Source organism: Pocillopora verrucosa, chromosome 10 (genome assembly GCF_036669915.1).
Source record: "Pocillopora verrucosa isolate sample1 chromosome 10, ASM3666991v2, whole genome shotgun sequence".
Lineage (NCBI taxonomy): Eukaryota > Metazoa > Cnidaria > Anthozoa > Scleractinia > Pocilloporidae > Pocillopora > Pocillopora verrucosa.
This window is the reverse complement of record NC_089321.1, coordinates 2,692,683-2,835,972: the sequence shown is the minus strand read 5'-3', so window position 1 is coordinate 2,835,972 and position 143,290 is coordinate 2,692,683. Positions and strand designations below refer to the sequence as shown.

The 143,290-nt window shown below is 38.7% G+C and overlaps 7 protein-coding genes across 9 annotated transcripts in view; 2 read left to right on the top strand and 5 right to left on the bottom strand.

The window, feature by feature from the left end:
* The window catches only part of LOC131791193 (ZP domain-containing protein), a 6,305-nt gene extending 3,347 nt beyond the window's left edge, over window positions 1-2,958 (bottom strand). The window contains exons 1-3 of the mRNA XM_059108523.2: window positions 2,673-2,958; window positions 622-893; window positions 1-140 (exon numbers count right to left, since the gene is read on the bottom strand). The exon at window positions 1-140 is cut by the window's left edge and continues 4 nt beyond it. Of these exons, the coding sequence (XP_058964506.1) occupies window positions 1-140; window positions 622-893; window positions 2,673-2,751 (491 nt within the window). The 5' untranslated portion in view covers window positions 2,752-2,958. The remainder of the gene's footprint in view (window positions 141-621; window positions 894-2,672) is intronic.
* Window positions 2,959-5,477: 2,519 nt separating this feature from the next.
* Window positions 5,478-6,884, bottom strand: LOC131791213 (substance-P receptor-like). The gene has a single exon (XM_059108548.2). It carries the CDS (start codon window positions 6,798-6,800, stop codon window positions 5,808-5,810), a length of 993 nt encoding a protein of 330 aa, XP_058964531.2. The 5' UTR covers window positions 6,801-6,884; the 3' UTR covers window positions 5,478-5,807.
* A 2,311-nt stretch (window positions 6,885-9,195) lies between these two features.
* LOC131791182 (uncharacterized) lies at window positions 9,196-15,929 on the bottom strand. 3 transcript variants are annotated; one of them, XM_059108507.2, is made up of 6 exons: window positions 15,472-15,929; window positions 12,205-12,606; window positions 11,984-12,106; window positions 11,226-11,351; window positions 10,485-10,601; window positions 9,196-10,109 (listed from the first exon to the last, which is right to left on the bottom strand). In XM_059108507.2, exons 1-6 carry the CDS (start codon window positions 15,548-15,550, stop codon window positions 9,838-9,840), a joined length of 1,119 nt encoding a protein of 372 aa, XP_058964490.1. In that variant the 5' UTR covers window positions 15,551-15,929; the 3' UTR covers window positions 9,196-9,837. The 3 variants fall into 3 exon arrangements, with proteins under 3 accessions (XP_058964490.1, XP_058964491.1, XP_058964492.1); XM_059108508.2 differs by having other exon boundaries at window positions 10,485-10,598; XM_059108509.2 differs by lacking the exon at window positions 11,984-12,106.
* Window positions 15,930-17,145: 1,216 nt separating this feature from the next.
* On the bottom strand, window positions 17,146-21,598 carry LOC131791108 (uncharacterized). The gene is made up of 4 exons (XM_066173530.1): window positions 21,557-21,598; window positions 20,259-20,568; window positions 19,505-19,783; window positions 17,146-17,288 (listed from the first exon to the last, which is right to left on the bottom strand). The coding sequence occupies exons 1-4, from the start codon at window positions 21,596-21,598 to the stop codon at window positions 17,146-17,148; spliced, it is 774 nt and encodes a 257-aa protein (XP_066029627.1).
* Window positions 21,599-28,702: 7,104 nt separating this feature from the next.
* On the top strand, window positions 28,703-32,365 carry LOC131791214 (T-box transcription factor T homolog 1-like). Its single transcript, XM_059108549.2, has 7 exons — window positions 28,703-28,923; window positions 28,993-29,257; window positions 29,544-29,684; window positions 29,804-29,865; window positions 29,951-30,009; window positions 30,594-30,758; window positions 32,067-32,365. Exons 1-7 carry the CDS (start codon window positions 28,703-28,705, stop codon window positions 32,363-32,365), a joined length of 1,212 nt encoding a protein of 403 aa, XP_058964532.1.
* A 7,635-nt stretch (window positions 32,366-40,000) lies between these two features.
* Window positions 40,001-44,672, bottom strand: LOC131791174 (protein rolling stone-like). Its single transcript, XM_059108494.2, has 2 exons — window positions 44,512-44,672; window positions 40,001-42,253 (listed from the first exon to the last, which is right to left on the bottom strand). The coding sequence occupies exons 1-2, from the start codon at window positions 44,590-44,592 to the stop codon at window positions 41,480-41,482; spliced, it is 855 nt and encodes a 284-aa protein (XP_058964477.1). The 5' UTR covers window positions 44,593-44,672; the 3' UTR covers window positions 40,001-41,479.
* Window positions 44,673-50,120: 5,448 nt separating this feature from the next.
* LOC131791109 (uncharacterized) lies at window positions 50,121-136,773 on the top strand. Its single transcript, XM_066173529.1, has 158 exons — window positions 50,121-50,174; window positions 50,289-50,392; window positions 55,552-55,608; window positions 56,512-56,892; window positions 64,336-64,458; window positions 64,739-64,864; window positions 65,305-65,427; window positions 65,709-65,831; window positions 66,051-66,176; window positions 66,258-66,380; window positions 66,608-66,733; window positions 66,835-66,957; window positions 67,088-67,213; window positions 67,531-67,653; window positions 68,280-68,405; window positions 68,715-68,831; window positions 69,077-69,202; window positions 69,290-69,394; window positions 69,471-69,596; window positions 69,710-69,832; window positions 70,567-70,692; window positions 71,098-71,223; window positions 71,343-71,459; window positions 71,764-71,892; window positions 72,001-72,126; window positions 72,304-72,420; window positions 72,940-73,065; window positions 73,155-73,268; window positions 73,696-73,821; window positions 73,914-74,039; window positions 74,132-74,257; window positions 74,513-74,617; window positions 75,187-75,312; window positions 75,444-75,569; window positions 75,849-75,959; window positions 76,218-76,343; window positions 76,544-76,669; window positions 77,164-77,289; window positions 77,580-77,705; window positions 78,012-78,137; window positions 78,294-78,419; window positions 79,018-79,143; window positions 80,481-80,606; window positions 81,030-81,146; window positions 81,279-81,404; window positions 82,178-82,303; window positions 82,687-82,739; window positions 83,023-83,055; window positions 83,637-83,760; window positions 83,862-83,951; window positions 84,083-84,208; window positions 84,781-84,906; window positions 85,439-85,564; window positions 86,171-86,293; window positions 86,621-86,746; window positions 87,335-87,457; window positions 87,867-87,986; window positions 88,264-88,389; window positions 88,909-89,034; window positions 89,114-89,230; window positions 89,720-89,842; window positions 90,723-90,848; window positions 91,000-91,125; window positions 91,283-91,408; window positions 92,221-92,340; window positions 92,646-92,771; window positions 92,893-93,018; window positions 93,309-93,425; window positions 93,559-93,684; window positions 94,300-94,422; window positions 94,549-94,671; window positions 94,992-95,114; window positions 95,470-95,595; window positions 96,068-96,190; window positions 96,882-96,995; window positions 97,321-97,443; window positions 98,160-98,282; window positions 98,908-99,030; window positions 101,448-101,573; window positions 102,245-102,367; window positions 102,638-102,754; window positions 103,024-103,140; window positions 103,413-103,529; window positions 103,802-103,918; window positions 104,259-104,375; window positions 104,635-104,751; window positions 105,024-105,140; window positions 105,400-105,516; window positions 105,584-105,700; window positions 105,973-106,089; window positions 106,362-106,478; window positions 106,751-106,867; window positions 107,140-107,256; window positions 107,529-107,645; window positions 107,905-108,021; window positions 108,293-108,409; window positions 108,682-108,798; window positions 109,070-109,186; window positions 109,459-109,575; window positions 109,701-109,820; window positions 109,909-110,031; window positions 110,406-110,522; window positions 110,723-110,842; window positions 111,389-111,511; window positions 111,872-111,988; window positions 112,361-112,483; window positions 113,012-113,134; window positions 114,444-114,566; window positions 114,979-115,101; window positions 115,266-115,388; window positions 115,737-115,859; window positions 115,949-116,071; window positions 116,178-116,300; window positions 116,414-116,536; window positions 116,756-116,878; window positions 116,968-117,090; window positions 117,204-117,326; window positions 117,547-117,669; window positions 117,759-117,881; window positions 117,995-118,117; window positions 118,338-118,460; window positions 118,550-118,672; window positions 118,786-118,908; window positions 119,129-119,251; window positions 119,341-119,463; window positions 119,577-119,699; window positions 119,919-120,041; window positions 120,131-120,253; window positions 120,367-120,489; window positions 120,710-120,832; window positions 120,922-121,044; window positions 121,151-121,273; window positions 121,793-121,915; window positions 122,448-122,570; window positions 122,784-122,906; window positions 123,160-123,282; window positions 123,845-123,967; window positions 124,094-124,216; window positions 124,321-124,443; window positions 124,750-124,872; window positions 125,011-125,133; window positions 125,241-125,363; window positions 125,701-125,823; window positions 126,446-126,568; window positions 126,658-126,780; window positions 127,134-127,256; window positions 127,745-127,867; window positions 128,667-128,789; window positions 129,143-129,265; window positions 129,342-129,884; window positions 130,511-130,621; window positions 130,941-131,063; window positions 132,229-132,267; window positions 133,262-133,541; window positions 134,166-134,471; window positions 134,691-134,814; window positions 135,228-135,390; window positions 135,887-136,773. The coding sequence occupies exons 2-158, from the start codon at window positions 50,332-50,334 to the stop codon at window positions 136,018-136,020; spliced, it is 19,851 nt and encodes a 6,616-aa protein (XP_066029626.1). The 5' UTR covers window positions 50,121-50,174; window positions 50,289-50,331; the 3' UTR covers window positions 136,021-136,773.
* Window positions 136,774-143,290: the final 6,517 nt, after the last annotated feature.

Genomic DNA, 143,290 nt, shown 5'->3' with positions numbered 1-143,290 from the left:
TAAATATTCAGATCCAGATCAAACATTCCAGAACCATCGTCAGGTGCCAGAAAAATGACTTTGGTGTTTGTGATGTTCATCTGAATCAATGAGGCTTCAGCCTGGTTTGGATAAGTACACTCAAATGGAATCTCTAAGTCCTGAGAAAAAAGATAATAAGGAAATGGACACAAATAAATCACGTTCAAGATAAGATCGTGAAAAGAAGAATTTTTTGTGAAATGTAGTTCTACTAGAGATAATACAACAGTTATCAGCATTACATGCACATAATATCATAGTAACACGCATAAGTAGTTTTTTAGTAACGATTATCAAACGAAATTTACCGCGAGGTGTCCCATCAAAAATTGTACCCGATAAACACTCAACCTTTAAACTCTCAACAACTGATCGTCAATTCTCCCCTCTAGCTGCTACAAATTTCCTAGTAAATCATTTACAATACTTTGGTATTAGATCAAGATAACATCTTCTACCTAACATGTTTAAGTACTCTAATTACCTGTTTGCTTCATAATGGATATAGGGATACTACAGAGAGAATTTACCTGTTAATCACTTCTGGGAGTTGAAGAGTCAAACTATCTGAACTTAAAAACAAACAAAAAGAAAACAAACCTGTAATCGGCTGATAACAGACTGAGTCACCCGAACATCCTTGACCATATTTCTGTAAATTAGACTGTCTTTCGTATGCTCTAACGTGGTACCACAGCCAATCAACGGTGCAGAAATGGTCATGTGACTGCTGTTCTCGAATTTTGTTGGCTGACAGTTAGGATCTAATAAGCGCACGTCACTCATTTTAAACTCTGGTATCAGGGATTTTTCTATGTGAACTAACATTTGGTCGAAATCACAGTCAACAGTGACTTGCTTGTGAAGTTCAGCTGAAAAATATTGCAAAAATTTTAAACATTGTCTGTTTTTATGCATTAAAGGAATACGAGTTGTTCTTTTGCATGCAATCATGAAAAATACATGCCTTAAAAACTGGGAATTTTCCATTTGAAATGGGGGTAACTGTGCCATAATCTTCCGTTGGTTTGGGAAAAGGATTCTAATATCCATGTGATTACAAACAAAGCGACTTATCGTAACCACAGTCCTTTGAGTAAAAGATGCCACTTCGTCCAGGTTTGTTATACAGTGAACAAGGGAAGCAAAATTGGTCCATATTGACCTTTACCCGGCCCTCTCACCAGTTAGAGCCTTATTGATGAGCAGGCTGTGGCCCAGCGGTTGCTGGAGGTTCGAATAAACTAAAAAGAAGTACTATGGAGTACTGGAAAGGAATCTGAGTGTGCGATCTTTTGGGAGGATCCGGGTTAAGATTTGTGATCCAAGATCACACAGATTACGGTGCATCAGAGGAACGGAGCTTTATTTCATCAGATCAGTTACCATGACAGCAGGCGCGAAATTGTAGAGCGCGTCAGAAGAATAGCGCGCTAAATTTAAAAACGAAAACAAGATGGCCGTCGCGTGTAGAGAGGCTATTGTTTCGTTACCGGTAATAGAGAACTTTCCGATGATTCAATACTACAAGAAGCGAGAAGTTGTGAATTTTACGAATCTCTATTGTTTCTTTCGATAAGGCAGAGGCAGAGCCATGTCTGCATTGAAAATTATTTTGAACGTATTAAACCACTCTTCAGTGTTTCAGATTCTTGAAGTCATTCTCGGATTTCAAGAACCACAGTCAGCTGTTTGGAGCGCCTGCTTCCCAGGTCTGCCTTATGGAGACCTACCACTGACTTACAGAGGCAAGTTTTGATTACGACATGGATACTTGGGAACCCTGAATTCCTACGATCAGTGGCCGATCGATTTTACATAACAAAATCGAGTGCATTTCGTGTTTATCGCAAAATTTGTGGAGCTATTGCCAACAATCTTTCCGGTCAATATATGAATTACCCACTTGTTTGAAATTGAGCACCGCTGGGCAAAATGATTAATTTCGGATCCTTCGCCCAAAGGAACGCGTTGGATCAATGATCCGTCTTCAGATCGCGCAGATCAATGATCCATAAATCCTTGTCCAGAGTGGATTTGATAAATCACTGATCTGAAAATGGATTTGCTCGAAAGGAACCCCACAGATCAGAAATCCTGATCCGGATTCTCTCAAAGGAACGCACCCTGAGTGAAACTTGAGCCGTTCGGGGTCACGCACTAATATAAAACGAATAGGAAAAAATAAGGTTTGAAAATCGGACGACAAATCTGTTCTTTCAGACCGCTATTTATCGACTTTCAGACCACTCATTATGTCGGTACATGAAACACTCGATTAATCCAAAATCTTTCACGATATTTTCTGAGACCAGTCACTCACTGGTTGTACCGCATTAACTTGTCATGTTTACATATTAATGAACATTACGATATCAAAGAAATGGCTCGGGTCGAAGGAAAGCCGACAAGTTCTTTAATTACTCGTTGTTAGTTACAGTCACTGGGAACAAACATGTTTCCAGGGTTTAAGCCCAAGTGTTCAAACACTACGGCATCACATCAATAAGATCGATCTGCTCTTTCCGCTAATCAATGAAAAGATTTTTTACGATCGTTAAAAGCACAACACATGCAGTATGTCTAGCCACGCTAAGTCAAGAATCTCCTAAATTCGTGGTAAATCTTGTTTTTCAACTGCAATATCATACCTTCTGTACTGCAACTCTGAAGAACAAGACCAAAGACGACTGCATGCACGATTTTCATCACCACAACTGGCTTTGCCATCTTGGAGAAACGTGGTAAACTGTCGTTGCAAATTCAAAACGATTGTACAAAAAACAGATCGTTTTATCAAGCGAGAACTCCCGGAGCTTCACATATGTTTCTTTTGGTTACAAAGGATGTAATTTTCAATTCATAATGCCTTAGCTGTAAACAGAATGGTTGTTCGTCATGTCGGTTACAGAAACTCGAAAGAGTACAAAGGCTATGTTGTTGTAACCGGAAACAGGATGCGCATATGACGGTTAAAATGTTTGAGCAGGGGTGGGGTAGCGTCGAATTGATTCGAGGGAAGTCAATCTTGAGAGGAAAATCAGTTGTCTTCTTAAGAGCGAGAACAGGAAAGAAAGTATGATCTAAGATGAAATTATTCTTTAAGAATCTTTTGAGAACGAATCAATTTCGCATCTCCCAAGCTTCCAGACTTCAAGGTGGCAGACAAAAGAGATCTGCCAATTGCGAGATGTTTAAGAGGATTAGGGGTTTTTAAGGCGAGGCGGCGAACTGCCTCTATCCTAGAGAAGGTAAATTACCTGGTTACAGTAAACATTGTCGTATCATTGTTGTATTTCACATTCAAACATCGGATTTACCGATTGAGTCCACATACAATCCAAACACCTTCTCGTGATCGTTGCATTTCAGCAGAACTGAATTTCGGTCTCGAGTCTCGAGCCTTTGGTAATCGCCTACCTCGCTTTTGACTTAAAAACGGCTCAAGCTCGCATATTACTGGAATACAAAACCTCTCCTTGACAAAATGTTTGCCGGGCGTAACGCTTCTTTTTTAGGAACTGCGCGGGAATTCTCAAGGGTGCGGATTGGGATTGTGCCACGTTGGGCAAACGTTGTTTTTAGGGAAAGTTCGCGAGCTCAAGATCATCTGAAAAGAATGGAGTAAATCTTAATCATTCCAAAGTCCTCCAAAACTGGTCTCCTTCGTTTCCTTCGGTTTTAATGTCACACAACACTCTTCTTTCGGGGGGAACTTGGTGTGACATTCCCAGTATACTACCACAAGAAGAATATAGGCTTGGATGAACTCTGAGAAATAACTTAATGACTCTTTTTTTTGTTTTCTGTTTTTAATTTATTTCATATCTTTATTCATTAATAGTTTTGAGGGAAACTTACAGCAGCAGTGCTGTACTGAGATAAATGTGCGGCGAAAAACGATTTAGGTTGTCTTCTGGAAAATCGTTCATTCGCGCTTCACTTTTAACAAAACCCTTGAAAAGTAGATATCTTTGTAAACCTAATAAAAGGTAGAGTCATACGAAATAAAAATTATGAATATTTGGTTTACCGCGAGCCCAGCCCCCTCAAAAGTAAAATTGGATTTCTCACATTCGTGTCACATAAAATGTACAATGGCAATCAAAAAAGTTACGTTGCCTTGCAAGTCCCTCGTCACCTGTCATTAAAATTCGTAACGACTTGTCACTTGCGATCGCAATAAGTCAATCTAATTGCAATTTAAATAAAATGCTCAGGTTACTTCAAAGGAAGTTAACACGGAGATTTTTAAATCCCAGGTAGGGAAATGTTGCTGCACCCTTTTTTTTTTTTTTTTTTTTTTTTTAATAAGAACTGCTTTTCCCTTCTTATAAGAACGTTCAGGCTGAGACTAACCAAAATACTAAAAACATACCAAGAACATACCCAAGCCGAGGGTCAATTGAGAACGTCTTTATTTTGCTCATTTTTCCGTGGAAAGTATAAAAAAGGTAAAAGAAATGTAAAATTGTGGTTTAACAGGACGAAACTGACTTTAGCAGCATTTCTGAGCGAAAGATGTTTACTTTTTCCTTAACCTGAAGGCAAAGTAGAAAAAATTGCAAAAGACCCGTACATGGAGCGCACGTGTTTTTAGAGCGTTTAAAGTTAAAAAGTTCACTTTCGTGAGCCGATGGCTCAGAAGAAAGGTTCCACAAGGTCTGGGTTTTTAAGCTTGGTCAATGAGAAGAAAGTAACGTATATAACGGCCGCTGAATTTGCCCTTTACAAAACAATTGACCATCAACCCGGCGCTTGGGTAGGGCATATGGACACAAGTTTTGCCTCGGGGGGTGGGAATTTGAACGAACCCGGTTGCCCTGGGGTTGCCCAGGGGGAATGCTGAAGCTTCTAATTGATCGACGCATATTGAAAAGGATACATGATGCCATTTTAACTCAATTATTTATTTTTCGTTTTCAATAAACCAACATAAACAACTTACCTTTTGAAATGGTTATTTACGAAAGAGGTCGTCATGACCGCAAATTTTAATCAAAGGTTTAACACCGTTGTAAAAATTTCCCAAATACTAACTGATACAGTCAAGATGTTCTCGACCGATTGTATGACAAATTTTTATCTGGAGTAAAACATAATGAAGACTATTTTAATAACGAATTACACTCTCAAAATATGTGAAATTAGGCCTTGCTCTCTACAATTGAATGTGCCGTTGCAAAGATACTGAAATACCTTTCGTGTGATATTGCCCTGTTTTTCATTTTTAAAAAAGAGGTAATTGTATGGTACTGTTAAGCTCATTTTTTAACAGCTTAGACCGATGCTCTGACAGCCGGGCTCTGACAGCCGGGCTATGACATTTTGGTCGAGCTTGCCAGAAACGGAAGTCATAGTTTTTCATTCTGTTGAATTTCTCTCCGAAAAATAAATATAGAGCAATTATCAGAGCATAAAAACAGAAATCCCGTTAGAATTGTGAATTTAGCTGATAGATCAGTATCATTAAATTTTGCTAATAAAGAATAATCTCTCATTGTATAATTCCAAGATGCTGCTGTTCCTTAGGTAAACTAATACTTTAAGTGACCACACAGTTCAAACAAAAAAGTGAAGCATCTGCGGTTAAGATAACAGACAACAGGTAAATTTTTTTAAGATTTTTAGTGCAGGTTCTGTTTTCGAAGGCACAAGTTAAAAGCGATCAGTTTTTTTAACAGTTCCTACCGATGACGCTGAGCGTTGCTGGGTATTTCATGTTTAAGTGACTCGTTCAGCAACCAATCCCGTCTAATTCAAAGTGCCACTACGGTGCTACTAGATTACGCCTGAGATGTAGTCGCGCAACAAAAAAGATTCTTGAGACCACGCCGATAATTTTCACTGAAAATGAAACATACGCAAGGGTTTATAGCACAATTTGCGCTACCCAGAAGGAACGCAATCGACCCGAAGTGACGGAAACTACATGACGTTAAAACGATTTTTTCCGGCGGAAATAAGTCCATGAACCAGTAGATATTATGTGGTAGCCAGCATATTGTAAACGCTGTCAAGATAGCGATGGACATCTTCAGCACATTCCGCTCTCTTTTTTCACGTTGTTCTCTCGCATTGTCTGATCCCTCGCCAGGAATCGCCTGGGTCTTGAGTTTAAGGAGAATGGAGAGATAAAGTAAGGTGATCAAAACCAAAGGAAGACAGAACATTAAAATTATAACTGCTAAAGCGTAGTTTTCGAAAGACGACGAATTTCCAAAGGTTTCTTCCCATCTCAAAGCGCACCGTACTCGTTCTTTGTTGTCAACGAGTTTTAGGGCGAAGAGGAACGGAGACTGAATAGCCATCGCAACGATCCAAGTGCCCAGAATGAAGAGACGGCACAGTTTTGAACCGATGAGTGGAGAACGAAGAGGAAACATCACAGCTCCAAATCGATCCACTGCTATCAGAATCAGACTCTGGATGGATACAAACGAGGAGACATCTGTAAGAAAATGAGGCAGCTTGCATGACATCTGACCAACAACACCGCTGATTATCCAAGGACCGTTGTTAAGCAGCACCATAAGCTTTGGGGTGAAAAAGAAAATCGGGAAGAGAAGATCGGAAATAGCCATGTTTACAATAAAAAAGTTTATGGGCTTTCTCATGCGTTTCGTCTTGAAGACAATTATCCCAACGAGAATATTTCCAGCCAACGAAAACACGAGTAAGAGGAAGTAAGTGACGGTGTAACCGACTTTTCTTGCTGTAGGATCGAAGCAGTTCGATGACTGTGTGCCATTCATCGTTGCATTTTTAATTCGCAACATCCTCTATATTTTAATGGGATAGCACCCCGGTCCTACTTTCCTTTTCTGCTGGTCTCGACGATCGACTTAGCGTGTGGAAACAGATTCGCTTCGGCTGATGCCATCCAGCTGAAAAAGTGTCACATTTGCATTTTTAATTGCGTCCGAAACTGTCATCACTGCGTTAGTTGGAAATCAAAATTAAAATATGGCTGTAGGATTCTGTAGCGGTACTACTTCCGCTACAGATTGAGGGTTCGAAAAACTTTTGACATTGAAAAAACTACAGCGAGACATTATACAGAAGCTTTTCATATGTAAATTACACTACCAGTCAGTATTTAAACATGTTATGAAGTTTAAATAAAATTGGGGGCGGCAATAAATTTTCCTTGCTGTACAGGCAGCATGGAAACAGCTGGTTAGGGAGGTTTTTTTTTCCGACCGTGTGCATTGTTTCATGAGGCTCGCGACTTTCTAGAGAGCCTCTGCTACATAATGTTTAATTTCATCGACAAGTCCTTTGACGTTTACGGAAACACTTTACACCCCCACAAATCATTCACTTAGGTATGTCCTTTTTCCACTAAATGATTACTACATTTTATATTACTGCGGTCTTGTATTTCACTTATTCAATTAAAAGTGGAGACATCAAACCAAGATATAAGTGGACCGACAACGCTGTTATTTGGTAAGACAAATGGAAATTACATCTTAAAAGCCGCCTTGAGGGGGGAGGATTTGGGAATCACATACTTTCAGGGGGCACATGGGGGGGGGGGAATCAGCTGTCACCAACAGAGTATAAGGGGGGAGCTACAAAAAATTGACAGCTGATTAACAGTCAATATCGGGGGGGGGGGGATACAAAGAGCATCATGGAGCCTTATGGGGGGATCAAATGAATTTTACTAAGACCCAACAAAAATCTCCTTTGCCCGGCGTCGCAAAACGAGCTATCCCTGAATTAATTTCTTGGAGACGGTGTGGGGTAAACATAATCACATTATGTTTAATTAAAAATGTGTTATTTCTACTCCATAGTTATTTTCCTTTTTTCAGATGAATACAATATTCGAGGCAAAAAAAAAAAAGCGACTGAGAGAGTATTTCCAGTAAACTTGAAATCAAGTAACACATTTTAAGCTTTTATGTTTCGACGCCCTCAGTTGACATTTCTTTATTATGATAATGAAGTACTTGAACTGAAAACAAATTGATTAGAAATTAATTGAAAAACTTATTGAAATCAGCGAAGTGGCTTTGGCACCGGAAAGGAACTGGTGCTGAGGTGGGATGGACGACCTTCCTCTCCATGACGCAACATTCGTATTAGAGAAATTGCAGGATAAGCAAACTTCTCACGTTGCTCAAAACTGAAACACATACCGTGAACTCTCGCTTATAAGACTTAGGCTCACACAACTTCGCACGGGAGGGCTTATATCCGAGGGAGGCTTATAACCAGAATAAAGAAAATGCTTCAAAATGATCAAAACGCGTTTTGCAATTACTGGTTTTTTAATTAAGCTTCAAAATGTCATAATAAATAGAGTTCCTATCTCAAGGTGGGAGGGGGTGGGGCTAATATGTGTTTTTAACGGTATCCAAGGAACAGCTTTTGGCCCAAACAAACGTCTGGGTGAAAGAGCTTTCAATTTTGTTTCAACCTGTGTTGTTGGGCTATTTGTTTAAGGGACCGTTGACTTCCTTTTTATGACCAGGATGACACTGGGTGACAGTGCGTACTTTTGTGCCCCAGACGATATTTACATCAGAAACGACAAGAGTATAATTATGCCAGAATCATAGCTAAATAAACATATTCAAAGAGGGGTAAAATAATTTTATTTTGTCAATAACGAAACAGAGCAAAGTAGTGTTTCATTTTTGCTGCTACCACTGTTACTGATATTAAGTAAAATAACTTTGTTTTATGATTAAGGACACAGGGTAAATTGCTTATTATAACTGTAATTCTGATATCGATATTTAGTATATACTAAAACAGAGAATAGCGTTGAAGGCGCGCTGTGGTTGGCTACTCCTTTGGTATTCACCTCCGAGCAACTCGTGCGATTTTTGCGCCTGAAATGATTGTAATCGTTTCAGAAAAAAATGAGTTAAATCATCTAATTATGCCATATTATCTTACTGTTTTAGTATATACTAAAACGATTATTCACCCCAGCGTCGATGGCCAACGGTGGATAATTACCTGGCCACTTTGCGGCACGGTAAATAACAACTATTATCAACCCCCATTTGGGTGAGTAGTCGTTAAACATCATTCCCTTTGGACTGAAAAGCAAGCTTTGTAGGTCAGTATATTAGTCTGTCATGACTTTTCAGGTTTCAAATGACTTCCTTTCATTGTAGATGTCAATGTAAGGAAAATTAGATCCGGAATGTATTGTTTTATTTATCCATCCATATAGCTTATCTCTTATTTGAGTGTTGTACACATAATTGAAATAAAATACCCAAAAGGAACAGTAAGTATTTGATATTGGCTTGATGTTGCCATTTTTTCCATCTTAACCCAGTTAGAGAATGCCAGCATTTCAAATTAAGTAGTCATATCATTGTCACACATACTGGCAGTAACTACTCTTTTGGAACACCACTGGCGCAGTTCTCTCACCCTTCCTGCTCTCCCTCCCCTCCCCCCTTTAAAGGTTGTCCATTGCCAGTATGTGAATAGTTTCTCACAGAATAACTTTGAGACGGAGATCAGGGTCCCAAAAATGTGATTGGAAGTGTGGATTACGGTTTTACTTCGTCTCTCTGTCTTTTCTTTTCTTTTCTTGGTTTTTGCGAAAAAAATGATAGATTAACGCCTTTTAAAGGCGAATCGTAGCTCATGACGTTATTAGTACTACTCAACCTTACAAAAAATTTTCTCCTATCCCAACATCACAATATAATGTTTGTGTCTGTCTGAGCTTGTACGAATATTCTCCATCATACGTTAAAGTCTTAATGATGTACTTCCTGAGGTGAAAGAGGTCCTTCCATTACAGCATTCACGTTGATGTTTTTTTGACATCGTCATCTATACCATAGGCTCTTCTTCGGATAATGATACACCGGTCGACCTCTTTGATTTCCCATTTTTCTCCGAGGGCTCCATAAAAGCAGTGTCTAAAAAGGGCGACACTGACTCTATCAGGCGTCCTGATATTCCACCCTCCTTCTTTTCCTTTCCAGGTCCCTTGATATAACACAGGACGAGGAAACATACAATGAAACATAGAGGGATTGCCATGGTGAATAGAACTCCAAACTTTGTTAATGGCGAAGGTTTTTCGGGTTCTATTCCTGGATCTGAGAAAAAAATGGTGAAAGTGGATAATTGAAAAGTCATTGCTTATCGACTGGGGAAGAAGAATGAAGGATTTTTCGTGGGGAGGGGCGGATAACGTGGTTTTCAGGGGAAACGGAGAAGGGGAACAGTCGTCACCAACAGAGTATGAATGGGGAACAGTAGATAATTAACTGAGTGAGAATATTACAGAACCTAATGGGGGATCAAGTAAACTTAATCGCGACACAACGAAAATCCTCTAATTTCCCCCCTCCCCCCCCCCCCCACTTACTCTTTCTAGGCGATAAATAACGACTGTTCCTTAGGGTGTTTCTTAATTTATTGAGTTACAAAATAATCACTTTTGAGTTAAAAATCTGTCGTCACACACTCACCAGGTGGTTTAGCAGCAGGAGGCTTGGTAAATAGCTTTGTGTCATTCGTGTCCTTTGTGCTTGTAATTCTAGTCTCTTCCCTACTTTTAATTTCGGTTCTAGCCGTCGAAAATTCTGCTGCAATCATTAACATAAGAACAACAACAACTTAAGCGTGCCCGTAATCAAGTTTTTAGCAATGTTTTGAATAGAAAATGACAATTAATTCTAATTATGATAATTAGAGGGTATCAGAACCCTGGAATAATTTAGAAGTTAAAAATGACAAGGAGCTGGATGAAAATTGAATTGAATTTTTAATTGTTAAAGCGGAGGTATAGTATGGCCAGTATCAAACCCTACCCTACAGTTACATACATGGACAATAACATTACAAGATAAAACTAGTTACAGAGAGTATCATCAGTACAATGAACGATGGCGCACCTCAGGACGTGACTGAAATTTTATCAAATAAACAGTTTTAGTCCGTTCCTCGATTAAATTCCAGATCATAGAAAACTCAATGTCTTTTATTATATCTGCCATAATTAGTTCTAACACTGGGAATTTAACATGATTGTTTTGCTGCGGATCTTGCGGATCATCGAAAACAGAAGGCAATTATCTATTTTATGTAAAATCAATGCAACATTAGCGCGAAACTGTAAGTTTTAAGGATAACGCGCCAGTTTTGTGAATTACTTTGACGATGCCATCGAGATGAAGACAAACATGCGATTTTATTTAACTTATACTCACGTGGTCTACAAACTGTGCCATTATTCTCAGTCACGTATCCATCTCTACAATGACAAATGTAACTTCCAGGAGTATTAACACAGAAATGAGGGCATCCACCATTTTCATCTTTACACTCGTCAATGTCTGAGAAAGGGATAAATAGAGAAGAGATAAAGAACAAAACAACAACAACAACAACAACAACAACAACAAAAAAGGATAAAATAATATTTGCGCGACATATTTTATGTTGTGTGAAATACGAGTGAATACCGTCTGGGTAAGTTTAAGGTTTATAAACTTGTATTTGTATGGATTTGAAAGCGGATTATCACAGCTGAGTTACACTACTCATGCTTATGTGAACAAAGACTACTTGAAGTTTTGACCCTTCAAAAGCCGGAGAAGGTTTTTAAAGAGGCTCTGTTACCCGCAAGGATATCAAATGTCTTTGAGCACATCGTAAATGCAGTCAAGCGTTGTATTTAGGTCAATAACAAACATTTTTAGTTTAATTTTTAATATTGTAGTGCACAGTTGAAAATTTCACACTGATAATTACGCAATATGTCATTAAATCATAATATTATTATTATTGTTAATATCGTATAAATGTATCTTGCCTAGATGTGAATTTCACCCAGGCAAATTTGAATATAGTGAGTGGGATGTATCACATATATGCTCAGTAGTATCTCAGGAAACGAAATCCTTTGCCAAGGAGATTTGAAACTTCAAAGAATTTTAGTAGTAGGTGGTGGGCAGGTGATTAGTACCTTGACATTTTCGTTTTTCTTTGGTCGCTGTATAGCCTGTCCCGCAAGAACATTTATAACTTCCAGGGACATTGGCACAACGTTGGCCGCTACAGATATTATTATTGTTACACTCGTTGGCATCTGAAAGAAAAATCAGTTTGATCGCCAAGGAGACCAAGGAACAAGGAAAGAGTTAAAAGTCCAAAACCTTAAGAAAACCATTATAACTCATAGTTTACCTTTTACGCAAATATAGCATCCTCGAGCAGAGCACTCTCTTCCATACCAGTATATACTTTTACTCGGGTGTATTTCTGTGCAGTTTTTGTCTAAACGTTCGTTCATTGGCTCCTTCCTGTGCCATTTTGTGTACTGAGGCTTCACATTGAAATCATCCCGCCACACCCATTGGGACAAATTCTTGGGATTTCGACGGAGTCCTATCCAGGTTCCTTCCGTCAAGCAACGGGAGCTCGAATAACGTGAAGCGACAAAAGCGTTTTGCTCGTCCGAAGTTACTTTCACGAGATCTGCCCCAGTCTCTATACAGCGTTGCCGAGCGTTGGACCAAGTAGCAGTACTGTTGGAGAAGAAATAGCAGTAGCCCGCTAAATACGACCAACGTTTTGGACAAACGTTTCCTAAGAAGAAGAAAATGTTTATGTGGTCAACGAAAAAAATAAATGCAATGACCTTATAGTTTGAAGTACATGACTAAATATTTTTTTAAAAACTTTTTTTAGTAAATATACCTGAACTATTTTGGTAAAGAATTTATAAGCAATGTGCCTTTGAAAGACTTCATTACATTGAAAATTGACCAGAGAAGGCCTACATGTGGGACGTGAATTTCAACCCTAGCTGTTCTTCTGTTTTGAACAATTTCATTTTAAGTGAGGAGCTATCAGCCATCACCAAAAAAAAATTCAACTGAATGGCAGGCTTTCTCCGAAAGATAAGCTAAAAATATTTACATTGAAAATATTTTCATTCCTCTTTGCCTGCGGGTGGTAAATAGGGAAATGATTTCCATCATGTATGTGGTTTTGTTCATGCTGTGATACGCTTACTTATCAAGATAAAGCTAAGTCAAACAATGTGGCTGATTTGACTTCAGGTCCTCTCCGCTATTTCAAATAATTGTGTGTCACTTTTTCATTCTGTTAACATGACTGATTTTCCTTTTTTTTAAACTTCAGTTCACGAAGAAATTTCTGTGAAGTTAAGAGTTTTAATGGATCAGACTCAGAAATTAAAACTTTACATATTACGAGAAGATAATTATTTGTAAAGAAGGGAGGTGGTTTTGTTAAAGGTTGAAAATAGATAATTTTTCATTTGCTATTTCATTCTCACTCAGTACTTTCTCGCCTTCTATAAACACCCCTCGACTTTTACAAAACTGAAAACTGAAAAAAATTGTACATCGAGGAAGCCCTACGTCATTAACAAAAAAGGAAATTTCAAGAATAGGCTCGCGCTAGGAAACAGTACTTGTTTGAAAGAATTACATTTTCAATTTGCAAAACGTGAAAGGAAATTCAATTTTGTGGCACCATTAGGTCTGCATCTGCTCTTAAGTGCACTCGTCAAATATTTCAAGAGAGGCTCTTAGATATAAGCGCCAACACACTACAATTATTCGGAATTACGTTCTCCATATTTTTCATTATGATTTTACATCAAATGTGTAGTATAGCAGCAGAAACAGAGAACATGTCTTATATTTTAGTTTATGTTCGTCGTCTTTTGTCTCGTTTTGCTTTGTTTTTGCAGACATTTTTCAAACCCATGAATGCATATTATCGTCGTTAACTCGCAGTTAAGCCATAAATTGCAGTAAAGAAAAACACCACCCGAACAGCAGATAACGCGGAGTCGTAACGCAATCGCGGTACAGAAGAATGAATGACTTGGATATATAAAATTTTCAATACTGCGGTGAACCATGAGGCAATCTTAATTAGCTTCGGTTTTCCATGATTAATTTTGACAAATTGTATGCTCGGAAATTGCAAATCTTTTAAAAAAGAAAGGAATTGAATTTCCCAGGTGGAAATAGCTAAATACTTAATGGTGAATGTAATTAGGGATAACCACAAGTTATCTATATGCTCAACACAGCTGCCCAAAAAAAATCTCTTTACAAATCATTCTATTTCTGCTCCTTTTAGCACCCAGTTTTACTCCCAAATTCTGGAAGAAACGCAACAGATGTAAGCTAATCAACAAATGGGAAATCGTCTCGAGTCGACCGAGTGATTCGCTGTTTTCTAAGTCTTGATTTTCGGAAACAGCATCGCCGAGATTTTCATTTAGCGCTCGCGTATTTAAATGATTAGTATAAATCGATTTTCATGTCAATAGAAAATTGAGCTCATTTCTCTTAATTCGAAGCGTTTGCTTCTGTATTTTAACACAGAAAACCCTAGGGTCTAATTAAACGTAAAACCCTTAAACCTCGCCTTTTACCCTAGGAGTATTTCAAAGATAAGACAAAAGGGTGCCATTAACCCAAGCTAAGCCTGTTCTCGCGTATTGACGACGAAGGCGAAAGAACAATTAGTAAAGCGGACTCCATAAAAGCTTAGATTGTTTTTTATGAGCAGCCCAATCAATACAGCTAATTACTGGCACAAACCACATAAACTTCCCAATAGATCCATAAAATTTACCAGAATTTCTTAATAAATTTGAAAGAGTTTCAGATCGACCGAGTCAATTTAAGTCTAAATGTTACGGTTACTTCTCCAGCGATAACATTTGGCGATGACATTCACAACCTAGTGTTTGTGTTTTCATGTTCTGCATTTAATTAAATTTCAAGAATTGAGACGGTAATTGGTTGTGTGACGTTGTCCGGTTTGATCAAAAAATTTTTTTTTCGATAAATTCGTTTTCTCGAAAATTAACTCATACAGTAACATTTGCCGAACAAGATTGTGTGATAATTCTGCGCGATATTCATGATAATGTGTGTATCTCCAGCCACCTGTTCAAGCTTATTTGCAAACTAGTTACAAAACATATTTCGCGAACACTACCTTCTTTCTGGATTAAGTACTTCATTCTATCAAATACGTTGGCAAGAAGCATGGCAAATCCATAGTTTTACACGGAGCGTAAACCTCTAGGAAAAACCTCTTTACAGACAAGCTAAAGCTAAAATTGAATTGGTAACAATGAGAACACGCATAATCATGTAAACTAGGCATGAAATCTGGGTCGATATTCTCGACTTCACGCTCTTCGGTATAGTTTCGATTGCATTAGAATTATTTACAGCATTTGAATATTTATTTTGAGGGCCATCTCAGCAATATTCCTCGCAAGAGTTTTGAAGTTCGTTTTCTTTGACTAATAGCTGTACCATGGCGTAACACTGATGAACCGGCAGAGGTAACGTTCTTGTGCTTACGATCGCCTAACCCGTAAAAATTCTAGCTGTATAACCTTTAAATCGCATCCTAAATCTCCAATACTCATACTGAATCCTTTATACATACCTTGAACCCTGCAAAAGGCGTAGAAAACAACGGCAGAAGCGAAAAAGATGCGAAATCCGTGAGCCGTACAGCGCGACATGACAGCGCCATTCGTGTTTTCCACTGGTACGACTGGCTTACGTTGCGTGGGGAAACAAAAGCTCAGTGGGTCGTCGAATAAAATGGCAACAAATTCCAATTTGTTTCCTAAATACAAAACTATTTAAATACTTGACACGAGCACACTGCTTTGCAAACTTAATACTTATACAATAAACACTACGAACAATAACGTTTTATCGATTGCGATTGTAACTGTACACGTATAATTCTCCGGGTTTGGATTCCAATTATTGAATGAGTTTACCATACAAAACATGATATATCTGCATAACGTATGACATAGTTGCATGATAAGTCAACCACCTATCTCGTTTTCCTCAAACAGCCATTGCGAGATTGTTTTAATCGAGGGACAGTTTCTTTGCCGAAAGAACTTTAAAAACAGAAACACAAATTTCATTCCATAATTTGCAGTGATTAGATATTTTAAATGTTAAGGGAATAGCCAATCAGAAAGTCTTGATTTTTTGCCATCTGCTCCTCAGCTCTTATCGAAAAGTTTAATTTAAAAACGACTGGACGCTGTCATATTCTTAAGTACCTGGTGAGTGCTTTTCAGATACTCGAAGCTGCAAATGAAGTTCGCTGTTATCTCAGCTACTATACAGAATTCATTTTTTACTTGTTGCAATAACAGTGAAAATTTATCGATATTTGTCACACGATTGGCGAATCTGATTGGCTCCCTTAGGGTTGACAGTCAAAGTTATTGAAGACACGGGCATTCTTATAAGTGTTTTACACATAGGGGGAAAAACCGTTTACTGAACTAAAGAATACCCTCCGTCTTACGACTGGCCAATCGAGATGACTATTCGACGACAAAATGCAAATTTACTGATAAATTCAAGCTTTCTCAGAAACCGCTCCAAGTGATCAATTTAAACCAGCCGCTGGTAAAGGTCAGTTAAGGCTTTTCGGAAGACGGAAAGAGCTGGTAAAAGATAAACTTTAATTTGTTTCGATTTCCGAATCGAAATCAGGGCCAATGTTTTGAAAAGGAGATGTTACTTTTATTATATGGCAAGAGCAAAAAAAACATAGATAAACTACGTTAAATGTTTTTGTGAAATAATTACAAAACTAAAAAAACAGATTGAGGCACTTAAAAACTTCATGATTCACACCCTTACCAAGGACGTGCGTTAAGTCAAAACCAGATTCATAGTTCGCCATTTTATGGAGTTTTCATTTCGGTCTCTTTGCATCTGAGGCCTTCATTACCTAAAATACATAGGAGACTTCCCTCCGACAATTCGTAGCATTAATTTATTTCTTCGAAAGAAACGTAGACTGAATGTCAAGCTTTTTCTTTTTTACTATATGATAATTTCTATTCCGCTCCGAAGCGGTTCACAACATTGTATTGAAATAATGTGTTGTATGTTGTACTGAAATTTTAAAGCTTAAAAAAATAACTATGAAGGATTTTTCGTTGTTACCCAGCCAGCTTGGTGCCTTCAATTGCCCTTTTAGAATTCATATAGGCGGCCAAGTTATGCCTGGCACGGACATCTCTTAATAATAGTTCGTACAGCGCTTTATTTCATATTTGCAAAGAAAGTGTATATTTCAATTCTTTTCCACTTTCATGATTGCAGCGACAAGCTCGGATCTGTAATCGTGCATCACTCTTGCAAATTCTGCTTCCAAATGGAGGAAAAATTCATCGACAATTGTGGTTTTCTCTTCCACTGTTCGCTCATCGGAGAGACCTGAGTACCAAAAAGATGCTAATAATACTTTCTTCAGCTTGCCTTGCAGGATGTACAGGAGCAGATGGTAACGTTAGACTGCTTTAAGAAATACAGTCTACGCGGCTGAATAGGTGAGTCAGTTCTTCAGTGGGATCCATTATTGGCCATTATTGCATTCAATATTCAATCAAAGCTCGAGCCTTGATACTCTCAAAAAATAAAAAATACGCAGATTTTATATTCTCATGACTCTTCTGTCACTTGTGCCGGATAAATTCCTAGCCACAAAAAACCAGTAATTTTAAAATTATTAAGAAGATAATAAATGAAATAATAACAATTGAAGATAACGTGTCGTTGAAAAAGGAAAATTCTGCTTTTAATTATTCACTTTTATTCTGACTAATCTGGTCTATTAGTTCCGACATTTGGTAAGCAACCTTAGACTTTTAACTCTTATGAGTGACCAAGACAGAATTTCTCCTAACAACAAAAACAGCACAGCCATAGTCAGCAGTGGTAAATACAAAGCCAGGACACACCGGGTAAGATCTTACAGATTCCAATGCTATGGGAACCAGTTCGTTAATGCAGGGTAACGTATCTACGACTTTGGAAGAATAAAAGCCAGATCTTCTTCCTCCATAAGGAATATATGAATGAGGAACCTGGAAATGAACAAGCAGAGTCGTCACGCCACTGTCGAAGAGCGTTGCGTGACGAAACCGGTTAAGAAGGAAGTTATGAGAATAAAGGAATTATCAATAAGGGGATTATTTGTTGATCCAATGGAAAATTCTTCGGAACTTATTGAAAGACAATAAGGAGAATTACTAATGAGATCTTGAGAGTGAAAGAGTTACTGCCGACACACCTGACAAGAAGGTGAAGTTGCCCCAAGCACGCGTTTCTTCCGTTAATGATTTTGCAACCTTCTCTGTGTCTCCAATCTCTAGGCGCATTTTTGTATAGGACAAGGAAATGTTTTGATATCTAGTAACACAAGTGACAGTCCGACCCTCCTCACAGGACTCTCCGCTGACATAAATGGCGACTGCAGCTCTTGTCGTGTCCGCATGTAACTAAGAAGCGTGATCTTATTAACCTCATCCTGTGAAGACATTGTGACATTTGGTACTCATTTTTACTAATCAGTTTTGTCATGTATGTTCTTTATATTCAATTAATTCCTTAAATTATTCCTCCTGTTGTTATTTCATTCCGTTCCTTTCTTGTCTTCGAATTCTTTTAACACCATCTAAGCATTATCCAGATTGTCAAATAATCAAGAGGATAATGAATGCAAAAACAGATAAACCACGATTAGAAACGGTATGGATACGGAACCAAGAGTGGTGGTCTTCATTTCAATTTTCTTATAGGTCTTCGTTGTGAGTCAAATCATCGTAATCGAGAGAAGCACTTAACTCCATGTCAAAAAGTGCGGGTTCATGTCCCCAGGATTAACCAAAGGAAATGATAGGGGCTGCCTGCGATGGACTAATGTCGTATCTAATTCACTGTAAAATGAAGTTTGTCTTAGCTCTGGAGCCAATTTACCCATGGAGCTGTTTTGATACCAATTTTGGGGCTTAATTGACCATTGATATACTTGTAAGAGAAATGAAAATACTTCAAGTCTCATACACAGGATATAAACGCCAGCAGCCATAACTTCTGAGAGCAGTTTTACTTTTTCTTTTCTTTGTTTCTTTTTTTAATCTTAACACACTGATTAGATAATCCTCTGCCAAGCTCTTCCACACATCGTACATTATTTGGGAAAAGGAGAATTTCGTGTTCTTTGTGTCTCCAGTAAAGTGTCCATCGTCATCCACAGCTAAAACTGCCAAGGCTAAGAAAGGTTTATTGTTTATCAGTTACAACGAAGGAAGGGAAAGATCTCTCCATCTCTCTTCTTATTTTGCCCTCCCTCATAATATTAATCATGCCTCTCCCTAACACAGAGTTAAGATGCCACAGAAATTTAATCGCTGTGTGCACTGAACACGATGTAAAGATCCGAAGAAAAGTAGTTGCTTTCATGTAACTCATAATACACTTAATTTGTCAGGATTTTAAGCTACCTACCTCCTCCAAAGGAAAGAATGGGTCCATTCATTGTAAGCGTGAAGTTTCCCAATTCCAAAAACAGCCAATGACTCGCAGCTCCATCGGCTTCATTTGCTCACCGGCAGCTTCAACACACGCCAGCTGAATAGGCTGCTACATACCTAATGACAATTCCTTTGCTCTAGCTAGAAGGAACGTTTCCCAATCCATTGCTGCCTGTCTTGTAAAAAGTTCCCTCTCCTCCTGGTTTTGGGACTGGAGACAAAGTAGACCTCCAGTTACGCTGCATGGTTTTTTGCTCAGCCAATGAAGGGCCACGCTGAACAAACCGAGTTGTATTGAACCACGAGGGAAACACTGTTTGTAAAACTGAGTCTCACTCGCTGCCACGTAAACGTTTGGAAATGAGGTCAAATAACTCTGAGGTCCTGAGATAAGGCCTAAGCAAAAGAAAAAAGGAAGAAAATAACGAAAAAATAAAAAGAAACAGAGAAAGGAGAGACAATGCGCCAGGAAAAATCAAAAGGCAAGAGAGGTACGACAGAGTTTAAGTTTAAAAATCTTTTAAGGTTTCTTGTGTGAATGTCAGTGTTGAAACAATGATGAATGGAAAAAAGATATTTCAAAGCAACATATGAATAAAGGGGGTAAGTTTCTAAAGAAGCTGGGTACTGCGTCGCTGGGAGAGTGTAACTAGGTAATTTGGTATCAACGGAGTTGATAGCGTAAATTGGACACCGTAAAGAGTTTGTAAAGCTGACGGCTCCAGCGTTAGCCCTTCGTCAGAGCGAAAGAAACACTTTTTTTTCTTGTCATATAAACTGGGAACAACTATTTATCTCTGTTCTTGCGAAAATGGAGCTCGTTTGGACATATTTAAGATAAGCTTTAAATAATATTAAACAAAGCAAATACCTTGGACGTATGAAAAAAGGGAAGTGAAGTCATTAACCGGCTGATCCTCGTAATAAACAAGGATTTCCAGCTCATTGCCATGCAACTTTCTGAGCTCTTCAACACACGCATAAATAAGCGACATCGAGGTCCCTCCATCAGCACAGCCATAGTCAGCTGTGGTAAATACAAAGCCAGGACACACCGGGTAAGATCTTACAGATTCCAATGCTATGGGAACCAGTTCGTAAATGCAGGGTAACGTATCTACGACTTTGGAAGAATAAAAGCCAGATCTTCTTCCTCCATAAGGAATATAGGAATGAGGAACCTGGAAATGAACAAGCAGAGTCGTCACGCCACTGTCGAAGAGCGTTACGTGACGCAACCGGTTAAGAAGGAAACTAAACAACTGCAGGTTGTTTATCGCCTACATGTATGGTTCATTCTTTTCCTTGATTTTTATTTTTTATCTCTCTCTCTCCCTCTCTCCCCCCCCTCTCCTCCCCTCTCTCCCTCTCTCTCTCTCCCTCTCCCCCCCCTCTCTCTCTCTCTCTCTCTCTCTCTCTCTCTGCCCGATAAAAACCTTTTTAGCGGACATAGTCTCCTCTACGCTCTTAGCTCTTGATCGAAAATGCTCACGGTGATCAGTTTCAGAAGGAGATACTGAGAGTTTAGACACTTATCTAAGTCGTGAATTAGTTTTTTGACAGTGCTCTGTTTTTACACTATTTCAGAAGCTATTACAGAATTTTCCTCCAACTTTGCAAGTGGCAGTTAAATAACCCACTACATAATGACGGCTGTGTGGTATCTGAGGTAACTGAGTAAGACTTCAGTGAGTGTTCGTCTCAATATTGACCATATCGATCGACGCTTCTACAATAAATGACTGTGAATTTATAAAAATATTATATGTCAACGCGGATTAAGAAAAGATATTGCAAATGCCGCAAATCCCTTACAGGCCTGAATTTTTTTCTATCGTTGCATTGTCGCTCAGGAAAATCATAAAAAGAATCAACGAGGAGAAACTGAAAGAGTCACCGAAAATTTTTCTGCATTAAGATTCTTATAAATGCATATACTGAGCCTTTTTTCAACAAAGAGAGCTTTAATTTACACGAGAATAAAAGAAATGATCACCAACTAAACAGGCTCTTGATTGTTGAACAGGAGTAATGGGCTCCTGTTGTTGAACAAATTCTCCTTATCAGCACCTTAGGAGATGTATAGAAAACAGTCTGGAGAATATGCATTCTGATGTTAGGGCGTAAAGGGTTGACCTCCATGAGCGACTTTATCTAATTTGTTCTAACAGAATCACCCATGACAGGAGCCCGGTAATGGGCTCCTGCCATGAATGAAACATAAAGGTCATGTGAACGAGAAACTGATCAACATCATCTCGAAGAAGCTAAGCTCCTTATTGTTAAAAAAAATTATTCATGTCAGTTCAGTACCAAAGGAAATCTAAAGAAAGAGTATGGACATTATCAAGACAGAAAGGAAAGAAATCACCATTTACATATTGATCAGTTGTTTGTTTAAAGCAAGAGGGTCAATGAGATGATGGCTTTTAGGGCTACAGGTTGAAATTCTGGCTATTTAACGGCTAATGGTTGCTTTCTTTCTATTGTTGTTTTAAAAAATTTCGCTTGACCCTTTTACGGCTAACGGTTAAAATCCGTCAATTTTTGCGTCCAACAACTAAACTTTTTAGCCATTTTACGGCTAACCGTTAACCCCATTGAGACCCTCAAAGCAATAACCTAAGGAAGAGTACGTCTAAGCAACCAGCCCCCGCTCATTGCCGCGGACCCCGAAAAGCGCGGAAAGGTTCAAGCTTCTTTTCTAAAACTCCCTTCTGACCATGAATATTTATTTTTTAACTCTCACGTTGCTTTGCAGGATCTTTTAAAAGTAGCAGTTTTTACTTTATCAGTAATGCAGTCTGGTGTCAAGGTAGAAATCTTTTTTTTTACATAGAGAGATATAAGCGTGATCCACCGCTAAATCTCTGCAACACTCTCACCCTCCCCTCACAAAAAAATAAATAGATAAATAAATAAAATGACTGAGTTTTTGAAGACGCAATCGACTCCTTAAGATTAAAACACAAGGTCAAATGGAAAAATATGAGTTGAAAGTTCTTTTTTTTTTTCGCCTTAAGGAGGCGCCTTTCCTCTGCTTTATCAGCTAATTATTATTTGTAATGTTCTTCCGTTCGGCTATCCTCGTTTAAATCAAATATCCTATCGAATTTTTTTCTTTACATCTTAATGATGATTTTTAGGCATATTTTTTTTCTTTGTCTTACACGAACCATTTGTGCGATTCCAGGAAGCTATATTAAATTGACCTCCCAGGCAGTTTTATTTTCATTTAAACTAATAATAACGATAACAATAATAACGAAAAAATCTGAGCATCCGAGTACTTTTCCTTACATAGTCCAATATTCATCGACTCGGACCAACGTTAATTTGACAGAGTTAGTCTTAATTTGAGAATGCAGTCTTCATTGTGCCAATCTTTATCTTTCAAATAATCAAAGCTTTTCGAGACTTAAACTAGGTCTATAATTATTAAACCATGTTATAAAAGCAACGTGGAATCATGCTGAATTTTCCGAAACGATCTAAGCTGATACACTTCCTGGGGACTGATTGCTTGTTTTGATTCAAAATGATTGTATGTGATTTTTCAAAAAAAATGCATCAAAATTGAAATGATGTAAAAGTTTCATATAAATGTGTTTTCAAATGTAAATAGATATTCTGACTGAATAAGCGTTGCATTCCTTAAAAAAGATGTGGGGAACTGGGAGACGTCTTCTTCAAGGCTTAAAGTTACACTGTCTATTTTATTCATCTGTGAACAGAATATCTTTCGGCTTGTGGCATTTTATGATATGTTGACATTTCCACTGGCAGGTTTTGATAAAGAAGGCCTTGAAGGGTTGTTGAAAATATCAGAGAGCAGTGGTAATAACAAGAAACTCATGAATAAAGCCGTTACTTCAAAGCACAACTTAATGACTGTTTCTGACTCTAAGGTAGCTAATCTGTTCCCTGGACAGCCTGGTAATATTTTGGTAAGGTTGAAATATCCTTGTTGTTATTGTAAATAGAACGATATTCGACTTTCTTCTGTTCCGATGCGTTAGGACCGTGTAACTCGTGTTGCTACAATTTCGAAGTACCTAACGCGAACTATTTCGAAAACTGTACAACCAAGAGAAAATTAGGAGACCATCATTTTCTCTCGTTATTACTTACTGTAAAGTTTACAAACTTAGGCAAAGTTTCAATAGCAACCCTAACAATAGCGTTAGGCAATTGTTTATCCAAAATCTTCGAATGGTCTACGCGATGTTTCAGTGTCTAATTTTTAATTTCATTTCATTCAATTTCTTGACACTCATCAATCATTTCATTAAAGTAAAGAACATTTCAATACCAGGAGGACATTTTAGGCCAATGATGTTGACTCAGAGAGCGGTTTGAAGTTTGTACAAAAGGTGTAAGCATGAGCCCATTACTTGAGCTCTTGGTGTAAGTGAATACGAAGTTCTTACTCTTTATTTATGACCATTTTGGCACTTTCCAGTATCGCTCAGGGGGGTTTACAGACATCTCGTTTCCCTGTCAACTTGTCCCCCACGGGTAGAGGCGATGAAAGAGATTATTACGAAAGAAATTGGGCATTTTCAGACATCTTGTCTCCGCTCAAAATGACCTTCAATTCCGTATAAATCTAGCAATTGTGTGAGGTGTGTTGTTCCATTACCCGAAATTGGGAACGCTATATTATTTGCATTTTGATGCACAACGCAAGGCAAATGCCTGCGAAAAAGTTTCCATTTTCTTTTTGCGTTCAAGAAATTAAACTGTTAAATTTCACCTGGTAAGTTGGGCATACAAATGAAATGAGCATACAAATGGTTTAGTTATCCTAATGTAGTCCTTTCATCATGAATCCGCTTAACTTTTCTTGTAAATAAGGCGTTTTACTGATTTCGTACTCCTCTACGGGTTTCAAATTTACCATTGTTATAAAATTGATTGGGGCAACAACAAACGAAAGGTATGATAGACAACGCTCTAATACGAAGATGTTTTCGAACAGGGTCCATCGAGGGCATTGATTTAAAAGAAATTATCGACTGATACTTCTATTATTATAGTTTTTTGAAAGCGAATAAGTGAAATCTTTCATAGAAAAGGATTGATTTTGTTACGTCCTTTGCACGTGGCGCTTTGTTAACAATTTTGTTTGAAATTGAAAGAGTTTTAATTAAAATGTACCCAAAAGAGAACACAAAGTATTCTTTTTGTTTTCTTCGGCTATAGAAGAAAAATCGTCTCCGAATTACGATTTTAAGATGGCCTCTTAACACTAATGACTAAGTGGATATAATTACTCTATCCCTCTTGCTGGCCATTTTAATATTTTTAATAGTACGAACGCTTTGTTTATTTGACTGCCGGTAATTACCGGTGGTAAACTGTAATGCCTGTGTCATTTGTCGCCATTATAGGCCAGGTCTTCAACCAGCGTATTCTCTGGACGCGTCGGGTGTAATTTGATGTGAATGTTGCCAGAAGCCTCATTAAAAAGCAAGCTTTTCAAAAACCCGCTCGTTAAGTTGTATTATCTTTGGGTTAATTTTGAAACTTAGAAACGATGTTTGGACAAGCTAATTGAAAGCGACTAATACTATATGTTTCTCGACCACAGTTTGTTTCAAGACGAGTGTTTCCAATATTTAATATACTTATTAAACTTAGTTTATTTTTGAGAAAAAACTTAAATTAGAAAATGGTACCCTTTAATTAGCACTTCTGACTGCCCTTCTTATCTTGCTCTTCCGTTGCCCTGGAAAATCCGACAAACTTGTTAATTTGGTAAAAGGTTTGAACATGAAAATGGTTTAGAGAGCTGAACATAACTAATTTGCCATTGTCTAATGTATTATTTCCAATTTTTAAGATCCAGGCTCTAAAAAAAGAAAAAGAACCATTTTGAATAGGAAAAGATGTAATGTTCCGGTTGTTTGAACAAAGCACTCAGTCTTTTTGGCGCCGGGGGAATTCCACCTTTTTAAGGCTTTCTCTTTTTTTGTTTATTCTTTGTTTGTACTTTTCTTAAAGATGTTCTATTTTCCAACACAGAAGAACATTGAATTACGACTTTGCCTGATAACAGCCGGCTGCAATCTCAGGACTTTTTGTCGCCGGAAACGGATCTCGTACATTGTTTTTCTTTTGATTTTCCTTGTCAAGTTAAATGAAGCAAAAACCAATTATTGCACCGAGAGATTTATTTTGAGACGTTCTTGTGATTATATTTGTAAAATTTACGCTATTTGTGAGTCCCTTTTTCAATAACTTCAAACAAGTAATAACAAGTAGTAACGAGAACAGATCAGGTAACTGTCTCTAAAACGCCCCTCCGGCGCTGATAATCACATGTTGGTGTTTTCTACAAATGTTTACTATTTTATTTAGTTCATTTCATCCAGAATATTAAAAAAGTAATACAGTGGATAAACATTGCACTTTAATATATATTTTCTTGTAAATAAAAACTTTTAAACTAAGAAATTAAAGTATAAAATTCTCAATTTTTTTTTTTTAATGGGAAATGCAACTGGATACCCCACATGTAAATCCTCTTATCGCTAGGAGTTTTTGGAAATTAATATAACAAAACTAGAAATAAGGAAAAATGCCTTTTCCTTTTTTTTCTGGGACTTGATACTTCCTAGGGTGTCAATTGATCCTTGAGATTTTACGCTCGAAAACATTTCATAAGTACGAGTGACCTGCGTATCGTGTTAAGGCATGACGAGTTTAACTCAACAATACGTCGAGATGATGCGTACGCTACTTTTTAAAGTCAAGGAACGAATGTGAAAAATAAAACTGCAAAGAAGGAAGTGAATTGCTTTTACTACAGATTGTTCCTTCTAAATCACTTCAGTATCCCTTTTCATAAACTATTCTGATGGTGGAAGAACAGAAAGATTATTGATTTTAAATCTGTATTCACGATACATGAGTATTGTGTTAAGGCATGACGAATTTGACTCAACAATACATCGCAGTTATGCGTATGCTTCTCTTTTAAGTTGAGGAACGAGTGTGAAAGAAAACTGCAAATAAGGAAGTAAATTGCTTTTACTACTGATTGCTCCTTCCAAATCATTTCAGTTTCCCTTTTCATAAACTATTCTGATAATAAAAAAAACCTTCAGATCAGAGATCTTAAATTAAACAACTAGCGTGAGCTACGGAGTGTTCTTTATACTTCTTAGCCATTTCTGGCCATCTTCCTTTTGTTTAAGCGCAAAAGAAAAAAGAAAACATTAGCTGCGGGCTAACTAGTTGCAGTAAGTTGTCTTATGTTACAAACAAACTTGCAATCAGACGAATATTTTCTGGTGGCTAGGTGCAAAGCAGCCAGAAAAAAATAGCAATCAATTTTTGGTGGGATTTGCAATTTCACGAACTGTGAATACAATTTAAAAGATCTTAAAACTTTTAATGTGGACTTTTCTAATTGGATACGTAATCATGAAAAAAATTGATACTCCTTTTATTCATTGGAATAAAAAATTTCTACGAGAACTCATTGCAAACCCTGACGCTAAATTCGATAATTGTTTCCAGGCAATCAATTCCAGTTATTTCTTTGATGTTTCCGACGAAAGGCAAACTTTCACCATTTTCAATATGTAGAATATAAATGAAAGCCTCCATAATCACTTAATTTCAGAAAGTGAATTATTCAAACTCTCATATACGTATCAATGATTCAGAATCTCAGACAACACCTTCGTTAAACTATATGTTGCCCTTTTCTGGCGCTCGTGTTGGCCAGCGTCTTACAGATTTTCTTACCACTAATGCTGTTTGCATAACTTAAACTAAACGATTTTTCTAATCCCTATGTATCTGTGGTTTTACGACGCTAATCCGAACGGAAGGGCAGCAGAGTGTAAGACATGCTTTGTAATACAAACGATAAAACTCGAATGTCCTCGATAACCTTCAGCATTGCTCTTTCGATATTTATATATAGTTGAGTAATCTTAATTCAATTATTCCAAAGGTTAGACTAAGGCGGACGCGTGTTAGCGTATCCAAACATGCACTTTTCGCGGTTTTCAAGGCTCTGATAATTACTATAAGACGGCCTGTTTTCGTTGTCTGCTGGGCTTTCATTTTCAATCAAGCACCAGTATTCTCTCCCGTGGGCGGCTTTTTTCCTTTTTCAAAATCATCCAAATCGTCCTTCATTGTCAAACGACGGTCGGATAAACACATTGTGTTAAAAATTACCATAAACAAAAACCAACGGAGATCAATATAAGTGATCTATTGTGGATTACGAATCGTAATTTACCGCTTCAGAGAAGAAGCCGCCATTATTTGGCAACCTCGAGGCGGTGCACTTTGCATCACAGCTTTTTTCGCCCCCTTATATTAAACGACCTGAAGGTGATTGTTTCCCAAACAGATTGTCCGTGCGAACAGTGTCGACAAGCGCTTCGCAAAGTTATTGACATTTATAAATGAGTGAAAATTAGGGCAGCGTATGTTAAACACAATTGCATGAATAGGGGTCACAAACCTTTACTTAGAGATGGTACTCAAGCGTCATATAAGTCATTTTATAAATTTACACTTGCTTATCATGAAAAGACAGCGTATCTTATTGCCGACCAACTCGGCCAGGGAATGGCATATAGTTACTAAAATAGCGTTAGAATGTCAGGTTTAATAATATAAGTACTTCAAGCATTGCCTTTAATTAAGGTTATTGCAGGAGCCGATAATAAATTATGGAGCTATCTGGGGCACCACAAAGAACAACAATCGCATTAAACGCGTTTTCTCAACAAAACAGACCAGACACGCACAAAATAAATCTGCCCTTGTCTGTGACAAGGCTTATTAACTGATCCAACTTAAGTGATTTGACCTCGAGGTTAAACTATTCCAGTGCAAAGTCACTTTCGCTGTCTTATTATTTCACACTCTGTACGGTATGTTTAACTTTGAGAGCGGTCCAATAATTATTAATATGCTCTAAGCAAAGAAGAGTTTATTGAGCGGCATCGTGATTGGTCGGTTTCTTTACACTGAGTCAAGCTCGATCGGCCTCTGTTTATTGCTAAATTTCCTTGCTTGTGCATTTCAATTACTTTTCGAAGTGCGCGCTTCCTGATTGGTCCATGCGCTTCGATTTAAATATCTATGGTTAATTACTTTTCTGACATATCAGAACGAGGTGTGACTTTTATTCATTGACGGCTAATTAGGAAGCTGCTTGGATCGACGGAGTAATAATTTCATTTCGGTTCGATCATCTGTTCTTGTGATGTTTTATTAGTACCTCTCGCTGCGTGGACGTCCTGTCATTGAGAGCAAAAGCACAACGAGTCAACACACGCTATGCACTCAGAAGAGAAAAAACAACCGTCGTCATTCTCCGTCAACCACATCCTTCAAGCTGCTGAGAACACAATGTCTAGTGAAAGACCACGAGAGACAGAGGTCGCAAGCACGGACGATTCCAGTGAAGATACCAATGTCAAGATCTCTCTGGAAGAGAATGACCTGTGGCGGCGATTCAAGTCGCTGACAAACGAGATGATAGTCACTAAAAATGGAAGGTGAGCAACTCCTAAAAACTTTTAAAAAGTTATTCTGAGACAATTTTAATACCATGATTCAATTCTCAGGCGGATGTTTCCCGTTCTTAAAATAAACGTCACTGGACTGGAGCCCAAAGCTATGTACTCCTTCCTGCTCGATTTCGTGTCCGTCGAGGGTCATCGTTGGAAATATGTGAACGGAGAATGGGTCTCGGGTGGAAAACCCGAGCCCCCGACACCAAGTTGCGTTTATATTCACCCTGATTCACCAAACTTTGGCGCACATTGGATGAAACAACCTGTGGTCTTTTCCAAAGTAAAACTGACCAACAAACAAAATGGCAATGGGCAGGTACGCTTATTATATTTTTCTGTGATATGAGTTTTATTTTACCTTTTAGTGTCCTAGACTGAAATGAAATGATCACGAACAAAGAAAAAAAGTATCCTTTTTTTTAGTACCACTTGCGTGGATAAAATTCAATAAAGTCCAGATACCAAGTGATTGTGTTTGATTCGGCCTACAAAGAAATTAACTCGTGAAGAACACACGCGAAGTTAAATAACACACGTTTTGTCTTACATATTGGCAATACAAAAACGGAGCAATTATTGAATTACTTTCTTTTTCAATTCAGATCATGTTGAATTCCTTACACAAGTACGAGCCGAGAATTCACATTATTCGTGTTGGTGCTCCAGAAAGCAACAGGACAGTGGTTTCGCACTCATTTCCAGAGACGCAGTTTATTGCTGTGACGGCTTATCAAAACGAGGAGGTGAACTGCATTGTACTGAATATTAGATTTCGTTCCTTGGGGGTCGCTTTTTGAACAGTATCCAAGGAAATATGATAAACTAAAGAGAATTGCTTTCTTTTCTTCTTATTTTTGAGCAGATCACTAGTCTAAAGATAAAATACAATCCGTTCGCTAAAGCCTTTCTGGACGCAAAAGAGCGGTAAGTTGTCATTTGAGAAAGCGGACTGTTGAATCTTTCACTTTCTTCAACTTTCGCAAGATTCCTAATTTTTTTTTTCATTTAGACAAGAACAGAAAGAGGCGTTGGAGCAAGCTGTAGAGTCGCATTCGGCGTATTCGCAATGTGAGTTTGTTATTTCACAACAAATTGATTTGTTATCTTAAGAGATGTTTGTGAATTATACACTTGAAACTTGGTAAATCGAATGTTGTGTGTTGCTTTTTGAGAGCACGTTCAAACTGTCCTACCGATTAGAGAGTCCTTGCTCAAGTATGATCTTGCGCTTATGTGCGCGTATCAGCAAATTGTCGAAAATTGTTTACGCTCGTGGTTTTGAGACGAGAAATTTTTCGAGTATTCGACACTTCAATGTTCGATTTAGCATCGCACAGAGGATGGCACTTGGTTCAATTTTGCGCTCGCACTTCGCACCTTTTCAATGAAGCCACGTCTCAAATTGTTGCGCGGAGGTCCGATTTCCCTCCACGAAACAGCGTGCATTTTACTTGAGGAGTTCATTGTTGCTCAAAGGAAAGCAAGAATACGTGAGAAATTTGTCTCGATTCTGTTCACACATCTTTCACGCTATACGCCTTATCGCGCGTATATTTTCACCTCCGACGTGATTTTTGTTTTATAACTTCTTCGTTATTCATTAATTCGATTTGTTGATACTAAGTTTTCCTACTTCTTCTATCTTTTCACAGACGGCTGGTTTTGTGCTGGTCCTGCACCCGTATACCAACACCACCATCACTCGAGGCCTTACGCACACATTCCTTCCTCGCCATATGAGCGCTTAGGAATAAGAGGGCATCGCCCCTCTCCGTATCCTAATCCCTACCACAAGAGAACAGATCTACCCACCCAAGGTAAAAAGCATCATTTAATTTCTTTTTCAGCCTTCATTTTTTATTACTTTGTGATTCATTCAATACCTGCCCGCTGCTGGTATTTCCTAAACCGGACATACACTTGGCGCAATGTAAATTTTGTGTCAGTTTTGAGAGCTGACTTTGACGGGAATTTTATTCAATTTTCCTGGTCGTCAAATTTTCAGTGTCAACAGAAATGAAATTCAAACCGCTTCTTATTCTAATTTTTTCAATCAAAATATATCCCAAGCTGAAATAATATTGAAAGACAAAAAGTCGAAAAGTTTCTTTGAAATTTGCTAGGAAGAAAGTAGGCACATCAGGCACTAGCAGGAAAATAAAACTCTAACCATTCATATGGCTTCCCTGGGAAAATCTAAATTTGGCATTATTCTGTTATAACTTCAGGTAATATCCGTTTGTTACACGAAGAGACTAAAGTTATTGAAATTGTTTTAAAACCTTTGTATCTTGCGCGGTTTGCGCAGCTGGGCTTTTTCATTGTTGAGAAAAGAATATACTTGGACACTATACACAATGGGCCAATCGACCAAATGGCGCACATACTGCTTCTAAACTCGTTCTTAGCCATCAAAGGCGTTTAGGTCGAGCTAAACAAACCTCCCCGTACGTCTGCTGTTCTTGTTTATGTTGTTTTGACCAACGACTGTCCGTTTTTGAGCGTGTTCTGGTTAACGTCCAGTTAAATTTCAAAGCCGTTCGTTCATCAAAAGAAAAAATTTGCGACATAGCACGAGAAGAGCAGAACAAAAGATATTAAAACCCGTCGAAATGAGAGTTTTGTGTCTTTTAGAAGTGCAAAATCAAGAAGGTTGGAGATGTAACTGAAGCATTATTAGTCTAAATGCGCCTCAGCATCGCAGTATCCAAGATTTTCTTTCTCGTGTAATTTCATGAAAGTGGCATCAATAGCAACTTTGAAGAAGAGGTATTAAGAGGAATTAAGATTTCTTTTGGCGCAAGTTGTAACCTCTGGCAACCAGCGATAATCATCTAACACGGACGCGCTAAAATGGTTTCTTTTGGGATCCTTTCTTTCGGCACAAAAACTTTAAAAACTCTCCCAGGCCTGCAGATTAAAAGCGTTGGAAACTATTGACAAAAAAGCTGCGAAGAGAGAGGCGTCTAGGAGACGAAATTTTAGTCTCACACGATGTGAAACATTGGGAACACATTTCAATCGGGTTGATAAATCATTAAGATTTTGATTCGGCTTTTGTTGATTTAGAACTAATCTCGTCAGCCTTTCATTTTATTCAAGTGTCGTTTTTTCTTCTTTCTCAGTAACTCATGCACCGCAGTACTTTCCAACAGAGTCTAATCAATTACTTCTTCCTGGCCCAACGGCGCTCGAAAACATTTCCATGCCTTCTGTGTCCCTCGCACACTCGCATCACACTCCAGCAGGCCCGCACCAGCTTCATCCCGGCTTAAGCCCGTTCATGAGCAATTCGTCTTACAACACGACTTCGAGAGGGAGTCTCGATATGGACTTGACTCACAAGGAAAATGATCGATCAAAGTGCATTCAGGCGCCAGGGATTTCACTTCATCCATCATGGAACACACTTGGACAAGCTTAAACTCTGTAAGGACTTCTTTTCCTCCCTAAACAAAAATCATTAACTTCAGAAAAGATGTAAATAATTCGAAAAGAAAGGCTTAAAAAGGAAAACTACGACAGTTTGTTTCAAAAATAGGATAACTCCTCTTCAAAGTTTCCTCGCTTCTGAAAGAAAATTTATCATCATGAGAGGACATTTAGACTTCTAGCACTGAACTGAAAGGAGTAACGAAAAAACCAACTATTTGATTTTTGACTGACATGCCAAAGTTTTTGGCATAATGCTTCCAACGATAGGTTATTTAGAATATGAATTCAAAAACATGTCATTTCCGAAAATTATTTCCTCCGGCGTTTTTTATAGTTGGATTTAGATATAATTAGGCAACGTCGTAATTTACCCAAACTGTTCCTCCTATATCGTTAAAAAATACAACTTCAAAAAGAAATATTTTTATTTAGTCAAGCCCAACTTTAGGGAAAATGATCCGAACTGAAACCGGGTTTATTAATTCTTTTTTTTCTATTGAGCTTCAATCAAGATTTTGAATTTATTTATTTATTTACCTGTATTTCTTTTAATTTTTTGAAGGAGTCCGAACTAGGGTATCTATCTATGCCGGTGTATTTCAGTGAAAAGAGAATTTTGCTTAAGTACTCGGAACTAAGTGGCCAGATAAGTAAGTTTTTAGATTTTTGATGAAATTATCCTGAGCATAACGGAAAGCTCTCATTTTTAACTAACCCCTTCGCCGGCCAGGTACGACTTCTACTTACATGACTCTTTTTCCTTACATTTTTTACGTCCCTTGAAAGCCGACCGTCACAAATCCGGGGAAATAAGGTTTAAAACGTAACGAACAGCTTAAGAAAGTGCAGCTGATAGCTTTTAAGGGAATCATCATATTTTAGGATTTAATCCAGAGATTTTTTACAGTATTGTAAGAATTATCGCTCACATCAAAGTACACAGATCCCTAAGCTCAAAAGCACAACTTGCTCATTATTAACACGATATTTCCTGGTCTCGATATCCGAAAACAACCCAAGAGGAAATAGCTTAAGCGATAATATGAATATGTACATAAAACCTGAAAAATTATTGATTAAGATTAATATAGTTGGTAAAATCAAGCAAGAGAAATATTTATTAAGATAAAGATGATTAACGTTATTTGAAGGAAATCTTCGTTATGATTAGAACTATAGTCTTGTAAATAGCGTTTGTATACAAGCAGTTGATGTTTATGCATGAAAAATTAAGAAACGCGGGCCATACTTCACATCAAAGTGAAAGTTGTTATTTAACAAATTCGGTGTGTTCTGATATCGCTTACATATCTGAGATATTCAAGTGGCAATGTTGGTTTGATATCCCTTGTATTAGACTTGTAAAGATAACTCTGTAGCTTAAATAAAATAAACCAAGACGGGAAATTCAAATATCAGCGTCTTAATTAAACATCTTCGTCCCTTCCAGGTTTTCCCGGTATCTGGCAGATATACATTAACTTATTTACCTCCGGCCAGTTCAAAACGATATATTTCCGGCTATGGACCATCAGAATGTTAATTTTGTTAATTGACTTCAGAAAAAGTTTTGAACAGAACAGGTGAATTCAATCAAATTGCGCGGCATATTTCGCAAAGTTAACGCCTGCCTTTGAGAAAAGAAATTACTTCCAAACGAGAAGTTCATTTTCCACGGCGCTTCGGAACATCTTACTAATGAAAACAGGGGCGTGTTGTTGCTATAAAAAGCTTTCCAAAGGACCATGGACTCTCCAATGGTACTTTCGTGTTTGTGCTAACTACTCGTGAGAGAGCGAAAAAAAAGTTCAGTTCGCGACTCCTTTCACACTTTCATGCGACTCCAAGGACACAACAGCATAGAAGTGTGGACGAAAATTGTCTCTGTGTTTTATATGTATACCACAATTTTTGTAACTCGCTGTGATGTTTTTTTTCTCAAAAGTGACGAAATTGTAACACGCAAAAAACAATGCAGTATAAAATTAAAAGCATTAAAAAGTTCCTTCCAAGGAGAAGTAGAACACTCTCTTCGTTTGCCGCTAACATTGTTTTCTGGTTTGATTACATTTCTCTTCTTTTCAAGGCGGCATCACTCAGGCACATTGCGGCGCTTTTTCAAGCGCATATTCAATTAATTTGACCTTTGTTTTTAACACTGTGGTGTAAATTTGGGCAACAATAGCAAGTCGAGATTGAAAAAGATTAATAAAAACTCTTCAATCTCCAAAGCCATTAAAACGTGCGAGACGAAATAATTTATGAGCCAGAAGAGAACAAGTTGGTGAGTGTCATTTATACTGTCTTTGTGTTAAGTCAGGCTACTTTGTTGATATGGAAGGGAAGGCGGCCACCGAGGAGCCCGAAGGAAGTATTTTCGGCACTTTGATCATAAAATTCTTTCTTTAATCAGCCTATGATTGTGGGCACCTTTGTTTACCGAAACTTGCTAAACTATATTACTTTCTAAAGGCTCTGTTATGATAATGAAGGGTTAATAAGTCGAGTCCTATGTTATTTACTGCTTTCTGTTAATCACGCAGTTTATTGAACCTCCATATTACTGACGCGTTCTTCTTTGATATGATAATTTAAGTGAAATCGATGCGGCTCTTCCATTGTGCTGATGGTCTTGACAGAAGATCGGTCGCTTTCACTCCGAAGAAATTCCGTTAACATTAGAATCTTACCTAACTAAGAGCAAAATATTGCTATAGCAAGTATTTTGAAAGTAAACTGTTTGACTGACCTCAGTAACGACTTTTGCAAACAAATTTGAAGTCGCTGTTCTGACGTAACAGTTTTAAACAGCAAACAGTTAAAACAAAACCAAGCTTCTCGCGACAAAACATTGTCGTCTAAGCAGATCGTGGATAATGATACGATATCGCAGATAAAAAGTTGATGAAATTGTTTTATCGTAAACAATCCTTAAAATACACAAAGCCTCTTTGTTTGTAAATGTAAAGTGCTGGTATTGTTATGACAAGTCATAGCTTGAAGTCTATATTATGTCCGTGCATGCCTTCGTAAAACACAACATTAAATACAGATAACAAAAAATTGGTTTCGATGTGTCCTATCTCACTTTAACATTTCCGAGTTGTTTCATGAGATACGTGCTTCATGAAGCAATGAAAAAAATCAGTTCCGATTGATTTTACAAATTTAACGCTTTCCGATTCAAGTTCCCCTCTATTTACATTTAGCAATATGCGAGCTACTTGAAACCACTTCCCACTTTTCCCACTTCCCAGCTTTCTTTTTTCATCCATGTAAGCTTCGAACCATAACTGATATGAACACTAATGGGATTTACATTCACAAATAATGAAAAGAAACTTTCCTAACTCTTCGTGTGATAAAATGAACCAAGCTATCAAAATATTGAACGCAGATTGGTTCTGTTTTCTCGAATCGTACAGGCTCACTCAAACTCCTCGTTATCGAAAAACTGAGATTAGCCGTTTCATGTGGATCGTTGTCTCTTCTCTCTGGCAATTCGAGCCTAGAATATTTTGAACCAGAGTTAAAAGTAATTATTTGTTTTGAGGTATTGAGAGTCTGTAGCATTTTCATTTAAGACTACTGACAATGTAGCTCTCAATGAGATGAAAAGATCAGAAACACTCAGTCCAAATGGAACAAGTTTAATGTTTGAGTTCCTTTTTTTTCCCTCATCAGAATTGAATTGGAAGATGTAGTTAAAGGTGTTTCGGTCACTTAAGTGAAACAAATTTATGTTTTTCTGCAGATGTTTTTGCCGCTGATATGATCAAACCTTGCTTAACTTTGACTGGATCAAAATAACTCAAATTGAGTTTAAAAAATTATTCACTACAAGAAAACTCGCCTCATATCTACTTTCAAGGAAGTTTAGATTCATTCTCAAGGCGAAATAGATATTGTGAATTCAAAAGGCTCAATCTAATAAATTTGCTTAAACACAAACTGGTGGATGGAAATTCCATTGTTGGAGGGCAAAAGTTGTACGTAGCTGCGAGACAGCGGCGCGCAGAATCAAACCGGTTCCTTGTCGCAATCACACTTTTAGTCAAGGTCAAATTTTTATAGAGTGACGATATGCTTTCATTGTTCAATTTTCTAGTGTTCAGAGATACTTATGCTCAAACTCTCTTTCTGGTTAGTTTACGCCGAGCCTTAAAGCATAAAAGGATTGTATTGAGTATGTCATATAAATTTCTGAAACGCTGGCTCAAGTTTTCACGAGAGCTGGTGGGGAAAGAGTAATTTAGTATTATCAACTGAGAATTGGCCACTATAAAGAGTTTAAGAGCTGACGTTTCGAGCGTTAGCTTCTCGTCAGAGCGAATGTTACACTCTCCCACCGACGCAGCACCACTGTTTCTTTAGAAACTTACCCCCTTTATTCACTGGTGGCGAAAGGTTAAGTAACTTTTCTCTTACAGTGCACACATTACAGCCGTGTACAGCTAGACTTAATATTCTTACCTTTTACGCAAGATCAGAGGATCAATTAAACGATCTCGCTATTCAAAACGATTTTTTCGTTCATTCCCACTTTTACCCTTCTGTAACAGCCTTATGTGGTTACTCAAACATATTTTGTTAACAATCTTCACCACTCATGCTAATCATAAATTTAGGAAGAGAACACAGTGGATTCTCAAGCCATTGGCTTTGTACTAAAATAATTTCTTTTCAAGTCAAATCTTGAAAAGTATACTCATTCATTTTCAGCTTTTCTTTAATTTGTTTGAAGGTTATGTCCGTTTAAATAACTAAAGTTAGAAATTCTCCGCAGAATGCTATTGAAGCCAGTTGTTGTGCGTATAAAGATTATCTTCTAGGACTAAAACATGATATAAAAGAGATTCACGTGCACGTTGTTGACTTTTTCCTCACATCAATCCATGAATCAAACCAAGAAAAAAAATATTTTGTCGAGATGATTCTTCTCGCTTAATCTGAAATCATTCTTTTTTAATAAAAAATACAATCGAAAAATTGCGTTTCACTTGTTAGGAAAATAGTGAGTCAAATGATTTTGAAAGCTCATCAGTATTTCTTGCGTGATGAACATTCATTTTACTGACGAGGGTGAAAATGAATTCATCTTATCCGGAAATAACACATTTTTTAGTTTGGAATTATTTAATTATAAAAGAAATGTGTTTATTTTCTCATGGCAAACTTCGCACAACCGACTTTATTTTCTGGATGCTACTTAGAGATGATAAGGCTGCGTGAATTTTTTTCTGACTGAATCTGAGCTCCCAATTGTTTTGGTAATGTTTGCAGTTCGATTTCATCAAAATAAACATAATAACTTTGCATTATTAAGACGTCGGTCTTAGTCGGGAGAATCTAGACTGTGGCCATTGTTATTAGTACTTCTCGTAGAGATGTGAAAAGCTGTACTTGAGGGTGAAACCCCTTTCACAAAGCCGACTTGTGTTAGATTCACACAAACGTGGTCACAGTTGCCTATTTCTCGTAAATATTTGAATTTCTTTTTTTTCGTTCGCCCCAGTCAGAGATGGCAAATGGACAAACAATCGGAAAGAAACACGAGCTACCGATGAGGATAATCTCGGCCGGAGAGCCAATTGAATATTGAAGAAAGATCTTGAAAATTTGTCTGCCGTATGGGACACAGAAACAATTGCGTTAGTCCAGTTAGATTAACTTGTAGTGCGAATTTTTGATTCACGTATTCCAACATTTATTTCATGGAAATACCTCATCGAAGGCCCTTTTATTTTTAGCTTGATCAGATTTTGCTTCTTTCTTTTGTTTTTTTGCTGACTATAGCTTTCACGAAAAAGTGGTGAAGAAGTTATAGCTTTAAGAATTGGGTGTACGAGAATCAAACAAACAGGGAAATGAAAACGTTCGACCCCTATTAAAATTTTTCTGGAATGTGGGTACCCTATGAGAACGCACAAATTTCTCTTTATAAGGGGTGCAACACTCTTATCGCCTTAGCAACGATAAGGGGTGTTAATTCATTAATCGTAACACGCTAAAGCTTCCAGCATATTTAGAGACACCACTCTTCCTTACCTTTATGCATTCAATTTTCCCTGACAGCTGACATAAACAAAGGAATTGATAGTTCATTTAGTCACACTTTTGGCCACTTGTGCTGTTGCGCTCTGCGCAATTCCGATCCCAGACCTTCCTTCCTGAGTAATTGAACAATCCTGAATCGTTTGGCCGTACCGTTCATCGTCACTTTTATGTTTAAATCGGCTGAATTGCACCAGACTATCTTAACATACGTTACTTTGGGTAACAGGCATGCACAACACCGCGTAGGCCCGGTCCTCTCAAACACCGTATTTCCTCGAATAAACGCCCACGCTCTGATAAGCGCCCTCCCTCGAATAATCGCTCACCCCCTCGGCCATAATATGAAAAATATACCCCCCTCCCCCCTCACTTTGTTAAGAAGCAAGGATACAAGAAAACACCTGTTTCTATTGCTACTTTATTTATAAATTTTTAAGCTTCACTAAAACGGTCACTAATTTCTTAATAAGCACCTCTCTCGATCAAGCGCCCTCCTTCCAAAAAGCGCCCCTCCTTTTGGCCGAAATCTAAATAAGCGCTCGGGAACTATTAGACAATTCTTCAGCGTCTGCCTTTCTAGTAAATTCCCAAGCGATTGCGGTCAGCAGCAAAAAAATTTAAATCTATACGCCTTGATATGCATGCTCTAATCTGAAGGAAAAGCTTTAAAGCCTTAAGAACACTTATTATTATCTAAAACGATAAATCTCAATTAGAGACCTACACTCATCGTCACGATCATGATTCATTTTATTGTGTAAAAGACTTAGGAATAAAACTTTGATTTCACTCACCTGCTCTATAGAATATGAGTCCAACCCTTGATTTTTTGAGTCCATAAATTTTCAGATGAATCGAACAATCTCGAGAAATATTAATACCTCCTTCGTGCAGAACAGAGTTGCAAATCTTCACTGTGGCACCAGTTTTTTTTACATGCAGTACTACCGCTGACAGTTTGCAGATTATGCTCTTCAGATTGTTTGTTTACGCACAACCCTGCATGATTTTCTAAAAAATGGTCCCATTGAGAGGAATATGATACTTCAAAATGTTCAGTAATCCGCTGAACTATCGAAATAAGGTTGTAGTCATCTTCTTTGGGGTGACCGATGGAAATGTCGTGGAAAAAATCAGCGAAACGCTATCAAGGTATGGTAAATGTCTAGAAGTGATCACGATCAAATTCACCTCAGCTTGCTGTAATTCAGGCGACTTAAACGTTTTGCAAAGAAGACTTAATTGACTCGGTGTATTGCTTGAGGATTGATGATTGCTCATATACTCGAATAGGTTGGTCTGGGAATCGGAATTTTGGTGGAAAGAGAATGATTTTAGTTAGAAGTAACTACTTAACGTTGTGTAGTCTTCCATTCAAGCTGATTTATTTCTCCTAAGAAACAGGTTGAAAGCGCTATAGCTCTTTTTCATGATGCTCATAAGATAGCGTTTTTTGAAACTCACTTACATTTTATTTATCTCAGACTCTTTTCACTGAAGCTGAAAATGTAAACGTCACCAAAATATGCAATAATTGATTTTGTTGTTTGAACTTTAATTGCCGTGTTAAAAAATTAGCAACCGCCCCGCAGAGATTTAATCATACATAGCACATTGGCACTTAATAGGTCCAGAATCGGTGAACTTTTTAAGAAAATCGGAGGATAGTTTTTCCTGTTTCCCCACTACAGCCAAAATAATCGAAACTGTTCAGAGACAGATCAGTAACCATCGCAGTTACATAATATCACGTGAGAAGTTTATAAATGCTTTAATGAAATTGAGATAGATACATTGCATTGTACTTTTTTTTTAGCCAATTTTTTGTTTAAAAATGAGGCCTTTCGTCATAAACAAGGAAAACTGGCTAACTATAAATGCATTTTTTTTCCAACAACTGGCTTTTGGGTCTTCCATATCCCAACTATCTTAAAACCCACGTTTACTGAGCTACTTTTTTCTAACTTTTTTTCCCTTAATTAAAAGCGCATGAAAACGTAGACAAACAGCGTTTAGCTAAAATGCTACTCTTATCACTAAATAGAGTGTCATATTTAACCCTTCAGCTCCCATGAGTGACCAAGACAGAATTTCTCCTTACAATATCAATACAATATCAACCACACAAGTGATGAGAATATAGAAAAATAACTATCAACTTATAATCCCCTCAATGAGGGGATTATAAGTTGATCCAATACCAAATTCTCCAAACAAGTATCACATTAACTGTATGGCAGACGGTAAGGAGAATTACTAATAAGATCTTGGGAGTTAAAGTGTTACAGCGAAAAAATGCTTACGAAAATTTCTTACTCGGAATAAAATGCATGTTTAATTGACTAAAAAAAGCGATAAAAAGCTTGACAACGTTTGAAAAAACAAGTTAACAAATATTTCCTATTTAATCCACTTACTGATTTTGCATGCAAGGTTAATTTTTTTTCGGCAGAAATTGATTAAGACCCGTGATACAGGGGAGCTATTGCAGTGCTTGTAAGGGAACAGCACACTAACTTAACCTTTAACGCCCCAACATCAGAATGCATATTCTCCACACTGTTCTTTATACATTCCTAAGGTGCTGACAGAGAGAATTTGTTTGCCAATCAGAAGGATCCTTCCCTGGTGATCATTTCCTTTACTCTCATGACCTTGATGTGTGATTCAGGGGTGATATTGTAGGGAGAAATTAGATGCTAATCACTCTTAGGATTTAAAGGATTAAGAACAACTTTATATCACCTTAGAGAACCCGCTAGTAAGCAAGATACTTTATCGTCCCACTTTTGGCAGAATTTATGAATTCATTCAAGGGAAAATAATGCGACCAACATTTTCTTGATCAATTTTCCTCGGGTGAGAGACTTATGAGTTTATTATACAGTTCTCGAGAGATTATTCTCTGGACAGTTCTTCTCTTAAAAGTGGTTGTATTTTTAGCAACTTAACATATGGCAGACTTTGCGTCTCACTGAGCTTAACAACGTTCTTTACGTTTTGCAAGTCCTCTTAACGTTCAATGATAACCATACTTTACTTGGGTTCATTGGAGTTTAGATATAAGCCACGCCCTAAATCTGAACAATATGAAGAGGAACAAATGCACCATTGTTTGCGTTACAATTAACAAGAAGAACACCATAAAAATGGCACGACCTGGTTCTTTTTCGTAATCAATGATCTGGTATATGTAATTCAGGCCTTCCTTATTCTTTCCCCCAGCGCCCCAGTAAATCACGCTGAAAAGCACGTAGATCGAAGAAAACGCATGAGGATAGAAAAAATGCAGGAGACGGATGGGAATATTACTAAATACGACTTCTATCAGCATAAAAACGGCAGCTAAAATATGTTCGTTTATGTTCAAACCATCGATTGCTCCACCTTTTACAGGGTACAGCGTTGACCAATAGAAAATGGTGACTACCAGCGAAGTAACACTTCCTATGTCGAAAAGTACCCACAATACCTTCTGTGGCCAGCTCAGCCCGTCTTCATCATCTTCTTTAGTGGCATAGGATGTCCCTTCGTCTTCGGTCTCGTTTTCATCTTCGGAAGACAATCCCACGATGTAGGTTTCCGACTTGAAACGACGAGGTCCGTAGCCAGCCGGGTCATCTTCGACTCCAGATCCGCAGCAATAGTGGGTAGTAATGAACATGGCAAGCAGAAAGTAAGCGGTTACAAAGGTAAGGACCCAGTTACTAAGGAAAATGAACCAGTAGTTACCATCGCTAAAGCCACTGTAGATCAACCATGACAGAAAGTAGAAGGCGGCGATGAGGCGGTAAATGAGGAACAAAGGAAGGGGTAGCCACTGTTGGGACAAAATACTGCCAGTCAGTCGATACCGAGAGCAAAGATAATCTTCTTATATCACCCTCCCAATCTGTAACATACAATTTATAAATCCGCCGGGAACTGATTTACCGCAGATTGAGAATCCACAGACTAACCAAACCTTGTAAAAACTGTTTTTAGATTTAAGAAAAATTCGACTACATACTTTTAGTCAGTAACCTGGCCTCTTACTCTGACTTGTCAGTCTCTCTCCTCTCTTTCCCATTCCTGTAGTACCTTTCCTTAAAACAAACTGCATGCTACACAGGCAGGCATGCTTCCCTTGTATAATGACCGCGCGTTGTAGTTTTGCGTAGAAGGCAGGTGCACTGATTTATTTAAATATAACGGCGTCCATGGTCAAATTTTTCAGTTGCCCATTTGAAAACAATATCGAGCTGTTAGATTACACATTGAGACTCAAAACCGCGGTGAGAAGCAAATTTTCGTTCAAAATTTTTAAAGGGGAGATGAAAATTATATGGTTTTTGAAGCATACGTATATTCTTTACACATCCTGAGTGAAAAGTTCGCCTGGGAAAGGCACTTGGTTGAAAGAGAATGTGAATTGTTGATCGACAGTTAGTGTTGGGTCGTGTTATTAAGATGTGCTGGATCATTAACGTATGTTTCTGAACTGTATTTCCACTAGGTTCTATGTGATTGCGCGCACGGGTCCTTACGGGTCATGGATACTTATACTTCGCTCACAATTCGAAGGAAAGGTCGTTGGTTTCCATGCTAGAAAAAATTACGATATTAATTTTTTTATCGTAGGATTTTAGAACATACAGGTTCTACACGACCAGCACAATCACTTGCGCTATCTTCGATTTTAGGCGCCACATGTACTTGACACGAAATACACGTTTTGCACCGTTGAGTGATTGCGATTTCTGCGCGGGCTATACCAATACAATCTGAAACTACTGGAGCCCGATATTTTTTGTCGCGAGTAAAGCGAGGTTTTTGTTATGAAAACAATCGTATGTCAATACTGTTTCGCGACCGAAGTCATTTATGAACGAAAATTTTTATAGTGCTTCTCAGCATAAGTTACCTTCTCTTGTTATTGTCTTAGGAGTAATTTTAAAATTCCTAATTTGATGAAATAGAAATATAAGCAGAACTAATAAACGGTTATGAATAATTATGACAATCTTCTGTGGTGTGTTTCAAATACATTTGTTAAACAATCAGAAAGTCTTGTTCGCTCTTAATCTCATTAAACTGCATATGGTGAACGTACCAAATAAGAGCAATGAGTATCTGATTCATGAAGTCTACCAAGTGTGATAATTTAAAACAGTTTTCGGCTGTGCAAGTTGTTAGCGTTGCATAAAATATTTTAGTCAATATTTGTTTATTTTACAGATAATTGCGAATTAGTGGGAGCTCAAAGAGGCTCCATTCCCATGATGTAACTCTCCTGAAGTCCTGCGGGACTCCATGAAACTTCTGCTGCTGTGTAACTTTTTTAAAGTTGAAAGATAATTACGCTGTTGGCTATGGAACCTTAAGTTCGTGCGCGGAAACCGTGTTTGAATAATTAGATCAAGTAGCATCATTTAAGCGAATGAAAATCATACAAGGTAATTTTTTAAAAAGGTAAAGATTTTAACTGATTTTGTTCGTAATGTAATCTTTTGATACCGTCAGTTTTATGAACACGAAGTTTTAATGGACTTAACATACCTGTTATCGCAGTATTTCTAGAAAGTATTTGACTATATTGATAACTCACTGAAATCCCTTGAAGGGCGACTGTCGAAGCGCGCCACTTCATAATTATTACTCTTCCCATGAACAGTAAACGTTGATCCAAAGATTTTGGCGCCATTACAGAACCACAACGATCTTTTACTTTTCTTGAAATGGGGGTCTCTCACCAATTTTAAGAGAATGCATTTGTTACAAATGTCAGTTTCATAAATGGCTTGACAAAATTCGTGATCCAGTAACTCACGTCTTATTTATGCCTTCTAGATAATGAATTCACTGGCAGATAAAGGCTTGATTTACAAAGAATTCAGTGCTCTTTGCCATTTACAAGGACTTTCATTCATTGTGGGAAGAAAACTAAACTTCTCTTCATTTTCAGAAATTCTTTAAACAATCTTTGATAAACATGATCCGTGCAAGGAACAAATGAAAGACCCTAAAGTAATCCGTCTATGATCAGATCGTGAATCTAAAAGGGAAATGTTCCTTGCCTTAAAAAGCCGAGGTACTCACCGGCGATGTCGCAAACGCACTTGCATAAGGATGACTCAATTTGAGACGACGGAAAGCAAATTCCTCGGGGCAAAGGCACATGTTGAAACGCTCGAAGTTGCGTTCACATCTCCATGAAATAAAACGAAGTGACGCTTGAATACCGACTGGCCTTCTGGAACTTGCAAATTTTGGGCCCTCGGTCCGCAGTGATGCATGTCTGACGCGTCCCTCGGGAAACCAAGGTTTCATAGAATTTTGATTCATGAAAGGCCTCTAAATACTTCCAGTGGTATTTATTTTGGTGCAATGTAAAGGAAATTGTCTGTGAAAAGTCAAATGATTACAGTTATATCATTCTTATGTAAGAATGATTCACTATCTTCAAAAATATTTATCACCGGGACACGATTAGTATTCATGATTTTATAGACACCAAAACAATACAACTCAAGATGGGTCTACAAAACACTTTTGAATCCATTATTCCCTTAAGTTATGTGAAGGGGGACTGTGAGTCTAGCATTATGAAATACCATAATGCAGTAAACTGTTACAGGGACCGCGCAGAGGGAGGGGCTGGGGGGACTTTAGCCCCCCACTTTTTTGCAAGAATAAAAATAAATTAAACAAAAAATAATTTAACAAAAAAATTTTCCTTCACGCATTCCTCTTTAGCCCCCCCACTCGAAAACTTGCTGCGCGGCCCCTGTGTTATGAATATCGAGGAGTGCCCGCAAAATTAAGCACCTTGTTTTATTGTTACTTGTGAAATATTTGCTTCAGTCCAATTTAAGTTGTAGTTGTTAAGTCACGGCTTTCTAAACCCTGTAACGGAAACCATGAGTATTTGCGGATTAATGGTTTCAATACAATTAATGGGGGGGGGGGGGGGGGGGAAGGAGGAGATGTTCTTGAACTTGTAGAGTTTTGGACAAGACCAGGTCGTTTTAGAGCGCTTTTCTATCGAGCACTATAGAAGCAACATCAGAGTAATAACAAGAGCCAATCACAATTAAGGAAAACGTTGGAGGTAGCCAGTGAGAATTCAAAGTAGAGGGGGACATGGGGGGTTCTGAATACCGCAACACCGCAACAAAATAGAACAAACACCGCATCACCACAAGAAATATTATCAACACGCCGACACCGCAAGATTTACTTGGTCTAAATGTTTTTTTTTTTTTTAAAAAAACGTAATTACCGTTACTTCTACTTTTCAAACACAAGAAACACATCACAAGACAATCCTACCGCCTTCTACGCATGTAAAATTCCTTGCTGTCGCCTACACTTGATTATGAATGAAGTGTAGGCGACACTAAGATGAGCCAAAGAAGTTACTGTTGCCAAGTGATACGACAGTGTTTCCGTTGGGTCAGTCTTCCGTCCTTTGAAGTTATAACATATTCCCGCAAAAAGTGAAGTTCACAGTTTGCTTCCTTTGATCTCACGACTTCCTTTGTCTAGTTTTTTTTGTTTCAAATCCATTTTCTATTTCATAAAGAATTTTATACAGTTAGTCATCGTGGGGACTAACACTATAGCAGCTAAGTTTATCGTTTGTCTATCTATGTGGTCTACGATGATGTCGACTAGTTGTGCTTCATCTTATAAAGAACTGGGTGGTCCGCTGTCATTCATTGGTTTAGTAATAACTGTGGTTGGCATATAAACTCAGGGAGAGTGCCATGCTTTGCCATGGTCGTCGTTGAAGGATAAACTGCAACACCAGAAATGGTTTATTTCACCGAACACCGTCGGTTTGAAGCTACAAACATCGTAAACCGTAAGCTTTGAGATCATCGCAACACCGCGATACCAATTGTTCTTCACCACAATACCGCATCAAAAAAAGAGTCAACACCGCAACACCGCAAACCCCCATGTCCCCCTCAAAGTAACATGCAGCAAGCACACTGCCTGAAGCGCGGGAAAACGCGAGCCGGAAAAAGACGGGGGTTGGTTTTGGTTTTGCGCTTGATTGATTTCTTGAAGCAGTGCAAGATTGTTTTTAAACCAGTTACAAAGCCTCTGCGGCGAATTGAAAACAAAACAATTCAATCCTGGATTTCCTTAAACATATTCCTGGCTACGATTCGCAGATATCTGAATGGTTCTCCCCCTTGGCATAAAAGACGGTTTCATGTCTACTTCAGTATTCCCAATCGAATTGAGATCACTTGATAATTCATGAGAGGCTGCTATTTTTCTGTTTGTACCTTCGAATTCCTTGCACTCAGCTGAGTGTAAAAAAGTGCACAAGACGGCAAGCTGCTAAAGGAATCATCTTCTGATCTGAATCGGGTGGTATCAAGGCTGAAAAAAAGTAAGCCCAATTTTGCTAAACTGACGGAGGTGAGACCTGTTAGATGAACAGTTTGAAAACAAAATAAGGTCATCCTCCATACCTAGTAGATTTTAGATGTCTTTCATTCGGTTGCCGCCCAAAAAATCCACAGTACATATCTGAGCTGAATGGATACTTTAATCGTTATTTTTTGTGCTAGGAGAAAAAATTTACTTTTCAGTTTGTGTGTCATATTGTAGTTATTGCAAGTTATTTTACAGACGGCGTACAGCATGTACAGCATCAGCTTCCTGCTGATGTAAAGGGCGCAAGAGGCCTTGTTCGCTTAGTGTCACAGGTTAAAGTTTTTATAAGACAAAATGGCAGGAAAATTCGAGATACATGTACCTGAGTTTAATTTTACAGGTCCCTAATCGTTGTATGAACTACTCACGGTTTAATGCCACGAAAATGTCAATGGAAAAATGTTTATGTCTTACGATTTTGCAAACATCTGTCTTGTTTAGCAGATTAATCTTACATATATAAAGCGTTTTTGTCTAAAAGGTCAAATCTAAACCTTTCGTGATGACAGACGAGACTGTTTTTGGTTCAAAGATCAAGACTGTCTCTTTTCACCTGGCAACGATGGCTTTACGATCTCTTGTGTTCAGAAAACTTGCGAGGTTAATAATTCAGAATTTTGTTTTTGTTCCATCTCTGTTACTAATCACTTATTTTTTTTTAGATAAATAATTTAGTTTCCAACGTAAAGAAGCAAGTTACGCATTTCTGTCTGGGCCTTTACAAAACATCTTTGTAGTCTCCAGGAGGCTAATTTTAAAGGTATTTATTTAAAGAGAAACGTCTCGCTTTTGTTGCTGAATTCAAGGAGGTCTGTCAAGGAGCATCTACACCTGTGACAGGTGTAGATGCTCCTTCGTGATCTTATTATTGCGCCCACGATTTATCGCAATCTTTCAGCCGGGATACCAAATCCCACAGCCTGTGGACTCTTTCTGTCCTTTGAAATCGGTGATAATACTGAAGATCAGGGAATTATTTCAGCAGCTCTTTCTGGTAGAACGCATTCGAAAACAATTAAAAACAGTCATAGAAAACACGTTTCTTACACAACCCTAGCAAACAAGGACTTTCCATGAACCTCAACAAGCTACACACGCGTTTCTTGGTTTTTTTTTTTTAATTTTCAGACAAGGAGTAGATAAATAGAATAAGAGAGATGGCAATTTTTTTTTTAATCGAAACGCGGAATATGAAGGTCTGAGGTTCGATTCCTCGTGGAGACTCAGAATTTTTTCTTCGTGACAAGACGGAAAACATCCTTGTCTAAGGAGTAGATAGCTTCAGAACGCTTTGGCGATTATGTGTCGCAAAGACAAAGCAGGTGAAAAAATGATAGGAACAAATTTAAGGGAATCAGAAAAATACATAAAAAATGTGACCGCCGCTGACCAAGTCATGATTTGAAACTTTAGTGTGGAACATGAAAAACTGAGAGAATGGCGCAAATTTTGGAGAACAATGATAACGTGAAGTACAGTACAACCAGTTAATTCTCACTGGACTACTTTTTAGAATCGGTGCATTGTCAATCCATTCACCTTACAAGTGATACTAGAGTTCACCAGCGCACTCTTATTGATAGAGATTAATTACTTTTTAAAATAATCAAAACCCGGTCCAAGCGATCGCTCATAGGCAATATCAGACTACAGAACAGCTTACCATTAGATTTTCGTTGGAGAAAAAGAAAGGTCATGTGCTGGAACGGCATGGTTGGTGAATAGATGTAACGTAATTTGTATGTTACACAGGAAAGACTTGAGAGGTCACTTTAGTCGCTCTAAGAGTTATTTCTGCAGGAAGTCAAACCAGGATGGATTGCAATTAGGTAACTTGCGCCATTTTCGGCTGTATGTTTTCTCAGCGAAGGAGACAAAACTTGACACGAAAGACTGTTTTCTCAAGCTAGAAATGAATAAGATCCCTTTTTTGGCGTTTTCCCGCCAATTCTCCCTGGGTTCCTTCAGCTGAAACCGGAAAGGGACGGGGATGCCATTCTAAAAAAAAAAAAAAAAAAAGGTTTCAAAAATTTAATTAGTCTGATCTTCGCACCAATTAACAGGAGCCTCCAATAGTTAGTCGACTTCAAAGTAGACATGGACATATATTAAAGTTCACACGGCAACCATGTGGACGATCAGACATGGCGGTTTGCTTCCTGACGCCTATTTACGCCTCGTCAGAAAAAAGGCCGCTAATTAGTGATCATATAAAAGGACCTCTTGTTGCAGCGTTTAGATCACCCCTGATGAAGGCACTAGACAGGAGTGTCGAAACGTTAGGTCTATGAATTGTCACTTCTTCGGTCATATTCATTAAATCTGTAAACCAGAGTAGCATCAAACCATGTCTAGACATGCACATTTACAATGAATTTATGTTATCCCAAGTGGCCAATAGATTGCACAATCAGACAGAAAACGAACTATGATAAAATTAAAAAGGGGTTGATTGGGTGCTGAGTAACCCCTTCATGATACCTGCCGAATATTTGGAAATTTCCGGAAGTGAAAGGTGGCAAGTCGTTACCGGAAAATATTTTTCTATGCTGGTTGTAGGCCAAAAGAAATGTCTGAATATGGATGAAAATATGCCTTTCTACAGCGTATATACCGTTTAGCGATTAGTTGTGAAGGACTTACTTTCAATTGGAATTAAATTTGTTAGTTTGGTGCACAGATCGTTCAAGATATGTTTTGAAAACCGATACGAGTTTATGTGGCTGCAATCCGCTAATGACAAAGAGGTATTGACAAACATGATATTGCTTACGTAACGGACACTCCCCACCATATTTGAATTTTTTCTCGCTGACCTCTGTTCGATAAATAGCATATAAACCGGATCACAAAAATAATCAATACTCCATTTCATCACGAGCAATATCTCCTGAGGAATTTCTTCCCAATATTCCTTGGTGACTCCACTAAATTTCTTGGGCCTATCAAACATGGAAAAGTAGTATATCTCTTTCATCACTGGAATAAAGATCTCAAGGCAGGCAAAGTGTCTGGATGAAATTAAACTGTTGATAACTTGGCTCAAAAATAAGTCTGGAGGAAATTAGAAGTAAACAATGCTGAACTTTGTTATTTTTTACATGATGAGAATTTCACACTACATCTAGAATTGTATATTCTACTTAGTGACTCAAGGTCATTGTTTAGAACTCGTTGAGAGAAACCGGATAAGGATCAACCTTGAAAATTAATGCGTTACTCATGCTGACCCCCTGGAGGTATCTGCAACTCGAAACGTGTTTAAATTTCTTTTACCGCTCTCAACGCGAGAGAAGATTGACATTCTAGTAAGTGTAAACATCAACTATGGCTGAAACATAAACCATTTAGTGATTCAAATGTTAATTTTTGGAAGCATTTAGAGACTAATGCTTCTTGTTTTTGCGATATTCCTTCGATAGGAGTGGACAAAGTCGCCTCTTGCGAGTTTCTCGCTGGTACGGAATGAACTTTCTGTGCTATCAGCTGTTGGTTGGAGGCCTTCTGTTAATTACAGCGAACGAAGGTAAGGAAACCGAAGAAACATTTTACTAATGTCGTTCCTGCTTTATCGTTGATCCGTGAAACGCTAAATCGCAACACAGATGCTTATTAGGCGATTGATAAGTCGACTCTTGTTGTTTCTCAGGCATAGTTCATTCTGAAACGAGGATCTTCGATTTCTATTCCGCGGCTTTTGCCAAACACATGTGTAAGAAGCACTGTGTCAAGGTTACTTCATTTAAAAATTAGTCATTCGCTTTATCTTTAACAACAGAAGTTTGGTGTCGCCTAAGCGAGATTAAACCAAAGAATTTAAGGCCTTTTTTTCAGCATACCTTAAATTACAGCATTATAAAGATACCACTCACTGCTTTTTCTCGAGCGCTGCCGCTCCCGTGGCATATTTTCTTCGAATCCGTGCTCCTTTGACCTCTCGTGAACGACATAACGCAAATCCAGACATTGATGAAAACTCAGCAGTTAATTGCTGTTTAATCTGTTTTTGCACCACCTTTTTTACTTGTTTTCAAGCCATGCACCATCCTTAGAACCGATTTGGGTATTAGAAAAGAGGACTACAAACTGCCATAATGTAAACTCACCAACGTTAAAAGAGGCTTTATCTCATTCTTATCTCAAACATGAGCTATAATAAAGAACGTGGCACCTCGCATCGATGGCTATCATATAGACCGCAAATTCTACTCATTCTTTAGATCATCATCTACTCGTTACAACAGCTATCTGCAAGCTCCTTCCATTTGCTGTTGACAGTGCAAGAGTAAAGCTCTCCACTGATTAAACCGAAATAGACATTTTCAATAGCTGATCATCTTGAAAATAATAACTGCACAACATTTAATGTTTAGATTCGATCTAGCTGTCTCGTTTTCGTTCTCAGGTTTGAGCATATAGAGATGATTTAAAACCTTTACACTAGAGTATCGACTCAAGCCCAAGTCATAAATGGAGTCTCTAATATTGACCTTTTTTATATATGATTAGAAAAACTGATATCAGCGTTTTTTCAGTTACGAAACCATGTGTATTCATGTACATAGGTGGGCTCTGACCCCTTCCCACTGCGAGCGAGTGTCACACAACTAAGACTGCTGGCCACCACTTGCCACTTGCCACATGCCACTTGCCTTTTTTTCGATTTTTCTCTTGCTCTTGTCCACTTGTTCAATATCGAGTTTAACTTAACCCGGAAAGATATATCTGGTGGCAGCAGACGGGCAAGAAACAATATTATTTCGTGTTGGGCTCGGTCAAAAATTCTTATCGCAATATGTTCGCGTATACCGTACAGATCGAATGAGAACTGTGCAAACCTGAAACCACCCACTAAACACACTAATGTGATTTTACGTAAGAGGTGGAAATTGCGTATTGTGGCCATGTGTTTGATATTCTGGAGCCCCCTCTGTTACGATTGACATGTGAATTGTCTTTAGATGCCTGTTTTGCGAAGGGAAATAGTGGGTTGAGTGGCTAAACTCATCCCGTGGCATTCAGTAGCGGAAGAATCAGTAAACATCATGCATTGCTACCTTAAACAGGTTCTCAGCCAATTTGATCGCTCCCGGTAACACTCATATTTTCTGGTTGCGCTGGATTTTTCTAACTGGTTACGACTGCAAATTCATCACTTCGTTATCATGCGATGTTCTTCAGACCTTGGTTTTATTCTTTGTAATGTTACGCCATTGAAGTTCAATTTTGAAATTGAAATATAAATTTTAATGAAGAAATTTACCATCAACTTACCAATGAATTTTGGAAAAAACTTAAAGCTAATTTAATTAAATTGCATTCGCATTTTTGCGATGGTGTCAAGAAAAATCCTATCGTATTGTTTTCTATTATTTTTTTTTAACTTTACCTTTGATTGATTGTGGTATAGCCATTTGTTATAAGAATTTAAAGTTTTAAAGGAATTTGTAAAGTTATTTTCTATCTTCACATCTATCAGATTTTATCCGGTCGGATCAAGGTTTGATATGTTGATATGACCTTTTCTCAGTTGGTTACGTAAAAATTGTAGAGTCTTGCGCCGCGCAGATCAGCGAGATCCAGACTGATGGGCGGTGTGTTTGTTTATCTCGTTTTAAATGAAACTTAGATGCTGAGGACAACATCAGTGTGCAACCGTTCTAGATAGAGTGAAAGAAGAATAATCAATTAATGAAATGCAGTTTTGTTAAACCTCTCGACATTTTATTTCGTTATGTCCACCGTAAGGTTGCAGCAATGTTGCTTTACTTTAATTGCCTTTTTAAGGACGTGCCGTGTCTCTTGATGTTCGCCTAATCCTTGCTATGATATGTTTAGAGTGAACTGTCATTCCGCAAAATGGAATTATTTGAGACGTTGATTTTAGTTAATTCTTCAAGGAATTTGGGCTGTGCAGCCGGATGCCCTTATTAGCATTCTGCGGTCATGTAGTTCCGCAATTTAAAGCGCTTGAGAACCGCGTTATCCGCCGTTTCCTGGCACTTATTTATCAAAACAACTTTGCAGCACGGTTTGAAAGCTTTCACTCCATAATTTGAACAATAAAAACAGAAAAAGCACAGGGATGTTATGATAAATAATAATAATAGGGGTGTCATTGCCGCTAACTCATTAGCGTCTTTCTGTTTTAAAACTCTGTCGCGATTATCAAAGACATTTTGTTGGTGAGATTTCTTAGTCATAGACATCCTCGTTATTGGATTATAATGCTAGCCATTGGTTTCCGTGCCAAACCTCGTGGGGTTTCTTTGAACCAAGCAGTAGGACAGTCTGGTTTGACGACACACCGAGAATGAATTAGGTTATCTTTTTTTGTCTGCTTTGTTTCTGAAATTGCAGCGAAGGCTGGAAAAATTAAAATGGTACTTGGTCGGGCAACGCAAGGTTAAAATTAATTAATTTGTTGTGGCGAGAAAGATAGGTGAAAGTTAAATAAACGGCTAACTGAGGTCTTAACCCGAGCTAAACTCATGACACAAGGATTGTCACATCAGGATTTATAGAGGAAAGCTCTGACATATTACATCAGTTTATCCGACGCCTTTTACTTCCAATAAACTCTTCGTTTGTTAGAGTTTGCGATGTAGCTTTTGAGATTTTAGTGGGTCTTATCCACGTCGGTGCGTAAGCAGACAGGTTTGCCATCAAGTTTTCCAGACAGAGGACACACCAAGAAACTTTAAATCATTGATCCAGACAGAGGACACACCAATCCGAAGGCTGATGATTGATCTTTTCCCTTTTGTCGGTTTTTTTCTACGTTTCAGTCACTCCACCTCTCTGACTGCCTCCAATGGAAACTTGAATTACGTGTTAAGTAGATGATGGTTTTTCAAAAGGTTTTTAAAAAAGTGAAGATAGGACGAGTTAGCGTCGAGTACAGATTAGAACTGTTGTGGAAAAAAGAAAAACTCCTCATAAATTACTGGTAAAGCCATCGTGATTTAAACCTCACAAGGGAACATCGTAAAAGTACTTTAAATTTGGTGCTGACATTTGTGAAGAAAGAGAGACTCTATTGCTTTTAGTGAATGTCATTGAGCTGTCAACTAATGGCTAGAATTACCAACAAAGAAATTTCTCGAAAGGTTAAATACAGGGGATGAAGTAACTCTTTGGAATGTGAGGGTAAATTTCGGGTTAATTGCTGTCCAAGAAAGATAAAACTAACTGTGAACTGTTCATGTGTTTTCTGCATCATATCACCGTCTCCTGTTTTGGTGGAATTTAATTATTTTCCAAAGTTGTTCAGGGCGATAACTGAAGACAAAACTTTTGTCACCATTCAGTAAACTGTGTTTCCGGATAGTCATCGTGTGGTCCAAACGAACTGTGACCAAAAACATGTGAAAAGTCTTTTTTTTTTTTCTTACTTATATAGAAGATATCAGCAGCCCAGCCTGTTTGTGGATAACAGAGGCTAAATTTTCTTTTGGGATGGTATTGATCCTTTAACCCTCAAGAGTGACTAGCATCTAATTTCTCCTTACAATATCGCCACTGAATCACACATTAATGTCAAGAGAGAAGAAAGGGTTGAATACTTACAATGTCGTTGACCAAGAAAGTGCTAAAGTGAGAGTTAATCGCGCGTAGAACACTTAACTCTTTAACTCCCAAGATCTTATCAGTAATTCTCCTTACTATCTACCATACGATTGTTATGATGTAAATTTGGAGAATTTGGCATTGGAACAACTAATAATCCCCTAATTGATATTTTACTTCATTCTCATCACTTCTATGCGTGCTATTGTATTGATATTGTAAGGAGAAATTCTCTCTTGGTCACTCATGGGAGCTAAAGGGTTAACTGAAATCGGAACTTGTTAGTAACTACTCTGACTGTAGAGAAATGGTAATTATGGCAAAATGAGGCAAATTATTCGAGTTTCATTTCTACTGGTATATTTCTGACCCAAATACACAATTAGGCTTCAAGTGAAGTCTGTTAATCAAAGGGTGGGTCCTTGCGTGTTAGTGCAATTTTCTATGGAAGCAGATTCAATTACCCGTGCATGTCCTCAAAATGGTCTTTTTTATCCTTTGTTTTATTTGACAGCGCGATCTGCGCAAAGAAATACCAGAAAAATTGTCACTTCTGCAGCCTTTGCGGTTTTAAAACCTCGTTTCTTATCGCATCAAAGCAGACTTGTGTAAGCTATCTTGGTGCATTAATCTAATAGTATAATCAAGCATATACCGCCATAGCTTTATTAGTTTTGATTATTGATAAAGCTAACAAGGATATATGATAGAGATATACATCCATGCAAAGACTAAGCCACATCGAGATAAACAGATAAGCAGACATTATTTGGCACTCAATCACCGTCGGATACTTCTCACGGGTGGAAACCTTGGCGACTGTCTCGTTAACATTGTCATTTACTAGATGCGGATTGAAAACGTAAAGCTCTTACATGGGTCCTAGGAACTGGTGTCTCCTTACAAGAAGAGGATTTCGAAAGATTAGCTTTGGTGCAATTGTAATCGTGTAAGCATGAAAGAGCCTTCTGCAGTGGAATGAATTATTCTAACACGATGCATCACAGTAGTATTACCCAAATTAGAGATAAGAGATAATTTACTTACGCACCTCATCCAGTTTTCTCTAACTTTGCAGCTTTTTTTTTTTTTCTAACGCATATTTTCTTCTCTCAGGGCAGACTACAGCTCCAAGGAAAGCAAGGCAGCTTGACGAATTCTTCGATATCCCAGGTTATAGAGTTGATTTTAACGTTATTAAACACGCAGCGTAAGAAACAAAAACAGTTTGAGTCATGGCTTATTACCGAACGGATTTAAAGGGTGATGAAAAGCGAATTTCCATATGCCAGTTAAAAACTTTAAATACTTGGAGCGAATCGTAACGGCTTTCAGACGAGACAACCGTTTTAACAGTTGGGACTTTCGCCGGGTATAATTGTTCGACACTGGAATTGATTGACAGTCAAAAAACGTTTTTTCCACGGGAAGAACTGATATTCCTGGTAACTCCACCAATCCCTTGGAAACATTTATTGAATCTGTTGATGAACCCTTTAACTCCTAAGATCTGACTGTTAATTCTCCCCTCTAGCTGCTACGCATTTCCTCAGAATTAGTTCTGAGAATTTGGTGTTAGATCAAGGTAATTACTTCCGCCTGATAATTTTGAGTCTTCTCCTTACCTGTGTGCAGGAAAATGTATGGATATGGTGGGGAGAAATTACATGCTAATCACTTCTGGGAGTCAAAGGGTTTAAGTTTATCCTTTCAAAAGTGTCACTTTTAATGAAAAAAGCTATAATTGTTTGTTTCCGATGTGGTTATATACTTGCAGTCGGTATACTTTTTAAGTTGAAAAATAGGCCATTTTACAGTCGTGTACTTAGTCGCTAAGCCTTTGATTTGAGTGAGGCTGAAGTTGACTATGTTGTGATAGAGACCAGTATCTAGTTAGCATGACAACAAAGTAATTTACATTTGAAAAGCAGCAAGGTTTGTATCATAAAAAGGTCACCCATAGCTTCACTCCTGTTCAAAGGCTTGGCAACCAAGCACACAACTGTAAAATGAACTATTGGGACCCATTGTGCTGATTAAATTAAAATCATTCCTATTTTTTTTTCGTTTTTTCAGGATCATGTCCACAAGGTTGGATAGGACACAAGGGATCTTGTTATTTACCTTATGTTAACGGAAAGACTTGGCAAGAAGCAAACGGAACTTGTCGTGAAATGGACTCGCACTTGGCCTTATCCAGGAGCGTCACAGAAAACACATTTATAGCCGAACAAGTTGCCAGACCAGAAGCTCGCGTCTGGATTGGTCTGAAACGGAACCGGGGCGAGTTTTTCTGGAGTGATGGTACCAAATCTGAGTTTACAAACTGGGCTAAGCGGGAGCCTAAAGATGCCTCGGTTACAGGCAGAGATTGTGTAACTCTACTTTCCGAGGACATTTTCCACTCGTGGGAAGTAAGAGATTGTGAGGAAAGACAGTCGTTCATCTGCGAGAGAGGTGAGATTACTCCGGCATCAGTGTTAGTGTAGATGAAAGTTGAGGGTTCAGTTGTTCAAACGGCAGATGAGGCTATCCAACGTGTGAATGTAAGTCCAGTTGATAAGTGTTAAAAAAACGTACCACGCTTTTCACCGGACAGGGATTTATCTACTGGTTAGCGTTCTTCCACTTTCGAATAACTTAGGCCAAACGTCTTTTGCGACACGTAAGACTTACATCTACGTGTACACTTGCGAATGCAGCATGGAAGGACGAGTAATGCTCTGTATTCCAAATACTGTTTTGTGGGATTATGTCTGTCGATAATAATTTTTTTTTGGTTTCATTAAGTTATGATAATGTTACTTGTTTGTTTCATAGAACGAATGTTCCTAGGGTCAAAATATCTTTGAATACTGAACCGGCTTAACAGCCTCGTTTCACTTTAATGTTATTAGTGTTCACAAACTGTCGAGAGACCTCAATCTCTGAGAGTACTTCAGAGATTGTAGTGGCTAAAATAACACGTAGGGGCGTGTAGTACTTACTACTACAACTCCTTGCCTTTTATGAAAAATCGGATTCATCCATGAATACTATTCATGAATGATGACGGTAATAAAGTTGATGCGAGTGGAAAAACTAATCGAAAAAGCGAAGTGTATCGTATATATAAAATATCATCCAAGCAATAGAGGAATAATGATTTGCCGAACAAACGAAAGAAATGAACAGTGGGTTAATTTTTGGGTTTGTAAAGGTACTGACAAGTTTGATTGATGTTAAACGCTTTTGTACTCCTCCTATGACAAACAAATTATAAGAGTTGAAAGATTATGTTCGGCCGCTTACCTATCTTCTCAATTTGATAAGCATGTGTATGCGAAGACATGCTTCATGCTTGAAGGTTACATGAATTTCTGGATGAGCTCGCATAATAATGTAGGAGTAAAAATAAGAAAAGATTATAATAAGAGAAGTAGCAAAAGAAAAAAAAAAGAATCTTTGAACGGTTTTTCTTCCGGCAATCGACCTTTGAACCAAATGCTTCACTTTCGTTTAGATTTATCAACAATGTACGACATCTGATATCTATTTCAATCGACTATGAAAATGGATCGAGAGTTCAAAGTTTGTTTTCTCCTGATTGGTTAGTAAAAGATTTGACCATCCAATATCACAGCCTGTCATGTCAATATATTTACCGCACGTACCAAGCGTACAGTGGACGGTCTGGTTAGTTTGGCTCCCAGAAAGCAAACCAGAATAATACTTAGTCGTTAATGCTTTAAGAAAATCTTAAATTTCTCCGACATTCCACGAGACAGGTAGCGCTTAACGTAGCTTAATCGACGAAGTTCGTGTCAAGAGAATGTCCACGAGTTCATGTAGTGGGTCCGACCACACCTTATTCTTTTGTTCGATGTTTCGTTGCAACTTGTTCACAATCTGTCAGACGTTTCGCATTGCATCTATGACTGCGACAAAATTTAGACCTAATCAGAAGGTGCGAACGGGTTGGATTCTTGTCAGTTTTCTTATAACGACAATAGTCTGACTTTTAGAGTTGTCAATTTTTGAAATAACGACAATTTTTTTTCAAGCGTCAGCAACGTCTTAAAAGAGGGCCGGTCAGCTGTGACTCATGCGTTCTTATTTAACCATGCAATAATGCCACCTTTTTACCCTCTCTTCTTCTCTACTTTTTATTTCTGTCATTTAATCCACCATGTCCATTTTCACATTGATGCTCTTCACGTGTTGTCATTCACTTATGAGATATTTTTTTCTTTTGAAAAGTATATGCTTCGATGCAATTGCTTTTGAAATAGAAAATGTAACAGGTTAGCCGTTAGAGTCTCATGAAGTTATGGCAGCTGACTTTTCTGGAAAAGCGAACTGAGACAACTTACGACGCTGAAAGCACGGATAAATTTTCTGATGAGCTCAACAAAGAATTGACAGATGAAACAGGTTGTTTCAATTTTTTAACTTACGAACAAAAATTTGATGAGCTTCAATCAGATTCCGCGGATTTTGTGACTACAGCACGAGGCAAGGCGATAGTACCAACTTCTGGAGCAACAAAGGAATTAAGGACGTCATCAACAGAAAAGTCCGAGGCTCGACGCGTGACTGTTTCGATAAATACTCACGATGTTCCTGAATGACCTGCACATACCGAGTCGGTTGATGGTGCAACCAAGGATGGAAACACGTGCTCGAAGGGCTTCCAGGATCGCTCTCTAAATGGAAAGTGTATGCTGGTGGACAGCGCGACTTGTTGTGCTTGTAACCAAGGAATGGAAAACTGGTATGTAAAATGTCGAAGAAAACAATAAGTTAACCGTAACTTTTATTTCTTCCATCCTTTTAGTATAGGTGGTGTCTCGTTTTGTCCACAACGGCTTGTTCTTGACTCTGGAGTCCCTAGAATTTGTGCGTGAATTTTTTTAGTTCTTTGCCATTCATTTGTTGAACAGAAGAGCTCTGAAATTGAATATCATTTTTAATGCATGAAAAGCTGTTTATGCCCCCTCAGTCCAATACAAAGCAGTGAGTTAACTTTTTCTGACGTGCTGTCTTTTCTTTTCGTGTCAGTGGTACAGGTTTATCCACGATCGGCCCCCAGACCAAAAAGCCATGGAATCTATTATTTGAAAAGTATAAATGAACATTCAAACACGCTTGGAAGGAGCCATAAAAACCCAACAATTAATAATTAGAGAACTTTGCGATAAATGTTATGTAGCGTATAGTTTCGAACAAACTGATACAAACTGTAAAGCCTTTTGCGAAACACTCGTTACATGATATGTGTAAATGACATCCCCTGTCATGTGATGCTTTTTTGTAGATTACGTTCTCCTCTGCCTTTTGCAGACATTACTGAATGTGAGAACGGATTCAAAGATTGCCATGGCAACTCATCCTGCGTCAATGTGCCAGGAAGCTTTTATTGTCATTGTCAAGAAGGATTTGCTGGAAGAGGAAAGCACTGCGAAGGTTAGAACCACGAAAAAAACAACAAACCTAAACTATATTTGATAGTGGATGTGAAATATGATTTGGGGCTGTAACAACCCCGTAAACTCCGAAGATGTGAAAGTTTACCCCTATAGCCCTTAGACTGTGGCGTTTTTTTTCTACCCTCTGACCTGAGGAGGGAAGTTCTCACTTGGCGCTATATGTTTAAAGTTTTGCCTTTAGTAATAGTACTTTAGGCTGTGCGAGGAGATCTGCCTAATTTTCTTGCTAGCTTCCACATTTTTCTGTATGGATAGATTTTCTGTGGCGCGAAAGTCTCTGTAAGGAGAAAAAATGAACCAAAAAGCGTTGAGGCTCTCAACATTTCGGTTCAGTGACACCTCTCCTTTAGTTGCATGATACCAAGACAACCTTTTCTTCAAGCATTGTGCCTGAAAAGGTTAGGCCAAGCAAACGACGACAAGATTGTCTTCATTTATTTTTCTCAAATTTTCTAACTACGTTTAATTTAAGAATTTGTTCATGCTTAGCGTGCGTATATCGAGTTATGGATGCAGGCGGGAAGTTTGGAGAGCACGAAAAATGCGTGAGAGTAGCTCGAGGTGCATCTGTAACCGATAACTGTGAATGGAAAGCTCAAAATTTACGGAGAAAATGGAGAAAATCAAAGCTAAATGAACTCGTGTCACTAAAAAATGTTTTAAAAGTCAAAGACCCGAAGTTATCAAGGGTTTTGATTGTTCAAAATAATATTTACGCTGCCGTGCACGGTGCAATTGGAGAAGACAGACTGAAGGAAATTTTCAAAAAATGCTCACGTCATCTTATTTACGCACGGGCGTGCTTAAATAAAGATTTTGTTCATAGCGGCTCGATAGGACTTATATAGGGCAAGCACACGCGTTATGTTATAAATGAAAATGGTCTTTTGTGTCAGCGACACAAGTCCAGGTCAGTTTTTAGATATGGATCGACTAATAATTGATGATCTCAATACAGCAAACGGTGACCCATGAGTGATTACTTAAGTTTTGGATATATGTTTGTTTTTTTTCCTTCTGTCACGAGACCAACTGCACTAGTAGGACATGTTCTTTAAACTGGTACAGTTTGCAATTATAGGCCCATCGAAGTTCCTTTGCAGAAGAAGTCAATCAACAGCAATTGAACGAATTCAATCGCGCTGATCATGCCTATGAGGAAGTAATAATGTTATGTCAACAGACATTTTCCGGATCTGTCATGTTGAAAAATTTTTAGTTTGCGTGTTCGTCAGCTTGTCAACAACACTGACCTTTTGGAAGACCTCATGTGCGATACACGGATGACAGAGATATTTTCATAAATCCGAGATTTTGAGACGCCTATGTGTTATTTGGTATCTGCGTCGGCTCTTGCACTTAATACTTTTCATCTGCTTATGAACAGAGACAATAAAGTCGCTTATCTTCTTTTTCTTCTCATCCTCAGATGTAAACGAATGCGCCGGTCAAAAGTCGACTGGGACGTCGAATCGGTACGTTTTCGTATATCTGCAAGGAAGGGTATCATGGAGTTAGCAAAACATGCCAAGGTATACAAAAATGTTGCCGCAGCTGCATGGAAAATCATTGTGACACCTGCTAACATAAACATAAGAATTCTGCATGGAGCAATAGGTATCGTTTTCTGAAAAATCCATGCTTTGCTCAAGCACTTGTCAGGGCAGCCTTTTGAAGCATAGGTATGGCTGTGAACAAACATGTAAGCATAAGAGCTCCTTTTGGAACAATGATCCACCTCTGAAGATAGATGATTAGCCCCCGGATGCTTTTACTGTCTTTCCACCTGCACTTTAAGTTATGAAATTATAATTTTACCTTTCCAGGGACTCTGCTTGGATCTGGAGGAAAATGTTTACCAGGAAAACATTTCAAAATTATCGCCTACAAAATTCGAATCAGTTGTACTTTCTTAAGGAAAATCTCATCCATATCGTTTTTTCCTTCCGTTCTACTCCGTGTGTCCTGGGTTTGGAGGAGCGCATTTACATGGAAAATGGCTCAAAGTTTTCTCCTCCAAATCCGAATCAGTCGTACTTTCTTAAAAATTCATCTCATCTCTTTCTTTTTTTCCTCCCTTTCTTTTCCTTCCTTTCTGTTTATTTTTATTTTGTTTTATTTTTCTCCTCAACCACTATGCCCATAATCAATGGAGGCGATAACCCTCCGACCATAGACGTTGCTGTTGGCCGGCCTTTTTCCTTAATGAATTGAATGAACAGTTCTGCTCCGTAGAAACGTGAAGCAGCCAGCTAAGATTACGATAGAAGAGAGCCCCTTTACCACACTTTTTGGCCTCGTTTCAGCGTTATCTTTGCTGTCTTTATCCTCCATAAATCGGTTAGTTGAAAGAGATAGTGAGAGAGTAAAAAAATTTGAAAACAGAAGATGAAATCTAAGTAGCTAAACCTGCTTTTAATAATCTATGTACAAATCACATTAAAAGCATTAAAGGCCTGTAAAATGTCTTTATCATCTGGAATGCCTTGGGAAGAACTTCCAAGTTCTGTTCGTTTCATGGAAGACGAAACTTACCATTGGATCTCATCAAGACCTCGAAAACTAGTTAAAACTCAAATATATATCAAAATGGACAAATTCTTGATGACAGCAGTTTTTAATATTATATTCCGAGGTCCTAAATCGCGAACAATGCGCGATAAACTGAACTAAATTTATCACTCACGGTATACTTAAAATTGCTCTCTACCACAATTCTGATATGTTTGCCTGAGCCTTAAGCTACCTCTGTGTTGATGACATCGTTATCCAAAAATAACCATTTACTGCGACGTTGTTTTGGTAAGAAGGTTCAATAGATTTATTGAAACTAGTGCCGTTTTCTGTATTTTGCTGTGTTGTAAAAGGTCACTCATTCTCCTGTATATTTTGACAACTGCACGACTACAACTCTCAGGATTTCCATCACGGCTGTTCTGACATGTTTTTATGTTGCTTCGGTATGATCAGGGAACTCATATCTGTGATGTGATTTGGAGTTGTTTTTAATTTAGGAACAGACAAAACAAAGCTGATATTAAGTTCCCGAGATTAAATACTAAAATTTGATGACACTTCTTGACACTCGAAGCTTGCCACAGGCGCATAAGCTGACAACTATTGTTAAGTTGATACTCAGAGATTTAAGTTTATTTGAAGGCTTGTATAAGCTCGCCTCTTTTCCTCAACGAGATGGTCCGGAAAGAGAAGGCTGTAGATACATACATGTGATCCCATCAACCCCACAAGTGTTTGGTTAACATTTTCTCCTCACCTCATAAACAACTTTTGATAATACACAAATTTATCAGCCAAAGTCATCCTCATCAAACCTCCTCTACCAACTTCTAACACTTGTCCAGCAGCCGAGAGAGAAAATTGCATATCAGATCTCGGGTGTCAATTGGTGAAGGTATCACGTACAGCCAAGCCTCCTACACAGGGATTTCTTGACACCAATGGTAGAAGTGGTTAACCTTTTAAACCTTGATGTTCATTCAGCAGTAGAATTTGGTGGACATATGGTAGACTTCAGAACTCCTTGCTGCGCCGGTCAAAAAGCAGTTCTTGTGAAGACGTCATAAAAATGTCGTAATATATTAATAAATTCTTTGAATCACGTCAACTCAGGAACTGCATGCATGTAACATATACCTCACCATTCTTCAAAACGATCACTTTCATTGGGCGACCATCTGGTGAATAACAGTGTTGTATCTCAGTCAAATGATGCCTCTCTTGGAATACCAGTGCTCACATTTTGAGCGCAACTGCGATCACTTACGTGGCCAGAAATTTGACATTTTTTCGTCAACAGTACCAGCATTCCAGAAAAACAATTGATGTTCTTTGCTTTTTACTCCATGAATTTAAACCATCGACCATTCTGAATTTCACGAAAAAGTTGCAATTTTGTTTAAACAAACTGTATCGAAAACGAAGAGTACTTGATTGAATAGTGCTTTACATAGTATTGCTAATTTTATTATTACACTTTCTCTACAAGAAACTGTTTTCTTTGCCTTATTCTATATATCTATTGTAATATGGCAATAAATAGTAATAATTCGTGGATCCATGTAGTTTTCGTCGTAACGATGAAAACTGAATGCATTCACTTTAGCAACCTCCTCCCTCAAGCGGCCACTCTCACCTACACTTTAGCTGGTCGCTTAAGAGAAAGTTGACTGTATTTATTTGATTATGTAATTGCATATTCATTTACGTACTGTTCCTTAACTTATTACTTAACCTATTACTGTTCGCTTATTATGTATTCTTAGGACTCGTTTAAATGACAAGAATAACATAACGAATATGTACTCTATTGTACTAATCCTGTGCTGCTTCAATTTGGAAGGATTTTGACGAATTCTGGGAAGTTGCCTTCACTTTGCCAGATTTTTCGCGAACTTTACGCTCTTCTTTGTAGACCAAGACGAATGTTCGACAGAGTTTGGAAACTGTACAGTAAACGCCAAGTGTATAAATACAGAGGGATCTTTCTACTGTGAATGTAACAATGGATATGTTGGAAATGGAAGCACTTGCGAAGGTATTGCTCATGATGTGTCAACCTCACTGATGACTGAAAGACGCTCCGGTTGTCTGGATAGCTAGCCAGCTGATTGGTGGACTGGCTGACCGACCAACTGGTTGACTGACTGACTTGCTCACTGACCAACTGGTCGACTGACTGGAGACTGACGGCTGACCCATTCGCTGACTCATGCACTGACTGGCTGATTTTCTGCTGGCTGCCTGGCAAGCTGGTTGATTTTTTTCTACACGACTGAATTACTGACTAAAGACGAACTTTTTTTTTTAATTTGTAGATATTGACGAATGTAACTTACCTGGAACCAGTGTCTGCGACTCCAACGCCGGATGCAATAATACTGACGGTTCTTTTATCTGCTCATGTAACAGAGGCTTCACTGGTGATGGCTTAAACTGCGCAGGTAACCTTCTCTCGACTTTAGCACTTAAACTCCCCCAAACCAGGACAATGCGAGTGGTGTGCATCGTTTTGCTCAAATTAAGATTGTTTAACCCATTCATCAACTAAGGATTATAACAGGGGAAGAGGGAAAATGAACCCTTAACCTTCCTTACTGAAGCAGGATTGACTAGCCCCTGTAGTTAGATCCCCATACCTTGAAGTAAAACGACATCTTTCAGAAGCTACAATTTTCAAAGGTTCGTTATTAAGATTGCCTTAAATCTGGAGAAAATATCGGTTGTTTAGCTTCCCCAAGTAATTTTTGATTTTAATATGAGTAAAAGAGTATAAGTATAAATCATTGGTTCAATTGTTTGATTCTATGGCGAAATACGAACAGCTAGGTTCTAAATCCTGTGAATGGGACATCACTTTTGAATCGAAGTATCTGCTTTGTAGACATAGACGAGTGTGCCACTGGACAGAATGAGTGTCACGGCTACGCATTGTGCACGAATACCTACAGTAGTTATGTGTGCCGTTGTTTGAAAGGATATCGGGGAGATGGCCGCACATGCGAAGGTAAAGATGTTTTTTGACATCATTCATGTCAAAGTCGCAACTGACTGTTATGAACGATTACTCGTGGGACGAAACAACAAACGATAAATCAGACTGAACTCTGAAGCAAGCTTCCCCTAAACGATATGGCTAGAAGGTCTTTCACTTCATTTCATATACTGATGGAATGGAACTTTCGTGAATCATAGAGAAGTCACACTTGGAGGTAAACTTCCGGGTATGATTTAGCGACCGTTACCCAGGATCTCTGCTTATTTCTTACAATTTGTTTCTGATTGCAGATATTAATGAATGTGACGAAGGAACGGCGGATTGCGTTAACGGAGCCGAATGTATAAACGTAAATGGAAGCTACACATGTCAATGTCCCGTGGGATTTCAAAAGACTGCTGACAACTGTACAGGTGTGCAAAACTTAAATCGAGATTTACATGTATGTACATCCCTCTCACAGCTGCAATGCAAGGCATTTAACCCCCCCCCCCAAGTCCAAGTAGTGCTCCGAGGATCAATTCTTCTACAAAATTCCTCTGAAGGACGTTAAATCTAGTCTCACCTAACTAAATTTCCATTTTCGGGAATGAAATTTTGAAACTCCTCTGCGTTGTTTTACTTTTATAAAGATATCGACGAATGTCAAACACCAGAGTCTCACAACTGCGATGTTAACGCGCTTTGTACAAACATAGAAGGTTCATATGTGTGCCGCTGCAAGAAAGGATACGAAGGAGATGGAAGTCAATGCATAGGTAAGTTCTTCTACAATAAAAATTATATTGTACGGCTGATGTAATAGTTTTTTTTTTTTAATCGCGTAAATCTTGCCTTAGATATTGACGAATGTTCCGTCGGTTCAGTCAACTGTGGCCCGGGAGGTGAATGTATTAATTCCAACGGAAGCTTTACTTGCCAATGTCAGGAGGGATATCAGAAGTCCGGAAACAACTGCATAGGTAAGGCATGTTTTACCTTTATGTTCTGTGTATCAAACCTGAATACTTGCCACTACAAAACAGGACAGTGGCCGATTTTGTTACAGGGTAGCGGCAGACACCGTCTACAATATGCTGCACAGCGAAATTAGTAATGTAAACAATATGCCCACCGGGTTGTGTGGGAGAAAGCAGATGCTTTTCATTTTAGAGAAGATTGTAGAAGAGTATGTATTTGTATTACTCAGATATCGACGAATGCAGTTCACCTGGCTCCAATCAATGCAACGTAAATGCGATGTGCACCAATACCGAGGGCTCATATGTCTGCCGCTGCAAGAAAGGATTCAAAGGCGACGGAGTAACTTGCACGCGTAAGTTAACCAGAGTTTTTTAATGGGGCTTTTATAAATTGATCTCAAGGTGCTGACCGCCATAAATGAGTAAACCATACTGTACTATTGTTCTTTTACAGTAACAGAACCTCCGTTCACCTGTATCCCCGTATGTGACGTCAACGCTGAGTGCAAGAACTTTACAGGAACTCCTAGCTGCATGTGCAAGGCGGGGTTTGATGGCGATGGTGTCAAATGTAAAGGTTAGTAATCATCTCTACTCTCATGCGGAGCTAAAAAGTGTGTGGAGAAGAAGATGATGGTAAAAATGTTTCTAATTTACATAGGTAGCTCTTTCAAACAATCCTGATAGGTGTTATGTTTCCTTCTCAGATGTTGATGAGTGCGTTTCTCCAGACTTAAACCAATGTCACAAAAATGCGATGTGCACCAATACCGAGGGCTCATATGTCTGCCGCTGCAAGAAAGGATATAAAGGCGACGGACTGACTTGCACTCGTAAGTCTCGAGATAATGATAACGTTGTCTTTCCCGTCTTTGAATTTGGACTCTACTTTGAAGCTAGGTGGTGCTTCCTGTGTGAAAACAGATGCCATTGTTACAAGATGTGGTTTCTTAGAGTGGCTCCCGTTCGAATACTTTCGATTCTCAGTTAATGAACGACCTCTCAGTCGAACCACGACGAGGTAACGAGCGTTATATTCCCCCACAAACAAATGAAAGGCTCGATAGTTATCATAGTTTTAAATTTGGACTATTATTTGTAAAGTTATTGGTAAAAAGGAATAACTTCTGTCACTATACTCTATCTTCAGCGGTGGAACCATCATTCAAATGCGATCCTTTGTGCGATGTCAATGCTGTATGCAAGAACTCTACAGGAGAACCAGAGTGCATGTGTAAGGCGGGGTTTGATGGCAATGGAACCACATGCATTGGTTAGTATAAATGTTTTTGTGTGCCAATACAGTATTCAAATCTTATTGTGCATGGCACTGGTGGACGATACCGTCCTAAATACGGTAACTATTTTTTCACGCCTATTTTCCCTTTTTATTGGTTAAAATTAACACTTCTGTCCAGAAAAGCACGCGAAAACGAAAACAACAGATTTGACGAAATTTCGTCAAATCGAGTGAATGTTTATCGATTTGACGATCATGGCGAATCTTAGTCAAATGCGTCGAAGCGAAATCAGCTTGGCGGAATTAACGACTTTGACGAATTTTTAGTCAAATTCCTCAAAACGGAATTAGCTTGGCGAATTTGACGATTTTGACGATTTTTCGCCATTTTTGTTACTGCATGCATTTCTGGACATTTCTCAGAATTGATAATGATTCAATGCCGCTCCTTCTTTTCCACGATAGGGAATTTGGTTTTGGATCGAGTAATAATCCCTGATTGGTATTTGTATTTATTCTCATCACTTGTCTGCATGATATTGTATTGATATTGTAAGGAGAAATTCTGTCTTGGTCACCTATGGGGGTGAAAGGGTTAAGGAATCTTAAAAATGAATAATTTCTTGACAAATGTGCGTCTTCTCCATCGTCAACTACAGATACAGACGAATGTGCAAGTACTGAAAGAAACAGCTGTGACCTGAATGCACTTTGTACCAACACAGACGGCTCCTACGTTTGTCGCTGTCTAAAAGGATTTTCAGGAGATGGGAAATTTTGCAGACGTAAGTTTCCTCGAAGTCGGTTGCCAAATTGTACAGATAGATTTTAATACTTTCGCCTCTTGAGCTTATTTACTTTTACCACGGCTATCTCGACCTACAGCCTGGCCATTTTAGTCATAATATGTAATTTAGAACTCCTCCTGTCTGTACACTATGAAAGAACTGAAACAATTGCACAATCCTTGCCCCGCCTCAACCAGAAAGAGAGATTTTGGCGTTTGCACAACAAGTCAATTCGTTTGATGATGTGGGGAGTATATTAGCTTCAGGACCAATAACCAATGACAAGTTTTTAATGACTTTCCTTAGGGATAGAAGGGGTTGCTTGCAACCCTCCTTGTACCGGAAACAAAGTGTGTCAAAATTTCACTGGAGTTCCAGACTGCATGTGTGCTGATGGATTTAGTGGTGAAGACAATTGCACAGGTATACATACTGCAAGCCATGCTAATGAACACTAATGCCCTGTACGGTAGCTTTTTAAGCTCTCCTTGTACCGAAGAATTCACGAATAACCTTATAGTCAGGAAGGAAAACTATCCAGCTGAACTTCGTAGACAACGCAACATATTTCGGCAGATGCGTGAACAACCTCCCCACCCGTTTTTTGTCTTCATCCAATTCTTCCTTTTCTAAAATTTTAAAACAAACCTATGTTTTGTTCACTCTAGATGTTGACGAATGTGCAGAAGAAGGCAACAACGAGTGTGACCCTAACGCCCTTTGCACCAACACAGAGGGATCTTATGTTTGTCGCTGTCTAAGAGGGTTTGAAGGAGATGGCCGAAGCTGTTTAGGTGTGTAGCCAAATTGTAGCCAATACTGGTAATAAAATGTCCTTCGAGAAGTCGATTTTCCCACTAACAATGAACAAACAATTTTAGCCGTCACACCGATATGCTCTCCACCCTGTGGTCCAAACTCGTTCTGTCAGGAAGGGTTGTGTGTGTGCGATTCTGGTTTTCAAGGTGACGGATACAACTGCAAAGGTTTGTGGAACAAAATGCTCTTTTTGTTATCAGTGTCCATATCTATCTAAATCTTTGTTTTCTTTTACATTCACAGATGTTAATGAATGTGCGAGTCCAGACACAAACGGATGTGATCGTAATGCTCTGTGCACCAACATTGAAGGATCTTATATCTGTCGCTGTCTAAAAGGATATCAAGGAGATGGCCGCTTTTGCGCAGGTAAGGACATTCACCAACCTTAAATTCAACCCATAGGATTATCAAAGGTTCTTTTTATAATGATTCAGTCAGGGAATTGAAATTCTCTGTTTCCTCTGATTATTAACCAAAAGATGCCGATGAATGTTCAAGTCCTGAACACGATTGTCACTCCGACGCTATTTGTAACAACACTGAAGGCTCCTATGTCTGTCGCTGTTTAAAAGGGTTTACTGGCGATGGTAAAAACTGCACAGGTAAGGTTGTTAGTTGTGCGAGTTTTATCTTGTTGGAATTTTGTAACACAAAGCTCTCAACAAAAGCCAAGGTTTATCAACAGCTTGCCGAGAACGTTTTTTATCAATAATACGGAGGCTAAGGTGCCTCACACCTAGTAGCCGTCTGATTTACAATAAACTGAGTTCTCGGTTTTTTCGAACATTTCTATTGAACCTATTAACCCCCAAAAACTTATTGTTAATTCTCCGCTTTAGCTGCTACATGTTTCCTTGTAAATAACTTATTAGAATCTGTTGTTAGATCAAGATAACGACTTCTCCCTGATATGTTTGAGTATTCTCATACCTGTTTGCCGGATAGTGTATAGATATTATAGGGAGAAATTACATGTTAATCACTTTTGCGCGTTAAGGAGTTAACAGTTATTGCTATTAATGGAGCAACTTTCAAAACACTAGTTGAGCGTGCTATTAACTCATCAATAGGCTTTTTTTTTCTTTCCCATGGGTGACTAACTAAAAGGCCGCTGCTTTTCCTACTGCTTTATTTTATCTGTAAGCCTTTGCTTGAATTTTGTAGATTTGGACGAGTGTGCAACAATTGGGGCAAACGAATGCGACCCAAATGCTTTGTGCACCAACACTGATGGCTCATTTTTGGGTCTTTTTGACTGTGACTCATGCAACAAGTCATCTTTTTCAGATGTAATGCCTTTCATTTGTAATTTTAAAAATATTTTGTGTAATCCTAGACGTAAACGAATGCACCGAGGAAAATCAAAACGATTGCGATCCCAACGCTCTTTGTACCAACATCGAGGGATCTTATGTTTGCCGCTGCTTGAGAGGATATCAAGGAAATGGAAGAAATTGTACAGGTATTTACTGTCCTTTATTGATGGATTTTGTTATTGTTTTTGTTTTGAGGCTGTTTTTGCTTTTTAAGGAGTTAACAGTTATTGCTAAATGGAGCAACTTTCAAAACACTAGTTGAGCGTGCTATAAACTCATCAATAGGCTTTTTTTTCTTTCCCATGGGTGACGAACTAAAAGGCCGCTGCTTTTCCTACTGCTCTATTTTATCTGTAAGCCTTTGCTTGAATTTTTGTAGATGTGGACGAGTGTGCAACAATTGGGGCAAACGAATGCGACCCAAATGCTTTGTGCACCAACACTGATGGCTCATTTTTGGGTCTTTTTGACTGTGACTCATGCAACAAGTCATCTTTTTCAGATGTAATGCTTTTTATTTGTAATTTTAAAAATATTTTGTGTAATCCTAGACGTAAACGAATGCACCGAGGAAAATCAAAACGATTGTGATCCCAACGCTCTTTGTACCAACACCGAGGGATCTTATGTTTGCCGCTGCTTGAGAGGATATCAAGGAAATGGAAGAAATTGTACAGGTATTTACTGTCCTTTATTGATGGATTTTGTTATTGTTTTTGTTTTGAGTCTGTTTTTGTTTGTGTGCCCATCATTGGTTGACTGGATTTGTGGATTAGTTTTCCATTTGCGTTTTCAGTTGTCGTTCCCGGCTGTTCTCCTTCATGTGGGTCGAATGCTTTTTGTCAGCAAGACGATGGACTCTCTTACTGTGAGTGTAATTTTGGTTACCAAGGCGATGGCTACAAGTGCACAGGTATGCTGTTACGTTCTTTCCAGCTGAACCAGTGTTCATATCCTCGTATGCTGTACAAAAAGAAACCGTTTCTTTAAATTTCGTAGATGTACTTAACTTTCAAATATTCTTACAGACCTCAAATTAAAATCGAACGCGCTTTTTGAAAGATTTTTGGAAACACCAAGTCATAAACCCTCTTAGTTGCTTAGAAGGTGTTGCTTTTGGTGGTAAGAGAGGAAAGTCAGAAGGTTTTTTCGGAACCAACAATCTTTGACTCGGCCAAGTTACGCTCGCTAATGACTGTTTTTCTTCTCTATTGCAGATGTTGATGAATGCTTATTTTCTGAAGCCGCTAGCACATGTCACTCACGCGCGCTATGCACCAACACAGAGGGATCTTATCTGTGCCGCTGTCTAATAGGATACGTTGGCGATGGAAGAAACTGCACAGGTACAGTGGACGGTTTTAGTTAACGTCTGTTTCATACTTGTGATAGGAAAGAAAATCATTTCTTTGCTTGTATGGCTGGTTCAGTTCGTATTTTGTAATGAAACTCAGATATTGACGAGTGTGAAAGACCTGGAAACAATGACTGTGACACCAACGCGCTTTGTACTAACACCGAGGGCTCGTACGTGTGTCGCTGCTTTAGAGGTTTTAGTGGAGATGGTAAAACATGTGAAGGTAAGACGACATTGTTTTTGCTTTGTCATTTTTTTTTGTTTATAATGAACCGAAAGATTATTTTAAGAACAAACCAAGTACCAAATAAGAAATAGTTTAAGTAACATCGTTAGCTAAGCACTAATGGTGCATAATTTTGATTAGTATTATTGATAAAAGAAATACTCTTTCATACAGAAATAGAAGAGATCGTTTGCGACCCACCCTGTACTGGAAACAAAGTTTGTCAAAATTACATAGGATTTCCAGAATGTGTGTGTAAAGATGGCTTCAGCGGGGAAGACTTTTGCACAGGTAAACAGGACCATCCAGCTCACATGATCCGTAGATAATACCTAGCAAATTGAAAGAGCTTTGTGGCGGAATGCGCAAATGACAAAAAAAATAGGAGTTTGAATCACACTATAAATTGTGCGTTTTGAAAATGATTCCCAAATCGTCGTGAACCAACTCCTTCCAAGGTAGTTTTTGGCTTTGCTTCAATTAAACCGTTCAGACAAGATCACTTGTAATCCATTCGAGAAAGGAAGTTTGGCGCTTACACTTAGTGTAGTCCTTCCCTTTTTGCACACTAATTTTCAAATAAGGACGGGATTTAAGTCCTTGGGAAAAACTCTCAAATAAGTATCCACGTGTAGTTAAAACTTAAGTAACATAGAGTTCTCGCGCGCTGTCGTCGCGCAGTGATAACTATGGTATATTACTTCTACTACCCAGAAGATTACCAGGATACCAACCCAAAATAAAGTCACGAACGAAAAGCCCCTTGCATCCATGATTTAATTCTGAATTCAAGTGTTGTTGCTCTTTTAGATATCGATGAATGTACCGATAAGGACCGAAACGATTGTGATCCAAACGCTCTTTGCACCAACACTGAAGGGTCTTACGTATGTCGCTGTTTAAAGGGATATGAAGGCGACGGCAGAAATTGCACAGGTATGTAACGTTCGTGATACAGAGGGATTCAATCTTTGATTGTTCTTTAAGCATCGTGTTTACTGTAGGTGTTTCAAATATTTTATCAGTGTTTCCTGGCTGTTCTCCTTCATGCGGCCCAAATGCTTTTTGTCAGGGAAGAGGTGAATTTGCGTTCTGTGATTGTAGAGCTGGTTACCTTGGTGACGGATATAACTGCAGTGGTAAGTTTTTGATTATACTAGGAACATGGTCACGTTCTTTGTACCGCTCTATTTCCTAAGAATTGCAACTTTGTGTTCTTTTCGGAAGAACTGTTTACACAGAATATAGGGGTTGATTAATTTAAGAACAATTAAAAACATCTGGCGGGATCTCGACAACTGACCTCTTTCTGACCATCAGTTACGGACCAGTCTCATTGAAATGCCACCTTTTCAAGTATTCAGAGCGGTCCCTTCTTCATCTGGTCTAGGGGGCGACTTTATACCTTGTAAATTGCTTTATCGATAAATGACTCCGGCACATCTCCTGTAACAAAATCGTGTTTTCAGAAACAACAATATCATAACCGTTCGTGCTTTTTTTAATTTTCTTGTCATCTGAAAAAGTTTTTTCTCACTATTAAATTGACTTTGATTCTCCCTTTAGACATTGACGAGTGTGCAAGTTTTGAATTAAATAGCTGTGACGTGAACGCCTTGTGCACAAATACTGAGGGTTCTCATATCTGTCGCTGTTTAAGGGGCTACATTGGAGATGGAAGAAACTGTAGAGGTATAAATCTTTGACCACAACACACTTAACCTAAAGTAGGTTATATTGATTCCTTGCCCTTTGGTCCTATATATTCCTTATTTCATTTCCAGATGTAGACGAATGCGCTAACGAAGACGAAAATGATTGTGGTCCAAACTCTCTTTGTACAAACACTGAAGGTTCCTATATCTGTCGCTGTCTAAAAGGCTATATTGGAGATGGTAAAAATTGTTCAGGTCAGCAAAATATTACGTTAGAGGATGCTTTCTTACTTGAGATTTTCATAGTTTTCCCGTTACCCAAAATAACGTCAGCTACCAATTTGCAGACATCGACGAATGTGTTGATGAAGGCAAAAACGATTGTCATCCAAACGCCCTTTGCACTAACACCGAAGGATCTTACGTTTGTCGCTGTTTGAGAGGATACGAGGGAGATGGAAGAAAATGCACAGGTATCTACAACTTTATACTCTAACTGTTTATTTTTTGAGTATCTCATCCATAACTATAACTTGATATTTATTTCCTAATCAGGGTAATTGGCCAATTACTCTGACGTAGGGCTAACGCTCGAAACCTTAGCCTTGTAACTCTTTACGGTGGCCAATTTACGTTAGACAACACTAAATTACTCTGTTATACTCTCCCATCGACGCAGCATCATAGTTTCTTTAGAAATTTACCCTCTTTATTTATTTCCTAATTAGCCGTTGTACCAACCTGTTCTCCACCTTGTGGGCCAAACGCTCAGTGTCTAGGAGGGGCGTGTGTCTGTAATATTGGTTTCCAAGGGGATGGATACAACTGCTCTGGTAGGTGTCAGGAAAGAAATCTCGACTGCATTAGTCTTAGTATTAGTAAACTTAGAAATTGGATACAACCAAGAAGATCAACTTTAGTTCTCATTAATTTTTGGTCATTTCAAAGTAATAGTGAAAGATGTATTTTCGTCATGTCACGAGCATGGGACAAAGAAAAAATGAACGTTGAAACGTTACAGAAAACGTTAGAAACATCAAAGAAGTTAGTGTGATGTGAACCCCTTCTTGTCTAAAACGCTATTGCTGCTTAATAAAGTCACTTTGATATAAAAATATGCAATCCTGTGTAAAACCCTTGTTTGGTCACCTTACTACTCACCTCGTCTTACACTACTTCGTTAGTCATTCTGCAACCCGAGGGAGAACCAGTTCGCTTTCTAGATAGTACACTGCCTTAACACTCTAAGCAGTCAGTAGACCTCAGCCGAGCTGAGACGATTTAGGATAATGGCTTACGATTCAACATTAAAACATTGTTGGTTAATGATATCAATGCATATTCGTCAAATTCAAATCTTCCTAAACCTAAATAAAGTTTTCTTTGTATTGTTGATCTTTAGATGAAGATGAGTGTGCTTCATTGGAAACCAACGCATGTGACTCAAACGCTCTTTGCACCAACACATACGGCTCGTATGTCTGCCGTTGTTTAAAGGGCTATGTAGGGGATGGAAGGAGATGTACAGGTACCGAGACAAAAAAAATATTTATTTGGAAAGTGTGATCTACCCTTGCCCCTGTGATCTCATTAAAAATAGGTACATCTCATGCGTTAACAATTGTGGGCATTAAATAATTTTTTTTCCTCTATGTTAAGACTTAGATGAATGCAGAAGTGCTACGATTAACGATTGCGATCCCAACGCTTTGTGTACCAACACGGAAGGATCCTATGTGTGTCGCTGCTTTAAAGGTTTCAGAGGAGATGGTAAAACGTGTACAGGTAGGGTAGTGACTTTAATCATTTACTGTAACGTGAACGATCTGATCAGCGATTCTTTAAGCCGCTGTACTTCTTCTTTATCGGCATTCGTCTTAAAAGTTCTCCTCTCCTCTTTTCGCCACGTGTTTGCTGGAAATAGCACAGTAAATTATGGAGAAGTTGTTTGGATCTTCTTTTTTTCATTTTAAAATTAAATTGCGATTTCGACACAGTTGCACTGAGTCTACCTATTTTTCATATTCTTTATGTATAATATTATCTCGTATTACTCAACTGCAGAAGATTTCTCTTGCGACCCGCCTTGTGGTGAAAACAGAGTTTGTCAGAACTTTACTGGAGTAGCTGAATGCGTGTGTGTAGGCGGTTTTGCTGGAGAAGATAACTGCACAGGTGAGCCCTTGCCCTATTTCCTTAAAACTAAAGCTAGGCAGGAATCTTCGTAGCATTTGGGTCGAGTTAAATTCACAATCAGTAGGAACAAATGCATTTCGAGTAACAGTGGCATGTTTGCTAGAAAAATGATAGTACCCTCGTTGAGTAGGTAGGATGGGCAAAATTGACATACATTGCTAGGCAAGTCAAGTTGTATTTTTTTCTTTTTAGTAACTCATAAATTAACCTTTCTTGTGTTTCTTCGATTTAAAATAGATATTGATGAATGTGCCAGTGCAGATACAAACGACTGTGGCCCTCTCTCGTTTTGCACCAACACCGAGGGATCTTATGTGTGTCGCTGCCTCAGAGGGTACCAAGGGGACGGGGAACGTTGTATAGGTATATTTTTGTTGTGATTGTTGTGACTGTTGTTTTGAAATATTTATCAAATGTAAAATCACAAATCAGTTGACCTGGTTAGCGAAGCTGCCTATCTAGTTTTTTTTTTTTTTTTTACCTGTCAACTGTACAGGCGGTCTTGCCGAACTATAACCCTTTAGTATAGTAGTGGTGAATAATTCAATTTTACTCGGCAACAGATGTTGATGAATGTGCAAATGCTGATGGTAACGACTGTGACACCAATGCCCTGTGCACGAACATTAAAGGATCTTACGTCTGCCGCTGTATTCAGGGATATGAGGGAGATGGACTGGACTGTATCGGTTGGTTATAATATAAATATTACTGTGTTATTAAATTTTAGAAAGAAAGCACTAAATGAAGATCTTCTGACAGAGGCCAAAGGAGTTTTCTATCCGGCGACTTGAAAAAAGAAATTGGAGCGATTGAACATGCCTTATTTTTATCTTGATTTATCATGTTTCTTTGATGTGCTTATCATTAGAATACACTGTTTGGAAAAGATTAAGAACATATTAATTTGACGAAAGACTAAGCTAGTTAAATCAGTCGATCAATCGTTCATTTACCCATGTACCGATTGGTGAGCTGGAAAGCTCGATCAAAATACATACGTTTCCAATGAAATATTTATTTACGCCATCCTTTCACGATATAACTTGGAGATACTGCCGAGTGTGCAAGCTCTGAATCAAATGAATGTGATTGCCCCTCAGATTATTTACGGAAATTTTTTTTTGTTTTGTCCATTCACATAAAAGCATCAAGTTTTAATTTTTTGTATTTACCGTTACAGATTCCAATGAATGCGAGAATTCTGAAACAAACAGTTGCCATTTGAAAGCCCTATGTACTAATACGGAGGGCTCTTACGTTTGCCGCTGTTTAAGAGGTTATTGGGGAAATGGCACAATGTGTACAGGTACAATGCAAATCACTGGCTCAGTGTTATTTATGCTGATATGTAATGTATAGTGGGGGAACTGATGCAAGTTAATGGAGCTTGTTGATGTAGAAAAGTAACTATTTGCAGTGGGATGCTTATTACGTTTACTGGTAAGTCTGGGGGGGGGGGGGGGGGGGCTACCTCAAGGCGTTTAAAACTGTTTGCCAAACATGAGACATTCTCTGATCAGTTTAAGCTACGATGTAGTTTTAGGTTATCGTAATATAACATAAAAATTAAAGTAATCCTCGCTGGTGATATTGTAGATGTTGATGAATGTGCGAATGTTGAAACCAACGAGTGTGACTCCAACGCTCTGTGTACGAACACTGAAGGATCCTACGTCTGTCGCTGCTTCAAAGGATATGAAGGGGACGGCAGGAATTGCGCAGGTACTGGTAACAAATTCAGTTGTTTTTAACGTGAAGTGAACTGGGTTTAATACTCTGTTAGTGGAACAATTTTTTTTAACAGAAGTAAAATGATTCGAATAATCTTTTTGCTTGCACTTCGTTTGATTTTCCATTTTCCATTTTAGACATTGATGAATTTGCGAATGAAATCGAAAATAACTGTGATCCTAACGCCCTATATACCGAATGCAAAGGTAGACACAGGGGTGTCGTCCAATCACTTTTCTGTAATCAAATTGACTTCTTTAATTGAGTTTGATCCCGCTTTTTGTTCGATCGCTGCAGATGTTGATGAGTGTGCAAGTCCTGATAATAACGATTGTCATTCCAACGCACTTTGCACCAATACTGAAGGTTCTTATGTTTGCCGATGTCTAAGAGGGTACAGTGGTGATGGGAAAAGTTGCTCAGGTAAATCTTTGTCTTTGGCAGGATGGAACGTAAAATATTCTTGTACTTAGAATCCCCAAGAAAGAAGACATTACGTCATATTATTCAATCCTTCGAGCTATATAAAGACCTTGAACTTTGATAAGGTCGATTTGAACTGCTTTTCGTTGTTCTTAGACATTGATGAATGCACAATTCCTGAAAGAAACGAATGTGATGCCAACGCCCTGTGCACTAACATCGAGGGGTCCTATGTGTGTCGATGTGTCAGGGGGTATGCTGGAGATGGAATAAACTGTTCAGGTACAGTGATCTACCCGAAAAGTATATGTACATGAATTTATAAATGAGCTGGTATGGTATATGAAAGAGGTATTGCGGGGAACTAGACTTGATTTTATGATGATCAGCGTGGAACCCTCAGTCGGAAAGTCACAGTTCCTCTGCCCAGTAGTACAAAGGTTCAACAGAGAAATTGTGTAGGGATACCCTGTAACATGTGCAAGGGGATTTGTGGAAGGTGTCAGAGGATAAATTTCTTTTCATTAGCATTCCATACATGGAGACTAGCAATACTTTCATGCTATGAAAACCTAGGAAGAGCTTTACTGAAGTGGGTTACTTGGGCGTGTTTGTAAATGTCTAATTGTCTACTCACCAGAACAGCAAAGGATGGAGCAAAAAGAAGACCTGTGTAGAGATAGATTTAGGATGTTTGAAAATGTAAAGCATATATTACGCTTAAAACACATCGCAATCGTTTATTTGAAAATGAATTTTCGTATCTCTAGATATCGATGAATGAATCCTGACAATTTAGCTCTGATTCTTTTTGAGCCATAGGCTTCCAAATAATCACCAGTTGCCTTCAACATTTAATTTCATATATTTTTTGATCCAGACATTAATGAATGCGCACGTGACGACAATAACGAGTGTGATGTCAATGCTCTCTGCACCAACACAAAAGGATCTTACGTTTGTCGCTGTTTTCAAGGCTACAGGGGTGACGGACGGTTTTGCACTGGTATGTTAGGGTGTTAATGGTTATTATCAATAAAGGGCAAAATTACTGAGCGCTGATTGGTTGAGAGAGAGGGAATTTTTTCTTAATCGAGGGCATTTTTAGTAATCAAGAGAGGGCATGATTACCTGTTAATGATTGGCTAATCCGTTGCATAGCAACCGTTCGTTATCTTGAAATTTGTTAAAAATAGACTGCGCGCGTGATTTTCCTTCGTATAAATTTTGCCCCTTATTGATAAACAAGTAATCCCATGAGACCTCGTACTATTAAGGATTAATTGCACTTGAGTTTTCAAAATTTTGGAAAATTTTGAAAACTCTCGTGCAATTAATCCTTAATAGTACTTGGCCTCATGTGATTACCTATACAAATAATTATCATGTTATGTAGATTAAAGAAAACTCTCATCCAACGATCGCTCAAAAATCGTTTGACGAGTGTAATACTACTGAATCAAACCAGTGTGATCCAAACGCCTTATGTAATAACACTGAAGGATCCTATACCTGCCGATGTCGGAGAGGGTATATGGGAGATGGAACAAACTGTACAGGTAAAATGTGATACTTGGGAGATTCTCTTAGTAAACAGATCATCAGTTATCGTTGGGATCATATGTGTTTAGTTGTAAGGGAGTATATCCAGGGGATGCTCGGACTTGAGCCCTTATTTATCTTTGGGATCGGTAAAGGAGGTGCTTCAACGTTTCTCTCTTTATCTTGACCAATTAGCAATTAAATTGGTCATTTAAAGCGAGTCTATTTCATTCATAAATTTTTGCGTTATTTCTCCGAGTGTGACCCCAATGCTCTATGCAGCAACAGCGAGGGGTCATACATCTGTCGGTGTCTGAAGGGTTACAATGGAGATGGAAGACAATGTATAGGTGTGAAAAAGTATAAACGGTTCTTTAGTCAAACTTAACACCTTTTGCCTTCCTCGTACGCAATATGTAAACACAAATCATTCGTGTTTAACCCTTAAATCCCAATATCTTATTTTTAATTTCCCAACTGCTACACATTTCACTGTACATTCGTTAGAGAATTTTGGGATTAGATCAAGATAACAACTTCTACCTGATAAGTGTGAGTATTCTCAGAACCTGTTTGCTGGATAATGTATGGGTATTAGAGGGAAAGTTACGTGTAAGTCGCTATCAGGAGTTAAAAGGGCTAATTCCTTATTCCTCCTATGATCTCGGAGAAAATGGAGTTCATCCAACAGCTATGGGTATCATATGTCAAAAATCTCTTTCCTAGCATATTTTAATTCTTGCTTATTTACGACTGCCCTAGAAATAATATGTGCTCAATAGGACTTCTATATAACTTTAGATATCGACGAATGCAGCGATCCTGAATTAAACCAATGTCATGCCAACGCTGTGTGCAACAACACTGAGGGATCGCATGTCTGTCGCTGCAACAGTGGATATCAGGGCGATGGTAAAAATTGCACAGGTGAAAACAAGGCTACACCATTTGTAAGCGCTAGAACCTATTTTTTAATCATAACCACATAATCCTTACATGGTTAGGGAGAGACGCGGTGGTGGTCTTGTGGTAAGGGCAGGGGCGAGAGGTCAGGGTCCTTGCGTGTTTTTTTTTTTCTCCGCAAGATACTTTGCCCATCTGTTCTCAAGAGTATGGGTGCGTATTATTAAAATTTCTAGGAGAGGAACAGAGGAACTATGAAAGGGTTGCTTGCAGTGAACTTGAATGCCATTCACCGGGAGTAGATCCGGGAGTAACATTTCAGATCCTATGCTTTGAAATTCGGAATAAGCTCCTAGATGTACATGACCACTAGATTCATAAGATCTAGCACGAAAGAAAGACATGATAGTTCGCCTAAATCAATTCATTGCTACTCTAAATTTTTAGCCGTTCTACCTGGTTGTTCTCCATCTTGCGGTCCAAACGCATTTTGTCAGGATAGCGATGGATTTCCTAAATGTGTATGCAATGCTGGTTTCCAGGGAGACGGTTTTAACTGTACAGGTAAATTTTACACTGCTATTTGAAATATTTATTTTTGTCTTTGCCATTTTGCTTGTTCAACGCAGAATTATATTGATTAATGCAATGAGTTATTTGCAACGAATGATTCATTTTTCTTTACCGTTGCTGTAGATCTGGATGAGTGCGAGAATTCTGATCTAAACGAATGCGATTCCAATGCTCTCTGTACAAACGTGAAAGGTTTCTACATCTGCCGTTGTCTTAGAGGATACGAGGGAGATGGCAGATTTTGCGAAGGTGCGATCATATTCCTAAATGTATTTATCTTCCCATTGTTACCGTCAAACCAGTAAAATTCGAGCTTCGTGTACTTGCTTTTTTATAGACGTTTTAGTTGGATACAATACTAGCTTAGACATCTTTCGTCACATCAGTCATAAAGCTTTAAAAATCTTACTAATCTAATAGATCTTCACTTCGACCTCGACCTCCACAGTATGAGCCGATTAGGGGTATGACAATGTACTTCTCCTAGGAGGGATACTAGTTTATGTCGCATGACCTACCAAAATTTTGTTAAGTTTTTTGACCGCTTGCTGGGTACCTATGAATATTCATTGGAGACAAGTACGATAAAAGTTAAGTGGCGTGCCTAAGAAATATATAGCTCATGAAGGAGCTTGAACCCAGAACTTTCTATTTGGGGTATCAAGCAGTTTTCAAATATGTGTCGAAAGTAATCTATGAACCCTTTAAATTTGCTTAACTTCGCTTTGTGATTGGTCCAAAAAACTCGCGCCAACTTCTCATCCAATCAGATTCAAAACTAAAAAAACAATTACGATTTGGCCACCCGCGTTTCATGCTCTTTGCCCGTTTTTACTTTGAATTCTCATTGGCTAACGCCGATGTCGACCTCCGTTCTGATTGGCTATTGTGATTTCTTTGGTTTTGGTTGTGGTTTTTGAAACTTATTTGAAAACTGCTCTAATTTCGGAACAAATCACCAAATAACCATTACTCACCCCATCAGTCATTGTTAACGTTTCTGATTATATTTGGAAACGCAGATATTGATGAATGTGTAAATGCTGAGTCAAATAACTGTGGAGCTAATGCCCTATGCACCAACACGAACGGATCATACTCTTGCCACTGTTTAGCTGGTTACCAAGGAGACGGAGTGAACTGTACAGGTGATAAGATAACGAAACGTCAGCTTTGAAACTCATTATGGTGGCAAATTTACATTATCAACTCGTTTAATAAAACTAAAATTATCTTGTACTCTTATACTCCCCCATCGACGCAGCACCACTGTTTCCTTAGAAATCTACCCCCTGTATTCATTAGAAGAGGTGATAGTCTACTCTTTGATGAAAGCATTATTCTATCAGTGATTTTCTTCCTTGAAATGTGCCGAGCATTAATATTGAGGACATACAACCTGTAGGAACTATAAAAAATGTCTCATTACCACTACAATTATGATAATCACAAGTGAAGAACAAGGATATAGCCAAGAAGTGTTGTCAATTTAAAACCAGTCGTTCAGTTTTCTGTATTTTGATGTATGTAGATATTGACGAGTGTGCCAGAAACGATACCAACGACTGCGATCCCAATGCATGTGTACTAACACTGAAGGATCCTACATTGTCTGCTGCCTCCCACTGGATACATTGGTGACGGCAGACGTTGTAAAGGTGATTAAACTTAAAATATCATAATCAAAGAAACTGGTCCCACCACACCTCAAACTCAGGTGAGCCTTTTTCTCTCCCGTACCACAATTGTTATGCTATGATTCCGATTATTTGGTTATTTTCTGCCGTAGTTCAAGGCTGTGATCCGAAATGCGCAACAATTCTTACTGCGTCGAGGATGATTTCTTTCCTTATTGTTCATGTTCAAGTGGATACACTGGGAATGGGCGACAATTGCACAGGTTTAATTTGTATAATATATTTTTTTTATATTATTGTTCTCTTTGATCATTGGTTTGTTAATTTTATTGTGATAATCCAACGTATGTTATTTATCAGTGAGTCTTCTCTGAGTAATTGGAGGGTCTTTTCGTTCACTCATGGTGAAGTGAATTGCAATTTGTTGTGATAAGGACATCTTTGTTGTTTTCTTGGCCTGCCATTTAGTCATCGTTTTGTGCCCTCACCATACTTCCTAATGCGCTGATCAATTTAATTCTTCCTGGACAACCCACGGGCATTTGACTATCGTCCGTGTTGCTGAGGTTGGGATTTTGACCCCCAACAGGAGAACCGAAAACTAATACATGACTTTGCTAAATTCTAAAACATTCGTTGATCGCACGAAGAACTGTTCAATAATGAATTGTGCTTGAGTGGGGCATTTGAACGCAATTTTTGCTCGTGGCGGCGGGGGGGGGGGGGGGGGGTGGGGTTGAAGCTTCCAATTGATCGACGCATAATTGAGAGAGGACCTTCCTCATAACGCAGTTTGTATTAGGAAGTTATTAGATCATAAATGGATGCCTTCTTTTTTTTACAGATGCTAACGAATGTGAACAAGGAAAGAACCTTTGTCCATGTTAATGCCCTGTGTACCAACACCCTGGGAAGTTATGTCTGTCAGTGCAAGCCAGGTTTTAGTGGCGATGGCAGAACTTGTGAAGGTATGCCAACATTTATTTCGTTAAAAATGGCTGTGTTTAAGCCATAACGCAGTTTGTACCAGGAAGTTATAAGATCATAAATGGATGTCTTTTTTTTACAGATGTAAACGAATGTGAAGAAAAGAACCCTTGTCATTTTAATACCCTGTGTATCAACACCCTGGGAAGTTATGTCTGTCAGTACAAGCCAGGTAGAAACTATAAAAAATGTCTCATTACCGCTACAATTATGATAATCACAAGTAAAGAACAAGGATTTAGCCAAGAAGTGGTTGTCAATTTAAAACCAGTCTTACAGTTTTCTGTATTTTGATGTATGTAGAAATTGACGAGTGTGCCAGAAACGATACCAACGAATGCGATCCCAATGCATTGTGTACTAACACTGAAGGATCCTACATTTGTCGCTGCCTCACTGGATACATTGGGGACGGCAGACGTTGTAAAGGTGATTAAACTTAAAATATCATAATAAAAGAAACTGTCCCCACCACACCTCAAACTCAGGTGAGCCTTTTTTCTCCCGTACTACAATTGTTATGCTATGATTCCGATTATTTGGTTATATAAACGAATGTGAACAAGAAAAGACCTTTGTCATGTTAATGCCCTGTGTACCAACACCCTGGGAAGTTATGTCTGTCAGTGCAAGCCAGGTTTTAGTGGCGATGGCAGAACTTGTGAAGGTATGCCAACATTTATTTCGTTAAAAATGGCTGTGTTTAAGCCATAACGCAGTTTGTACCAGGAAGTTATAAGATCATAAATAGATGTCTTTTTTTTTTACAGATGTAAACGAATGTGCACAAGGAAAGAACCTTTGTCATGTTAATGCCTCGCGTACCAACACCCTGGGAAAAACGCCATAAAGCGAGTGCAAGCGAAAAGAATTTTAAACTCATTGATTGCCGCATTTTCCGATGCAGATCGCAAAATGCAGTGTTCACCTGACAGCTTATCTTTTCTTACTAACTGTGCCGGTGTCGCTATTTAACTCCTTGTCTTTGCTCCCAATAACAGATGTAAACGAGTGTGGAAGTGCAGGAACAAATGAGTGTGACAGCAAAGCCCAGTGTACAAACATAGAAGGTTCATATAATTGTCGTTGTCTCAACGGATATCAGGGTGATGGCAAAAATTGTTCAGGTACAGGATCCCTCTATAGCACCACCTATGCTTCTTATTTTCTTGTTATTTTGTTTTCATGTGATAAAATCGTAAGCGTTATTATGGTAATGGTAATCGTCCTTATCAGAGATGTGGCAAAGATATTTCAACGGGGAGGGTTCACTTAGTGTCAAATCTAGGGTACCTAGCTGACTTCCATGTCAACATCCACGCTTGTATGAGCACCGTGAATGAATACTATGGAAATTCTTGGGATTTGCCCTTTTTGCCTCCTGAATAATAGGGTTTGTGTGTTTTAGGCCATTAAAACAGAACCAGATCACTATGCACTATGGGTAGTCGTCAGGACCCAACCGTGTTGGTTATCGCTTGCATCCTTGCTGCATGAACATTTCTACGAAGATATTTGTTGCTTTTTCTGACGATCCAGATATTTTGAAAAATAGTGACACACATCAAAAAAGAGAGAAATGTCATCTACAAATATGTAGTGTTACATTGTTCATGTACTTCTTCATTTGTAGTTTTCGCTGCTTGTCTTTCATTACAGATATTGATGAATGCGCGAGCTCCGAAACAAACGAGTGCCACACCAATGCGGTATGTAACAACACTGATGGGTCTTTTGTGTGTCGTTGTCTCGATGGATATCAAGGCGACGGTAGAAGTTGCACAGGTAAACGTTTCACTTTCGCGCATGTTTGTTGGTTGTTTGGTGGCTTTATGATGATTTCCTGTGATTTTCTTTCGATTCTAGTTATTATTACCGCGGTGTATCTTTATGTATATGATAAGCTGAATTACACTTGCATTTTGATTGGTTCTTACCTGTGATCTATTGGAGGACAGACGCATTGATGACGTCAAATAAATGTTACCTTAGGTTTGCACAGTAATAGATCACAGACGACTGTGCCTCGTACGCCATTTTTTTTGTTCGTACCACATTCTTTTTTGTTCGTACCACATTCTGACGTCATCCATGATCTCATACTGAACAGACGCACGGTAACATGTAATCTATTTGTAAACTCTAAGAGTGACTAGCATCCCCTGAATCACACATTAAGGTCATGAGAATAAAGGAAATGATCACCAACAAAAGAAGCTTTTGATCAGTAAACTAAATCTTCTTGTCAGCACCTTAGGAAATGTATAAAGAACAGTATGGAGAATATACATAATGACATCAGGGTCTAAAGGGTAAATTAAATCTTTCATTTTGGCCACTTCCATCCAATTGTCGACATCCGACGTGTTTGCGTTCGTCATGTTTTTACAGATCGTGACGAGTGTGTGGAGAAGAACGACACATGCGCAGCTAATGAAGACTGTATGAATACGATTGGATCGTACTCCTGTAACTGTTCCTCGGGGTATACAGGAGAGGCTGGTAATTGTCAAGGTAAAAGAAAGTTGTAATTTGACTATAAATTTACAATATTTACATGTTTCACATTTGCAAAAGGAGAGTAGCTTGACAAATCTCAGAACGCGATCATTTTTGTCTGGCTTTCCTTCTTCGTAGTCTGCTCTTCAGTTTTTCATGTTCGGGAACCACTGAGTGTATGATTCAGCAATCATTCTTAAGAAAGTGTTAGATATCCCTGCTTGTCTTTAAACCATTTTGTGTGTGTGAATACTCTTGTGCCGTCCATACTGATAACCTCTTTACAGCTGGATCCAATAAAAGGATCGTAATATCAAAGATTTGCTTCGAACTATTTTTCAGATGTAAATGAGTGTTCAAGCCTTGAAATGAATGACTGTGATTCCAATGCCCTATGCAACAACACCGATGGATCCTACCTTTGTAGCTGTCGTAGTGGATATCAGGGAGATGGTAGAAGCTGCAATGGCAAGTCTCCTGCCTTCATGCTTTTTATTGACGGCTAACTAAAAGGATTGACTCACCTATGTATGAAGTTAGGATGATGGGGGTTTATCACATGTCTAGCGTGAGCGCCTAAGAGCGACCAAGGGCTTAAGTTCGAGACGTAACCACCTTTAAGAAATTTACCATTGTGTTTAAGTTAACCTTTTAAACTTCACCTCATCGATGCAGCATAACCTTTTCAATGAAGAAATTAATAACTTTCCTCATTAATTTAAGAGGATCGATATTGATGGCAGGGAGTAAATTGCATGGGATGTACGAATCCTTGTTGGAAAATCAAAGCGACAATTGATAGCTCCAAGGAGCGAAAATAAATAGCACACTTTTCGACTTACTAGTGTGTTCAGCGATAAACTTCTCACCGAGCACCTTAGCTGTAAACCCATAAACACTAGTAGAAGAATTTTATTCCTATAAGGAGAAAAAAAAGCCCGCTAGTCACTTATCCTGGTTAATTATTCCCAGAGCAAACTTTAGCAAAAGTGTTGTTATCGCTGAAAAAAGGTAACCGGGCGATAGTTTCAAATGGTTCTTTGTTCTTTGGCACAGATGTCGACGAATGCGAAAATGGTGAAAACTCTTGCGATGTTAATGCGAATTGCTCCAACACCCCGGGAAGTCATGTGTGCAAATGCAAACAAGGTTTTGATGGTGATGGTGAGACTTGCCGAGGTAATACAAATAGATTTAATTTCATTATCTAAAATGAATTCATTGATGGTTAATTACTCAACTGTGTTACGAAGGTTGTCGGAAAAAAGCGTAAACTGAGTACACGTGGCAACCTCGTAAGGCATTGTGGGTATTCTTCAAGTCACTATTCCTTGACCTCAGGATTTCTTAGAAATCTGAGAAAACGTCACTGTAAGGACTAAGCATAGTAGGTTTGAAAATTAATCTATTTGTTTCACTTATAACATCCAGTGATTACCAGATACCCAAACTACCTTTTGAGATCTTTCCTTTCTCGAAACAGCTGTTTACTTACATCTTATGGGAGAGTGAAATAAAAAAAACACATGCTTTTAATGGTTCCCTTCTATCCTTCCTTAATTTTTTCACTCTTTTGCTCCTTTCACAGATCTTGATGAATGCGCGGATAAGGATGCATGTGACGCCAATGAGAAATGTGTGAACACAATTGGTTCTTACTTCTGCAGTTGTGCCCCTGGGTATGCTGGAGAGGCACGAAAATGTCAAGGTAATTTGTCCCCTGTGAATGACATATTCACGGATTAAAAATGATTGGTACTTTACAGAATTGGATGTATCGTTTGTTAACTGTTAACTGTTTCCGCCAGTTGTAAGGAAAAATTAACTCTTTCGTTTATCATAAGTAACATCTTCCTAGTGGTGTAGTTACCGTCTGAGAAGTTGTATGCACCTAAGCAGGACTAGTGAGACATGGATAGTACCAATTTCTCAGTAGCTCCGTCCCTAAAGTGAGAGTTAAACCATATATTTTCTTCCAATTGTAGATGTTGACGAGTGTGCAAACCCTAAAACGAGCGAATGTGATCCCAAAGCGCTCTGTAACAACACTGACGGGTCGTACGTCTGTCGCTGTCTCAGTGGCTATCGGGGCGATGGAAGAAACTGCACAGGTACAAAATTCACAGTCATGAAAAAAAAGTAAAATACTAATGCAATAGTCCTACACAGGAAAAGGAAACATTCAATCACTGGCATAGACACAGAGTGAATAATAATTGACTTGGATAGTAAAGAGGTTTCAAGCAAAACATCTTTATTTTATAGTTGGTATATTTATTGCTGGGGACAATGCATAATATTCTAATAGTGAAAAAAGGGTAAAATGTTCTCCAATTATTGAGAAAAAGTTTAATTTTGTAGGAGACAAGTTGGCTCGATATATAGAGGGACAGTAGAGAATTTCAACTAGGAACACCGAGGAACAAATTCAGTCGGGGAGTGGAATTTCGCTTTTGAACGAGGACTCCCATATTTCTAAACCAGTTCTCTTAAAACTCTTTAGTTACCCCGCCTTGGTCAAACATGAATTATTCCATTGTAACTCAATTTCAATCTCAACCATTATGATCAACACATATCAGGGCCGAAGGTTGGCAAATCGCCATCACCTTCAAACTCTTTCTTTTTAGATATCGATGAGTGTGCCATTGATGAGACAAACGATTGTCATACAAATGCTGTTTGCAACAATACCGATGGATCCTACGTCTGTGGTTGTAAAACTGGATACCAGGGGGATGGAAGGAATTGTACAGGTAAAATTTGCTTTCGAAATTGTCATTGTCGTGGTCAAGTATGGGTCATCACTGGGTCTTGATTGTCTGAATATTACAGCTGTCGTCACTGGCTGTGTACCAGCTTGTGGAGCAAATGCGAGCTGCCTGGAAACTGGTGCGCGTCCTTTGTGCGAATGCAATCCAGGATTCGAGGGTGATGGATATGTATGTGCAGGTTAGTGTATCTTGGCGGTCTTCATGAAACTCGAACAACAACAACTACAACAACTAAGTTTATTCACTCAACATCAATCTATTAAATAAAATAATTCAAATTCTTTGCAAATTCTTACAGTAATGTCGATTGATTAAAGTGTTTTACTAATGTAAAATCGCCATTTTAAACTGTGAACTAGAGAGCCTAGTTAACCAAAGGGGGTTCTTGTTTCGCCCCATAACTACACAAACAGGTTTGAAGTACTCTTTTAAAACATGTCTTGTAGGGTTTTTTTTAATTCTATCATGAATTTCGTCTGCGATTGAAATCACAATAATTCCATTTTGAGGTTTGTCTAGGCATCGACGAACTCTTAGAGCAATCGGATAGCAACACTATGGTCCCCGCTGTTTATCGAACATTTAATGTACTACTTAAATGCGTGTGGATGTTATTCACAGGTTTAAGGTAGATCATTTATTGGAAATTTCTCCATGCATGTTCTAGATATCAATGAATGTGGTAATGGGCCAAACTCTTGTCACAAGAATTCAAAATGCACTAACACTCCAGGAAGTTATGTTTGTCGATGCATTCAGGGATTTTTTGGTGATGGTCATACATGTAAAGGTATTTTTTTCTCAACCTTTCCTTTTGGACGCACACAATCCGTGAGAACCAAGAGATAATAAACGTTTATTACTCATATAATCATATTAAGTTACTCTAGGTATTTGATCTGCCATACGTGTAATTGTAGCTCCGGATACAGTGGAGTGGCAGGGAATTGCCAAGGTTTGGTGGTGCGCTTTTTTTTTAAGGGCGCAGGACTCTCGCCCTGTTGTGTAGTTAAACAATCAATCTCTTCCACGCAACATTTTACGTTATTTTCATCGAAACAACTGACTCATCTGCTATTTAGTGGAGCATTGGCTCAGTATGGATTTCCCCTTATTAGACATCAACGAATGTAGTCATGAGTCAGTCTTCTCCACTCACATTCTTAGGGACACGTTCTTGTTCTCTAAATGCAGTTAACCGAAATACACATTGAAATTCGTCGCCATCACTTTTTTTTATGTACATTTTAAACTATCTACACGTGACCATCCACTTGAGTGATGATTGTGGGAACCTAGAACTAGGATGCACGATGAGAGTTTATATTTTTGAGCATGTCAAAGTGACAGGCAATGGAGTGCTTTTCTGCATACAAATTATACTGCGTGTGCCAAAGTACACACATTGCGCCTTACACGCAAAAGTACGCAGTGTACGTCCTATACCTAGACCACTGAGGCTGTCGTTCACGCTTACATAACCTTACATTCAGATTCTAGTGCGTGGTACAACTTTGAGTGAAAAAGAAACAGGGCATTGTTAAATGAACAATGGCTAACGTTGTCAATTATTTGGTGTAGTGACACAGTTGAATTCCATGTTATGATGATTTCCAATCAAATTAGGGGAAAAATAAGTCATCTCATCGACTTTTTTATCGTAAACACAGACATTGACGAGTGTGCAACCTCTGAAACAAATGATTGTGGTCCCAATGCTATGTGCAACAACACGGACGGCTCCTACGTCTGTCTGTGTGCCAGTGGATATAAAGGCGATGGTAGAAACTGTACAGGTAAATATTTCTCCTTAGAAAAATACTCTCTTACAATTTGAGCCACATTTTGGAATTTCATTGAAATACGACACAAGAGTATTGAGGTTTTCTCTCATTTTTAACGAGTTCTTGTCTTTTCTGCTTTTGTAATGTCGATCCTTGACTGCAGATATCGACGAATGTTCCAACCCTGGAACAAACCAATGCGCTCCTAACGCACTGTGCACCAACAACAAGGGATCTTACACCTGTCGCTGCAGGGAAGGATACATAGGCGACGGGAAAAGTTGCACAGGTAAAGATTCCCTGAACACTTTTGAAACACGTTGCTGTATTTTCCTCTTTCAATTCATCCCATCCTCTTCACAGAAATTTTCTTGTGAGGATGAAAAGAAATGTAAAATCGCAGGGATTCCTCTAAGGATCTTCTATCAACCTTTATTTACACGCAGATATTGATGAATGCGAAAAACTCGAAGCCAACGAGTGTGCTCCTACCGCTCTATGCAACAATACTGAAGGATCCTATATCTGTCGCTGTCTCAAAGGATACACGGGAGATGGAAAGAATTGTACAGGTAGGGATTTTCTCATGAATGTTTACCTCTTTTATGTACAAGTTCAGAAACAAACGAGTGTGATCCGAACGCTCGGTGTACCAACAGTGAAGGGCCTTATACCGCTGTCGAGATGGATATCAGGGTGACGGAGCCACCTGCACAGGTAAAGGCGATTTTGTATGTTTCCATTTCATTCATTGACATCAATCATAAGTTAGTCATTTTTACTTACCTTCAGTTGCGAACGCGTTCTTGTTCTCTAAGTGCAGTCGACTGAAAGGTTTCCTTGTATTTCATTAAACAGTCGAAAAGCTTGAATTGCCAACACAAGAAAATGAGATGAACACTTCAAGAATAAAACAGAAATAAATAAGATAAGAGATAATTGAATGCGAGGTTGTGTGAGAGTTAGTGTGGAAAGGTTTGTCGCTGTGTAAGAGGGTATAAAGGAGATGGAAGGACTTGCGCAGGTTGCGATTTCCCACCGGATATTTACATTTGTTAAAGTGTTCTCCACCGCCGAGCCTCATTTATTATAATCTACTGCAATTTCAGGTCAAAAAAGTTGTGCACACGCTGGTTTGTCTTTCTCCAACTTTGTCCTGCGTCTAACTGTAGACTCGAAAAATGTGAAAATGGAAAATCTTGCGCAAATTCAATGCGCTGTGATCCAACACGCGGGAAAGATATGTGTACCATTGCATCCGGGGTTTTGATGGTGATTGGAGAGGGGAGCTAGGTCAAGGCTACGCTTTTCTCCTTGTTTATTTATTTAATTTTAACCATATACAATTTCAGTTTCATTTTTATGCTTGTGCTTTACCTTACAGACCTTGACGAATGTGCCAAGAATGACACCTGTGCAGCTAATGAAGTGTGTGTCAATACGGTTGGTAATTATACGTGCAGTTGCGCCCCTGGATACAGAGGGGAGGCAGGGAGTTGTCAAGGTAACTGTTTAAGCTTTTTTTGTTGTTGTTGTGGTTGTTTTCTTTTGTGTGTGTGTGTGTGTGTGTGTGTTATTTTTTTTGCTCTTAATTACTTTTTTAGTCTAGCAATTGCCCCAGTATTTTTCAATCTGCGTGTCCATGTCATCTGGTGCCGTGTAGGAGATGGTCAATTCGGACGTGGTTAACAAAAAAAAGTCCCCGTAAATATTTTGAGCTCAGTAATAGACATATTTCATGAACCTTATTTCATAGTTAAACCTTTGGACTATTAATCCTTTATTCGTAATAATTGAAATCCAACGCAGATATCAACGAATGTACAACTCCCCAGACGAATCAGTGTGACTCAAATGCGGTTTGCACCAACAGCGAAGGATCATATCGCTGCCGCTGTCAAGATGGATATCAGGGAGATGGGAAAAACTGCTCAGGTTTGTTTTGCGTTTCGTTTACACTGCATGAGGTCAGAAACGCTACTTACTTTGATCTTGGAGACTCTGGTCCTATGTCCAAGAATTGATTCTGAGAGCAACAACACTTTAATTATCATAGACATCGACGAATGCGCAAACTCCGCAGCAAACCAGTGTGATCCCAACGCTGAGTGCACCAATACTAACGGGTCGTATGTCTGTCGCTGTCTCAGTGGATTCCAAGGCGATGGAAGAAACTGCACAGGTAAATAAAAGATATTACAAATTGGTGAGCAGATGTAAGGCGGCCATTATTCCAAACATCGAACAAACCAAGTTCATTCAGAAACATTTGAGGAAATCGTGACATCGTTGCTCAATATGACCGTGTTAAATACAAAAAAAAATACGCTACTCGGTTCCCGGATAGTCGTGATTTTTCTACGAGTGTTTTAGTTCCTGGTAAAACGCTCTAGTCCATATGATAAAATGTTCTATAGGCAATCCAGTAGTTTTATCAGCATATTTCTAAACTCATTCTCTGTACTCCCTTAGCTATCGTCTCAGACTGCTCCCCATCCTGCGGTCCTAACGCGAATTGCCAGAATCAAGATGAGCGACCTGAGTGTGTTTGTAAAACTGGTTTCCAAGGAGACGGGTACCAATGCTTAGGTTAGTATGCGTAAACCAGATAAAGAGTTGAATGAATTTTCTATTTCTAATTTTCCGACTTCTTTAAGCTTTTATACGTCATGCTTTCCTTGAAGTCACTACTTATACAATGAATTGAATTCTAAACTTGTAGATGTTGATGAATGCGATAGTAGCGAGCTAAACGAATGCTCGCCCAACGCTGTGTGTAACAACACTGAAGGATCCTATATCTGTAATTGTGTGAGAGGATTTGAAGGAGATGGAAAGAACTGCACAGGTAGGAAGATGCATTTATTGATTAGCCCTTAATCTGTTTAGCAACCCTGGATGGAGTCTTATACTGTCACGGTGCCTCTTTACACACACATATGAATGAGTTCCGAAGAACTGTCCGAGAAACCTGATGAAATACCATGCCGGAGTAATGAAAGTAAAAAAAACTCGGCACTAGAGCCAAGAAGCCTGTCCAGTCGGAGCTTACCCCGGTTTTCTTAGCATGACGCAACTTCCCCTCGACGGATGCCAGTCCATCTAAAGGTTACCCCCCTATTTCGTTAGGCTTCCCTGACATTTCGCCCGTATCCTCTCCTGGGTAGAGAGAGGCTCTGTGACAATAAAGTGTCTTACCAAATACCACAACACAGTGACCCGGCCTGGTCTTGACTCGGACCTCTCGACCCGGAGTCTAGCACTCTGACCGTCATAATAGCGGGGTAATGTAACTGGCGATTTTCTTGTTCAGAAGGAGCAGCGTTACTCTAAGTTACTTCATTTAACGGGAATCGGGATGAGCAAGAGCCACCGGATGGCGTCTAAAAACGTTTCCGTTATTTATCCAAGCTTCTAAATAATTTTTAATGGGATGCCGATTATTGTTTTTTTTTTTAAATAGATGTCGAAGAATGCGAAAGTGGAGAAAACGTCTGCCATGCTAACGCAAAGTGTTCGAACACCTTGGGAAGTTACGTGTGTCGTTGCATCCGGGGTTTTGACGGTGATGGCCTTACGTGCATAGGTAATGTACTTAACTAAACCTTAACTTAAAAGAAAATAAAAACGATAATACCATTATGTGCGTTGCTACAATTTATTTCACTGCATTTATCGTAAACAAGACAGATGAACGTTTGATTTCCATCAGATCGCGATGAATGTAAAGACACGAGCGACACATGCGGTGTTGGTGAGGAGTGTGTAAACACGATTGGGTCATACTCGTGCAACTGCGCCTCAGGGTACACTGGAGTGGCTGGCAATTGTCAAGGTAATCTTTTGGCTTTTATCTTTACTGGAACTAATTACAATGAAACGCTCCCAAAATACTTAAAACCAGACATTACCTTAGTTGTATGCCATTTGCTTTTGTTTTTCAATTTGCACTGAGGCCTCCGTGAAGCTATCTTTAATGTGGCCGGCAATTGAATATTTTTGGCCCTGACATACCTATCTATTTGCTATAATTCCTCTTGGAAACCTTGAAAATTCTTTTGATACCATTTTTTCAGTTTTGTCAATAGTGAAACCATTTTAAGGGAGTGTCGCTGGCAAATCCATCACTAATGAGTCCATTTTTTTACGTCACAGATGTTGACGAATGTATCACAGGAGAAGCGACCTGTCACGTAAACGCCCTCTGTTCCAACACGATTGGATTGTACGTGTGTAGATGTATAAGAGGATATGAGGGAGATGGAAGGACTTGTCGAGGTTAGTTTTGAAGGCACAGGACAGGGCGAAAAATAGCTGTTTGCTTACTTCCGTAAGTAGAGGTTAATAGCTCTTTCGAGTGCTAGGTTAATCACCGCTCAGAGTAATGAGTTTAACCCTTTATACCCTAACATTAGTAAATTCATTCTCCATACTACCCTCCGTACATTTCTAAGAGGCTGACAAGAATAATTTGTTTAATAATCAAGGGCTGATCTTTGGGTCATTTATGACATAAAAAATGAGCATGGTTTTTTCATTCAGTAGAAGAGTACTTGTATTATTCAAACTGTATTTCTTTTCATGTTATATTTTGTTACACCATATCTATTTGATCGTCTTGTTTTTCCTTCAGATGTCGATGAGTGTAAGGATGGCACAGCTAATTGTCCCGTCAACACGGACTGCGTGAACACTAAGGGATCTTACAGCTGCAGATGTAACGAGGGATACCGAAGGAATGAGGCAGGAGACTGCACAGGTTTGTCACAAACAACTTATCATTTCGTTACGAAACCTCGCCAAGTGTTAAGAAATGTGAGCGAGACTCAGGTGACGTTTACGAGAACAATAAACGACAAGAATTTTCGAGCGTCTGTGTGACAATGCGATTGTATTTGTATTCGTTGTTAATGGTGATATTCTTTTTATCTTTATGTGATCATTATAATGACGATTAAAACATGAGAAATCGAACTTTTGAAATTGGTTTTAAGTTAGTCCTGATTCAAGCTGAGTAACTAAAAAGTACATCGGCACATTTTTATTCCGTTCTTTTCGTGTCATTTTCATGGTTATTTGGTGCAGTTAAGGATTTATTGCATAGGTCTGTCTCCTAGATTTTCGCTGTTAACTAACGGTGTATCAAAAGTTAGGAGTAGATGGATAGGTCTCTCAACCAGTGCAGATCGTATTTACAGTTCTTAATGCAAACTTGTCCCGCTTTTCGACAGATTTGGACGAATGTTCTGAGGGACTTTCCGACTGTGACTCCAATGCATACTGCACCAACACTGACGGCTCGTTTAACTGCACTTGCAATCCTGGTTATACTGGAAATGGAACGACGTGCATCGGTTTGTTCTGTTGTTATAGTGGAGTTAGAATCAGCTTTTAGTGTTGTATACATAAATACATATTTGAGAAAGAAATGTGCTGATATGACCGAGAAACATCCTTCTTCTGAATTGTTAAAAAAGTAAAGCCTTTATACAGGTCCAAGTGGTCCATGGGGCCGGCGCTTAACGCACGAAGCGGCTAGGAGTATTGCTACTCCCCCCTGGATGGGATGCTAGTCCATCGCAGGGTTACCCCCAGCATATTTGCTGGTACCCATTTGTACACCTGGGTGAAGAGAAGCACTGTGAGAGTAAAGTGTCTTGCCTAAGAACACATTACAATGACCTCGGCCAGGGCTCGAACCCGGACCACTCGATCCGGAGTCGAGCGTAATAACCATAACCAATCCTGAATTTTTTTGAATTGTTAAAAATTATATTTATCTGGAAATTGATAAAAGTATTCGTTTGCATGGACGATTTATTCATAAATGTAACTGAAAATATCCTGTTTGCTTAAGTGAAGAAAGCAGTGAAAAGCAAGGGTTGTCTTTTCTGCGGAGAGGAGAGATGACGGAACAGCGGAAAATGGAAACAGGCGCTTAAAGCAATCGATCATTAGTTGTTTTATGAAGCAAACCATTGTCCAGTTCATATCGCAATTCTATACAAGTCAAGTACTTACTGTTATCATTGCTTTTCTTTTTAGCTGTAGGTGTTTGTGACAGGCCATGCGCTGGCAACGAGGAATGTTTAGAAGTAGATGGCAAATACCAGTGTACTTGCAAGTCTGGATTCGCACGCTTGGGAGATGTTTGTCTAGGTATGGGAAAGTTTAACATTTTAAATGGCTGTTTGGTTTCTAATTCAACTCCTCCAAGCACGGAATATACGTACGGAATATACGTACGGAATATACGTAGGTAATCAAGTCGGACGAACTTCCAAACCCTGACTCACTGAATCGCTGACTAGCTGACTGGCTAATTGACTGACGGATTGGCTGAAGGAAGAACTAACCCACTGACTGAACTGGATTGGACTGGATTGTACTGGAATGACTGACGCACTGACCAGTCGTATGACTGCGTGCTATCAAGTATGGAAAATGAACTTTCAATTTGAGTTTTTTTTCCATGTCATATTAGATATCAACGAATGCGAGGCTGAAACAGCCAACTGCCATAGCAAAGCAGAGTGCGTGAACACAGAAGGCTCGTACAACTGCACGTGCAAAGCAGGGTTTACTGGAAATAGCACATTTTGCACAGGTTAGTATGTTGTATTCTTCGTAATCGGTGGTTTTGGGTGTTTGATGAAAATGAGAGCGGAACAGCCCGTTACACAAACAATGCTTGACGATAGGAATTACACGCGGGAGAAACGATGGAATGATCGATCGTCTTAGGACACTTAGGGGCGTCATAGAAGTTGTGAGCTCGTCGTCTTTATTTGGAAGTCCCATTACTGATCTGCAGGGAAGGCAAAGAAAACAAGATCCATGAATAAATGTTTTAAACGGGTTAAATCTTAAACAAACATTATGTCACCTGGCATTAAGGCAAAGCAAGATATAGTTATGAATTAGGGCAATTCTTTAAGGCTAATCTTTCATGCAAAAATTTTTTTGTTTGTTTTAATAGCGGTTAAACCACGAAAAGCTAACGGTCTAGACATGGTCTGTGTATCTTCAAATTAAAATAGCGCGCATTTTTCAAATCCTTTCCAGTTCGTGTTACTTCATCTTTAACTCTCTCGGCCATCTCTGTACAAGATTTTCCTTATCTTAAAATCCCTCTGCCCCCCCTAGAAACAAGGAATTCCAAACCAGGAGGTGAAGAACGATTTGCACTCCGGCGCCGGATGAAAATTTTCAAGTGTCGACAATAGTTTTTCATCACTTGTCTGTCACTTGGGAATAAGCAGAGATTCCAGCGATTCCGGTTTCCCACCGTCATTGTAAAGCTAATCATTTCGTTCGATCTAGATATTGATGAATGTGTTGCGGATTTGACTGAGTGTGATGTCAATGCTGATTGTCGAAACACCGAGGGCTTCTTTACCTGCGCTTGTAAGGCTGGTTTTACAGGCAATGGAACAAGTTGTAAAGGTAACTATAAAACTATCGTCGATTGAAGATAAATTGACAACTTCAACATGATCTTAATTGGGACGCGGTGGTCTTGCTTGATGTCACGTTGTGTACAAATTCTACCCTTTAGCGTTCCTATACTCGTTGGTTTTTTTAATTCCTCCGCGAAACAGACGATAACCCTACTCATAAAAGATACAAATTTCGAACACTTAGAATTCAATAAGCGACAGAGTGGTCGTAACTGGAAAATCTCATGCAAACTGACGCCTTGCCACAAGCTTAATTGAATGGAAGGTCGCACAAGGTCCTTTTCTCGGCTTTATTAACTAGCTTGTTCTTGACGCACAGTAAGTATGCAGCGCCGAAGTAATACGGCGGAGCGAGGAAAACGTTGGAAGAAAAAAGGATAAAGGCCATTTACCATATATTTCGCGGCGGCTCACCGGTTATTTCTTTACTGCTTCAGATCTGAACGCCTGAAATAGGCACTTGATCTTAAACGGGCTATCGGCCCACCCATTAATAAATTAATTAATGATAATACGATTAGTTTACGTTGATTCAAACATTGCAAGGTCAAATGGTTTATCTGTTTTGAAAAGACGCTGATAATGACTGTGTTTACTTTTGATGATTACAGATATTAATGAGTGTGAGCGAGACCCTACAGCATGTGACAAGAACGCTCTGTGCAATAACATGGATGGCTCCTACGACTGCACTTGTAAAGATGGCTATCGAGGCAACGGAATCAATTGTACAGGTAAAAAAAAAAACTTGGAAGGTAGGCGGGGAATGGTGGGACATCAATGGATGAAATAAAACTGTCTCCAACTTAATTCTACGCTTTCTCTTTCCATTTCTTTCATCTCTTCTCTTTCCTCTTTAATCCGCCATGCGAAATGCTTGCGGCTCCATGTTTTCCTCTGACCGGCCCTCTTTCAAAAAGATTTCGCTGGACATTCGTTGACATTCGACTCGTTCGATTGTTGAAAATTAGTTCGATTTAAGTGGTTGCAAAAACCGGCTTTCGGAAACTTCGAAATACATTTCGAGCGCTCTCTCGCCTACTGGTTATCTTCATTTCGTGCATTATCGATAAAAGAAATTTTACTCTGGTCTATGGCCAGCTTGAATTTCTCCCCTACCTCTCCCCTCCCCCCTCCCCCACAAAACAATAACAGTTTTACGAATCAGGAAGCGTGCCGCGAAGTTTTATTGTGGGCGCATGACTTTTTTCGGTTAACCGCAGAACAGCTGGTAAGAGGAAAATAGCAGACGCAATGTTTGCATTTTTTATTGTAGAACCAGAAGTGATAATATCCGACTCCTAATTGACTTTGAAGTGCTTTGCGATAGACCCACTGTCCGTCATTTAGAAACTCATACAGCAGTTCTCACAGCGAATCTTCTGCAACTGTTCGCGTCTCGCTTCTGGTTAGTTCTCTTTGAAGCCTACCTGGTCCATAGATATATTTTAATTGGTCATTAGCGATGTAAACACTCTTGCCTAGTTTGGTGTGTGTCTCATTGAAATATTATAGCTAACGCATTCCAAAGTCTCCATCGATCTCCAACAGAAACAGAAAGTTGGCGATAATTTTGTCAATGTTGATTCAGTCTTCTATTTTCAGAACCTACCTACTACAACTAGAGTTGCATCGACTTAAATTCAGAGAGTAATAATTAAGCAGAGACAAGACATCCAGTTAAAGAAGCTTAAAACTTCATGAGTCTTTGTCGCGCACCAAGATTAGCACTAGACTGATTCATAGCCATAGGCTGTCATAACACGCATCGGGAAAAGGATTAGCGGTTTTAAGAGGAAGGGTTAAATGATGTTGAAGTCCTCAGTAGCGTTACTTTGAAGAGTTCTGTTGATGAGGTCGATTGCCCTTAAAAAAAATGATGCGGTAATGTTAACTTTGTTATTTTGCAACATTCGGTGTTCCCCTCTGGTTTCAATTTTTTGGCCACGTTTCAAAATGACATGTTGACGGAAGGAAACTTAAACCGGCTTTGAGGTCCCCTTAGGTTTCACTTTTCAAGGGCTCTGTGTGGTCTGTGTGCCGCTCGTTTCTAAAGGCCACTTTTGCTATACATAGGCGTTATTGACTAACCGTTAGGTCAATGTGGCTGAATATCAGCCAAGTTGTGCGTTTTTTATTTATTTATTTTTTTTTTGTTGAGACAAAGTCGAGGTTTTTGGGCGCAGAAATACAAACAAATAAATAGATAAAATATTATCCTGTATCCAGCCATCTTGATCGAACGGGATGGTGTATAGAGGTGTCACTTGCCAAAAAGATTTCACCTTAGTGTAGGTGATTTTTAGAGACCCTTGTCGTGGGTTCGTGGTGTTTTGACTGTCTAAAGACGTAATAGTGAGTTTTGCCTTTTAATAATAATAATAATAATGTTCACAAGACAAATAGTAATTACACCAGCAAAGAACTGCTTGCCCGCCAAGCCAGCTTTGTAGTAAAACGTTTAATGGTCTTATAAATTGCTTCTCACGGGCGAAATAATTTGTGTACTACACATCTTCGGTGCTTCGTCTTGCGAAAGTTAGACTGAATTGTTTCTTAATCTGAAACCCTGTTCTTTCTTATACATTCTCACTGGTTCTTGGTTTACAGTGTACTAATTTTCTGCCCTTTTCCCTTTACCTCTTTATCAGTGTTTATATTTCAGGGCTTTTTTTGCCAGTTAGACGAACAATTTGAACGATGCGGGAAAAAAAGAAATGAAACAAATTAGCTTTAGTTAGCTTGACATGTTGACATGTTGACCCCTTTCACTACCATCGGTGGAAGCGAAGGGATTTTTCCTTGCAATTCAATAATTCGTCAAGTTGATAAAAAAGCACGTGGTCAGATAAAAACTGTGTTCTGTACTCGCTTCGACCTTTTTTTCCAGAGTAAACATTTGACGAGAAAAATGGCAAATATCAACCCAGGGGTATCTTTTCATTTTTCACCAATTTCTCTGAACAGATTATCTGTAGCAAACAGTTTGAAGAAATGATATTGACAACTTGAGAGTGAAAGAGTTAAGTACGGGGGTGGTTAACCTTCGTTTCAGCTGTGCAAAGGTTTTTTGCATTAACAAAAGGCTCGATAATCGTTTTTCTCAGAAAGTATATAGAACAAATACAAAGTTTAACATCCTCCTTTTCAGATATCGATGAGTGTTTCATCTTTAATGTAACGTGCGGAAGTGGTGCCGAATGTGTCAATACAGATGGTTCATACCAATGCCAGTGTTCCACAGGATTCAAAGAAGAACTTGATGGGAATTGTTCTGGTAAGATATGAAGACCGAGATTTAACCTTCCCACTGACTTTCTTGTCTGTAGAGCAGTCCGCAGAACGGAGAAAGACTCACCAGTTTTGTGTGATTCTGCAGTCTGGTGGAATTGCGTGGGGGCGCCCCGTAAATGCAGAAATGGAGAAGTCACAGAAGTTAATCGCGTCACGACAAAGTGTTTGACCTATGGTTGCTCTTTTTGTTCTGCATTGATGACAGAACAGGCCACCCTTGAACGTACGTGCCTATAGGACGGCTGAATGCCATGCGCGCCGGTCTCCGGATCGAAAGGTCCTAATTCGAGCATTGGTCGAGATCTTTGGATGATATTGTTTGTCAAGAAACTTTCCTCTTGAAGTGCAAAAGTAGCAAAAATTGATGCTAGTCATCTTTCACGGGAACGTGAGGAGATTCTATAAGTTACCCGCACAGAATTAGCATTTAGCTAATCACTCGAAACCCGCTGTGCTAACTGCAGCGGTCACGTATGCAGACGTGATCTACTCTTCTTGTTAGTGATGCTTTATTATGTGATTGGCTTAAAAAACACTTACGATTACAGAGACGTATGTATGATGTTGTGAATAGTTATATCATTTTACACAGTTGCATCTTGATTTTCTAGAATGATTTGCAAATTACCTTTTTTAAAAATTTACTTTTCACAGACATTAACGAATGTGAGACAGGATCTAACGATTGCGATGTCAATGCTAATTGTTCAAACTCCGATGGAAGTTTTTCGTGTCGATGTAAGGCTGGTTTTGATGGAGATGGCAAGGTCTGCCAAGGTACGAAGTAGGCCTCTTGTGAAAGACGTGTAGATATTTTACATTTTAAACGCTCCTCTCACGTTTCTGAGGACCACTTTCCTTTCCCTGTGTTACTATTGAATTTTTATCCCATATTCAGAAGGCCGAGACCGAGAGTAATTTCTGCTAAGAGAGGGCTTGCCTCATCCAAGTGTTCGTGGAAGTTACACTTTATCGCTTTTTGTCATCCACGAAGTAACTGCCTTGCCATGGAAACACTTACCTTTGATGTATTTTCACTTTCTATAGATATTGACGAGTGCACAGCCAATCCTTGTGATGCCAATGCGGCGTGCTTAAACACAAACGGCTCCTTTGAGTGTACGTGTCGTCCTGGTTTTGATGGAGATGGCAAGGTTTGCAAAGGTAAGAAGTAGGTCACTTGTGAACGAGTTGGAGATATTTTATATTTCAAACTCTCTCACGTTTGTGTGGAACACTTTTATATTCCAGTGCAACTATCGAAATTTAACCCCATATTCATAAGGCTGGGACCGAGAGTAATTTCTGCTAAGAGAAGGCTTCCCTGACCCAAGTGTTCGTGGAAGTTAGACTTAAACCCCTTTGGTCATCCACAGTAAAAAACTGCTTTGTCAAGGAAACAGTTAACTTTGATGTATTATAACCTTCTACAGATATTGACGAGTGCACAACCAATCCTTGCGATGTGAATGCGGCGTGCTCTAACACAAACGGCTCCTTCGAGTGTACTTGTCGTCCTGGTTTTGATGGAAATGGCAAGGTTTGCCAAGGTAAGAAGAAGGTCACTTGTGAACGAGTTGGAGATATTTTATATTACAAACGCTCTCCTCACGGTTGTGAGGAACACTTTTCTTTCCCTGTACAACTATTGGAATTGCACCCCATATTCAGAAGGCCGAGACCGAGAGTAATTTCTGCTAAGAGAAGGCTTGCCTCATCCAAGTGTTCGTGAAAGTTAGACTTTATCTCTTTTAGTCATTCACAGTAAGTAACTGCTTTGTCATGGAAACACTTTACTTTGATGTATTTTCACTCTCTATAGATATTGACGAGTGCACAACCAATCCTTGTGATGCCAATGCGGTGTGCTTAAACACAAACGGTTCTTTTGATTGTACGTGTCGTCCTGGTTTTGATGGAGATGGCAAGGTTTGCAAAGGTAAGAGGTCGGTCACTTGTGAACGCGTTGGAGATATTTTATATTTCAAACGCTCTTCTCACGTTTGTGAGGAACACTTTTCTTTCCCTGCGCAACTATTGAAATTTCATCTGATATCCAGAAGGCTGAGACCGAGAGTAACTTCTGCTAAGAGAAGGCTTCCCTGATCCAAGCGTTCGTGGAAGTTAGACTTAAAATCCTTTTGTTAATCACTGTAAAAAACCGCTTTATCAAGGAAACAGTTAACTTTGATGTATTTTAACCTTCTACAGATATTGACGAGTGCACAACCAATCCTTGTGATGTCAATGCGGCGTGCTCTAACACAAACGGCTCCTTCGAGTGTACTTGTCGTCCTGGTTTTGATGGAAATGGCAAGGTTTGCCAAGGTAAGAAGAAGGTCACTTGTGAACGAGATGGAGATATTTTATATTGCAAACGCTCTCCTCACGTTTGTGAGGAACACTTTTCTTTCCCTGTGCAACTATTGGAATTGCACCCCATATTCAGAGGGCCGAGACCGAGAGTAATTTCTGCTAAGAGAAGGCTTGCCTCACCCAAGTGTTCGTGGAAGTTAGACTTTATCGCTTTTAGTCATCCACAGTAAATAACTGCTTTGCCTCACCCAAGTGTTCGTGGAAGTTAGACTTAATCGCTCTTAGTCATCCACAGTAAATAACTGCTTTGTCATGGAAACACTTTACTTTGATGTATTTTCACTCTCCATAGATATTGACGAGTGCACAACCAATCCTTGTGATGCCAATGCGGTGTGCTTAAACACAAACGGTTCTTTCGATTGTGCGTGTCGTCCTGGTTTTGATGGAGATGGCAAGGTTTGCAAAGGTAAGGAGTCGGTCACTTGTGAACGCGTTGGAGATATTTTCTCTCTCACGTTTGTGAGGAACACTTTTCTTTCTCTGAGCAACTATCGAAATTTCATCTCGTATCCAGAAGACTGAGACGGAGAGTAATTTCTGCTAAGAGAAGGCTTCCCTGATCCAAGCGTTCGTGGAAGTTAGACTTAAAATCCTTTTGTTAATCACTGTAAGAAACTGCTTTATCAAGGAAACAGTTAACTTTGATGTGTTTTAACCTTCTACAGATATTGACGAGTGCACAACCAATCCTTGTGATGTCAATGCGGCGTGCTCTAACACAAACGGCTCCTTCGATTGTACGTGTCGTCCTGGTTTTGATGGAAATGGCAAGGTTTGCCAAGGTAAGAAGTAGGTCACTTGTGAACGAGTTGGAGATATTTTATATTGCAAACGCTCTCCTCACGTTTGTGAGGAACACTTTTCTTTCCCTGTGCAACTATTGGAATTGCACCCCATATTCAGAAGGTCGAGACCGAGAGTAATTTCTGCTAAGAGAAGGCTTACCTCATCCAAGTGTTCGTGGAAGTTAGACTTTATCGCTTTTAGTCATCCACAGTAAAGAACTGCTTTGTCATGGAAACACTTTACTTTGATGTATTTTCACTCTCTATAGATATTGACGAGTGCACAACCAATCCTTGTGATGCCAATGCGGTGTGCTTAAACACAAACGGTTCTTTTGATTGTACGTGTCGTCCTGGTTTTGATGGAGATGGCAAGGTTTGCAAAGGTAAGGAGTCGGTCACTTGTGAACGCGTTGGAGATATTTTCTCTCTCACGTTTGTGAGGAACACTTTTCTTTCTCTGAGCAACTATCGAAATTTCATCTCATATCCAGAAGGCTGAGACAGAGAGTAATTTCTGCTAAGGGAAGGCTTCCCTGATCCAAGCGTTCGTGGAAGTTAGACTCAAAATCCTTTTGTTAATCACTGTAAGAAACTGCTTTATCAAGGAAACAGTTAACTTTGATGTATTTTAACCTTCTACAGATATTGATGAGTGCACAACCAATCCTTGTGATGTCAATGCGGCGTGCTCTAACACAAATGGCTCCTTCGAGTGTACGTGTCGTCCTGGTTTTGATGGAAATGGCAAGGTTTGCAAAGGTAAGAAGTCGGTCACTTGTGAACGCGTTGGAGATATTTTATATTTGATGTATTTAACCTTCTACAGATATTGACGAGTGCACAACCAATCCTTGTGATGTCAATGCGGCGTGCTCTAACACAAACGGCTCCTTCGAGTGTACTTGTCGTCCTGGTTTTGATGGAAATGGCAAGGTTTGCCAAGGTAAGAAGTAGGTCACTTGTGAACGAGTTGGAGATATTTTATATTGCAAACGCTCTCCTCATGTTTGTGAGGAACACTTTTCTTTTCCTGTGCAACTATTGGAATTGCACCCTATATTCAGAAGGCCGAGACCGAGAGTAATTTCTGCTAAGAGAAGGCTTGCCTCACCCAAGTGTTCGTGGAAGTTAGACTTTATCGCTTTTAGTCATCCACAGTAAAGAACTGCTTTGTCATGGAAACACTTTACTTTGATGTATTTTCACTCTCTATAGATATTGACGAGTGCACGACCAATCCTTGTGATGCCAATGCGGTGTGCTTAAACACAAACGGTTCTTTCGATTGTACGTGTCGTCCTGGTTTTGATGGAAATGGCAAGGTTTGCAAAGGTAAGAAGTAGGTCACTTGTGAACGAGTTGGAGATATTTTATATTTCAAACGCTCTTCTCACGTTTGTTAGGAACACTTTTCTTTCCCTGGGCAACTATCGAAATTTCATCTCATATCCAGAAGGCTGAGACAGAGAGTAATTTCTGCTAAGGGAAGGCTTCCCTGATCCAAGCGTTCGTGGAAGTTAGACTTAAAATCCTTTTGTTAATCACTGTAAGAAACTGCTTTATCAAGGAAACAGTTAACTTTGATGTATTTTAACCTTCTACAGATATTGACGAGTGCACAACCAATCCTTGTGATGTAAATGCGACGTGCTCTAACACAAACGGCTCCTTCGAGTGTACTTGTCGTCCTGGTTTTGATGGAAATGGCATGGTTTGCCAAGGTAAGAAGTAGGTCACTTGTGAACGAGTTGGAGATATTTTATATTGCAAACGCTCTCCTCACGTTTGTGAGGAACACTTTTCTTTCCCTGTGCAACTATTGGAATTGCACCCTATATTCAGAAGGCCGAGACCGAGAGTAATTTCTGCTAAGAGAAGGCTTGCCTCACCCAAGCGTTCGTGGAAGTTAGACTTTATCGCTTTTAGTCATCCACAGTAAAGAACTGCTTTGTCATGGAAACACTTTACTTTGATGTATTTTCACTCTCTATAGATATTGACGAGTGCACAACCAATCCTTGTGATGCCAATGCGGTGTGCTTAAACACAAACGGTTCTTTTGATTGTACGTGTCGTCCTGGTTTTGATGGAGATGGCAAGGTTTGCAAAGGTAAGAAGTCGGTCACTTGTGAACGCGTTGGAGATATTTTATATTTCAAACGCTCTTCTCACGTTTGCTAGGAACACTTTTCTTTCCCTGAGCAACCATCGAGATTTCATCTGATATCCAGAAGGCTGAGACCGAGAGTAACTTCTGCTAAGAGAAGGCTTCCCTGATCCAAGCGTTCGTGGAAGTTAGACTTAAAATCATTTTGTTAATCACTGTAAAAAACCGCTTTATCAAGGAAACAGTTAACTTTGATGTATTTTAACCTTCTACAGATATTGACGAGTGCACAACCAATCCTTGTGATGTCAATGCGGCGTGCTCTAACACAAACGGCTCCTTCGAGTGTACTTGTCGTCCTGGTTTTGATGGAAATGGCAAGGTTTGCCAAGGTAAGAAGTAGGTCACTTGTGAACGAGTTGGAGATATTTTATATTGCAAACGCTCTCCTCACGTTTGTGAGGAACACTTTTCTTTCCCTGTGCAACTATTGGAATTGCACCCCATATTCAGAAGGTCGAGACCGAGAGTAATTTCTGCTAAGAGAAGGCTTGCCTCATCCAAGTGTTCGTGGAAGTTAGACTTTATCGCTTTTAGTCATCCACAGTAAGTAACTGCTTTGTCATGGAAACACTTTACTTTGATGTATTTTCACTCTCTATAGATATTGACGAGTGTTCAACCAATCCTTGTGATGCCAATGCGGCGTGCTTAAACACAAACGGTTCTTTTGATTGTGCGTGTCGTCCTGGTTTTGATGGAGATGGCAAGGTTTGTAAAGGTAAGGAGTCGGTCACTTGTGAACGCGTTGGAGATATTTTCTCTCTCACGTTTGTGAGGAACACTTTTCTTTCTCTGAGCAACTATCGAAATTTCATCTCATATCCAGAAGGCTGAGACAGAGAGTAATTTCTGCTAAGGGAAGGCTTCCCTGATCCAAGCGTTCGTGGAAGTTAGACTCAAAATCCTTTTGTTAATCACTGTAAGAAACTGCTTTATCAAGGAAACAGTTAACTTTGATGTATTTTAACCTTCTACAGATATTGACGAGTGCACAACCAATCCTTGTGATGTCAATGCGGCGTGCTCTAACACAAATGGCTCCTTCGAGTGTACTTGTCGTCCTGGTTTTGATGGAAATGGCAAGGTTTGCCAAGGTAAGAAGTAGGTCACTTGTGAACGAGTGGAGATATTTTATATTGCAAACGCTCTCCTCACGTTTGTGAGGAACACTTTTCTTTCCTTGTGCAACTATTGGAATTGCACCCCATATTCAGAAGGTCGAGACCGAGAGTAATTTCTGCTAAGAGAAGGCTTACCTCATCCAAGTGTTCGTGGAAGTTAGACTTTATCGCTTTTAGTCATCCACAGTAAGTAACTGCTTTGTCATGGAAACATTTTACTTTGATGTATTTTCACTCTCTATAGATATTGACGAGTGCACAACCAATCCTTGTGATGCTAATGCGGCGTGCTTAAACACAAACGGTTCTTATGATTGTGCCTGTCGTCCTGGTTTTGAAGGAAATGGCAAGGTTTGCAAAGGTAAGAAGTAGGTCACTTGTGAACGCGCTGGAGATATTTTATATTTCAAACGCTCTTCTCACGTTTGTTAGGAACACTTTTCTTTCCCTGAGCAACTATCGAGATTTCAACTCATATCCAGAAGGCTGAAACCGAGAGTAATTTCTGCTAAGAGAAGGCTCACCTGATCCAAGCGTTCGTAGAAGTTAGACTTAAAATCCTTTCGTTAATCACTGTAAGAAACTGCTTTATCAAGGAAACAGTTAACTTTGATGTATTTTAACCTTCTACAGATATTGACGAGTGCACAACCAATCCTTGTGATGTCAATGCGGCGTGCTCTAACACAAACGGCTCCTTCGAGTGTACGTGTCGTCCTGGTTTTGATGGAAATGGCAAGGTTTGCCAAGGTAAGAAGAAGGTCCCTTGTGAACGAGTTGGAGATATTAATATTTCAAACGCTCTCCTCACGTTTGTGAGGAACACTTTTCTTTCCCTGTGCAACTATTGAAATTTCATCCCATATTCAGAAGGCTGAGACTGAGACTAATTTCTGCTAAAAGAAGGCTTACCTCATCCAAGTGTTCGTGGAAGTTAGACTTTATCGCTTTTAGTCATTCACAGTAAGTAACTGCTTTGTCATGGAAACACTTTACTTTGATGTATTTTCACTCTCTATAGATATTGACGAGTGCACAACCAATCCTTGTGATGCCAATGCGGCGTGCTTAAACACAAACGGTTCTTTTGATTGTGCGTGTCGTCCTGGTTTTGATGGAAATGGCAAGGTTTGCAAAGGTAAGAAGTAGTTCACTTGTGAACGCGTTGGAGATATTTTATATTTCAAACGCTCTTCTCACGTTTGTGAGGAACACTTTTCTTTCCCTGTGCAACTATTGAAATTTCATCCCATATTCAGAAGGCGGAAACCGAGAGTGATTTCTGCTAAGAGAAGTCTTACCTTATTCAAGTGTTCGTGGAAGTTAGACTTAAAATCCTTTTGTCAATCACAGTAAGAAACTGCTTTGTCAAAGAAACAGTTAACTTTGATGTATTAAAACCTTTTATAGATATTGACGAGTGCACAACCAATCCTTGTGATGTCAATGCGGCGTGCTCTAACACAAACGGTTCCTTCGAGTGTACTTGTCGTCCTGGTTTTGATGGAAATGGCAAGGTTTGCCAAGGTAAGAAGAACGCTTACCCGTGACAAAAATTTCCTTTTTTACTTCAGTTTGTCTGTCAAATCTCCTTACACACCTTCCTCAGCATTAGGAATTTTACGAAGGTGACGATTCTTGTCTTTCTCTAGATATTGACGAATGTTTGATCTCCAATCCGTGTGATAAAAACGCTGACTGCAAAAACACAAATGGCTCATTTGTCTGTACCTGCAGAAAAGGATTCACTGGAAATGGAACATCCTGTGCTGGTATTTAATTTGGTATTATTTTAGTCCTTAATATAAGATGCTTTTTAGTAAACTACGTGATCTCTTTACTTCTTTTGCTGGAACGTAGACATTGACGAGTGTTCAAAGAATGGCAGCCCTTGTGACGAAAATGCGGTTTGTTCCAACGAAGACGGATCGTACAATTGCACTTGTAAAAACGGGTTTACAGGAAGTGGGATAGTCTGTAATGGTAAGTTGCCATGTTGAATTTCCGCCTATTGTTCACACAAAGCCAAAAACTGTTTCTAGTTGCTTTAGACGTAATTGATGGGGGCTTTGATTAGAGTCATCAATTACCTTGTGAATGCTACGCGATGAAATCACTTCACAGTGTTTCATTTTTCGAGTTAAAGAAGTTCCACGAAGGTAAAGGATGACCTGTGCATCAAACGCATCTATAACTTGAGAAATTTGGTGTAAGGAAAGTAGATAGATAAGTGGGGGGGAGAGAGAAGAGAGAGGTAAATTGTTTTTCAGTATGATCAAGGTGTTGGAAAGGGAAGATAAAGAGAACCAATTTGACTCCGCCTTTAAAATAAAAGTTATTCCTCTATTTTTGTTCAGATATTGATGAGTGCGTAACAAATCCTTGTGATGCTAATGCAACCTGTTTGAACACCAATGGCTCTTTCGATTGTTCTTGTTTTCCCGGATTTGAAGGAGATGGAAAAACATGTACAGGTGGGGTACTTATTTATTTATCTATTTATCTTGTCAATTACGTCGTTATTCTTGTTAGTTGTAAATACATTCATTCATAATGTTACATAATGCAAGAAAATCCGCCGTTTTTGTGTAAAGAGCAACAAACGCCTGCTGGCAATAAAAAAAAAACAAAACAAAAATGATGAGAAAATATTAAAATGTTTTGTTTTTGATAGATATTGATGAGTGTGTGACTTCAAATCCGTGTGACAAAAATGCGGACTGTGTCAACACCATCGGTTCATCGATCTGTACTTGCAGGATAGGATTTACTGGAAACGGATCAATCTGCAGAGGTATTCACTGAAAGAAATGTTTTTTTGTGACTATATGTTTTAACCACTTGAGCCTTGAGAGTAACTAGCATCTAGTCACGAGAATGAAGGAAATAATCACCTACTAAAGAAGGTCTTGATTATTAAACAAAATCTCGCAGTCAGCATCTTAGAAAATGTATAGAGAAAAGTGTTGAGAATATGCATACTGATGTTAGGGTGTAAAGGGTTGACAACTCGACTAAAGTACATAGAGATAGCAGGCTCTCTTTCTCTTAGACGTTCCTTGCAAGTGTTCAAATCATATGTAGTGGTTGTATCGCCACCTGTTCTCTATGCAGTTAGGGGAAGTCTACACATAAGTAGAACATTTACTCAAACGGAGAAAACGAATGTTATGATGCCTCGGGAAGCAATTGACACTCTCAGTTGATCATTGCTTTGTAGTTGACAAAGTTAGATGAGCTTCCAGAGAGAATTATTAAACGCTGATGTTTTGAGTGTAGGCCATTCATCGAATCTAAGTTATTCCGTGCTGTTATTTGAACAATAATCGATTTGTTTCAGACATTGATGAGTGTACAACAAATGGCAGCCCATGTGACGAAAACGCGGAATGTTTGAACAATGAGGGTTCATACATTTGTACCTGTAAAGATGGGTTTACTGGAAATGGGACACTTTGTTCTGGTAAACTCTTTGGTGGCCGTCTAGTTTTGTTTTTGCATTCATGTTTGCTATTATAGTGGTTTGGTTTGGTTTTGTTTTGTCTTGTTTTGTTCGTTAGATTTTTTTTGTTTTGGTCTTTTTTGTCACCGAAAGTTTCAAGGGCTTTATTGAGGTTGAAATGTAAAAGTAACTTAATAATTTTTTTTAAAACTGGACCTAATTTTGGAAAATCTGAAGAAAAAAATGTTTTATTTGTTGTAGACTATGTCTGCCTACTGTTATAGATTGTAGGCAAAGACCAATCATAGAGTCACCCCCGCCAATATTCAATTCAAGCTGTTGCACAGTATATGCGGATTTTTTATATTTGTTCTTCATTAGATATTGATGAGTGTTCCACTAATCCCTGTGATGATAATGCATTCTGCTTGAACATCAAAGGCTCATATGAGTGCACTTGTCTTCCTGGATTTGAAGGAGATGGAGAAACATGCACAGGTAAAAAAGTCGATTTTTTAATTTTCATTGCTTTTCATTTTTTGAAAGTTTAACCAGCGACACATAACGTAAAATGTAGAGTGGTCAATAGAATAAAAATCCTTCTCTTGTATGTGTAGATAAATAACCAACTGGTCTACCTCCTAACAGTTAAGATTTTCAAGCACTTTATGTTTATTTGAAATATCTGTTTTCCTCTCTTTCATTGTGTGAAGCGCTTGCAATTGATACTATATAAATCGTGTTTTATTTATTATCATTAATTTTATAATAGAGATTGCTTCGTCGGTAATTGTTTTGCTCTCCTATTTTTCTAATCACTACAAGTCTACATGAAAAATCTTCTTAAATTTATTTTCTACACCGTTTCAGATATCAATGAATGTTTGGCCGATCGCAGTCCGTGTGATGTGAACGCTGCGTGCAATAACACTGACGGCTCATACAATTGCACTTGCAAGGAAGGATACGCAGGAAACGGAACATACTGCCAAGGTGACCTGACTTATCCAGATGGTTACATTTAACAAATAGATTCCAAGTTGCCGTGCGTCTGTTCAGTAATAGATTACAGATGACGTCAAAATGTGGTAAGGACAAAAAAGTGGCACACGAGGCGCAGCCGAGTGTGTCACTGATGTTCTTACCACATTTTGACGTCATCTGTGAAAAAAAGTTTGAATGATGACGTCATCTATACGTCTGTCCTCCAATAGATCATAAGTGAGAACCAATCAGAATGCATGCATAACTGAGCTTATTATATAATATTTAGTGGATGACTCTTCGCTAGACGTAAGCTCGGTTAAGCAAAGGTGACCAGCTATAGTCAAAATAATCTTTTTTACTCAATAGGGTGAAAAAGAGCGAATCTGATTGTTATTGAGATATTAACCATCCTTAAGCGGTTATTTGTTTTCTTTCTGACCTACTCGTAGCGTTCAAATTATACGCATAAACGCGTATTGTACTAAAAATGTTCCACTATCCTACTTTCCTCTCGCCCTTTTTCTCTCATATCAGATATCGATGAGTGTTCAGCAGAGTCACGTCCTTGTGACGAAAACGCTGATTGTACCAACAATGAGGGTTCTTATAGCTGTGCTTGTAAACAAGGATTCACTGGAGATGGATCAAGTTGTAAAGGTACAATATCACTTTTTAACTCGTGAATTGCGCGCATGCGCAAGAGCGAGTTGTAGATATGATGTGGAGAATGGCACTCACTCGCTCGCTCGCTCGCTCGATTGGTCGATTCCTGTAAACTTTTTTTCGATTTTAGGCTTTTGAGTGCATTTGATTGTTTTTGGCGAGTAACAAACAAACGAAATGGTGACCTTTGTTGCTAAGAATAGTGGTGGGGTGAAAAATAAGCCCATGATAATCTTAGAAGAGTTTATTTTTTTCGTTTTAGTTTCAACAAGCGGCGCCAGCGACTAGCAGGCGTGCGAGGATTCACATTGAAATAAGAGAACAACCTTCGTTTTTCATGCAATTGTAATTTACAATCCTTGAACTTGAAAACAATCCGAAGATTCATTAAAAATATCACTTACTCCGAAGCGTTTGGAGTTTACAGGTCTTCAAAAGCTTTCTCTGTTATGGCGTGAGATTGGGGACAAAATCGATCATTACATTTCGTATCGTGTGTTTTTTCTGTGTGAAGCAACAAACGGTGCCGGCGATTGACGAAATTACAGGTTAGCACGAAAATCAAATAACACCTAAACAAATAATTTGGCTACCGATTTTCAGTGAATTCTTAAATAACAATTTTCTTTTAAGTTTCAAGACAATTTTAAGATTCAAAATAAATATTACGTACTAAAATCCGAAAGTTGTACACCACAAAATTGATAAATAGGCCTGAAATGAAATTCTATCTTGTTCTTGATTATACGTCGCCTAGCACGTGACCAAAATCTACCCAGGCGGAAATCCAAAATGACAGTTGCAGTTTGGGCTTAGTTATATCACTCAAAACTCGTTCCCGTTTGTCTCATTTGATAAAGAGGGATTCGTTAATGTTTTCATTAAGACAGTATTGCCTTGATTTCCCATTATTTACAATGAAAGACAGTAAATTTCACTTTTTACCCACATTTACTTCCAACCTTTTCTTTTGAACCAGAAACAAAAATGATATATGTTTAAAACACATGACATCATCCACCCTTGTCAAATGTAATAGCATGATCATTTCAATTGTGATGCCTTCTTATCCCAACGTTACTTTGTTTCTTTGCTACATTAGCGAACACTGAAATACTGCTCGTACTCTAAATATGACAATCAACCACAAAATTCCCTAAACCAGATAGTATTAAACATAATCCAAAAAATCACGTAAGTCATCTGTCATTCACGAGTTTGCTCACAGAGCACTTTGATTACATCACCTTGCTGAACAAATTGTAATTCACGTTTGACGTATTTACTACTGGTGTAATGACAGATATCGATGAGTGTGCCGCAGATACCAATCCCTGTGACGAGAATGCTATTTGTACCAACAATGACGGTTCGTACAGCTGTACTTGTAAACAAGGTTTTACCGGAGATGGCACAACTTGTGAAGGTAAGGAACATGATTTGCTAACCTCTTTCAAGCTGAATTTTTTATTGTCTTTTCCCATTTCTGGAGATGGCGCATCATGCGAAGGTACATGCTTTTGAAACTGTGAACAAAGTTTGATTATTTATCACGTCTGCTGTGTATGTGTTCTCACATCTGTATTTGTAAAGAAGGATTCTCTGGAAATGGATTGACTTGTAAAGGTACTTCTAGAGGAGTAGATAATCACAATTTTTTTTATTCACAATATTGCTCCGATTTGAACTTAAAAAACAATTTCGCCGTCCTTTTTCGTATTTTTAGTTGGAAAGTGAGGTGTAGTGACGAATTGGTGCTATTAGCTCTTCCTTTCTTTTTTTTTCCATTTGTTCTTCTTGTAATGTGTAATGACTCTATCCTTGGTTTGTTTCTCTAGATATTAATGAGTGTTCTCAAGATTCCAGTCCTTGTGACCAAAACGCTGACTGCGCGAACAGTGGAGGTTCTTATAGCTGCACTTGTAAACAAGGTTTTAGCGGAAATGGAACCTCTTGTAAAGGTATGGGAGGCCATACTAGTGGCCTTTTTCTTGTAAGTGTAGAACCATTAAAAACGTCCCTTTTGACTAGCAACAGTCTTACAAGCAGGCCCTAATACTTTGGTTCTCTCTCCTATGACAAAATAACATGATTATGATCAACGTTTGTATGCAATGATCATCAGATATCGACGAGTGTTCCGCTGACTCTGGTCCTTGTGATGTGAATGCCGATTGCTCCAACAGCGCCGGTTTTTACAGCTGTTCTTGCAAGCAAGGCTTTACGGGAAATGGCACAATATGTACAGGTATTTTTTTCGTGAATTTCTTCTTAAGGGCCTCTGATCTCGGAAGACCTAATTCAGCAATACATCATGCCGTGGGCTACATACAGATGAGACTAACAGCCACTAATCATAATACAACATCAAGCCGCAAACAAACGATAGCAATGGTTTAGATGAAATGTACCCTTAATCAAAACTTAATGTTTCCTTTTAATTATACGTGATTGTAAATATTTCCTTTCGAATAGACATCGATGATTTTTCTGCAGATACAAATCCCTGTGACGCAAGGGGTTCTTGGTTATTTCGGTCAAATAGTTCCATAATAATTTTTTATATATATATATATATATATTTGCTTACGATCAGACATCAATGAGTGCTCTGCAGTTTCCAATCCCTGTGACGAGAAAGCTGATTGCGGCAACAGTGAGGGCTCGTACAGCTGTGTTTGTAAACAGGGGTTCACTGGAAATGGGACCGCTTGTGAAGGTAATAAAGCTTATTATTACTATTAGCTTATTATGTCGGTCAGAGAGTTATAAAGTCGTTTCTCTTTATCTTTCTTTCCTTATCATCAGACATCGATGAGTGCTCTGCGGATACCAATCCCTGTCACAAGAACGCCATATGTGCCAATAATATCGGTTCGTACAGCTGTACTTGCAAACAGGGGTTCACTGGAAACGGGACGGCTTGTGAAGGTAAAGGAGATTGTAATTTATTTTAGGCCACGTTGTCTTTGTGAGTTCTATTTCGGTGGGCGAGTTTCACAAGCATTTCTTGTTATCTTTCTTTATGCACCATCAGATATAGATGAGTGCTCTGTGGATTTAAATCCTTGTGACGAGAATGCTGAATGCGCCAATATTGACGGTTCGTACAGTTGTACTTGTAAAGAGGGGTTCACTGGAAACGGGACGACTTGTGAAGGTACTAAATAGCGTAAAATGTGGCAGATTATGGTGTTTCTGTAAGTGTTGGGGTTCATTTTGGTCAGTTAGTTCTATAACCGTTCCTTTCTATATTTCATTCTTCGCTATTAGACATCGATGAGTGTTCTTCAGATACCAATCCCTGTAGCGAGAACGCTGTTTGCGCCAATAATGACGGCTCGTACAGCTGCACTTGTAAACAGGGGTTTACTGGAAACGGGACGACTTGTGAAGGTAGTAACGATTGTAGCATTTTTTTGGGCCATGTCTTTCTGAGGGAGTTCTTTTATTTTTTGATCAAAGAGTGTTAAAACAATTCCCCTCTATCTCTCTTTCCTTTCGAATAGACATTGATGATTCTTCTGCAGATACAAATCCCTTTGACGTGAGAGGTTAATGTTTATTTCGGTCAAAATGACAATTCCTTTTTTATATATATTTCCTTACGATCAGACATCGACGAGTGTTCTGCAGTTTCCAATCCCTGTGACGAGAACGCTGATTGCGCCAACAGTGACGGTTCCTACAGCTGTACTTGTAAACAGGGGTTCACTGGAAACGGGACGGCTTGTGAAGGTAATAACGGTTGTAGCATTTTAAGGTGTTAAGTTTATGTCGGTCAGAGAGTTGTAAAGTCATTTCTCTTTATCTTTTCGCATCATTAGACATTGATGAGTGTTCTGCAGATACAAATCCCTGTGGCAAGAACGCCATATGTGCCAATAATATCGGTTCGTACGGCTGTACTTGTAAAGAGGGGTTCACTGGAAACGGGACGACTTGTGAAGGTACTAATTAGCGTAAAATGTGGCAGATTATGGCGTTTCTGTAAGTGTTGGGGTTCATTTTGGTCAGTTAGTTCTATAACCGTTCCTTTCTATATTTCATTCTTCGCTATTAGACATCGATGAGTGTTCTTCAGATACCAATCCCTGTAGCGAGAACGCTATTTGCGCCAATAATGACGGCTCGTACAGCTGCACTTGTAAACAGGGGTTCACTGGAAACGGGACGACTTGTGAAGGTAGTAACGATTGTAGCATTTTTTTGGTCCATGTGTTTTCTGAGGGAGTTCTTTTAATTTTCGATCGAAGAGTGTTTAAACGATTCCTCTCTATCTCTCTTTCCTTTCGAATAGACATCGATGATTCTTCTGCAGATACAAATCTCTTTGACGTGAGAGGTTAATGTTTATTTCGGTCAAAATGACAATTCCTTTTTTATATATATTTCCTTACGATCAGACATCGACGAGTGTTCTGCAGTTTCCAATCCCTGTGACGAGAACGCTGATTGCGCCAACAGTGACGGTTCCTACAGCTGTACTTGTAAACAGGGGTTCACTGGAAACGGGACGGCTTGTGAAGGTAATAACGGTTGTAGAATTTTAAGGTGTTAAGTTTATGTCGGTCAGAGAGTTGTAAAGTCATTTCTCTTTATCTTTTCGCATCATTAGACATTGATGAGTGTTCTGCAGATACAAATCCCTGTGACAAGAACGCCATATGTGCCAATAATATCGGTTCGTACGGCTGTACTTGTAAAGAGGGGTTCACTGGAAACGAGACGACTTGTGAAGGTACTAATTAGAGTAAAATGTGGCAGATTATGGCGTTTCTGTAAGTGTTGGGGTTCATTTTGGTCAGTTAGTTCTATAACCGGTCCTCTCTATATTTCATTCCTCGCTATTAGACATCGATGAGTGTTCTTCAGATACCAATCCCTGTAGCGAGAACGCTGTTTGCGCCAATAATGACGGCTCGTACAGCTGCACTTGTAAACAGGGGTTCACTGGAAACGGGACGACTTGTGAAGGTAGTAACGATTGTAGCATTTTTTTGGTCCATGTGTTTTCTGAGGGAGTTCTTTTATTTTTCGATCAAAGAGTGTTAAAACGATTCCTCTCTATCTCTCTTTCCTTTCGAATAGACATTGATGATTCTTCTGCAGATACAAATCCTTTTGACGTGAGAGGTTAATGTTTATTTTGGTCAAAATGACAATTCCTTTTTTATATATATTTCCTTACGATCAGACATCGACGAGTGTTCTGCAGTTTCCAATCCCTGTGACGAGAACGCTGATTGCGCCAACAGTGACGGTTCCTACAGCTGTACTTGTAAACAGGGGTTCACTGGAAACGGGACGGCTTGTGAAGGTAATAACGGTTGTAGAATTTTAAGGTGTTAAGTTTATGTCGGTCAGAGAGTTGTAAAGTCATTTCTCTTTATCTTTTCGCATCATTAGACATTGATGAGTGTTCTGCAGATACAAATCCCTGTGACAAGAACGCCATATGTGCCAATAATATCGGTTCGTACGGCTGTACTTGTAAAGAGGGGTTCACTGGAAACGAGACGACTTGTGAAGGTACTAATTAGAGTAAAATGTGGCAGATTATGGCGTTTCTGTAAGTGTTGGGGTTCATTTTGGTCAGTTAGTTCTATAACCGGTCCTCTCTATATTTCATTCCTCGCTATTAGACATCGATGAGTGTTCTTCAGATACCAATCCCTGTAGCGAGAACGCTGTTTGCGCCAATAATGACGGCTCGTACAGCTGCACTTGTAAACAGGGGTTCACTGGAAACGGGACGACTTGTGAAGGTAGTAACGATTGTAGCATTTTTTTGGTCCATGTGTTTTCTGAGGGAGTTCTTTTATTTTTCGATCAAAGAGTGTTAAAACGATTCCTCTCTATCTCTCTTTCCTTTCGAATAGACATTGATGATTCTTCTGCAGATACAAATCCTTTTGACGTGAGAGGTTAATGTTTATTTTGGTCAAAATGACAATTCCTTTTTTATATATATTTCCTTACGATCAGACATCGACGAGTGTTCTGCAGTTTCCAATCCCTGTGACGAGAACGCTGATTGCGCCAACAGTGACGGTTCCTACAGCTGTACTTGTAAACAGGGGTTCACTGGAAACGGGACGGCTTGTGAAGGTAATAACGGTTGTAGCATTTTAAGGTGTTAAGTTTATGTCGGTCAGAGAGTTGTAAAGTCATTTCTCTTTATCTTTTCGCATCATTAGACATTGATGAGTGTTCTGCAGATACAAATCCCTGTGACAAGAACGCCATATGTGCCAATAATATCGGTTCGTACGGCTGTACTTGTAAAGAGGGGTTCACTGGAAACGAGACGACTTGTGAAGGTACTAATTAGCGTAAAATGTGGCAGATTATGGCGTTTCTGTAAGTGTTGGGGTTCATTTTGGTCAGTTAGTACTATAACCGTTCCTTTCTATATTTCATTCTTCGCTATTAGACATCGATGAGTGTTCTTCAGATACCAATCCCTGTAGCGAGAACGCTGTTTGCGCCAATAATGACGGCTCGTACAGCTGCACTTGTAAACAGGGGTTCACTGGAAACGGGACGACTTGTGAAGGTAGTAACGATTGTAGCATTTTTTTGGGCCATGTCTTTCTGGGGGAGTTCTTTTATTTTTTGATCAAAGAGTGTTAAAACGATTCCCCTCTATCTCTCTTTCCTTTCGAATAGACATTGATGATTCTTCTGCAGATACAAATCCTTTTGACGTGAGAAGTTCATGTTTATTTCGGTCAAAATGACAATTCCTTTTTTATATATATTTTCTTACGATCAGACATCGACGAGTGTTCTGCAGTTTCCAATCCCTGTGACGAGAACGCTGATTGCGCCAACAGTGACGGTTCCTACAGCTGTACTTGTAAACAGGGGTTCATTGGAAACGGGACGGCTTGTGAAGGTAATAACGGTTGTAGCATTTTAAGGTGTTAAGTTTATGTCGGTCAGAGAGTTGTAAAGTCATTTCTCTTTATCTTTTCGCATCATTAGACATTGATGAGTGTTCTGCAGATACAAATCCCTGTGACAAGAACGCCATATGTGCCAATAATATCGGTTCGTACAGCTGTACTTGTAAAGAGGGGTTCACTGGAAATGGGACGACTTGTGAAGGTACTAATTAGCGTAAAATGTGGCAGATTATGGCGTTTCTGTAAGTGTTGGGGTTCATTTTGGTCAGTTAGTTCTATAACCGTTCCTTTCTATATTTCATTCTTCGCTATTAGACATCGATGAGTGTTCTTCAGATACCAATCCCTGTAGCGAGAACGCTGTTTGCGCCAATAATAACGGCTCGTACAGCTGCACTTGTAAACAGGGGTTCACTGGAAACGGGACGACTTGTGAAGGTAGTAACGATTGTAGCATTTTTTTGGTCCATGTGTTTTCTGAGGGAGTTCTTTTATTTTTCGATCAAAGAGTGTTAAAACGATTCCCCTCTATCTCTCTTTCCTTTCGAATAGACATCGATGATTCTTCGGCAGATACAAATCTCTTTGACGTGAGAGGTTAATGTTTATTTCGGTCAAAATGACAATTCCTTTTTTATATATATTTCCTTACGATCAGACATCGACGAGTGTTCTGCAGTTTCCAATCCCTGTGACGAGAACGCTGATTGCGCCAACAGTGACGGTTCCTACAGCTGTACTTGTAAACAGGGGTTCACTGGAAACGGGACGGCTTGTGAAGGTAATAACGTAGCATTTTAAGGTGTTAAGTTTATGTCGGTCAGAGAGTTGTAAAGTCATTTTTCTTTGTCTTTCTTTCCGCATCATTAGACTTTGATGAGTGTTCTGCAGATACAAATCCCTGTGACAAGAACGCCATATGTGCCAATAATATCGGTTCGTACAGCTGTACTTGCAAACAAGGGTTCTCAGGAGACGGGACGTCTTGTGAAGGTAAAGGAGATTTTAAGTTAGTCTGGGCCACGTTGTCTTTGTGAGGTTTATTTCGGTGGGCGAGTTTTACAAGTATATCTTGTTATCTTTCTTTATGTGCCATTAGACATCGATGAGTGTTCTGCAGATTTGAATCCTTGTGACGAGAACGCCGATTGCGCCAATAATGACGGTTCGTACAGTTGTACTTGTAAAGAGGGGTTCACTGGAAACGGGACGACTTGTCAAGGTACTAATTGGCGTAAAATATGACAGATTATGGTGTTTCTGTAAGTGTTGGGGTTCATTTTGGTCAGTCAGTTAGTCTTATAACCGTTCATTTCTATATTTCATTCCATGCTATCAGACATCGATGAGTGTGAGAGATACCAATCCCTATAGCGAGAACGCTGACTATAATTAAATAATTAATAATTAATAATAAAGTGCCCAATTTACTTTGGTCAGAGAGATCTACAACCGTAATTTTTTTTAACTTTCCTTCCACACCATAAGAGATCGATGAGTGCAATATAAATGTTAATCCTTTTGACGGGAACGCTGATTGCACCAACAGCGACGGTTCGTACTACTGTAGTTGCAAACAGGGTCAGGGTCGTAAAATTTTTGTCGATTGTATCATTGATGACGGTCATTTGATTACATCTGCACTTGTTAACAAGGATTCGTAGGAGATGCAATGTCTTTTTTATATGGTACATGATAGATGTTTTAAACTTGCGTGTCTTTTTCTTTTATTCTCGTTAAGATATCGATGAATGTTCAGTGGGTTCCAGTTCTTGTGACCAAAACGCTAATTGCAGCAACAGTGACGGTTCTTACAGCTGTTCTTGCAAAAAAGGATTCACAGGAGATGGCACAACGTGTACAGGTTAGTTGTTAAGGAAGGGATTTCTGGGAGTGTTCAATCGAGTTTATTTTTAGATATGAGACCCCCACCATTTTTTTCCTTTGGGACTTAGATATTGATGAATGTTCTACGCAGTCTAGTCCTTGTAACGAAAATGCCGATTGCACCAACAATGAAGGTTCTTATAGCTGTTCGTGTAAACGGGGATTCAGTGGGGATGGTATAACGTGCGTAGGTCAGTATTTCAGAAAGTGTTCGCTCGAGTTCTACATGTAATTGATCAGAAAGTTCTAGAACTATTCCGTCTCTAATGAACTTAGATAACAATGAAATGTTCTACGGAATAAAATCCTTGCAACCCAAGCTCTGTGACGGCTCTTACAGCTCTTTTAGGTAAACATGGACTCAGTTAAAATCGAAAAACTTGTGAAGTTTATGAATACTATATATTTCTCTCCTTTGAAAGTTTTTACTATTTTTCCCTTTGAACTCAGTTATTAATAAATGTGCAAGATCGAGCTACCACTGATGTCTACTTTTTCTCTAAAACTAGATATCGATGAGTGCTCTTCGGATACCAGTCCTTGTGACCAAAACGCAGATTGCAACAACAGTGACGGTTCTTACAGCTGTGCCTGTAAACGAGGATTTTCTGGGGATGGTGTAGCATGTACAGGTTTGTATTTTGCTACTCATTGCTTTAATTTTGAGTTATCTTTACATCTTAGTCCAACTTGAGAAATACCTTTAGACGGCAGAAACAGAAGTGGTAAAGGTACTTCATTACGTTGTTTCCAGCATTAGCCCGTACTTAGGTTGTCTTATTTCAAAGCGACCCTTCTGTTGAAAGCAAGAGCATGTGGTAATGTCTTTTTTCCCTCTCGATTAGATATCGATGAATGTTCGGCGGATACTAGTCCTTGTGACCGAAACGCAAATTGCACCAACAGTAATGGTTCCTATAGCTGTACTTGTAAACAGGGATATGCCGGGGATGGCATCACTTGTACAGGTTTGTATTTCCCTAAATGGGAAATATCTATAGACAGCAGGAATGCAAGTTGTCAAGGTAATTTATAACAAGGTTGGGGTTTACACCTGATATAAAACGCGCTCAGGTTGACTGTTTGTCTTAAAGGCTGCCTAAATTTCTAAAAAATGAGAAGCAGACGGTTCTTACAACTGTACTTGAAAACGAGGTTTCCGTGGAGATGGTCCGAATCAGGGTCGACCCTCCTCTGATGTCTTCTTTTCCTCTCTATTAGATATCGATGAATGTTCGGTGGATACCAATCCCTGTGACCAAAACGCTTATTGCACCAACAGTAACGGTTCCTACAGCTGCACTTGTAAGCAGGGATTTACTGGAGATGGCATCACTTGTACAGGTTTGTATTTCCCTACATGGGAAATAACTTTAGACAGCAGGAATGCAAGTTGTCAAGGTAATTTATAACAAGGTTGGCGTTTACACCCGATGTAAAACGCGCTCAGGTTGGCTGTCTGTGGGTTCTAGAGATAATTTTGCTCAAAAGCAAGAGTATAAAAATGATGTCGTTGTAAAAGATCGCTTTGTGAACAAAAGTGCATAAATTTCTACAAGCATCGAGTGACACTTTTTGAGTGAAATTTCGAATATCGATGAGTGCTTTGTGGATTCCAATCGCTGTGACAAGAAAACTGCATGCCTGCAGCAATGACAGCTCTTACAACTTTAATTGTCAGCAAGGATTTGCTTAGGATAGAAAACTATCTGAAGTTAGGTTTCATCGTGCCCATTCTTGGAACGAACATTTTTTGCATGTTCTATAATTTCTTCCATAACCAAGTGTAAACTTGGTAAGCAGCAATTAGTATTCTAAAAAAATGCAACATTCTGTAAAGTTTAAGAACCTTCCTGTTAAGGGTTTAACAGCTACTTTGAATGACATGAGTCTTAAATACCACTAGATATCGACGAGTGTTCAGCCGATAGCAGCATCTGTGATAAAAACGCGGATTGCAGCAACAGTAACGGTTCTTATAGCTGTGCATGTAAACAGGGATTCACTGGAGATGGTTACGTTTGCCAAGGTATGAGATCTAAAGCTTGTTCATTCAAATTCATGCAAACGCGTCATATTTATGACATCGATTTGTCGACAGAGAGACCTTTTACCGAAACGAATAATGAAATCGCCTTCCAATTCTCACCATTAGATATCGATGAATGCGCTCCAGAGACCAACCCGTGCGATGTGAACGCTAATTGTTCCAACAGCGAAGGTTCATACAGCTGCCGTTGTAGAGAAGGGTTTGATGGAGACGGAAAAAATTGTAAAGGTATTTTTTTTAGGACCCATGTCAAGAGAACATTTTCAGAAATCTGAATCGTTCATTTTGTACCTGTTACACTTAAAGTAATCTCTTCTATTCGATCTCACCAGATTTCGATGAGTGTTTAACAGAACCTGGTCCGTGTGGTGATAACGCCAGTTGCAACAACACTGATGGCTCATACAACTGTACTTGCAAAAAAGGATTTACAGGAGACGGCATTACCTGTGAAGGTAGGCACCAAGTAGATACATTTTACAGCAAATGGTTTGTAAAAACCATTTTGTAAAACCGTATGATTTAAGATGGCTAATTACCACGCTCTCCCTCAAAAAGCACACTCCATCTCGTCTGATGTCAAACTAATTGGTCAATGAATTGCCTAGTCATTACTGAATATGAAGTGGTTATGCCTCTGGCTAAACAAGATAATACAACAACAGTTATTTTTCCTGAAAAAACCGCACTATCTGTAAAGTTTAGGAACCTTAAAGGGTGTGGAAGTCAATTTGAATGACATAAGTCTCAAATACTACTAGATATTGACGAATGTTCAGCCGACAGCAGCATCTGTGATAAAAACGCGGATTGCAGCAACAGTAACGGTTCTTATAGCTGTGCATGCAAAGAGGGATTCACTGGAGATGGTTCCATTTGCCAAGGTACATGTATGAGGAATAAGTTTGTTGAAATTCATACAAACGCTTCATAGTTATGACATCCATTTTTTGGCAAAGTTAATGCGGTGAGACGTTTTACCAAGAGGAATAATGAAATTGTTTTCCAATTTACACCATTAGATATCGATGAATGCGTCTCGGAGACCAACCCGTGTGATGTTAACGCTAATTGTTCCAACAGTGAAGGTTCATACAGCTGCAGTTGTAGAGAAGGGTTTGATGGAAACGGAAAAACTTGTAAAGGTAATTTCTCAGGAATGATCCCTATCGAGATAAAATCTTGATACATCTGTATCGTGAGGTAAGTACAGGTTACACTTGAGGTAATATTTTCTCTTCGACCTCCTTAGATTTCGATGAGTGCTCAACAGAACCTGGTCCGTGTGGTGATAACGCGCAGTGCACCAATATTGGAGGTTCCTACAACTGTTCTTGTAAACAGGGATTCACTGGAAATGGTTTAGTTTGCCGAGGTGAGCAACTTTCTCTAAGCCATCCAATATGTTAATTTGTTTTCGTGCTTCTGCCATGAAAAATTATCACGATGCAACAGGCTCCGTCAACTAATTCTAACCAAACCTCACACTTTTTATATGGGTAACTACACAAAGCGAGCTTTTATAATATTTAGTATACTGAAAGAGCTATTGTTGTTCAATCTTACTTTAGAACCAGCTATGACTTATTCCATCTAAGGACACGTAATAGTGTTTTCTTGTCCTTTTTTCTGCCCGAGGAAACTTAGGTGTGGAATTATGACCACTTGTAAATAAAGTGTTTAACTGCAGACCTTCTATTTATTTCACGTAGATATCAACGAATGTTCGGCGGATCCCAGTCCATGTTCTTCAGACGCTGATTGTGCAAATTCTGATGGGTCTTTCAGCTGTACATGTAAACCAGGTTTCACAGGAGATGGAACTTCATGCCGAGGTAGTTGGGATGTTAACATTTTTTGATCGAAAAGTTTTCTTCTTGGAGAAGAGTTGGTGTGATCAAAGCAGATTACTGTGGTATTTATTTAGAAATATCCACCACAAAATACGCCTATCTGGGTAGATACGGCTGGTTCTAAAGTTCTCTGCCGTTTTTATCTCCTGATCGCTCATCTGACATGCACATCTTGACTCACCAAGATTCTCACTAGTGAATCATTTGTGATCAGGTTGTCTTTGTTTCCGTTATTGTTGTGGTTGTGGTAGTTCCTTTTGTTTCAGTTTCCTCATCAATGTAAGTGCGGTCTCTGCAAATTGATGTTTTTCACGACATACATCTTGGTTTCTCATCTCATTGGATTGTTCGAGATCTCGAGTGCTATGTTGTCATAGTTTATATTTCACATTGCAAGTCTGGGAAGGTCATATGATGGTCTTTCATCATATTTTTTACATTATCAAAGCACCACCCCTCGAATGGATTTGTAACCTACACCACGAGCTGTCTTTCGTTCTACCATCTCATGTTGCTTCCATCGCATTGAGTACGTAAACGGCATACGTGTACGCTCGCTTTGTTGGGTACACCTTAAACGTATTTTATTGTTCACACGAATCAGATATTAACGAGTGCTCTGATGACTCCAGTCCGTGCGACAAGAACGCTGACTGCATTAATAGTGATGGTTCTTACAGCTGCACCTGTAAGAAAGGATTTGATGGAGATGGAAGAAGCTGTAAAGGTATCTCCTTTTTAAGAATCTGCGAGTCCTCTAAATGCATTTACCCAGCTTGACATTGAGATAAACAATTTTCGTCTTGATTTTATTAGACTTCGACGAGTGCACCTTAGAGCCAAGTGTTTGCGGCGATTACGCTTCTTGTTTCAATAGCGACGGTTCTTACAACTGTTCTTGTAGACAGGGATTTACTGGAAGTAATGGACGTTGTCAAGGTGTGCGACTGCAAAACTATCCACTTCGTCATCGTCACATTCCACTTTCGTCACTGTATATACATACCCCGTCTTTGAACCCGTTATTAATATCCCTACTTTGAAAGTTCTCAAACGAGCCTTCGTTACAATGAAACATGGCCAAACAAAACCACGTTTTGCACATGTGTACGCAGCATTCAAGATTTGCGATTTCTCTCACAATTTCGTATTTTAGTGGTGGAAATCTCCTTCCCCTCCATGTAACTGCATTCCAAATCAGCGACAACAGCCAATCACATCATCTTTTTTTTACTCATACCCAATCAATATCGTCCTTAAAGAACACAGCTGATCGATTGATTCATCTCCAGATATCGATGAATGCTCGGCCGTTCCCAGTCCATGTGACAAAAACGCTAGATGTTCGAACGTCGATGGTTCATACAGTTGTGAATGTGAAACAGGATTTACAGGAGATGGATCGACATGCCAGGGTTCGTTCGCTAATCATAAGTCCGTTGCAACGTCCATTCTTCTGTTTCACCTTGCTTTAATCTTTCGTTCTTTCGTTTATTGGTTCTTTTCCCTCAATCTTCCATCTTTCTTAATTTTATTCTTATTTCAAGTGTGGTCGTGCATACTCGAAATGATCTCCGTTAGTGCTGACACTACAATTTGATCGAAAAACATTCACATCGCTATGGTCCACATAAAAAAAAATCTGTTGTAGTGTGGTCGTTAACTAATGACGGTATAACTAAATAATCCTTCAAATCAGAAGTCGACGAGAGTTCAGTAGACTCCAGTCCTTGTGGCAGCAATACTGATTGCAGCCGCAGCTAACTTCAATTGACCGTTCCGTCAGTTAGTCCATTTAACCACCTTCTTTCCGTGTTTCTTTACTCATTCTTTATTTCGTTCAGAATAACTCAGTTAATGTCTCCTAATATTGATAATCTCTGGATCTTTCTTGGAAAATCAGATATCGATGAATGTTCTGCGGATTCCAGTCCCTGTGACGACAATGCAAACTGCATCAATAATGACGGTTCTTACAGCTGTACTTGTAAACAAGGTTTTGATGGCGACGGGGAAACTTGTGAAGGTACCTACACAAAATAAAGGACACCATGCAAACGATACGTTTTCTTGGAGTTCGTTTTCAGAGGATATGTTTAAGATTTCTTTTTGTGCGGTATGTAAGCTGACGTTTCGCCACCTCTTTACCACTCCTACTTTATTATTTGTTTAAACTAAAAGCTGATGAGTGTTCAGGGGAGTCCAGACTGGGTAACGAAAATGCTGATTGCACCAGCAGTAAGCTTTCTTAAAGCTTTACTTTTAAAAAGGGACTCGCCGACTCTTGTTAAGGTGTGGGAGAGTGAAGAGCATTCCTTTCATCGCTTCTACCGCACAGTCAACCTTTAGATCAGAAAAAGGTTTTCTACTCAACTCATGGATTCTGCCACCAACACTGTTCATATTTCGTTCAACATGAAGAAAGATTTACCAGAGCACTTTCAATAACTAGCAAAGACCTATTCCGTACAACAAATTATATTTTTCATTTTCTGCACCAAGTTAAAGCGTTTAGGTGATATAACGTTCTCTCTTTGATTTTGTTACCATGCATTAATGGGGCATTTTCCCATCACATTTCACCTCATCCAACCACATTTCCGCTACATTTTATAAATTTAAAAGATCAATAAGTAAACGTCCACGATTCAATAACAAAGGAAATCTTTTTCTTTCTCAGCTACGAGGTTATCAATATTTTGCGCTGTTACATTCTCTGTACGGAGCTATTACTTAAACCCAAAAATGTCCTCAACCCTTTTTATCAGAAGGACATAGGCGTTTGATGGGGAAGAACTTCCGTGTGTTCATCACTTTTTTTTCAGACATTGACGAATGCTCTACGGAACGTAACCCGTGTGACGAAAATGCTGAATGTTCAAATACCGCTGGTTCCTACAGCTGTGCGTGTAAGGCAGGGTTTACTAGGGATGGAACAACGTGCCAAGGTAGTTTTCTTAAAGAAATTATTGAACTGTACGCAAATGAGAAAAGGAAACTCACAATGGGAACTCGCTCTTCCTCACCATTTTTAAATTATGTGAAAGTGTCGTGCCTGTCATTGGTAGTGTGACGTTCGGCGATAAGATTGTTGCGAAAAAATTAGCTTTTTGTACCCTAAAATCATCATGAAGGACTGCAACTCCCTTCAAAGTCTCCATTACTTTATATATCTGCCCCTCCATTGGTTTGTTTAAACATAAATATTTGTTTATATAAGTTCTGTTCAGTACTGTTCTTGTTTATAGCTTGCGTAGCGATGTCACTCAGTCTTGAAGTGACCCTTTCTCTTTCATGTTAGATGTCGACGAGTGTTCAAGAGAGCCCACAGCTTGTGACAAGAACGCCAACTGTATGAATACTAAGGGCTCTTACAGTTGTGCGTGCAAACCAGGATTCACTGGAGACGGAGTAACTTGCCAAGGTACTTTCACGCCAGACGTTTTCCAAAGGGCGTAATAGATTTTTCCAAATTTTTAACCTTTCTTTCTCTTTTTTAGCTGTTACTCCAAAAATTGATCTTGGCGTGATTTTTGCCTCATTATCTGATCCAACATTGAAGATCATGAAAGACACTGTTGAAGTTATTGTAGACGAATATGGAACAAAGAAGACGCGATACTCCTTAATCACATGTGGACAGGAAGCCAGTACCAAGATCGATTTCACGGATAACTTTAGGAACACGCAAGGTTTTAAAGACGCCATAAACGCGGTAGTGAGACCTGAAGGGACACCAGACCTGAAGAATGCTCTCGATCAAGCTAAGAAAATGTTTGAAAATGCTCCACCGCGACCGGATGCCAAGAAGATCCTGGTAGTTTTGATTGATCAAAAGTCAGTGAACTCTCCTCAAGTGTTGTCGGTCTCAGCTAAAGAGTTTGAAGACAGCGGTATTACTCTTTTGCCCGTGGCAGTTGGTTCTCTTGCAGACTTAGATGAATTGTCTAGACTTGCTCCTAGCAAAGGAATCGTCATCCAAATAGACGATGATGACGATGGGAATGCTATCGCTCAAAAGATCATTAACAAAGGCGTGAAAGGTAAGATTGGTTATTTCGTAGATTTTTTTTGTCCTCTGTACTGTTGTTAGTATTATTTTTTTAATTTCATTTCTATCCCTCTAGGGCAGATTGGGTTGATTAAAATTAGCCTTTTGACCCAAGTCGTTGATCCTGTCGTAGCTCATCCTAATTTGTTTGTTTATAATCTTATTAAACATGAAGCTATCATAGGTATTGCCACTCTCCTGAAAGAGACCAGTTTGATTTCCAGTTACTTTGAGAAGTAACTTGTCTTGCCCAAGACCGTAATAAAATGACCCCTCTAAGACTCGAATCCATTCCTCTCGATCCGGATTCCAGTAAACCAATCAACAAACACGTGTCGTTTCTTGGCTGGTGCTACAGGGTTTATTTTCGCTGATTCTAAGTTTTCTTGCGTCTTTTGCGGTCGTGCGCTTATACACAGGAAGCATTCTAAAAAGTTACATGAAGTATGTTTTTCATACGATAATATCGCCCTCCAAGTAGGTATATCCAGATACTCCGCTTAATAATAAACGTTGTTAAATAAATCACTAGATTTGTCTCAGAACTCTTCTTAGCAATTGAACAAACTTCATGGAACCGATATAGATTCAAATACATACCTGTATTCCTTTTCGAAGGTTCTGATGATTGTACCAAATGCCATTCTAAGTCAGTTTGTCTGAGTAAAGATGATGTCTTCTCGTGCGTGTGCAAAATGGGGTACACAGGCAACGGTCAGAATTGTGAAGGTGGGAACAGATTGTTTCTTTAATTATGAACATCGTAATTTAAGGAGAAGTGGAAAATTTTAACATACCAAAAAAGTCTCAGAACAGTGAGACATATAGCTCCTCTAAATCATCTCCTCTACAACTATGATTATCTTATTTAGAAATAAAAATAATTGTACCAATGATTCAATCACTCAATCATTCATCTTCCATGTTTCCAGAATATAAATACGTCAAGAACGCCTCATAACGAGAAAAAACTAGTTCTCGTTTCATGACACCAAAAAAAGCCACAGTTTCAGACAGATCTAAAAGACGTATTTTTTGTGCTTTTCAGACGTTGACGAATGCGAATTGGGAATTGATATTTGTAATGCTAATGCTTTTTGTACCAATAACATTGGTTTGTACGAGTGCTCTTGTATGGATGGATACATTGGGGACGGCTTTGATTGTAGAGGTAAATAATGACGCTTGTAGAGTTATGATAATGATGAAAATAGTAATGATAATGAGAATGATCAAAAAGTTAAGGATGATAACATTCATAAAGATAATGACTGTTTTAATTATAATGATAAAATGACGAATCTATGCTGTGATAACGAGAGATTTTGTAAAACATTTAAGGATGAAAAGTAACTCTATAAAACCACGACGTTTCGGCGACGACATGTCGCCATTATCAATGCAAATAAGAAAAGATTAGCGATGATTCATTTAGAAAAATAGCGTTAAAATGTGGAGAACAAAACAATGGAACAACTAAGTAAAAAGTTGTGCTGGAATGGACTCTTTTCTCATTTGCATTTGCCAATGGTGACATGTCATCGTCGAAACGTCATGGTTTTTTCTACGTTACTTTTTATTAAATTTAATTCGGCGAAATGCGCCAAAAAGAGTAGATTTCAACCTACCTCAAAAATACCTTTAGTGATGCGTGTTCCAGAGATTCAGTGCAACACAGGTGAAAGAACGATAGCATTAGCCCTAAGAGTAGGGTTGAACCTTTAGCCTTTAACATCCGAACATCACCATGCAAATTCTACACACTGTTCTCTGAAAATTTCCCATGGTGCTGACAAGGACAATTTGTTTAACACTCAGGAGCCTTTTTCGTTGGTGATCATTTCCTCTATTCTCGTGACCTTGATGTGTGATTTGGGGTGAAATTTTAAGGAGAAATTAGATGCTGGTCACTCTTTGGGTCAAAGGGTTAACGCTATTAGATGTCAGTAGAGAATGACTCATGTAATGATGTAGTTTCGGCCTCCTGATTCATGATCTTAACTTATCGATGAATCAGACTCGCTTGCACGTATGAGATAGTCAAACATACCATCTTCAGGTAACCATTCCCGTTCTTAACCCTTTAACTCCCATGAGTGACAGAGAGAGAATTTCTCCTCACAATATAAATACAACATCAAGCAGAAAAGTGATGAGAACGAAGAAAAATATCAGTTAGGGGATTATAAGTTGATCCAATACAAAATTCTCCAAACTTACATCAGAAGAACTGTATGGCAGACAGTAAGGAGAATTAATAATGAGATTTTGGGAGTTAAATATTAGGTTGACATTTTTAAACTTCGATTGAAATGTTGTGAAATTTTCGGATTTAGAAAGAGAAGAAAGCATTGGTGCAACTGGAGGCTTCACAGGTTTGTTGCTTCATTTTTAAGTCGTTTTGACGAAATATGTTTTTGGTAATTGGCGTATGGTTTTTAAGATGGTCAAGAACATACAAGGCAAAAGTTGAATGAAATAAATCGATCGACCGTTACTAGAAACCTAAAAAGTGACACCCTCTTCCCTGAATGAGTCACGTTTTCCTTGAAAAAAATAGAAAGAAAACTTTCAAATGGATTTTGGAGTAATTGTCAATTGATAAGAAGGATTTTTATTCATTTCGCAAAGTAGTAATTTCAGAAGAGTTACTATTTCGCTAAATTGACTATTTTCACCCTGCGGTGACAACGTGACCTCTTTCATGTCACAAAAAAAATTTAAACATTACAAACTAGTATATCAATAAAGAGTTTGGCCTACTGTTATTTCTTAAACCGTTTTAAATATATCTCGCAAAATAGTTATTTAGGAGAGTTATATTTTGCGAAATGGACTATTAGTCGATTTCGCAAAATGGAACTCTTCTTTAATTACCACTTTGCGAGATGAATAAAAATCCTCCTTGTCAACTAAAGATTACTCCAAAATCCTTGTGAAAATTATTTTTACCTTATTACAAAATACATCTTCATTATTCCTTTAGTTTTGTTATAATGTCGCCTGGTTTCGTTTCGTTTTGTTTCGTTTTGCAAAATAGTAAAAGCCTATTTCAAGCGGTTCAGGCATATTTTTACCAGCTCTAATTAGTTTGTTTACTGAGTCATTGGTGTTCCTAAATTTAACAAAACAATTCAGAATACAGGTAATTAAACATTTCCCATAATAAACCCTTATCTAAAGCTATCCCCTCCTCTCAAACACAGGTGGAAAAAACAGACCTAACGAAAATTTGATTTCGGCGGATAAGCTTTATGTGTGTTAATGTTTTCCGAAACCATTCAACCATTCCCACCCTTAGTCAATAACTGATTTCTGATTTTTATTCTTTTTGCTTGTTCGTTTGTGTGTTTGTTTTTTCACTTCAAGTCATAAACGAGCATTTAGCAATTTCCTGTGGAAAGACACTCATACAGGTGATTCTGGATAAGTCGTTCCTTATGGGTATGCGCAGAACTGACGTTCGCCTAAACAACCCGAAATGCCTCCCAACCGATAATGGTACGCATTTCCTGTTTCAAACAAACTTTACTTCCTGTGGAACGAAGCTGATAGATACAGATAACTTCTTCATTTATGAAAACACTATCCAAGAGAAGCCGCCACAGGGCATCATTACGAGGCTAGCAGACGTAGATATTCCATTCAGGTAGTGTAGTCGTTTTATTGCTTTCACAGGTTTTTTTTTCTTTTCTTTTTGCCTAAAATGTTGAATATCTGAATAGCCCATTTCCTTATTACGTTTGGCCTCTTTTTCGAAACGAGTTCCTTTTTTTTATAAAACCTCGTCGCCAAACCTAGAGAATATCTATCGACCTTGGAATTCAAAACTTTCAAACTCATTTACATCCATCATTTAATGAGTTAGAATTGCCGGATACTTGAAACAGAAAATCAAGTCTTTTATTTTTCCCCTCGGAAAAAAATGGAAGTTTTTGTTGTGGGCATGGGCATCATCAACCTCATACTGTTTCCAATCATCTCCTCGTCGTTAATAATTGCTGTTAATATTCTCAGGGTGTTTGGCTGATCGCAGACCCACGTTATTATTGCGTCTGCAAGACGCGCGTTTCTTCGCCTCACGGGAGGATTTGAGACGTGTCGAGGAGGGATGTGCAGGGGACGTGGCACTATAAATTAGTGTTCGACCTCATGCAAACCTCTGTTTGCAGGCCTCTCTAGATGCCGATATTATTTGGTGTCGTGTACCTTTGGTAAAGTAAATAAGTATATCAGTTTACGACACATATTGTTGTGCAATTATAAACTTCAGATGCTGTTACCTAAAGGAAATCCAAGCCAGCGCCATTCAGCTGGAAACCAGCAGAAAAATTATCCGAGGCAACGCCTCTGATGTCGGAATGTTCGACATAAACTTGGGAGTCTTCAAAGATCAGGGCTATACTCGTCCCTATGGTGACCAGAGCTTCCCTATTGGAGTGAAAGTTAATGAGAGAGTATTCCTTCAACTTAGTGTCGACTCTGAAGATCGTCGCTTGGCTGTGCAGGCTCAGCGATGTCACGCAACTCCTGATCCAAACCCGAACAGCACCATACAGTACAATCTTATTCTGAATGGGTAAGGCTTTCCCGACATAACTTTTTGTTTGTCCCGCGCTTTTCACAAGACTAAAGACATCATTATGGGTTTGATTTTCGAGCGTAAAATTCACAATCTTTCGGAGGCTTTTGAATTCGCTGACTTAGCAGTATACTGGACGCGTAGCTCACCGTAGAAACTCAGTGGAAGAAAGTAAATCCCCGGATTCATCATAGTGTCCCGTTGATCTCTTTGCAGTTGTCCCCAGGATCCCACAGTGCAATATCACCATAATGATGACAACAAGGGCCTTCACCGGTTTAGTGTTCAAACATTCCAGTTTGTCAACTCACCGGATCCGTTTGTGTACATCCACTGCAAGGTAAAAGACACATTTAAGGCGCATTTGCCCTAAAACATTATCCTGAACACCTTTTCCATAGAAGTGAAGGTAAAAAAAGATTCCCATGACAGGTTTCCTAGTTCAGAGACATTCCAAGTTTTGAGCTTTTCGTTACTCGTCCACAAAAACTTTAAAAGTTAAAAGTTGTTCCTGTAAGTGACGTGCATTTATAAATGGGTGGATAGGATGGCTGTGAGGGGAGGTTGGAGGCCGTAAGGACACATTCGTCAAATTGTTAATTCCGTTTGTCTAGGAAATTTTACATATTTCAGGGAAAAGTAATGGAATTTCAAAACCTATGGCTGCGGCAAGTATGTTATAACTTAACGTGTTTTGGAATCGAGCTGTGTATGAATCACAGTGGAACCAATCTTGTTCTCTTTATTTTCCAGGCCGTGGTTTGCAATTCATCAGATCCAAACTCAGAGTGTTCTAAAAACTGTGACGTACTTCCCAGAAACCGCCATCGCAGAGCCCTCCCATATAGTGCACCTGTGCATATCACGTTACTCAGCCATGGCCCAATTTGGTTAACGAACACTGAGCGGGTTAAAGGTACAGAATTTAGGGTTATATTATCAACAGTAATAATTTATGTGGTAAATTGAAAAGCAAACTCTCTTCATTAATGAATTAATGGAGGGAATAATTCAAATCAAGAAAGCTAGATACTATAACTTTTTTTGTATCTTTTTCTGCTCTTTAAAACAGGACCAAAAAAACCTTTTAAATTGTTTTGTTCAAAGAATTTATAAGTACTTTTGTTTTTGATTTTGAAGTTTAATATATTTGTTTTTTTTTTTTTTCATTCGCTAGAGGTTATTGTTTTCTTTTTTGCTTGTTTGAATATTGAAACATTTTTCGCGAAAAAATCAAGATCAAAGGGCAATCAGAGCAAAGAAAATATCAGAGAGCCAATGAGAATTGCAATGCACGTACCCGGCCTGGTCTAAAGGCTAATGCTTCACAAGAAGCAGAAAAGCAAAGTTCATTTCATCCTTAATTCCTTTCAAAAATTGAGAATGATATTAATTTTATCTTCCATCTTCAGATTCTCCGTGGCAGCACCCCTTGATTGGTGTATCTGTTGTTCTTGGAATGTTTGCTGTGTTGTGCCTTGTGGTGATTGCAGTTGTCCGTCGCAAAATGATCACAGTAAAGAGAGGGTCGTCAGCGGATGTATGACAGAAAACAAGAGAGAATAATTATATTATTTTTATAAATTATAACATTAAAGAGGCTGCTAACAGCAATTAATGATCACGCTGAGATAAGGGGTCTCTGTCTTTCGAAGTTGAAAACTCTTATTTCTGGGAGTGGTCGAATTAAAGCGGAATTGAACAACAATATTTTTCGTAAACTGTGAAAGACATTTACCTAACCACACTTGACAATACTGCCCATTTAGATATATTTTGTGAATTAGAAGCTTTTTATAGATTGTTTACATAATTTTTTTTACTGTTAAACCTCTGCTTGATAGCTCTGACATGAAAGGTCTCCCCGCAGAAATAAAAGTGTCTCCAAAGTTATTTGAGGAGTGACTAATTTGAATAAAATCTCCTATCTCCATATAAGCTTGGTTGAAAATAAAACAAAGGCAGCGAAATTATGAGCTTTTTTGGGAATTTGAAATCCCCTTTGAGTAGGTAAAGCACAAGATTTACCCACGCTATTGTAACCTTATGGACACGTTCTCATAGCAAACTCTTTGGTAAAGAACTTGTTAATTTAAAAGTCTTCCTGATGAGTTGTGGTTGGTTGGGAAATTCACTGAACCTTTTCTTGTTGTTGAGCCGAATTTATGTTAGCTTCATTTTAGAGAAACCCCTATTGCTGCAATGTTTTATATATTTAACGACAGGTAACACATGACAGGTGCACGAGATTTTGTTTGCCTTCACTTTCAAAGACGTGAACTTAAAAATAAAGAGGAATGCTGAATGCCTTGTCAGTGTGTGACTATATATCTAGTTTATTTTGACTTTTTTTGTTACTTTTTTACTTATGATATGGCGTCAGCCACCCTATGAGGTGTAGGAATAGAACTAAAATTCACCCTCTCGTTTACTACATTCTGATTAATTTATGCATTAAACTCTGATTAAATGCGTTATATCCGGCCTCCCCTACAAGGTTGGGTTCTGTCCACAGGGTCGTGCTATTGTCTTCTGTTAAATATCTGGGGGAGGAGGCCAAAGGCAGAAATGTTTAACTGAGTACATGGAGAGATCGACTCAACCAAAATAGCGTCGGTCAGGCCGAACTACATGGTGCTCTTTCCTTCGTTTTCCTCTATCCTTGATCAAAGTAGACTTCGCAAACGAAGAGGAGAATATGCGTGAGAATGAAAGAGATTCAAAGTTTCAAAAGCGAAGATAACAATTGTTCGAACGATGGATAAGCAGATTTAAGAAAAGCGATACCTCATTAACTTGAGATGCCCTTGGGAAAAGGAAAACTTACCCATGTATCGTGTAGTTATAGTTAACCGATAGTCAATCACAGAGGCAGAAACTGAATTTCCTTGAGTAAGCACTCGGGCGCTCGTTCAAAATTTCGGCTAATAGGAGACGATGGCGTTTAATCAAGGTGAGTGCTTATAAAGAAATTAATTATTTATTATCATTAATTATTAATTAACTTTTACTGAACCCGCTGTGGTAATAGTAACAGGTTTTCCTTGTATCCTAATATTTCAGAAAGTAAAGGAGGAGGGGGTGCTTACTCAACAGACGGGTGCTTGTTTGATATGATGGCCCCTGAGATGGGGAAATACTGAAACTTAAGAACCAGTCACTACCTGTCGCCCGGAGGGTGGGGGGGGGGGGGGGTGCAGGAGATATTGGGGGATATTGGTGGGATCATACGGTTTTCAGGGGGAGCGAAGGGGGGATCAGTCGTCGCCAACATAGTACAGAGGGGGGGGCTATGTAAAATTGACTGCCAACGAGGGAGGAATCATAGGAACATTACAGAGCTTAGGGTCATCGGGTGATTTCTTCGTGACAAAACCAACGTCCTACAAACCACCCTCCCCCTCCCCTCCCCCCCCTCCCCCCCCTCCCCCTCATTGGTTAAAAATAATGACCGGTCCCTTAAGTTATACATTTCTGTAATAACTAAAATTGTCTTTAATTCAACAGGCCAATTTACGTTATCAACTCAGTTGATAATACTAAATTACCCTGTTATACTCTCCCACCGACGCAGCACCACAGGTTCTATAAAAACTTTCCCCTTTCATTAATTTGATTCTAGCTCAAGTTGGTTAAGTTCGAGTTATTCGAGTTGATACTTTTTGAAACTGTAAAACTATTTGCAGTTCTCTTTTGAAATTTTTTAAACGTTGAAAATCTGTTAAAAGCTAGGAAATCTACACTTCGTTTGTAATTGAACGGATCCGACCAAAGAACTAGCTGTTGATTATTTCAAAACTGACTTTTGAAGTCGGAAACTCATTTGAATTACAAATAATTTTCAAAATCAATATTCGTATTTGCGCTCAGTCGTGCACGTGGAAAGAGCTTATGAGTTCCAAGAAATCTAAGCGTCTTTTCTCGCTTCTTCGGAGTCAACAAACTTTTAATCTCGACCCTATTACCTTGGCTATTATCTTTTCTATCCAAGTCGGTGAGTGTTTCTTACACTGGATTAAGTGGTTGAGATACCATGTCGAGGATTCACGCTTTTCACTTTCAAACGACGTTTCTTCAGGTAAATAACCTATCGAAATACAGTGCTCATATTTCTCGTTTTGGCCCTTGTAAAATTTATCTACAGAGTTAAGCTGTGGGAAGGAAGAGCGTAATACACATAGCACAGTTTAAGACAAATCCTCTGAGGCAGCCGCCATGACAGTTCTTCTTGAACGTGGCTTAGTGGCAGCGTGAGAAATTCGTACTTTATTGTTAGTGAACTTATCGCTCATTTACTTTTTTCTATATTCATTCCTGTACATAATTTCTCAACTAGATTTTATCTTTACAACGTTTTGACGAAAAGAGTATTTCAAACGTTATTAATATAGTGATCAAAAAACAAAGTTCACTTTGAAATGAAACTTTATTTCTCGTGGTGGCAAACATGGATATTAAATACCATGGCAACAGTTGGCTTTTCCATTTAGGTCTCAGGTGAAAGGCCAAAGCCAAAGTTAGCGAAGTTATTGTCAATTACAGATTTTCTTTTCGAACGCTTAGAGATTTGTTGTGATAAAATTCCCTACTGCCTTTGTTCATTAAGAATAGGCACACTGAATTTGTCAGCAGAAAACGTGGTGACTCTAACCCGATAACTTTTTCGATCCAGACGTTTACATTTATTATCTAAAATGACAATTACTCAGGTATGTGCGTATTAATGATAAATTTTTCGCCTTTTTTCATCCATAGAGCAGTATCAAGGGGAAAATATAACATCGCGAAGAAAATCAAGGAAGGATGGAGTGACATGACAACTTTTAGCAAGGTTAGATAACCGGCTTTTAGTATATAAAGAAAAAAGAACTAGTTATCTTGGCCTATTCGTCTGCGCTGTACGATTTAACCTGGATTTAGCGAATGTTTGCAATTCAAAACTAACTAAGAAAACGATGAAGAACAACTGCAGAGTAAGAAATGAATCAAGTTCTTCACTGTTTGATTTCTTGGATCTCTTTCTGATTGAGGTGACTTTCAGTTGTTTCAGCAGTGTTCCTTCGAAGAATGAAATCTACACCATGAATACTATTTATCTGTTTCACCAACGTCAAGGAAATACATGTGCCTTATTATCATTGTGCATGGTTTGGCTATCCAACTAACCCACCAAGTTACCAAAGCAACGGTTTACTCCATCAAATTATCTTCAAGTTGTAAGATTAGGGAATAATTTTAAGAATGACATCGATCATCTAAATTTTCCTAGATTGTTTAAGGTTACTGTCAACAAAACAAAATTAGTTGCCATTCGGGTGGGCACGTGCAAGCCTTTAAAGACAAAACTAACTGTGTTTGCTGAATTGAATTATCAGCCTGCGCGTTACCGCGGACATCAAAACAAACTGGACTGTATTACTCAGCAGATATACGCAAACTAAGGGTGTGAGGCTTTAATTTTTTCTATTCCCACTGGATTCTAGGAAAATTTATCTTGAATTTGAACAAGTGCAAATATTTTGGTTGTTGTGACGTGCTGGGAAGTCACTGATTTTACTTAATAATAAATAGGAAAAAAAGAGGAGAAGGAGTCACCAAGCTTATTCATGATCGGCACTCATAACAGATACTTGGCCGGGCATTTTCCTGCAACTAAGGCATTCTTTTGCTGTTGCATAATTTGCCAAGATGTCATAAGATCTTAAAGAAGGCGTTCCTTTGATGTCAAAGTTTGGTCAACCTGCAGCCTGATTGTTATGTCCCTTGAGGCTAAACACAATTAAATATAGAAATGTTTTTTTCAAACTAAGTTATAGAATTTTTCTCTTTAGATCTCCGATAAATTGAGATTCTGATAACTTTTTCACATGCACTTATCACTTCCTACGATAAGGACCTTGAAGCTCAATTTTTGAATGTCTCATCCCTTGAGGCAAAAAAATATCAGCATGCTCCTACAGTTGTTATTAATAATTTTTTTTCAGGATGCTTTATGAGATCTCTGATAAGGTTAATTGTCTTACAGTTTCTTACACAAATGAACCTTTTTTCAGATCAAACGGCTAAACCCTTGGAGCTTACGTGTTATGAAGTTGTGTCTTAAACCAAATTAAAAGTTTCTACTCCGAAAGTAGATAGTTTTAAGTCAAACTTCCTCCTGCGTTTGTCAACAAATTATATTGAATTTTTTTTTAAATCATTCGATGTTGATCTTCGAGCCTTAGTACTAACACTAAACTCTAGAGGCCATATCCAAATTATAAATTAATTTTTGTTTATCAAATTGCTTCTCGAGTTTACAATCAACTGACATAAATCTTTTTTTGGGGGGGGTCATTCCTACAGAAATCTTCGAGACTAATCATACGAGTTCTTACGGCTAAACGAATTGGAAAAGCATATTCCATGAATTGATGTTTGGTTCTCTAATTGCATCTTAGGTTTGTCAACGAATGATATATACGTTATTTCGTTCTAACATGATTCGAAATATTCGAGCCTAATCGTTAAGTCTTTAACTCCTAGATCAAATTTGTAATTCTCCTTACTGTCAACCATACAATTCTTACGATGTTAGTTCTGAGAATTTAGTATTGGATAAACTTATTATCCCCAAATTGATATATTTCTTTATTCTCATCACTTATCTGGTTGATATTGTATTGATTTTGTAAGGAGAAATTCTGTCTTGGTCACTAGTTGGAGTTAGAGGGTTAAAGAAGTTTGAGATCTTGAGCTAGGTTACCATCAAATTGCTTCTTGTGTTTTTCATAAGCTGCGATACATTACTTCTTTTTTAAAAGAGATTTCATAAAAACATTTAAGACTAATTTTATAAATTCTAAACTCTTGAGGCTGACACCAATTGAAAGAGCATGCTCAAAAAGTGATAATCGTTTGTTTAAAGGTTATCCTCAATTCATATGGGACTTTTTTTTAGCGTGAATTAATGCAAATATTGGGGCATGATCATTTCAGTATAATGTCTGAGCTCTTGCGACGAAGACGAAATCGATGATGATGATGAGCTTGCGGTTACCATCAAATTGCTTCTAGAGTTTTTCATTAGCTGCGATACATTACTTCTTTTTTAAAAGAGATTTCATAAAAACATTTAAGACTAATTTTCTAAATTCTGAACTCTTGAGGCTGACACCAATTGAAAGAGCATGCTCAAAAATTAATAATCGTTTGTTTAAAGTTTATCATCAATTCATATGGGACTTTTTTTTTAGCGTGAATTAATGAAAATATTGAGGCATAATCATTTCAGTATTATGTCTGAGCTCTTGCGACGAAGACGAAATCGGAATATTATGCTTCAAAACTTGATGATTGTGTCAACTGATAAACAACTTTTTGGAGTGACTCCAGAAACATCGTGGAGCCTAATGATCAACTTTATGATCTCATGAGGTTGAAAGCAAATTGATATTTCTTGATTTGTCTGCAGAATTCATTCTCTCAATTTGGTTTTTAGTTTTTAATTAGGGAACATTGGGAGCATACGAGTCAGCTCTAGTGATTAGCGCTTTACATCCTAACATCAGTTTTCATATTCTCCATACTCTTCTCTATACAAGGACTAACAAGGAGAATTTGTTTAACAATCAAGAGCATCTTAAATCGTTGATCATTTCGATTATTCTCATGACCTTTATATTTGATTCAAGGGTGATCTGTAAGAAGAAATTAGAAGCCAATCTTAGGGGTTAAAGCGTTAAGAAAAAGAAAAGTACCATTTACTCATGAAAACAAGAAGTCTTTCTCTAGTGTACAAAATGGAAATGCGGTTTAAGTGTTGGTTTAATTCCTCACTTACTTTACAATCTTTTACTGCGTGAAATGTGGGTACACTCCGTCACGGGATTAAGGTTACTTTGTCCTGAAAAAGTATCATGAAACATTTTGTTTGCGAAGGAGATATTTGGATAGAAGAGTTAAGACGTTGAAAACAAATTTTTGAATCCGAGTTGCCTAGATTTGTTGGTTGTACTTATTAACCAAAGCAGCGAACATCGAAGTGTTCACTGCCACCTTAAACCAAATTTACTAATGACGTTACGTAACAGTGGGTGGACACTAAGAGACTAAATAATCGCTCGGAGGACACCAAAGAAAAATTTTCGAAGAAATCAAGTTTGAAGTTTATTGATTCAAAGATTTTCAATGGGAACGAATTTATGATTCAATTCATAGCTTTCAAAGATATCATGTGAAGGTTATTAATTCACACATGTTCAAAAGGAACGAAAATATCTAAAAAACAATATAGTTTGATTTCATAAATTTTACCAAAGCTATTTGTCAACGAATAATATTAAAAAATACAATTTGGTAAATAAGTAATGTGTAGCTTTCCCTGGTTAAAAACATTGCATAATCAAATTTTCTTATTATTTTTATTCAAATATTCCCTGACACGCACGATTTTTTACGCGCCAGAATTTATTTTAATGTTTTTATTTCTGTTTGTGGTGTTCGTAGGGCTCGGTGCGAAAGGGACCTTGCAAAAATTTTCTGATTCTGCTACTTTTTTAGGATTCCTCGAATAAAATTCAAAAAGAGGACAGTATTTTGTATTGGTAATGACTTTGGGAATGATCTGAGTTATGATTTAAGCAAGCAGAATCTAAATTTATGCAATTGTGGCTTGTGAATTCCTTCGTAATCTCCAGAGGAATGGCTGGCGAGCATAGACTTACTGATTGTTGTTGCTTGGCTGAAGTTACAAACTCTCCGCTAAAGATAAAATAGTTCAGTATTGATCCCTAAAAACAAGAAGACGAAAAGTTTAACTCTAAAATCTAACTTGA

Bases quoted from the DNA above. Each gene is read 5' to 3' on its own strand.
- LOC131791213 (XM_059108548.2), bottom strand. From the start codon at position 6,800: ATGTTGCGAATTAAAAATGCAACGATGAATGGCACACAGTCATCGAAC.
- LOC131791182 (XM_059108507.2), bottom strand. From the start codon at position 15,550: ATGTCGCGCTGTACGGCTCACGGATTTCGCATCTTTTTCGCTTCTGCC. The intron at 12,607-15,471 runs GTATGTATAAAG...TCTTCTTCTTAG, and splicing joins CGCCTTTTGCAGGGTTCAAG to GAAACGTTTGTCCAAAACGT. The intron at 11,352-11,983 runs GTACTAATCACC...TCCCTTTCTCAG, and splicing joins AGAAAAACGAAAATGTCAAG to ACATTGACGAGTGTAAAGAT.
- LOC131791108 (XM_066173530.1), bottom strand. From the start codon at position 21,598: ATGGCAGGAGCCCATTACCGGGCTCCTGTCATGGGTGATTCT. The intron at 20,569-21,556 runs GTTAGAACAAAT...GTTCATTTCCAG, and splicing joins CTCCTGTCATGGGTGATTCT to GTTCCTCATTCCTATATTCC. The intron at 17,289-19,504 runs GTATGTAGCAGC...TTTGGTACTCAG, and splicing joins AGCAAAGGAATTGTCATTAG to GTCTCTCCGATGAGCGAACA.
- LOC131791214 (XM_059108549.2), top strand. From the start codon at position 28,703: ATGCACTCAGAAGAGAAAAAACAACCGTCGTCATTCTCCGTCAACCAC. The intron at 28,924-28,992 runs GTGAGCAACTCC...TTCAATTCTCAG, and splicing joins ATAGTCACTAAAAATGGAAG to GCGGATGTTTCCCGTTCTTA. The intron at 30,010-30,593 runs GTGAGTTTGTTA...ATCTTTTCACAG, and splicing joins GCATTCGGCGTATTCGCAAT to ACGGCTGGTTTTGTGCTGGT.
- LOC131791174 (XM_059108494.2), bottom strand. From the start codon at position 44,592: ATGTGCCTTTGCCCCGAGGAATTTGCTTTCCGTCGTCTCAAATTGAGT. The intron at 42,254-44,511 runs GTGAGTACCTCG...TTGTCCCAACAG, and splicing joins GTGCGTTTGCGACATCGCCG to TGGCTACCCCTTCCTTTGTT.
- LOC131791109 (XM_066173529.1), top strand. From the start codon at position 50,332: ATGAACTTTCTGTGCTATCAGCTGTTGGTTGGAGGCCTTCTGTTAATT. The intron at 122,571-122,783 runs GTTTGTATTTTG...CCTCTCGATTAG, and splicing joins GGATGGTGTAGCATGTACAG to ATATCGATGAATGTTCGGCG. The intron at 124,217-124,320 runs GTATTTTTTTTA...CGATCTCACCAG, and splicing joins AGACGGAAAAAATTGTAAAG to ATTTCGATGAGTGTTTAACA.